Here is a 144,179-nt window from a genome sequence, read left to right on the forward strand (position 1 = left end):
AACTTCTATATGCTGCCAGTGTGGCCCTAAAAAACAAAAATAGGAACAAAAACAGAAGAAAACCTGTAAGAGCTTACCATGGAGGCAAGGGTTTGGAGAGAGACCCCCCTTCTGGGTGCAGGTGTACAGGCTCTGCTGAAATCATAGCATTGAACCAAAACGCTCAGAAAAACTCTTCAGCCACAAAGACCCTACACTAAGCACTAGGTAGCAGCAGCGCATTGCTAAAAGAATTTGAAGTCTGTGATGAACTGAAGATGACCTCAGAAACAATGAAACATAAACCAGCCCAAGTACCCAGACTAATAGCTTTACAGAAGAAAAGGCATCTCTATTTCCGCCCAGTCCTACAATGTTTACCATCCAATAAAAAAATTTTAGACACAAAGGTAAAAAAAGGAAGAAAATGACCCATTGCCAAAAGATAAAATAATCAGCTGAAATAAACTCAGCTATGTTCAAGATGTTGGAATTATCAGGAAGAAATTTTAAAAATAATTTTTTAATATGTCAAAAAATTGTGGAAATTCAGGAAAATATAAATAAACATACGAGGAAATTTCATTTGAGATATGGGAACTATATGAACACCAAATGGAAAACCAGGTGGGGAAAAACTATGATATCAGAAATAAATCATTCATTCTTCGAGGTTATCAAAAAACTGGATACAAGACAGAGAAAAAAGTCCCAGTAAACCTGAAGATAAATCAACAGAAATATCCCAACTGAACTACAAAGAGTTAAAAAAAGTGAAAATAGGCAAATCACCCAAGAGTTTTGGGGCAGTAAGAATCCTAGATTTCCCATGTGAAAGTATGCAAACTAGAAGGTGATAAAGTGCCATCTCTGTAGTACTGAAAAAAATTCCAACAACTGCTATGGCGATAAAGATGAATATTACATAGCTTTGAAAGTATCACTGCAATAAGATGCCTAACACTTCTAAATGTGTATATACTCAATAACAGAACTTGAAAATACATAAAGTCAACACTGATAGACTTGAAAGGAGAAATAGGCAAATCCTTAAGTACAGCTGGACACTTCAACACAATTGTATCAGTAATTATCAGAATATTTAGACAGAAAGATAAAGATTTAGAAAATCTGAAAAGGCACTAGCAACCAAATTGACCTAACTGATGTATATAGAGCCTTATACTCAACAATAGAAGAAAGCATTTTTTTTTAAGTGCACATGGAACACCCATCAGCAGCATGTGACATAAACAACAGAGATATTTTAAGGAAATAAAATTACAGATCAATAACCCTCCTGATATAGACCAAATCTCTTAACAAAATATTAACAAATAAAATCCAGCAATATAAAAATGATTAATATAACATGACCAATTGGGGTTTATCCTAGGAATTCAATGTTATTTTAACACTTGAAAATCAATTAATATAATTAACTATTTCAACACCATAAAAGGAATAACCATATATTCAACTAAATACACACGGGAAAAATACATGGCAAAATTCAACATTCATTCTTAATAAAAGCTCTCAGACAACTATGAAAAAGATAACCTGCTAAGGAGCATATACCAAAAAAAAAAAAAAACCAAAAACAAAAAAGCACTCTATCCCACATCATACTTAAAGGTGAAAGTCTGAATGCTTTACTCCTAAGATCAGAAACAAAGCCAGGATATCCATTCTTACTGTCTTATTTGCAGTGTTGTACTGGTTCCAGCCCATGCAGCTGATCAAGAATAAGAAATACAATGCACACAAGATTAGAAAAAATGAAATAAAAATCATCTTCATTTTTGGATGATCTGATCTTATATAAAGAATTTACTCAAAAGAATCTATGAAAAGTTATGATAATAAATAATTGTATCAAGTTTACACAGTATGTAATCAATGCGTAATTGCATTTTTATATGAGTGTGGTAATAAGCTCTAAAATGGCCTCCCATGATTCCTGTCTTCTCCTATTTTTGCCCTATTATAATCTCACAAGTGTGAATTGGACTTAGTGATTATCTTCTAGGTATGGTATGTGGTAAAAGCAACAGTATGTCACTTCTGTGGTTAGGCTTCCATCTTGGGTGTGCTCTCTCACTCTCGCTCACTTGCTTTGCGGGAAGCCAACTGCCATTTGTGAGTTGCCCATTGAAGAGGCTCACGTGACAAGAAACTGATGGTCTGTTTATATAAATCTCAATTAAAAAACAGTTAAATGATTTGAATAGACACTTCACCAAAGAAGATATACAGATGGCAAAGAGATGGTAGAAAATGATTGGTTATCAGTAAAAGCAAATTAACCCACAGCACGATACCATGTACTTACCATAATGGCTAAAATTACAAATATGGACAATACCAAGTGCTGGTGAAGACGTGGGACATCTGAAAATCCTCATATGAGTGAGGAATGGTACAGCCACTTTAGAATACAATTAGCATTTTTTATGAAGTTAAATATACACGTATCATATGACCCAGAAATCATACCTAGGTATTTACCCAAGAGAAATGAAAGCATATATCCGCACAAAGCCCTATAACATGAATGTTACGACTTTATTCATTATCACTAAAAAACTGGAAACAGCCCAAAGGCCTATCAACGGATGAATGAATAACAACCTATACAATGGAATAACTACTGATACATAAACAATATTCATAAATCTCAATAGCATTGTGATAAGAGAAAGTCATAATAAAAAAAGCTAAATGTCATTAGAATCCACTTGTATGGTGTTGCAGAAAAGGCAAATTTATAGAGAAAGAAATTAGAATAGTAAATGCCAGTAGCTGTCAGGGGCAAGGTTAACATGAGAGGATTGTCTACAAAGGGGGCATGAGGTAAATTTTTGGGAGATGGAAATATTCCATGTCTCCATTAGGTGTGCAGATACAATCTATTTATTTATTGAAACTCATCAAACTATACCCTTTAAAAGGGTGAAAATTACTGTATGTAAATTTAAAATTAGTAAAATATTTTATTTAAGGAGATGCTTGAACCTTTATATTAAAAGCTTTTTGAACTTTCTAGGTTTAACTTTGATCTCATATAGGTAAAGATTTAAGTTGCTAAGTGATTTTATTTCAGTAGAAAGAGTCAAACAATTTTTGGTATATTAGATAATGCTACACATATAAAGGAATAACCATATATTCAATTAAATACACACAGGAATGTGTATTTAGAATGTGCTTAGAATGTGCCATCTCCTGTGATTGGTAAGAACAGATTAATGAGAAAGTTAGCTAAGTCTCATACCTCATGGGTCATAAAACCTGATGAGAATAAGTAGTAATGACTGATAGTAACTAACTAATAGAAATCATACTAATGCAGAATGTGGTGTAAGTTGCAGACATGGCTTGGATCCCGCGTTGCTGTGGCTGTGGTGTAGGCCGGCGATTCGACCCCTAGCCTGGGAAACTCCATGTGCCGCGAGAGCAGCCCTAGAAAAGGCAAAAAGACAAAACAAAAAACAAAAAACAAAAAACAGTCTAGAGCTATCTTTTTCTTTGTGAGAATATTTTAGATTCATTTTCATTAGCAGTTATTGGCAAGGATGAGATTTAAAATATTCTCAACTAGTGTGGCACAAGCCCGACTAACCTGAAAATATACCAGTCTGTGAACATCTGCTGTGTCCTGATGTCTAAAACACATAAAAATTTTCTTCTGGAGTAAGTCTTAATAAATTAAATATCTTTCGGATTTTGTTCACGTCATCTAAATTTTCAAATTAATTGTAACTCTTCAGTACTCTGTATCCTACTTTCCTAAGTGGTTTTTTTTTTTTTTTTTCCTTTTTTGGCCTCCCGACAGTTATATGGATTTTCCATGGCCAGGGATCAGATCCGAACTGCAGTTGTAACCTATGCCACACCTGTGGGCAATGCTGCATCCTTTAAACTACTGTGCTGAGCCAGGAATCAAACCTGTATCCTGGAACTGCAGACGCTGCCAATCCCATTGTACCACAATGGAGGTGGTGGTGTTTGTTTGTTTGTTTGCTTTTTTACCATTTTCTCATAGACTATGATTTTTTAAAACTTATTTATTATCTACCCTCCCTCCACCCCTCATTATAATATTGTTTCTATGAGAAGAGAGATTTTTGTCTGTTTTTTCATGAATCTATTCCTGATGCTTACAATCCATGCTGTGTCTCCTTGTAGCCTGACCAGATTCTAAAGTCTGGATAAGCAAATCCGAGTGTGGCCAGGGCTAAGGGGGTTGCTGCTCCCGATTGTCTTGGAAACATATTGTTCCCTATACCAACACATCTTGCCCTGGCATCTGTATTTTTTCTCTGGGATGATGATTAGTCCCACAGTTGTTTCAACATGGTAATTGGTGCTGAGGATATTTCTCCTCTATAAAGAGCCACAGAAAAACAGGTTGGAAAGGCCTTGGAGAAATACAGAATTTCATGCTCATTCTCAGACTCAGATCCAAGCAAGTCAACAAATACAAAGAATTCCTTAACATGACAGGGTTAAAAGTATATGTAAGTTTCTGAATTTCCATCATGGCCTGAATGTTAGACCACTCAGAATTTTGCTATGATCTCTTAAGAATCCATGGAGAACTTCAGAGCTATTACGGCATCTGAATTTTAAAGTATCACAGACAAGAAAAAACACACTTTAATCATATTTATTCAAACTTCTCAGTGAAGGGGTTTAGATCATCTCAACAGAGATTTTTGAGGGCAGCATGGAACAGGGAATGACTTAATACTTATAGAAAATTCAAGGTTTTGCAGAAGTTAAGGGATCCAACAGATAGGTATTCTAACCTAAGCTTGAGCATATTTGGAAAACACCTGTTTTCCTTTGAAATAGTCCTTTCACTTCAAATTGTCATTACTGGAAGCTGGAGGTAACACAACACATTTTGTAGTCAGGTAGAACTAGGTTTTAATATGTTCCACCAATAATTAGTGATGTACCAGTAGGCCAGTTATCTAATTACCAATATCCACACCTCAGCTTCATCATCTATAAACTAAGAATGATAAAAATCTTGGCATTATTGTTGAGACTAAATGAAATTATATAAATAAAGCCATAACCATTAATTAAATATGTAATTATAATGTAAAGTATATTCCAAATAATACTTTTTTTTCAAACTATGCATGTCTCTTTTTGAGTTTTAGAAGAGAGAACCTTTTAACCAAGACTATTTTCATGTAGTCAATTTCTCAGTTTATTCCTGAGTGATTCACTCAACTATTTAAAAATATTTATTGTCTACTTTAGTCATTGTCCTAAAGGAAATCTAGTCAGCAGACTTTTGTGTTGGTTCCGACTAGCTGTGACTGTGACTTGAATGAGCAGGTTGAAAGCAAGACACAAGATCAGGGAGGACTTCAAATTTCTGACCGAGTTTTTTCTTCAGAGGATTTTCTAGGTCCTGCAGTGTGTTTGTCATTTCCTCCTTTCATGGCCATAGTCTGAAATTTCTCCCTTAGCATTTTTATATATATGCTATATATATATAGACACACACACACACACACACACACACACACACACACACACACACTCACACTGTATTTATACAAGTAGAGTTGATTTACAGTGTTGTGCCAATTTCTGCTGTACAGGATAGTGACCCAGTCATGCGTATACATACATTCTTTTTCTCATTCTATCTTCCATCGTGTTCTATCCTAAGAGATAGAGACCGGATATAGTTCCCTGTGCTGTACAGTAGGACCTCATTGCTTATTCGTTCTAGATGTAATAGTTCGTGTCTACCAACTCCCAGCTCCCTTAGTATTTGAATTGAATCTTGGCTTGTTCCTTTTTTTTTATTTTATTTATTTTATTTTTTATTTTTTTGGCTTTTTGCCTTTTCTAGGGCCACTCCCTCGGTACATGGAGGTTCCCAGGCTAGGGGTCTAATCAGAGCTGTAGCCACCGGCCTATGCCAGAGCCACCGCAAGACGGGATCCGAGCCACATCTGCAACCTACACCATAGCTCATGGCAATGCCGGATCCTTAACCCACTGAGCAAGGCCAGGGATCGAACCTGCAACCTCATGGTTCCTAGTCGGATGTGTTAACCACTGCGCCATGACGGGAACTCCCGGCTAGTTCCTAATTGACTGTAGTAAATAGTACTCTTAACCCTTTGCTTATTTTCTCAGAGACAGTCTCTGTTACTATATTCATTCCCTGAATAGCAGGCTGGGAAGGGATGCTGTAATCACCTAAATTTTAAAATCACTAGCTTATGTTATTGGTATTCCTCTTTTCTACCCTAAAAGTAACAAGTTTTTTTAGGGGGAGTAGTTCCAAATAAGGGAAATGCCATGCATATTGCAAAGCAATTCAAGAAAGAACAGATTGTTCTTTTAAAAAGTAAATGTTATTTTGAAAAGAAAATGGAAAATTACCTTTCCCCCTCAATTCCTTTACACCACCAAGTTATGCTTAAGTTGGCAGCATCAACGATTTACAAATAAGAGGTGAATAGTTCTAACAGATGGTTAAGACGAAATACTCATGTGAGCTGAGTGGGTTATATAATAGCTATTCATGACAGGACTGATTCATTCAGCTGTTCCATTCTTAACCTGTGTGCTTTTTTGAGACACAAGCTCAGATAAAAATTCTTGATTGAAGCCTTGCAACACTTTCTCCTCAATTTACACGTTCTATTGGACAGAGTTCTGAGCAGTATCTTCTGCATGTATTATGGCAGTGATACTAGGAACCATATGTTTTATCAGCATTTTTTTTGCTACTCAGGGTAAGCATTTTACAGAAACCTCATTCCTCATATTGGATTTTATATAAATTTTGTTTTTTTTTTTTTTTCCCAAAGGGAGAGTTAAGGGTAAGTCTAATGAGATAATCACATTTTGACGTCGGAAATATTCTTTTTTCCAGGTCTTTCTCAGGACTTAAGAAAAAAAAATATTCATGAATCCAAAGAAGAAATTCCTTTTAAAAAAGGAGATTAAGTTTTTTACTTTTTCTTTTTTAAGTTTATGTGAAATATAGTTGACATATAATATTGTGTTAGTTTCAGGTGTACTACATAATAATTTTTCATTTGCATGATTATGAAATGATTACCATGACAAATCCATTAACCATCTGTCCCCATACAAAGTTCTTGCAATGTTATTGACCACAGTCTTTATGCTGTATATTGTATCCCCATGACTTATTTATTATATAGCTGGAGATTTGTACCTCTTAATTGCCTTCATCTGTTTCATGCCACCCAAAGAAGAAAGTCTTTAGTAAACAGTTCTTAACAACGAGAACTATGTGTTTTATTTCATTTACTGTCCTTTCCACCCCACTGCAAATCATACACATTCACTCTTTGAGTTCACTGGCATTAATATTTTGCTACTTATTTTATGGGTTCCTGATGACTTTCGTTTGAAGACAAATTTAAAGCAGTTCTTTCTTCCAGTTTAATTTAATTTTGCACACCTCTGTATTCCTCTAATTTGAATATTTTCCCCTTAACATTTAGATCGACTCTTCCTTTATTATTAATACAATATATAGTGACTATGGCACTGTTTTAAGGCTCCCTGGATCAATCTTTTATTTTGTCCTTGAAATAAGAACAAGTAAGATTTGTTCTTATTTGTTCTTACAATGGTGACTGTTTCCATCAATATGTTTACAACTCCTTTGATTCCCCCTCCTCCCATCCTTGTTACAAAAGCATCACTCTTGGTAACAAATATTAAGGACTTGAATGTATCCTTTCCTACCTTCTCTCCATCTACCTGCAGGAAGAACCAGCTAATTCAATGTTTGCATTATAATGGGTGATTATCCTATATGTACTTTCATACATCCTGTCTTTCTCATTTGAAAATAGGTTTTAGAAAAGAATCTGAAAGAGAATAGATGTGCGTATATGTATAACGGAATCACTTTCCTGTATAGCCGAAATTATCACAACATTGTAAATAAACTATACCTCAGTAAAACTTTTAAAAAAATGAAGAAGAAAAGAAAATAGGTTTTGGGAATCAAGCTGTAATTCATTCTTTTTAATGACAACCTCATAATCCATAATGAGAATTTATTGGACCTTTTGCAACCAGCCCCTATGCGGGGCACTTATTTTATTCCAAATTTTTGTGGTTATAAATAACACTACAACATACATCCTTACAAACTAATGATTTAATTTTTGTGAGCTAGATTCCTGGAGGCTTCTCAGAAATTTCTGGGTCGGAAATTATGTATATTCCCAATAAAATATATTTTGTGAGATATTTTCCTAAACCTGTGGTATTAATTTGAATTTTTACTGTCAAAGCATAAGAAAACATTTTTTCTCCCACCATGCCAGCAATAAATATTTTTATTCTTCTAATAGTTTGCAAGGCTGAAGGGTGAAACTAATTTAAACAAAACAATTTATAGGCTCATTTTTAAAAAAAATTTTATTGGAGTGTAGGTGATTTACAATGTTGTGTTAGTATCAGGTACAGCGAAGTGAATTAGCCATACATATACACATATACTCGTTCTTTTTCAGATTATTTCCCCATAGAGGCTGTCATAAATTATTGAATAGATTTCCCTGAGCTATATAGTAGGTCCGTGTTAGTGATCATTTTGTATATAGTACTGTGTATATGCCAGTCCCAACCTCCCTATCCACCCCTTCCCCCAGAGTTTCCCCCTTGGTAACCATAAATTTAGTTTCAAAACCTTTAGGTCTGTTTTTGTTTTGTGCATAAGTTCTTTTGTAACATTTTTATTAGATTCCACATGTTAATTATCTTATATGATATCATAGGCTCATTTAAATGGCAACTACAAGAGCAGTTCTGGGTTTCGGCACAGCTGAATTTGTGAACTAAAATGATGTGGCAGGTTCTCTCCTCTGGGGTCTTTTAGCTGTGCTCAGCTACTCCTGTCCTTATCTTCAGACAGGTTTTATCCACTGACAGCCCTAGGCTCACATGATTTCATCTGGACCACCATAATTATAAGAGTTTTTTCTGTCATATCAGTGAAAGCATCCTACACATAACTCTTCTGATTAGCTTCTTTTCGCTCAATCCTTCCCAAACACCAGAAGAGCATTTTCTATAGAAGAAAGGAGTTATGTTACCAAAAGAAATTTTCCAGCATCATTACATGCAAAGAAATAGTCAGGCACACACACACACCCCTACTCAACAATGCTATATTTAATGGATATCATTTTCTCTCTTCTTTTTCCTTTTTTCTTGTTTCAAGGTAATTAAGACTCACTTTCTCTAATATTAATTTATAATGCAGACCTCAGCATCAATATTTGAATTAATCTTTCCTTAATCAGACAAAAGTGCTGTTCCAATTTGTTTATAAGAGTTTAAATATATAAATCCAGGGACTCTTGTTTAGCTGAGGAAATATATCAATTATGATGACTTATAATGATTTCCCCAGAATCTCGTAAGTTCCTGTCTTATGGAATCATTTGGATGGGAACAATCAAAGCAATGATAGAACTATGAAAAGATACATGAAGCAATTTAACCTAGTTTATGTCCTTTGGAGAATGAAATAATAAAAATATCTAAATTTTATCATAATTTCTCTAAGCTTCATTAGAATTTATCTACCTAGAGAGATATTAACAATAACAGAAAGAAGAATTATGCACATGTAAATGTTAGAGTTACAAGCATTTAATTCTTTTTTCTGGCTTTACTATCTTCAGTGTTCATAAATACTTAAGAGTCAGCACATTATTTAATCTCGTACTTACAAGTCTTATACATAGGTAATTAGACTCTGTATTTGATCATGAACGAGGATGTCATACTACATATTTTTTCCAGCATTATGAGATGTAATTGACATAAAGTCATTGTATAAGTTTAAGGTGAAAACACAGGCTCGGGGGGACCCTGGGGATGTGGCACCATGTGGCTTGGGGGAAGCATAATGCAGTCAGAAGGTAGCTGTTTTCCTTTCTCTACTAATGCATCCTTCTTCGTCTCTGTGGTCAGGAGGGTGTTTCATCCTCATCCCCAAGTTCTGAGGTTTTCACAGTGGTGTCTTGTCTATGGATAGCTGCTGACTGGTCTTGTAAAGAGGATCGAAGTAGGGAATGACCTGTGATGTCATTTGATGATTTCACTCTCTCGTATAATCCTAAAGCAAGAGAAAGGAGATTAGGAGTTTCTGTAGTAGTGCAGCAGAAACGAATCTGACTAGAAACCATGAAGTTGCAGGTTTGATCCCTGGCCTTGCTCAGCGGGTTAAGGATCCAGCATTGTCATGAACTGTGGTCTAGGTCACAGACACGGCTCGGATCTGGTGTTGCTGTGGCTCTGGCGTAGGCCGGCAGCAATGGCTCTGATTAGGCCTCTAGCCTGGGAACCTCCATATGCCGTGGGTGCGGCCCTAAAAAGGACAAAAGACAAAAAAAAAAAAAAAAAAGAGAGAGAGAGAGAGATAAAGGAGATTAAAATTATGGGAGAAGATTGAGATTTTTTTCTGACTCTTAATATTATATATGCATGTTCTTCATTTAGAAAATGAAAAGAAAATTTTAGTGTAACGCGTTTATATTTTACCTGTTTAACCGTTTTGGACTGATGAATTTCATACTTCCAAGTTGCTTGCAAATATCAGAAAATGTTAGATAATGACACCAGGAGTATGAGAACTCTGTGATTCCTATGAAAAATAAAGCTATTCAAAGCATCAGTTAAACTCAGGTATGGAGGAAAATAGAAGCATTCGTAATTAAAAATTGGTATAACAAATTATTGCCAGGCAATCTCTATTTCATTATTAAAATTGTGATCTACAACATATGATAAAGATATTTTTCATTCCAGGAATTGCAATTTCTTGCAATACGGTCGGCTGACTTCTTTGAATTGGGGATAATCAAACTTTAGTGGTTTCCGTTTATTGTCCCATAAGCTAATTCACTGCATATAAAGAAGAAATGAAATAATTTTTGAACTTCTTTCAGAGATCTATCAATCAGCAAAGGGAATCTTTCAGTGTATTTAATTTATAGTATACATATTATAGTTAATTGCTTACTAGGTTCATATTCCTTTATGGGACAGTATTGTCCATTGATCCTTTGCAAAGCTCTACTCTTATATGCACTGTTTTGCTAATAGACTTTCTTGAAACAGATCTTAACTCCTGACTTGCTCATAGGGGTGAAATTCACCTTGCAGACAGTTCCATTCTATCTCTCAAAGTCATGAACAACTGAAAATTCAGGGAGCTTCCCTGAAGTTTCTTAAGTCAAGAAACCAATTCAATAGGATTCATGGCCATATAAATCTGCGATTTGATCAACTGTGGTACGACTTTGACCTTCTATTTTGCCCATCACTAACAATTGCCTTAAAATTTTCCTGCTAGAATATAATTCAGTTATCTTGGTTTTGTCTTTACCTTGAAAATAACTTTGAGGATGGCTTTTTTATTAACTATATATTTTTTGTTCTTATATTTTTTAGATAGCAAAGTTTGATGCATAAGAGAAGGGAGAAATGGATTGTTTTCTTTCTTTAAACAAATAATTAGTGTGGTTCATGTATCTAGAGAATTCATGGAGGAAAGGAGTTAGTATTGATACAAAAATTAAATGGTGAGAACCATAGAGTTTGTAAACTCTTGATATTTTTCTACTTTTCACTCATGTGCTGGAGGCTATGGCATCTTGGAGAAAGCTTTGCAGAAAAAGAAAAATACTCTTTCCCTCTCAACAATAAATGTTATTTTGTCTCTTGAGTCAGCAGTTATGTCCTCACATTTCATGGAAAGTAATAGGAAAGGGTGTCAGAATTACAGCACCCAAGAGCAAAAACTTTCCAGGGAAGGAATCAAACTAACTCTAATTTTTTTTAAAAAAAGAAAAAATACAGGGACTCATACAAAAACAAATGGCCTTGCTGTGAAAAGAAATGCTACTATTTTTCTGTCAGAGTTAAAACTTTTGAAGAGAGCCAAAAATTCTGCATTAAACTGGGCTCCCATCTTTTGAAGATAGATGATAAGGGTGAACAGGTAATTAGTTTTGAAACTGTAATTTTTCCCCATATTTTTTGTATGCAAGGAGAAAACCACTTAAATTTAAAACATTGAAAACCAATGTATTTAATAACATGATTATCTTTTCACGTTAAGTAGAAAAATTTGTGGTAAATAAAATGGCTCCCTTGTTATTGGGAACCACAGTACCAATTATTGCTTTATTTCAGGACAAAACTGTGTCTGCTCTAAGAAGAAATCCAGTTTCTTAACAAAAGCCCATTTTCTGGAGCTCCTGTCATGGCTCAGTGGTTAAGGAACCCGACTAGAATCCATAAGGAGGTGGGATCGATCTCTAGCCTCTCAGTGGGTTAAGGATCTGGCATTGCTGTGAGCTGTGATGTGGGTCAGACGCAGCTTGGATCCCAAGTTGCTGAGGCTCTGGCGTAGGCCGGTGGTACACTCTGATTCAACCCCTAGCCTGAGAACCTACATATGCCACAGGTATGGCCCTAAAATGATCAAAAAAAAAAAAAAAAGTTCTGTGAGGCATTGGGAGTGCCTGTTTCATGTTGTTTTGTTTTGAAGTCCTTTGATAGTAATGGGCCTTTTAATGTGTTAATACTTGTTTCACATAGGAGATAAGGCAATAATAATCAATCCTAATTGAAAGCATAAAAAAGGATTTTGATAAAAATCAGATAATCATTCTTGATGTTTACATTATTTTCTTTTTAAAAATTTATTTTATTGGAGTATAGCTGATTTACAATGTGTTAATTTCTGCTGTACAGTGAAGTGATTCTTTTTCATATTCTTTTTATATTCTTTTCCATTATGGTTTATCAGAGGATATTGAATGTAGTTCCCTGTGCTATACAGTAGGAACTTATTGTTTATCCACTCTATGTATAACAGTTGGCATCTGCTAATCCTAAACTCCAATCCATCCTCCCCCACCCCTCACCTCCTTGGCAACCACAAGTCTGTTCTCTATGTCTGTGATTCTGTTCCTGTTTCATGAATAAGTTCATTTGTGTCATATTTTAGATTCCACATACAAGTGATATCATATGGTATTTGTCTTTCTCTTTCTGACTTTACTTAGTGTGATAATCTCTAGGTCCATCCACGTTGCTGCATTATTTCATTCTTTTTTATAGTGTTCACATTGTTTTCATTATTAAAAAAGATGAGGGCTAAATTACATATAGGGGTCTCTCTTCCCAGGAATTTATTCAGTCTTTGGTATCTTATTTTTATTGGATTAGATTATCTCGGAAAGGGATTGTCAGCCCCTGGATGTGGGAAGATGGCTCCTTGATACACGATAATGTGTAAAACACACTTGAGATCTTCAGTTCATTTGTTAAGTATGGAAATGTGTTGCCCAGATAAGTTTCACAAAGCAAAGCTTTCTGACCTCAACAGCAACCCTAAAAGTTTAATTTTAGTATTATAAAATATCCTTGGCATTAGAAAACCCTGCAGACTTCCATGCTTCTGTACTTGTATTCATGTGGTTTCCTCAACTAGCAATGCTTTTCCCTTAGAACTTTGAGTTAGAATTCACTTTCTCTTTGAAGTCATTCTTGATCTTCAGCTTTGAAATAAGTTCTTTTGCTATGCTCTGAAATAACATGTTTTTCCTTTTACCATTTCATGTCCAATCTAGAATATGGTGTCTCTCATCTTTTGTTCACCGATAGCACACAAGACATTATACTTGATGGTTACTTCATAAATTAAAATATTATCAATATGGATGTTAATGAAGTTTCTAGATCAAGAAATATATAGGGAGTAACTGAAAATTTGGGGGTTCAATGACTAGTCCCATGGTTTAAATCAAGTACCTTCACTCTCCATCTGATTGTCTTCAATGTCTAGCAAAGCCCATTCCATGTCACAAACGAGTATACACTACCAAGAAATGATTTGAAAATGAGTTGGCTTGGACTCAGTGTAATAAGTTTTTTTTCCCCCATTTTTTAATGATACATCTTTCTATGATCCATGGATCATAGAGTTTTAGAACTATAGATAACATTGAAGATCAGATGAATTTTTCTCTACTCATATTAAATAAACTAAGACAGTCCAACAATTATTAATGGCAGAGACAAGGTCTCCTATTTCTGGATTTGGTCTTTTTTTTTTTTTTTACTAGAATAGTATGTAGAGAGCTTTTTTCTTGGCTGTAATAAATGTTAGTTTCAAATTTGCAGTTAATTATATCAGATTTGCAATTTCATCTCTCGCCATACTTGCATATATTACACCCTTTATCTGGATTACCCTTCTTCATCTAGTTGGGTCCTATTCAATAATTTAGTAGATAATTAGATCACTTATTTATTTGTGCATGCATTGATTTAATTCCTCGGAAACCAAGTACCAGTAGTTCTATAGTGGTTACTCACTAAGTGTGCATATCTTCTTTAAGACTTAGCTTAAATCTTCCCACATCCAAATTGCTTTCCCTGGCAAACTCTTTTCCCCTTGTCTGGATTAGAGTGATGCTTCTGTGTCAAATGAATGTGTCATTCCCTCAGAATGTGAAACCCTTGGGGACAGGAATAGATTTTCTCTGCATGTGCATCCCAGGGCCTTGGTAATAGTGTGGTGCTCTAGAAATGTTTGTTGAATAAATAAACGAACAGAGAAATAGCTCGATCTATAACTCCTTCTTGCCTATAGTAGTATATCTACTGAAAACATGGTTTATGTCTGAATATTAGGTCAATTTTAATTTTTTCCCCTCATTAACAGACCTCTGCAGAGTTCAAAGATAAACAACAACTGTGCATATACCACAACAACCAAAATAGCTGCCACAACCTGCATCAGGCAGTTTTTATTTGTGAGAAGAATTCTATTGATTTTGATCTTGAATTTGGAGAAAGCAAATGAAATAGTGAACAATCTGATGCATCTGCTTTTTACCTGCAAGATGCAGATAAATGCTCTGTAATCCTGACATTGGTCTATTTGTGAAGTTAGTTGCATATGTAAGAGAACTTGTGATTTGATCTAGATCTTTTGAGTGTCAGAGCTTCATCTGCATGGGAAGGGGGTGGTAAACACCTTCTTTGACTTGATTTCAAGTGGAATTTATTTTAATGTCAAAATAAATTATTCAGAAATGAGTTATATATTTTCCCCCTCTATTTCAGCTAGAGTTCCTTGAAACATATGATATCCTTCAGACTATTTGTGAAGTAATGGCCAATACATTTGAGGGTTTTTTCTTTCTCCCTCTCTTCTTTTGGCCATGCCCTTGGCATGTGGAAGTTCCCAGACCATGGACTGTGCCCTTGCCACAGCAACAACCTGAGCCTCTGCAGTGACAAGGCCAGATCGTTGACCCACTGAGCCATTTGAGTTATTTTTGAATTGATGTTCAGGAAATTGAGGTGGACCATGGCATGACTATGTATATCCATTTTTCTTTTTCTGGGAAGTATATTAGTACCTTCAGATAGAATGAATTTCATTTCTGTGACTTCCACTTTATTACTTTTAGGTTTCAAAACTTTTTTCACAATTTATATAAGAATTAATAGTTGAAAAATAAAAATGAAAAGATGTGGAAGCATATTGAATACAAACTACATTCTCTTCTAATTTCTTTGCCTTTCCAGGGTACACTGTTAACATTTTGGTTTGTATCTTTCCAGACATTTTTGTCTGTCATTTGCTATAGATAATGCTATATGTAACTTTTTACATATCTATCTCTGTGAATTATTTGAATATTTCTATAAACTAGAATGGAACTGCAGTAGGTCAAGGACCCAATGTTGTCTCTGTGAGGATGCAGGTTGATCCCCAGCATCATTCGTTGGTCATGGATCTGATGTTTCTATATGCTGTGGCATAGGTCACAGATGCAGCTTGGATCTGGTGTTGCCATGGCTGTGGCATAAGCCATAGCTGTAGCTCCAATTCAGCTCATGGTCTGGGAACTTCTTTCCATATGCCACAGGTGTGGCTGTAAAGATGAAAAAGAAATAGAATGGAAACTGATATGTGAAATAGTATGCATTTTTTAAAATCCTGAAATATAAGAACTTAATTTCTACAAATGCTGTCAACTAGCACACACATGTATGCTTCTAGACCCAGCCAACCAGGAAGCCTAATCAGAACATCTGGAAACCTGCATAACCTATTCCCCAGCTTGTGATGGCATTCATGCAGATGCCATTCATCTGCAGAGCTGAGCCATGGCCCCATCTGGCCCTGTGCTTGCTGAGCATCTCTGCCAAATGTGGGTACCCAGCTATTGAGCTATAATGCTGTGGAGCTAAATTTAGACAATGCTCAGGCAGGGAAGCAAATTTGCAGATCTGACCAGCTGCTGAGTAGGGCATCCAGTCCCATTTGATTAGGATGTCTGAAAAGAGAATCTGAGCAACCATAGAGACCAATCCAATAGCCAAAATTGGGCAAAAACTAAGGCAATAATCCTATCCCACTGTTCCCAGCCAGTGGCACCACCCAACCTCAGTGCTCAGGCAATGGCTTTGCCTCCAATAAAATCCCCAGGATTTAAGGATGATTAACATACATAAATCAATAAATATATTCATCACATTAGTAGAATGGAAGATTAAAAAATCACATTATCATCATAATAGATGCAAAGTTAAAACAATAAAACATTCTTTCATGATAAAACTTCACACCCCAGCATAATAAAGACCATCAAAACTCAATGATGAAAGAAGCCCCCAACACTCAATGATGAAATGTTGAAAGATTTTTCCTCTAAGATCAGGAACAAGATAGGATGCCCATTTTCACTATTCCTATTCACGTAATTCTGGTCAGGTCAATCGGGCAGGAAAAAGACAAATCAAAGGAATTGGAAAGGAAGAAGTATTATTGTCTTTATTCACTGATAAGATGATATTTTATGTGGAAACTGATTAGATCTAATCAACACCCAAGAAGAGGCGGTATTTAGAAAAGTGGATCATTCCTCAAGCAATGAAACAACATCTTGTATAGCACTACAATTGGACGTACTACCTGGTTAAGCTTATAAAAATACCCTTATCATTCTCCAAGATCTATCTGTCTTCTGCAAAGGCCAAAAAAGACAAGTGGAATGAGGATATAGTGGAAATTATCACCTCTGTGTGAGTTCTTGATGGTGACACTGATCATTGCAGTTCTTCCAGGAATGCAGTACAGCTTTTGGTTTACTGCTTTCCTAGGTAGAGGTAGTTTGGTGGCTTTTATATGTTTTTTCCCATCATAGTAGCCCTCACTCCACAGGACAGGGAATCAACATGGTGACTGAGCTGACAAGTATACTTATTCAAACTGTGGATTCTAAAGCTGGGGAAATAACCACCATGAGGCAGATATGTGTTAAAACTTTACTGATCCCTTGACCTCCATAAGCCCCTATTCTGACTTGTGGAACAGGGTAGTGCTTTAGTTCTCCTAGAATTAATGTCAGGTTATAGCCTGTGTCTAGTACTACCCAAACATTCTAGAATTTTCCTTTTCCCCAGTGTACAGTTACCCCAGTAAAGGCCATAGGTTCTTTGGGGAAGGCTGGGAAAACCGGTAACAGTACACATTTTTGGTAATATTCCAGGCTCCTTCCTCAAGAGGACTTTGTGTTTGCTTTAAGGACCTGGGTCTATAAATTGGCTCAAGTCTGGGAACTGATTGAGAGCTATGACTCTATTCTTATCATTCAAGTTAGAAGTATGTTCCCTTGACCCAGAACCTTTCTAGTAATACAGATCAAGTAACAATTTATTAGGCTTCTCATCTATTTTACTTCTGGAAACACTAGGATCAACTTGCCAATGCCATTGTCTGCACAAGTCAGACAGTTCTGAATACTGATCTGACTCTGCCATCCATTATGGGAACTGTGCCCACCTTGCATTTGGCAACTGAGCCCCCTGCACTGCCCCCTGCACCCTTAGCTTTTCCAATTCAGTGATTACAGTTCCCACTGTAAAGGCCAGCTGACAGAAAAGATTTATCATAGAGCTCTTCAAGGATGCTGGGGTTCCCCACACAAATTTATTTCTCACAGTAGTAGTAAAAGTTGTGTCTTCCTACCTTTTCTATGTGCTTAAATATGTCTTAAATGACAAAATCCGCTGTCACATCCCAATCTCCATAAATCTTGGAATACTTCCTTCTTGATTAAACCCAAGTTTTGCATTTCTTTTATTTTCTTTTTTTCAAATATGGAGATTTTTTTCCTTATACTTACAGAGGAATAATTCATTTTTCCAGGATGAACAACCAAAATGTGAATAGTGGTTCATCAGTATCCCCTTTATTCACTCCCACCTGTACCATTTCCACCCGAAACTCTTGCAAGGCATGCTTGTAGGCAAAAAGTTTCTGATGATTATGATGATGCAATAATGATCATTTTATATTCCTTTTACATCCTTGGGTTCTGCTAGCTCACCTCAATGGTATGAAGAAGCAATCCACCTTCTGTAGATCCTCTTAAGCTTCTCTGACTCCAGGACCAGGTATGTGCTTGGCCACTGTGATAAAAGGTCCTGATTTCTGCTGGTCCTGGAGATACAGGGGTGGGGAGGAGGGTGGGCAGCTGTGGCTCACCTTGAGGACATAGATGCTGGTGGAAGCCATTCCTTGGAGCTCTCTGCATTGCATGGACACCGGTGCTGGAGGGCACCTAAGCCTGGCATTTCTTTTGGTTCATGGTTCAGCCAAGCAACCAACCAAGCAAATTATCAGAGCCATCCTAGCTCCCTGAGCTGCAACCTTGAATGCAGAATCTCTGCTTTGTGGGCCCATATCAAAATCTTCGGCTTCATCCCACTTTATGTTTTTTCCACCATTAGTCCATACCAGTGGTATCCATTCTCACATATGTTTTCTGGATTTCTGGGTGTATAACTTAGAAAACTCAAAGTAGTTTTTTGGAGTGTAGCTCTCTTTGTCATAGGTCACACCTTTTAAGGGCCTGCTGGGACTTGAATTAGTTATGGATGTAGAAGCAAAGAGGGGTATCAAGGACTTGTCTTGAGGGGAATCAGTATTGTTTTGCATGACTACTTTCCAGGGGAGGCCATTATCATTTCCTCAGGCAGTTCAGAGTTGACTGCCTCAAACAAGGAAGGAGAAGCCAGTGGGGGTGGGGAAGCTGTTACCACCAGGATTGAAGAGACTCCAGAATCATCAGAGTCTTCCCCCAAGGCCCCATGCCAACTAGAAGATCTCATTCTTTCCTGATGAATGCCCTCACTTTAATGGTAGGCACCCTGAGAAGTTGACAGTTCAATGTGTATTGTGATTCAGCTAGAAGCAGGATGAAAGTCTGAAGTTCATTTTCAGCAGTCTCAGCCCTATGGCCACAGGTGATATGAACCTCCTTCAGGGCACCCCTAAGGCTTTCAGGTTATTTATGTGGTGCTCGAGTGGCTGCATCATTATACATTCTCTCCAACATTGCACAAGGATTCCAATTCTTCCCATACCCTTGTCAACACTTACTCTTTTGTTCATTTAATAACTAAAGTGAGAAAAATGCAAATAGAGGCTATGACTGGAGAAGGCAAATAAAGGCCTAAATCTTTAGTTACTAAAGACAAAACTGGAACAGAAATGCTCCCAAATAATTTGAAGTTTAATGTGTTGATGTTATTTACTGAGCAAAAATTACATATGGAAACACTATAAGGATTAGAAATAAATCTTCCTTTATCTCTTTTATTCCTTGTTTACACATATCCCTATTTATTTCCTAATTAACCCATTTTTCTCTATTCCTTACATTATAACATAACCAAGAATTTTGGATTCATGATTTCTCCACATTCATCTAATATTTACCAAATTTAAAATGAAGAAACAGGAGTTCCCTTGTGGCACAGCAGTGTTGTCACTGCAGAGGCTCAGGTAGCTGCTGTGGCATGGGTTCAATTCCCTGGCCTGGACACTTCCAATGTACCATGGGCATGGCCAATAAAATAAATTAAATGCAAAAGCAGATAAGTGAAAATTGTATATAAGAAAGGGAGATCCCACTGTGGCTTAGTGGTTTAAGAAACTGACATAGTATCCATGAGGATGCAGGTTTGATCCCTGGTCTTGCTCAGTGGGTTAAGGATCCAGTGTTGCTGCAAGTTGTGGAGCAGGTCACAGATGCATGCAGCTTTGATTTGACCTCTAGCCTGGGAAACTCCATATGCTGCAGGAATGGCTATAAAAAGAAAAAAAATATATAATGCAACAACTAAAAGCATATTTTTCTTGGAATTTTTTAATTTATTTTTTTTATTTTTTTATTTTTTTATTTTTATTTTTTTTTTTGTCTTTTTTTCTATTTCTTGGGCCGCTCCCGCGGCATATGGAGGTTCCCAGGCTAGGGGTCAAATCGGAGCTGTAGCCCCTGGCCTATGCCAGAGCCACAGCAACGCGGGATCCGAGCCGCATCTGCAATTTGCACCACAGCTCACAGCAACGCCGGTTCGTTAACCCACTGAGCAGGGACCGAACCTGCAACCTCATGGTTCCTAGTCGGATTCATTAACCACTGCACCACGACGGGAACTCCTTGGACATTTTTTTAGAAAATTATTTTAAAATTTTATGCAGTCTCTCCGCTTTATTAAAAAGTTCACAGTGGAGTTCCCGTCGTGGCGCAGTGGTTAACGAATCAGACTAGGAACCATGAGGTTGCGGGTTCCGTCCCTGGCCTTGCTCAGTGGGTTAACGATCCGGCGTTGCCGTGAGCTGTGGTGTAGGTTGCAGACGCGGCTCGGATCCTGCGTTGCTGTGGCTCTGGCGTAGGCCGGTGGCTCCAGCTCCGATTCAACCCCTAGCCTGGGAACCTCCATATGCCGCGGGAGCGGCCCAAGAAATAGCAGCAACAACTACAACAACAACAAAAGACAAAAGACAAAAGACAAAAAAAAAAAAAAAAAAAAGTTCACACTAATTTATCCATATCTTATCATTCTGCTTTGTTCTTTTTACCTAATGTTATCAAGAACATTTCTCTCTTTCTGTGTCTCATTTTATTTACTTATTCATTTATTTCATCTTGGGTTAAATCTTGGTTTCTATGACCTTATCATTCTTTCAATCAATGTCATTTTAGTTTTTCCTTTTCTTTGATACTGACTAGGCTTGGTGGATGTAAAAATAGTGAAGCATGAGTGATATTTTAGAGGAATCCTAAAGATTAAATAAAGTTGAAGAAAAGAAATATAGAAAACATTATAAAAAGCACTAAACATACAATGATGTTTTGGGTGCAAAGGTATGTGGGTATTTCAAGGACAGGAAAATGTTTTTGGGAAAATGTCTTTATAATTAACCAATTGAAAATACCTCATTCTTTACTCAAAATAGTTACAACAGAAAATCTTTAGGAAGAAAGATGTGATATAGTCATACTCTGATAATAACACTTTATATTTTTTACTTGCTGTAGATACTATTGATAACATATTCAAAGCTATCTAGTTTGCTAGACTTTCTAAAAACTACGATATGTTTTAGTTATGTTAAACATATGTTAAAATGAGTTATGGAAGCTCATTAACAACATCCCAAGAACTAAAATTGCTAATTGCTCTTCATTGGTAACTTGCCACCAATTTTTAGGGATATATATATGTATCAGTTAACCTGTTAATATTAAATGATGATAAATGTGAAGTCTTTACAACTTAAAAAAATAACCAGCAGAGGCAGCATATATACAGGTTATTTTTTTTTAGTCAATTTCCACTTGGTTCCTAACATATAAAAATGTTATTAAATACCACCTAATAAATTCTGATCCTGAAGCTTCCCCACAGACTCCCATTTGCATGGAAGTTATTCTGGATGCTCCTGAAGCGTATGGTACTTCCAAAATCAGTTCCTTCACTCACTGCAGCAACAGAGGAAGACAAAGTATAAACTGCAGCCAGCTCTAAAGCCCCACACGCTGGATGCATCACTACATTGAGACTGTAGAAATCATACATTTCCCAGAACCTGCGTTCAAAAGCAATTTACTGTCTTAATTATACTTCACCAATAAGAATTCTTTTTCACAGCAAAAAAAAAAAAAAAAAAAAATAGTATCAAATGCATTTCTGTTCAACGACACATTTAAAATGGGGGGAATTTGACATAGAACACATAGATTGGGCCTTACAGCAGTCAAGCAGTTGTTACACCGGAAGTTCATGGTTCACAGACTTGACTAAAAACTAAAGTTTGCCTTGAAGAGAAACTCCTATCGCATGGAGGATTTCTAGAACACTTTCCTCATTCTCTTTATTTAAGTCGGAAACCTCTTCCTGAAAGCAATCAATTAGCTCCTAGCAAATAAATTGATAAGCCAAAGGCAAACCTGTAAAAAAATAAAAAGCTAGAAAATCTCAAATGTGCCACCATTGTTTAGAATTGATAAAGAGTTTTGCTTTGGGAGCAAGGAGGGATGAAAGCTCAAACCGTGGAAAAATGCTTTTGAAAAGACTTCAAACAGTGTAGCTGACATAGAGGTGGATTTCAATTGTTATTACTATACATTTCTAAGAATTTTAAAGTATCAGGGATCCTTTGGTGCACAGATCAATGCAGTCGATAAGAAAAAAAGGAACCCACAAAGTTTTATTCCTGAATAATACCTACTTCTAGGGTTAAATGGGGCGGTTATTGAATTAAACAAACAATAGTTTGTAAAAAATGTTCTGACAATTTTGGCTACAACCAGCAGAACAGATGATTTTGACTTTGATGCTTTAAAATGACTACATTAAAATCCATTCAAAATTTTGAGTCTGTCTCTTTGTTTCTGTCTTAATTTCTATTTATTACTTAAAGAGAAAGTCTATTTCTTTAGACATTTAAAGAGAACATAAGAAATAAGTAATCTGCTATTATTCAAATTGGTCAATCCAATATTTCATGTATTTATATTTACTGTAATCTATCAGGCAATTTGATATCCTTAGGATGTTTGTTAAAAATATAGGTTGTTTATGCACATTTTGACACTTACCTATTTTTACCACACCACATATATAACAATTGCAGGTTTACCTTCATTCTATAAAAAGAAAAAAATGTATGACTCATGTCAGGTAGAATATGGACGGTTCACTTTTTATTTTTATAATTTTTTATTTTGTTAACCATTTCCTAGCCTCAAAAAATTCTGAGATGACCCTTTTTTCAAGCTTTATGGCAACTGTTAAAGCTCAGGTTTGAATTGATCCACCACATGCCCATGAAATTTAGCATTTTGATTCTCTATAACTCTTGTCCGACAGAGTGTGGAGTAAATGAGATATTGACACCAGCGGAAACTTTGTGTGTGGGAATATAAAACACCATCTGACCATTGGCTATCTTTTTTCTGATGTCACCTCTCTGAGGCCACTCATACATTTCAACAAGTCCCTCTTAGTCTCAAAGCAGAGTTCAAAGGCCAGGATGTCTTAGCTGTGTTTCTGACCAAGCTTGTCCTCCGGCTGGTGAAAATTCAAGGAACAGACACAGGTATTATCAGCCAGTGTGGGCATGTAACTCATGCCTCTGTTGTCACACTGTTGAGCAAAAAGGGATAAAGAATTTGCTACGGGGAAGCTATTTGGAAAGCTCTGTAGAAGCTTGGGAGGGTTTGAGATTGTTGCAGGAAAAAACTTGGGGTCCATATTAATTAATATCTCATGTTAACTTATTCTATAGGTGAAGACAAGAATGGAGGAGAGTGAGTTGAAATATTTACTATGCAGAATATATTTTTTAAAAATCCTCAAATATTTTGGGGAATAGGTAATTCTTTTTTAGGTAATATAAACCTGTGTGCATTTATTTTTTTCTTTCCCCTCTATGGGTGCCACCTAACTGGCTAACAATGAATTATGCAAAGCTTAAATTCCCTTATTCTAGGAGTACCTGTTGTGGCGCAGTGGTTAACAAATACGACTAGGAACGATGAGGTTGCAGGTTTGATCCCTGGCCTTGCTCAGTGGGTTAAGGATCTGGTGTTGCCATGAGCTGTGGTGTAGGTTGCAGATGTGGCTCGGATCTGCTGTGGCCCTGGCGTAGGCTGGCAGCTACAGGTCCGATTAGATCCCTAGTCTGGGAACCTCCATATGCCTCAGGAAGCAGCCCTAAAAAAGACCAAAAAAAAAAAAAATTCCCTTATTCTAAAGTAAAATACAATGGACAAAATTTAGTGGTTGGATAATATGATTATTTTACTATTAAAATAAATCCAGTTTTATATCACTAATGTGTTTTCTTGTTATTTTGGTATATAGTTATTCAAATAAAAAGTAACCAAACAGGAGTTCCCGTAGTGGTGCAACAGAAAGGAATCCAACTAGAAACCATGGGGTTGAGGGTTTGATCCCTGGACTAGCTCAGTGGGTTAAAGATCTGGCATTGCCATGAGCTGTGGTGTAAGTTGCAGATGCAGCTCGCATCTGGCATTGCTGTGGCTCTGGTGTATGTTGGCAGCTGTGGCTTCGATTAGACTCCTAACCTAGGAACCTCCATATGCCACGGGTGCGGTCATAAAAAGCAAAAAAAAAAAAAAAAAAAACCGGGATTCCCTCCTTCTTAAAAATATTTCTAGAAATACTTAAAAAAAAAAGTAACCAAAGAAAGATCAGTGAGCTAAGAAAATATGCCCTTAAAATAATATTTGCCTTTTAATTTGACACTGTGGAAAAAAGAATATTTATTGAGAAACAAATGATAGTCTATTTATATATTTTATCATTATTTGATGATTGTTCATGTCCTCAAATCATAAAGTAAATGGTGAAATACGATATTTTAAGAATTAAGAATAAAATCTATTTAGAAAGACCAATTACCTGGTTCTTTTATAGAGTTGTCAAAAAACCCCTTATTTTGTGGAAGATGTTTCTACACTTTAGTCATTATTTATTTATTAATATTTCTAGGGAAGAGAGATATTATTATGTATTTTTTGTGGAAGTGTTGTTTAAGTTAAGCGTAGATGAAGGATCATATTTTTGGATAAATATAAGTAAACTATACAATATACATATTTGAACTAAATATGCATATAAATATATAAAATAGATATCTTTTTGCATATATTGCATATAAAATATATATCTTAATATGTATTTTCTATATTTATTTGAACTAGATACTATTACTTGCTACATGTCTGGCCTTGGAAATATTATTTGTACTGTTTGAGGCTCAATTTACCTTGTCTATAAATCAAGAAAATAAAATCATCACTGTGCAATGTTGTTAGAATTAAAAGTTAAGCCTTCCCTGTTTGATATTTCTTCCTAAACTGGCTTCCCTTGAATCCCATGCTTTCTACATTTTTCTCAGATTGTAAGAGAGGAGTCAGGAATCCAGTGACCATAAAGCTCATGGGATAATATGAACGACTGAAGACAGTATGGCAGTTGGAGGAGTCTGTCAAATTTGAGTGCCTGTGTCTGTCCTAAAGGGATGCTACTCTCTTCAGTGTCAGAGTATAGTTGTCATTTGGGCATAACACAAGCCATAAGAGACCCAGTACAAATTCTCAGGAGAAGCTCTCAATCTAGATTTTTCTGTTAGTATGACATATACTAATTCCTAAACTTTCACAATGAATTCAGTTATTTTAAAAACAGTAAAAGCTTAACATGACAGGTCCATGAACTGTAATGGATTATCATTTCATGGTGTGGAACCTTTGTTGTGTCAACACAATGAGAAGTTTTAAAACTATCTTTTCCTGATATTTTCAGATAAATAATCGCTTTAAATCACTTCTTTCAGATGACGATATTTATCATTCATTAGCTCTCTTTATTATGTCATGATGAATGTGGCCATTTTTCAGTGTTATTAATTATGGCTTATTCAACATTGCCAAGGATTCTTGTTGTATTCTTTGCCTCCACCCTTCAGATATGAACAAGGAGAAAGTGATCTACATGGAACCCAAAGTCCTGTTTGAAAAGCAATGGAAGGAAAAAAGGCATCGAACTAACAGAAGGAGAAGTAAATATTTTTTCAGCTTGTTTTCCTGTTTTCTGAAAATATACCATTAAGTAAAAAGAAAATGATATCCTGATAATTGTGTCCATGTATATTTGATATTATATACCTGGTTCTTTATGTACTGATGGGTATATTTAAATGTACTATTCAATGAGATTTGTGGTCTCAGTGAATAGTGATGTTAATTTTATTTATTTTTATTTTTTTATTTTTTTTTTGGTTTTTTATTTTTATTTTTTTTTGGTCTTTTTTGTCTTTTTAGGGCTGCATCCACTACATATGCAGGTTCCCAGGCTAGGGATCTAATTGGAGCTACAGCTGCCGGCCTACACCACAGCTCACGGCAACGTGGGATCCTTAACCCACCGAGCGAGGCCACAGACCAAACCCGCAACTCATATGGTTCCTAGTCGGATTCGTTTCCACTGTGCCACGACAGGAACTCCAAGTGATGTTAATTTTAAACTCCAGAACAAATTTACATTTTGTTCTAATTCTGTGGGTGTTTCTACACTTGATGCTTATTATATATATTGTGCTTATTTATTCTATACAGACTTTCCATGGCATACTATTGCAATAGTCCTGGGAATTGTATGCTTTTTTCTCCTACTGACAACCACAGTCTTAGGATATACATGTAAGTATCAGATATATACATTTCTTCGAGAACAACGAGCCAGGATGAAAAATGAGATAGGATAGCTACTGAACTTCTACATATATAAAGTTCTATAGAAATGTTGGGAATCTCGGTGTTCCTGCTCTAGTGCAGCAGGTTAAACTCTGGTGTTGTCTCTGTGTTGGCCCAGGTTTGATCCCCCAACCGACACACACAGTGAGTTAAGGATCTGGCATTGCCACATTTGTGGTGTAGGTTGCAGTTGTGGCTTGGATTGAATCCCTGACCTGGAAATTCCTTATGCCTTGGGTGTGGACACATACACAAAAATGTTGGGAATCATGATGCTGTTGACAATAATGTTGATGACAGTTTTACCTTGCTATCACTTAGTTTTTATGTCACACAAAATAGTATGTTAAATGTAATTGCACAAAATTTTGCTGATGATACAGCGCTGCTTACATATATATTTGAACTTATTGTTCAAGTAGGATGGGGTTTTCCGTAGGACCAGAGAATTGGGAAAATCTTCATTTGAATATTACATTCCTTCTCATAGTGTAATATTGCTTAAATCAAAGGAAAATAAATGATCTATTTTTTATGTGATTAAATGTTAATAGTTTTTATATAGTTCATTTAAATTTTTAAAAGATTTGTATACACTTACTTTCAATATCTTTTTCCTAATGAATATTAATTCTTTGGTTCATTTGTATTTTTTGACTGTGCCCAGGGCATGCAGAAGTTCCCGGGCCAGGATCAAACTTGTGCCACAGTAGTGACCTGAGTCACAGCAGTGACAATACTGGATCCTTAAATGTTAGGCTTCCAGCAACTCCTGATTCACTTATTTAACACAAAACTTTGAGTATATTTTATGGCTCAGGAAGTATATATGGCACCAAAGACACAGAAATTTAAAAAATGTCATCTGTCAATGAGCTCACTCAGTTTAAGGAAAATAGTTTTAAGTGGACTAGTGTTTAAAATAAAATATCATAAAATATTATTGGTGTAGGATAATGGCATTAAGATATCAGATTAATGGCATATAGCATGCTGAGGTCAGGAAAGCACTCCTTTAGGAGATAATAATTGACAACATGCAGGGGCAGATAGGAACTCATTAGAAAGGTTAGAGAAGAGAAGACTCATCCAGGAGAAAGTAATATGAAAAAAGGACAGATTTACATGTTAGAAGAATTACCATATTTGGGCAACTTTAAAAGTGGCTAGAAATAAGTTTGGCTAGGTATGTAACTTCATGAAAATCTTTTGTACCATGTTAAGAAACTTTAAATTTCCCTAAAAACAGAAATAATGGCAATATTTTACATGAGGGAAAAACATAACTCACATCACATGAGCAGATATGGATTCTGGAAAGGTCAGTGTGAGTAGACTGGAAAGTGAGTGGAGGGATGACATAGGAGTTGTTTTAGGAACCAGAGTTAGAGACAAGGACTGTATGAACAAGTGTTGAGAAAGAAGCAATGAAGTGTAGGTGATACATAGGAGAAATATTTAAGATGTGGAATTGCTAGGATATGCATTTGACTGAATGGGCGAAAGAGAGAAAGGAATTGGTGATGCCATTTGGTATCAGCCTTAAACACTTTGACGAATATGTTCTAGCAAATGTGGTAGAAAACACAAGAACATTAGGCTATTGTTTGTTGGTTTTGGTGTGTTTGTTTTTTAATAATGGTAAAAATTTGGGTTCTGTGGCATATCAGTGTTGGTGACCAGAAAGAATTAGATTGGTTGTGTCTCCAGAGTGCTTTAGAAAGTAGACATAGACCATCAGCATATGTATGATAGGATTAAATGTCTGGGGATCAAGAGCAATACCTAGATTAGAGATATGAATCGCAGGTTCAATGATTAATGTAACAAGTATTTGAAAACATGATAGAAGATAGTAGAAGTCAGACCATGTAAAAGCTTGTAAAACCAGAGTGAATAGATTATGTTAGAAGAGAAGGGGTCAAGAGAATGATTGTTAGGATAAATCAACATTTAGAAGTCAGTGGAAGATGAGTAAACAGTGAAAAAAAATGATGCTTTGGTTAGACAAATAAGCAGAGTCCAAAACAGTATGCCAAAATAGAGGGTAGGCTAAAGATAACTAATGGTTCCAAAGAGCACAGGAAGCTCAAGTGATATAATGGCCCAAGGTATTATTAAGTTTGTCAAGAGAGAGACTATTAATGATGTTTGCTAAAGTAGATTTAGTGGAATGATGGATATGGTCAAAGCCAGGTTACAGAGGCTAAAAGTTTTTCAAAGATTAGGAAGCAGAGACAGTACATCCTGAAAGTAATTTTTTAAATGATGGCTGGACAAAAAACTTTACCAAGTGTTTAAAGTAGGTGGGTCCACAAGATCTCTCATACGTTGTTGAAGGATGTATAAATTGATACAACTACTTCATCAGGTGTGATCTTCCCAAGCTGAACATGATTCAGCGACTCTAATGATAGATAGATATCCTACAGAAATATTCGTACAGGAGTTCCCATCGGGGCGCAGCAGAAATGAATCTGACTAGCATCCATGGGGACGCAGGTTTGATCCCTGGCTTGCTCAGTGGGTTAAGAATCCCACATTGCTGTGGCTGTGGTGTAGGCCAGCAGCTACAGCTCCAATTCAGCCCCTACCCTGGGAACCTCCATATGCTGTGGGTGCGGCCCTAAAAAGCAAAAAAAAAAAAAAAAAAAAAAAAAAAAAAAAAAATCATGTACATGTACAAGTATACACATTTACACAATAGCAATAGCAGCACTGTTCACAATATCAAACACCTCAGAACTACCCAGATGGCTATCAGTGGGAGAGTAAATGCAATCTCTATGATTTACTCACAAACTGGAATTTACATAACTGACAAAACAAATGAACTATAATGGTGTCCAGTAATGTGAATGAAACTTAGCAAGATAATATGAATTTTAAAACCGTAAGTTCCAAAACTTTCTGCACACTATGATGCCTTTTAACAGGTTAAGAAGATTAAAACACATAAAATAAATAGCACACTTTTAGGAATTGTATTCAGGAAATACATAAAGAGGTAATACAATTACAGATTAAAATATATCAAAGGAATAATTGCTGTGGGATTCAGTTGCACTGTTTGAAAGAGGTCCGGAGGATGAAATGGTATGAAATATAAAATTATATAAATGTAATGGCTAAAGTCCTAGCTAGGGTTTGGGGTAACTGACAAATTGATTAATAAACTAAATGAAAAAAATTCTTGAAGCAATGTTGAGAGTGTCTCATGAAGGAAGGATAATGATAGTATTTTTCTGGAAATCAGGGTCTAAAGTTTACAAAGCAATGATTCTGTTATAAAAGATATGAAGAGAAAAGATGGGGATTTTTGTGGAAAAGGTGACTTGATCACATGAAAGAGAAGAGAAACATGAAAAGGAAACATGTTGAGGATTCAGCTGAGATATAAATTAGAGATCATAATTACTGACCATCCAGTAGGCATGAAATCTAGACTAGGGGTCAGAGTTTCTGACTTGTTAAGGGGGAAGCAATTTTTTTTTTTGCTGAGATAGATTGATGGATACCTGTGTATTTATAAAAAGAGAAGCAAGAAGATGAGGTGTACTTATGTTTGAAGGCGACTGTTTCTGTGTGAAATAGCAGATGAGGCCATGTGCTGAGAGGAAGAATTAGGATAATTTAGGAAAAGATTAAATAGCTATAGAATTGAGAAACAGATGCAACTCAGTAGGCATAAAGTGCAGTATTGGAGGGAAAATGATGATGAGAAACATAAATATTGATCAGCATTAATCTGTATCTGAAGAGATTTGTGACTTTTCATCATCTGACTTTCAGAAGCTTGTGTGGCAACAATGAGATGGTGAGTGGTATTTTTCAGAGTTGGCTATTTTCAGCTGAGCCTAAAGACTATGTTACAAGATTGTTGGAAGTCCTGCCCAAATTAGTTCTCCACTGTGTGGCCTAGGATAGACAAAAAGGAAACGAAGAAGGAGCTGATTAGTCAGCAGAAATGGTAGTATTTAGAAAGCAGAGGTCTTGGTGTGTCTTTTAATTCAAGTGCAGAATATAAACACTGGCATGGATTGTTGAGTTAGATCGAGTTAGAGCAAGAGTAATATTTACTGTAACTGAGGACATAAATAGACTGTGCAATTGATGTTGTTAGGTTTTTACGAGTAGACATTGAATTTGGCTGAATGATAGTGAGTGACGGCACAATTTGAAATGAAGATTCTCAATTGGTAACAAATTCTCCATGTATTTTGAAACAATATCCATACATGTAAAGAGAAAGACAGATGATATATAATATCGCTTCTATGTAGAATCGAAAACGTAGCACAGATTATCCTATCTGCAAAACAGAGACAGATCAGGGACACAGAGAGCAGACTTGTGCTTGCCAGCGGGGAGGGGGTAGTGAGTGGGCTGGATGGGGGGTTTGGGGTTAGCAGATGCAAACTACTATATTTAGAATGGATAAGCAATGAGATCCTACTATACAGCACAGGGAGCATTGTTCAGTCTTTTGGGGTAGGACTGGGTCATACAGCAGAAGTTGACACAACGCTGTAAATTAACTGTATTCTACGAAAAAAAAAAAGAGCCATGCACTTCATGGTTTTGTATTTTTTATTTATGAGTTTTTGGAAGATATTTCTATTTTTCTCAGAGATTTTTAACTTTCTTTTTGCACATTAGAAGTAGCCCTCTGAGTTCTTTTTGTATGTGTATTCGATGAATCTATTATAAACTTGTAGTAAAAAGAGCCAAATCCCTCTGGATTAGCTCTAAATGCAAATACTGAATGCTAAATAAAATAGTGACTACTAAATTTTACAAACTTTGAAATCTTTATTTGAAGAGTCGATGGCATAAAATCCAGTTAGTATATTCCTTATTTCCGGTTTATATTTTTTGCTTTATAAATGTTGATTACTATTTTTAAAAATAATTATAGCAAGTTATGGTTTTATATAAAAACCCATATTGTGTTCTGACACTTCAAAATTTTTAATGTTACGTTTTCTTTGTACTTTCAATTTAGTCAACGTCATTTATTTTGTAATTTAGAATTAGAGTAAAAGATCATAATAAAGTGATTTATTAAAGCATTTCATGATCTTAATTTTATAATGTGGATTGAAGATTTTCAGTCTAGGGGGAAAAATATGGAGTGCACAAAAGAAAGAAATACTTCTGGTACAGAACCCTCAGTTTTACAGCCTTTTATAGGTAAGTACTAAATATTTAGGCTGACAGATTTTTTTTTCATGGAATTATCCCCTCTGTGCCCTTTTAATATGTAATTTTAATACTTCACATTGAACTTTCTTAGGACCTTTAGTTTTGTTCACTTTCTCATCACATCAATTTTATTTATTATAGGTAATTGAACACTTGACATTTACAAAGTAAGAAGCCCCAAATATATTTTTATATTGATTTGATTGAGTAGTTTGTGCTTATGGTTGAATTTTTCCCAATAGAGATCCCTTGGAATTAATACTATTTCCATGTATTTACTTTGATGGGTTTCTCCTTGCAGGAAGATCTGCTCCATTTAGCTGCAGTTTATTTGTACTTGAGAAGTCAAGATTTCTCAATCTTAACAATGGGTTTGGGTCTGTCAGAGATAGTCTCTTACCTACAGAGCTTGGTAGAAGAGCTATCCCTAACATAGGACTTTTGGGATGTAGGGAGATCATCCATTCTCTGTGCATTCAGTCTGAAGTAAGCAAAGAAGTATGCAAAAAGCACAAGTCTCTAAATGGTCTTGAGCTTGTGGATGATGGTGGTTTTTGTTTTCAAGATAAAGACTATGGCACATGTCAAGGAAAATGGTTCTGCTGTGGAAAAGATTGTTACTATTTTTCAAAAGAAGAGAAAAGTTGGGATGAGAGTGAGAAGTTATGCCGAGTCCTGGGTTCTAGTCTCATAAAGATTGATGACCAAAAGGAGCAGGTATGTTTACATTATTAAACCTGAGGAAGTGCTTCAGGAGATATTCATATGTCTTACATTAGTATAATTGGTCGGCTTTCCTTCAGTATTATTTGGCCAGTTTGGTTTGAAGCACTCATACATACTGGTGCAGGTATACCTGCAGAAGAGTGGACGAAGGTATAACAGAGACCTACAAGAACTGTTTTTTAAACCAAGACAAATAGCTTTCTGGTGTGTGTGGATGCCGTAGGATGGTTTTCAGTCTTCTGACAATATGCATTGCATCGTTACATTTTAGTATACACTAGACTATTCAGTATTTAGCCTCTCGGAATTAAACAGGGCAAGAGAAAAACTGCTTTCAATGGTACGAACAGTCTGCAGGAGACAACATGTCATTGTATTGAGTCCTCTTCTCCCACCATCAATATTTGGGAGGGATGGCATTTCTAACGGAAGATGAATTTTTCACTTTCATGGCCATGGAAAATATAGAATGAAAAATAAAGAGTGAATTTAGTTGGAATGATTTCTCAAAAATGATTTTTTGTTTTACTCATAATCCTGAATGACAAAGGAAGCTTCTCTTTCCTGGAAGAGAAAAACTATATTACATTTGCTGTTACTTATAAGATTTGGGAGTATAAATCCTATCGAGCAGATTCTGTACATTTCCTTGTAAGGATGCATTTAGGCACTGAACTTCACTTATAATATTTAGTCCTAGCAATGTTATTTCTATTAGTGTCTTATGAAGTATGGGTTAAAACCTTATTTTTTTGTGTATGGAATTCTTATATCCTTAAAACGACAATATGAATGAATGACTCTTTATTATAAAAATGATGAACTAAGTAATGGAAGTCAAAGAAATATAAAAATCCAGTTACAGACTATAAGTACCTTGATCAACTTAAACCTCAGTTGTGATCAATCAATTTCTAAATGATATGTTTTGTTCTACAATCAGAAAATGAACTCTATTTATAATTCTTTTTTTTAAATGTTCTCTGGTTTTCCTCCTGCCATTGATGTTTCTGGACTTTGAAGTTTCAATGACACTGCTTATACTGATACACTGATCATCTCCATATTTCCAGAACTATTCTAGCTCTTTTGAAATTTCTTAAAGCTTTTAATGTTGATTAGAGTAAAAGCTATGTTTCATACTCTGTTACCTCATTTAATGATAGTTTTCCTGTCAGTATCTAAAACTGCACACTGTGCACTATGCAAACCCTGTGCCAGTGTTTGTCCTAGAACAGCAGTACTTTCACACAAATGGCTTAGGATTTTCAATCTTTCCTGCTTTACACAACATAAGAGTGTAATTAGAGAAGTTACTTAAGTCCACTGGTATTTGAAAATAGAGACTGACTTTTATACAATTGCATATGTCCTTAACATCTAGCAAAAGTACATAAATGAAAGAATTAATGGACATTTAATTTTAGTGCTTTTTCAGAGACCTAGAAATGATAAAGTATATTTTTGACATACTTCTATAATACCCATACATTTTTACAGGTATTAAAAATAAACTATTATGATTTTCCTTTTATACAATTTAATTATGATGTAAAAACACTGATGTGTTTTTGTGTCTGTGTGTGTGAGAGAGAGAGAGACAAATACAGAGACATTGCTTTTAGGAAAGAGTATTAATTTATTACTTCACTTTTGCATCCATATGAAAATATTTGAGTAAATTATACCAACTGGAATAATTATTACAAATAATTATCAATGTTTTTATTTTAAAGATGTTTCAAACACTTTGAATGCATTATTTCAACGTACAAAATCTTCAAAACAGAGAGTATAGTTCCCATTTTATAGACAAGGAAAATGTTGAAGAAAATTTATTTGCCAAAATTTACATGCAAGTAAATGGATGGATCTATCTTAAAATCTGAATTGATAGTTTCTTCATTTTTCACTGGTATATAATAATCCATAGTGTAGATAATACTTTATCCACAGTCAGGATAACGGGAATTTGGGTAGTTTCTAGTTTTTGTTATTCATTAAATATTTCTAGACACTTCTTTTTGCAAGATTTTCCTCTGTTCCCTATCTTTTCTTTATCACAAATCTCCCTAGGAGTGGAATCATTGGGTAACTGGGTATGTAGAAACTGCATTTTACATGATCCAAATTATTTTTCAATATAACTTTAGCAACAGTTTAAAAAATATCTTTGGTTTTTACCATCCCACATACTCGGTGTTATTTTTATTAATTTTTGCCAGTTGAATATCTGTAAATATATCTTTGTAGGCTTTTTTGTGTGTGTGTGTCTTTTTAGGGCCACACCCATGGCAAATGGAGGTTCCCAGGCTAGGGGTCGATCAGAGCTACAGCTGCCGGCCTACGCCAGAGCCACAGCTATGCCAGATCTGAGCCACATCTGCGACCTACACCACAGCTCACAGCAACACGGCTCCTTAACCCACTGAGCAAAGCCACGGATTGAACCCTCAACCTCATGGTTCCTAGTCGGATTCGTTTCTGCTGCACCATGAGGGGAACTCCTCTTTGTAGTTTTGATTTGTATTTCTCAGCTCTCCATTGAGCTTGCTGTCTTTCTATATGTATTGGTTATGTATTTTATTTCTTTGAAATATGTTCTTAATTTTTGCTTTTTTTTTTCCTTTCTTATTGGATAATTTTCTTTCCTTCTTGAATTACAGGGATATTTTATTTGTTCTTTAACCTAAATTGCTGCAAATACCCCCAGATTTGAGCCTTGTCTTTTCACATTCTTTAAGGTATCTTTTGATGACAAGAAGTTCTAGGTCTAGACCAGTCATATTTACCTATGTATCCTGCTACACATGGGGAGTTTTTAAAAGTTCATCATGTTCCTTCCTTGATATCTTTCACCCAGACACAAAGAATTGAGTGATTAATTCATGACACATTTCTGCTTCCATTTTTTTTTCTCCACATGATGGAGCAATTAATCCTTATTCTATTTATCATAGAGCCATTTGAAGATAAATGTGTCCAGTATTTTATGAGTCCTCTGTAGTAAAGTGTTATCATTGATATTATGAATAATGCTAGTGATTCTAATTTTCACACAGCTCTTCATTCAGTCAAAAATAAACTACAATCACTGGGTTGGATTACGTAGAAAAGGAGCTAATCACCCCTGGAAATGGCAGGATGGCTCATCGCTTTCCAAAAATCTGTAAGTTTTCATTTCATATTCTCCCCCCTTTCTTTTATTCTCTGTAGCTAATTCATAGATTGTAGGTCAAGAGCAGGAAATGGTCCTTGGGGACTTAGAGAACATCTTTCATTCCATTTGATCTCACTTCTCTCAGATAGGCAATCAATTGCAAATATCAGACTCTAAATAATCAGAACTGAGGACATTATTTCTTTCCATGTTCTTTAATTGAGGGTTTTTCCAAACACAGTAAAATAATATTTTGCTTTTGTATTTTTCTCTTGTATATTCTCTGATGCTAATTGTGTTTACAGGTTGGGTGAAAAGGTGAAAATAAAATGGGGAAAGAAAAGTTGTATGTAAACTTAGCCCATCCTCTCAAAGAAATTTATAGCCAATTATTTGGTATCATTTAAAAAGTTAAAAAAAAATCCACCTCTAAATAAATGATTTTGTAATCTTGAATCACTAATGTGCTAATTAATATCTTTCATGCCATTATTTTTCATAAATCCACAAAATTCCTGGTAATCCTTTCTCAGCATAGATTTGTTGGTTGATGTCTGGGAAACCAGTTTAGAAAATAAAGAAAAATTGGAATTCCCGTCATGGTGCAGTGGTTAACGAATCCGACTAGGACCCATGAGGTTGCGGGTTCGATCCCTGGCCTTGCTCAGTGGGTTAAGGATTCGGCGTTGCCGTGAGCTGTGGTGTAGGTCGCAGACGCAGCTCGGATCCCGCGTTGCTGTGGCTGTGGCTGGCAGCGGCTCTGATTCGACCCCTAGCCTGGGAACCTCCATATGCCATGGGAGCGGCCCTAGAAAAGGCAAAGACCAAAAAAAAAAAAAAAAAAAAAAAAAAGAAAAAAAAAAAAGAAAAATTACCTCATCATTACAGCTAAATAACATGGGGGACAGTATAAAAAGACCATTTAACATGATGTATTGATTACCCACAACCCATATGTACTGTTTTAGCCATCAAAGCTATAGTAATACATAAAACATGCAAAAATATCCTACTTTTATGGAACTTATGTTTTAATGCAGGGGTGATAGTGGCAGCATGAATGAGTGACAATAAATCAAATATGCCAAGTAAATTACATAGCATATTAGAGGATGATAAACACTGTGGAGTGATACGCCCTCCAATGCATTCTGCTATATTCCAAAGTCCCTCTTTGCATATGTAGGTAAAAAGAAGGGATTTAATTGTGCTAAATAGGGTGATCAGGGACAACCTTCTTGAGAAATGATGTTGGTACGATATCTTGAATGAGCAAGCTATGTGGGTTGCCTGATGGGAGAGCACCTTTATGTAAAAACCTGACGTGGGAGTGAATTTAACGTGCATGGGGAAATAGCAAGGAGTCCTGTGAGGCTGGAGCGAAGTGAGCGGAGGTGGAGGGGGAGAGAAGTAGATCAGAGAGGTAATTAGGGTGAGAGCATGTGGGACATCAGAAGTCACAGACTTTGATTTTTTTCACTAGGGTAATGAGAAGCTACTGGACAGCTTTGAGCAGAGGAGTGACAAAATCAGGCTTCTTGTTTTAGAAACTCACTTTGGGCACTTGCTGATATTAGATTGTGTGTGTGTGTGCATGAGTGCTTGTGTAAGTATGTATGTGTTGGGGGGAAGGGTAGTATAAATAGGTATTCAGGAATCTATTGTGACCCAGGTGAGAGATGATGGTGGCTTGATGAAGATTGATAAAGTCAGTCTGGTGAAACGTGGCCAGATTCTAGCTATAGTTCAAAGGTGTGCGAGAGACAGGGAAGTCGGAGTGGCTCCAAGGCTTTTAGCCAGCAATTGTTCGAATAGTGTTGCCATTAATTCTGATAGGGCATAACCAGATTCAATTTTAGGTATAAGTTAGATAAATAGAATAAACCTTTAGTTATCCACAGGTGTTACATGGGCATTTTGGTACATGATTATCAAGTTCAAATGAGAAGGCTATGCGTGCATCAGTGCAGAGACAGTGTTAATCCAATGAGGCTGCAGGTGGACTTTCAGGAATCTAAGTTCTGAGCCCTCAAATGTTTAGGATAATGGGGAGGTGAGGATAACCACAGAACATCACTGAGAAAAGAGTGTAAAAACATAGGAGGAAAACAATGAAAGAGCAGGTAGGATCATGGGATACAAGAAGCGTCATTGAAATAATAAGCAGAATTTGAAAAGCTGGTGACTTCTCACTGATAATTTTGTTGTTCCTTGATTTTATTACTTAATATCAGTTAGATTCATGAACATTTGGAGAAAAATTAAATTTAATTACATTTTCTTCTGTGTATTGTGGCCTAGACCCTAAAATTTAAAACCCATGTTTTCATTGCTCAGTTTCACAGAATTTTAATGCTTTACTTGGTATGGAAGACATTAGGGCCAGTGGGAAAAAGTGCACTCTCATCTTTCTTTCTTTTTGCTTTAAGTATAGTTGATACACTGTATTACGTTAATTCCAATGTACAACATAGTAATTTGATGTTTATATACATTATGAATTGATCACCACATTAAGTCCTGTAACCATCTATCACCAACACAAAGTTATTGCAATATTATTGACTATATTCCTTGTGACTTGTTTGTTTTATAACTAGAAGTTTGTACCTTTTCACTCCCTTCATCTATTTTGACCAGCCACCCCCCACCACTCTCCTTTCTATCCAAACACCATTTTTTTTCTATGTGATTCTGAGTAATATTATACACACACCACATTATTTTAACTCATTTTCATTTATTGATGTACACTTCATCAATACAGGCTTCCATTTCTTGGCTATTGTAAATAATTGTAAATAATTGTAAATAATGCTGCAATAAACATAGGGGTATACTATCTTTTGGAATTAGTTTTCATTTTCTTTGGATAAATACCCAGAACTAGTATTTTTTTTTTCAGTCTTTTGTCTTTTTAGGGCTGCACCCCTGCACGTGGAGGTTCCCACGCTAGGGGTCTAATTGGAGCTATAGCTGCCAGCCTATGCCGCAGCCCCAACAATGCCTGATCTGAGCGGGTCTGCGACCTACACCACAGCTCACGGCAATGCCAGATCCTTAATCCACTGAGCGAGGCCAGGGATTGAACCTACAACCTCAGGGTTCCTAGTTGGATTTGTTTCCGCTGCACTACAATGGGAACTCCCAGAACTAGTATAGATAGATCATATCACTAGTGGTATTCTTCATTTTTTGAGGAGGCTCCATACTGCTTTCCACAGTGGTTGTACCAATTTACATTTCCATCATCAAACACTGCATGAAGGTTTCCTTTTCTCTGCATCCTTGCCAATACTTGTTTTTTTCCGTCTTTTTAATAATAGCTATTCTAACAGCTTAGGAAGTGACATCTCATTGTAGTTTTAATTTGCATTTCCCCAAGGATTAATGATATTGAACATAGATTCATGTGTCTGTTGGCCATCTGTATATCTTCCTTGGAAAAATGTCTATTCAGGTCCTTGCCCATTTATCAATAGAATTTTTTTTGATATTGAGTTGTATGAGTTTATATATTTTGGATATTAACTCTGTATCAGATATATCATTTGCATATATCTTCTCCCCATTCAGAAGGTTGCCTTTTTCTGTCACTGTGCAAATGCTTTTACTCTGATATAGTCTGGTTTGTTTATTTTTGCTTTGTTACCCTTGCCTGAGGAGACAGGGCTAAAAAAATATTGCTGAGACCAATGACCTATGTTTTCTTCTAGGAGTTTTATGTTTTCAGGTCTTACATTTAAGTCTTCAATCTATTTTGAGTTTATTTTGGTATATAGTGTGAGTTCATTTTCATTGTTTTGCATGTAGTTGCCCAGTTTTCCCAACATATTTATTGACAAGACTGTTTTTTTCCCCACTGTATACCCTTGGCTTCTTTGTCATTAATTAATTGGCAATATAACTGTGGTTATTTCCAGGCTTTCTATGTTGCTCCATTGATCTATGTGTCTGTTTTTATGCCAATACCATATAATTTTTATTACTATAGTTTTGTAATATATTTGAAATAGGGTGTGTGCTACCTCTAGTTTTGTTCTTTTCTCTTAAGATTGTTTTAGCTTTGGAGGGGCTCTGTTGGGATTCCACACCAATTTTAGAATTGTTTGTTCTAGTTCTGTGAAAAATTCCATTGGTATTTTAATCGCAATTGCATTGAATCTGCAGGTTGCTTTGGGTTGTATGGACATTTTAACAATAGCAGTTCTTCCAATTTATGAACACAGTACATCTTTTCATCTGTTTATGTTACTTTCAGTTTCTTTCATAAGTGCCTTATAGTTTTCAGTGTTAATGTCTTTTACCTTCTTGGTTAAGTTTATTCCTAGATATTTTACTTTTTTTGATGTAAATGGGAGTCTTCTTAATTTCTCTTTATGATAGATTGCAATTAGTGTACAGATACAAAACAGATTTGTGTATATTAATTTTGTATCTTGAAAGATTACTGAACTCATTTATTAGTTCTAAGAGTTCTTTTGTGGAGTCTTTAGGGTTTTCTACATATAGCATCACATAGTGGCAGTTCTTCTTTTCCAATCTAGATGCTTTTAACATTTTCCTTGTTAATGCCTCTGAGTTCTGTGGCTTAGACTTTCAATATTATATACAGAAGAGTGGTCATAGTGGGCATCCATGTCTTTTTCCTTATTTTAGAAGACCCCACTTGGCTGAGAGTTTTTATCATAAAAGGATATTGAATTTTGTCAAGTGCCTTTTCCGCATCTATTGAGATGCTCATGTGATTTTTATCCCTTGTTTTGTTAATTTGGTGTATCATTTTGATTGATTTATGGATATTGAACCACCTCATTTTCTTGTATGATTTCAATCTTAAATTTATTGCTACTTATTGCATGGCCTAGTATCTGTTCTATCCTGAAAAATGTTCAGGGAGTTCCTTCATGGCTCAGTGGTTAACGAATCTGACTAGAAACCATGAGGTTGCGGGTTCGATCCCTGGCCTTGCTCAGTAGGTTAAGGATCTGTGTTGCCGTGAGCTGTGGTGTAGGTTGCAGACACGGCTTGGATCCTGCATTGCTGTGGCTCTGGAGTAGGCCAGCAGCTACAGCTCCAATTCGACCCCTAACCTGGGAACCTCCACATGCCATGGGAGCAGCCCAAGAAATGGCAAAAGGACAAAAAAAAAAAAAAAAAAAATTTCCATGTGCACTTGAAAAGTGTGTATTCTCTGTTTTGGGATATAATTTGTGGTTTATGGCTTCACTTCCTTATTTATTTGCTGTCTATAGGATCTGTCCACTTATATAAATCAGGTGTTGAAGTCCACTACTATTATTACATTACTGTCAATATCTCTCTTTATGTCTCTTAATATTTGCCCTCTGTACTTAGGTGTTCCTATGATGGGTGCATATATATTTACAAGTGTTGTGTCCTCTTGTTGGGTCATTCCTTTTATCATTATTTACTGTCTTTCTTTCTCTTTCATTACAGTCTGTTTCAAAGTCTAGTTTATCTGATATAAGTATTGCTATGCCAGTTTCATCTCTATTTACATGAGATATATTTTTTCATCCCCTTACTTCTAGTCTGTGTATCTTTAGGTCTGAAGTGAGTCTCTTGTAGGCACCATGGATGTGGGTCTTGTCCTTTTATTCATTTGGCCACCTATGACCTTAGATTGGAGCTGTTAGTCCAATTACATTTAAGTAATTATTGATACATAAATACATCTTGCCATTTCATTGATCACTTTCTGGTTGTTTTTGCTGTTATTCTCTATTCCTTTCTCCTTTTCTTGTTCACCTCCCTTGTGATTTAATGATTTTCTTCAGTGTTATGTTTGTATTCCTTTCTTCTCATTTTTTATTTATCTGTTACAGGTTTCTGGTTTGTGGTTACCATGAGGTTTGTAGATAGCAACTGACATATATAGCAATCTATTTTAAGTTGGCGGTCATTTAATTTCAAGCACATTCTAAAGCCTTACCTTTTTACTACCCCCATTTAATAGTTCTGACATCAAACTTTTCATCTTTTAAATCTGTATATTACTTAAGTAGTTATTTTAGATATAAATGCTTTTAGTACTTTTGTCTTTTGTCTTTCAACCTTCATACTAGCTTTATAGGTGGCTGGTCCACTACTTTTACTGTATGTTTACCTTTATCAGTGAGATTTTTCTTTTATAATATTCTTGTTTCTTGCTATGCCCTTTTCCTTTTCATTTAAAGAAGACTCTTTAACCTTTCTTGTAAGGCTGGTTTGGTGGTGATAAATTCATTTAACCTTTACTTGTCTGAGAAGTTTTTTATTTCTCCTTCAGTTCTGAATGATTACCTTGTTGAGTTGAGTGTCCTAGATTGTAGGTTTTTCCCCTTTTAGCACATTAAATATCTCATGCTACTCACTCCTCGCCTGCAAAGTTTCTGCACACAAAAAAAATCAACTGACAGCTTTATGAAAGTTCCCTTGTATATGACTTTTTTTTTTTTTTCTCTTACCGCCTTTGGCATTCTCTCTTTAACTTTTGCCTTTTAATTATGTCTTAGTCTGAGCCTCTTTGGATTTTTCTTGTTTGTGACTCTCTGTGATTCTTGGACTCGGATGGAAGTTTTTAGCCATTATGTATTCAAATAGTTTTTCTGTTCCTTTCTCTCCTCTTCTCTCTCTGGGACCCCTGTAATATGAATGTTAGTACACCTGACATAGTCCTATAGTCCCTTAAATTGTCTTCATTTAAATTTTTTCTGTTTTGCTGTTTTGATTGGGTGATTTCCACTACTATGCCTTTTAGATTGGCAATTATTTTCCTACACCTTCTAATCTACTCTTGATTCCCTCTAGTGTATTTTTTATTTCCGTTATTTAGTTTTCTGTTCTGATTGGTTCTTTTTATGTTTTCTGTCTCTTTGTTGAAGTCCTCCTGAGTCCATCCATTCTTTTCCAGAGTTCAGCGAGCATCTTTATGACTTACTTTAAACCCTTTACTTAATAAATTATTGACTCCATTTTGCTTAGTTCTTTTTCTGAGATTTTGTTGTTGTTCTTTTATTCAGAAGGTGTTCCTTTGTCTCCTGTTTTTGTCTAACTCTGTATTTGCTTCCGTGTATTAGCTACACTAGCTATGTCTCCTGGTCTTTCAAGAGTGGCCTTTTATGTGGAATATGTGTTAGGGGCTCAGTGGCATAATCCACTCTGGTCACCAGAACCAGGTGCTCCAGAGGTATCTCTTGTGTGGGCTGCAAGTGCCTTCATGCTGTGGTTGAGCTGTAATTTCTCTGGGTGCACTGATAGGTCAGGTTGGCTTGCAGCCCAGCTGGCTATGATGTCCAGCTGTAACTGCTGTGGATACAATGGTGGGCAGGGCTTGCCTCCAGCCTGGCTGTCTACAAGTCTGGCTGTGATTGCTAGGGGCATACTGGTTTGTATGGCTGGCCCCTAGATCAACAGCTGCTTTGAATTGGGCTGGTGCCAGCCAGATCAACCCTCCAGGTGGGGTGGGACATGCTCCCCAGAGTCACTTTCAAGGGGTGCCAGTGTTGACTAGGACCACCTGCTGCATTGGGGGGGAGAGTGGGAACTACTTTGGAGGGGAGCTACTTTTGGCTGGGGCCATCCACCAGGTGGCGTAGAGGGGTCTGCCATTGTAGGCAGGTTGGGATGGTCTGGTTTCAGGGAAATACTAAGGTGAGATGCAGTCATTAGCTAGGTTGATGGGGCGTGGCAGAAATGGTAACCATCAGTGTCAAGTTAGCTAAATAGAAGGAGAATAAGAAATAACAGTGTGGCCTTGTGCTTCTGTCCCTGGAGAAAGTTCCACCAGATCCTTGCCCCTTTAGCACATGACCTAAAATCAGTCAGTGACACAGGTGCTTTCCAAGCTCCTGTGTCTGTGCTGGTAATTGAAGTGAGTGAGTTTGTATGTGAGGAATTTGAGAAACAAGTCTTGGTTTCCCATAGTCTCCGGGACTTAAATCCCACTGGTTTTCAAAACCAGATTTTACAGGGGCTTAGCTTGCCAGAGCAGGTCCCTGGGGGCTGAATCCTCCCCTCAGAGATGACTTCCCTGGTTGTGAGTCATGGCACTAGAAGTGTGAGTTCTGACTTTCAGCATCTCTGTCCCTCCTACCTGCCTTGATATGTCCTTTTATTTATATCCTTAGTTTTAGAAAATCTGCTCTAATAACTCCAGGTTGTTCTCAGAGATGGTTGTTCCATAGGTAGTTTTGTTGTGTCCATGGGAGGAGATGAGCTTAGGATCTTCCTACTTTGCTATCTTGATTCCAAAACCTATTCTCTCATTTTAAATGCAAATAAGCACCTTCTGTGTTCAAAGTGAGGATAGCATGGAATCACATGTTCTCTGCATTAGTCTCATAGGCAACTGGAAATATTTTTATATCTAGTTACACTGTACCACATAATAAATTTATTATATTTAATCACTTTCCAGAATTTTCAGAAGTCTCAGAAGAATTTTTCAAACTTACATATCTAATCTATTTATACATCCCATTCTATACTACCCTTTCTACCTATCTATAATTAACCGCTGGTGATATTTCTATAGTTTTAGACATAATTACACTTTATAATTTTACAGCTAAGTCTATCAAAAGATTTATATATCCATTGAGATAATTACACATGTTTTGAATTTGTGATAATTAATTTTTGCCTAAGGAATGACTTCCTAAAATAAACATGTTCTCTGACACAGGAATTTCCAAGAGAGTACATCTGATGCAAAATGTGGATCCCTCAAGTCACCAAATATTACTCCTGATATTTGCACTAGAGAGTTTCGTTACATATGTGAAAAGGTGTTTACTTGCCTTAATAATTAAAAGAATTTCTATGATCGAAGTCTTAATATTTTAGTTCTTAAATAGATATTAGGAAAAACCTATATTACTCAACTGTGCATGATTTATGAGGACTATGAACTCTCAGACATCCCTGAGAAAAGATAAACAGGAGGTTTAATGTTTAGTAAAGTTATGAATTCAAAAATTAAGTTTAGTTTTTTGGAAATTTCAAGAATCAATAAATCAGAGAATGTGAAGCAGTCTTTTAATAGAGTAAATATTTTAAGTTTGTATTTCTTCATCTTTAATTAAACACTTGAATAGGTAATTAATACATTTGCATGTTCAAAATATGAAGCATGAAATAATGAACAAAGTCTCTTTACTCATCTTATTTTCTATTTACCTAGTTCCCTTCTCAGAGGCAAATAGATAACTAGTTTCCTAGGTATTATTACAGATATATTCCAGGAAAACACAATTACATACCTGATATATGCTAAACCAGATGTTACATAGTTGTGATCAACAGTCCTGTTTCTTTATATTTTAATTTAAAAATTATCTTGTCAATTGTTTCAAAGAGCTTTTTCACTTTTTGTAAGCAGTTGCAAGTGTAACACTAAATGGATGTACCAAAATTTATTTAATGAGTTTATTTTAATGAATATTCAGGTCTGTCCCAGAATTTTGTAATTACATAAAAATTTGGCAATAAATAGAACTTAATAAAGGTTATTTGCCATAGAATATATCTAAAGGGTAAATATCCATCAGTGCAACTTCTGTGTGAAAATTTATGTCTATTAAATTTTAATTGATATTTTTTGTTCAAATAGAAACTGAACATCCATCATATTGAAATAACAATGTTCAAGGGTGCCTGCCTCCTCACATCTTTACCACCCAGTGTGTTACCAATCTGTTTGACTTTGCCAATAAAATCTTTACTAATAAAAATGTTGTCTTGTGTTATTTAAGTTTACAATTCCTTATTATCCATGAATCTGAGATCTCTTTATGGTATTTCTTCTAAAACTACCTGTTCATTGTAGATTAATGTCATGAACATAATTTTAAGCAAAAGAAACCAGACACAAAATATTTCATCTTGGAAATTCCATTTTTTTATAAAAAGTGAAACCAGATCAATCTAATCTCTGATGTTGGAAATTAGGACAAGCATTATGCAATGTAGATGTATTCCCAGAAGGAGTAATAATGGAAATGAGTAATACCTTGATGAGAAGTTATTCCCAGAGACAATGTCCAAGGTGTATTTCTCAGGTAATGGTAACATCGTTCTTAATAATCTGCATGCTGGCCACATGGGTCTTGCATGTGCTTCCTGGGGCAGTCATAACAGAGTACCACAGCTTGGGTGTCTTAAAACAACAGAAATTTATTTTTTCATAGTTCTATAGGCTAGAAGTTCAAAATCACAGTTCACCAGAGCCGAGCTTTGTCTGAGACTCTGTTTAATCCTCCCTTGCCTCTTCCTAGTTTTGGGTGGGTATTGATACTCCTTGGCATTTCTTAGTTTGTCTCTGTATCACTCCAGTCTTTGACTCCGTCACCATGTTTTATTCTTTCTCTGGGTCACTTACAAATGTCCTTCTTTTTAGAAAGAGATTCATCATTTTATTAGGCTTCCTCTTAACGACATTGCAAAGATTCTATTTGCAAATAGATCGCTTTGACCTAATTTAACTTGATTACATCTGCAACCACTCTATTTCCAAAAAAGGTCATATTCGCAAGCATGGGAATTTAAACATATATTTTTGGTGACACATTTTTAACCCATAACAAGTGTAAAAATGGATGACCTGCACATAAAATGGTCTGTGCAGATTTCTGTATGAGTGCTATACTTTCATAAAATGTTTATTTAATAACATATACCATTCACATTAGAAAAGAATTAAACTTAGGAGTAAATACAACAGAAAATGAATGCAATTCTCATGTAGAAAGTTATGAAAATTTCATAAAAAATATTAAAGAAGATCTAAATTACTGGAGAGATATATTTTATTAATGCATAGAAAGATTTAATAATGTTAGAAAAACATTGTTTCTCCCCAAAGTGTTTTAAAAATTCAGTGAAACTAAACAAATCCTAACTTTATTTTTTCTGGAACTTCATCATTTAATTCTACAATGTCTATAGTATGGCAATGAGCCAAGAATAGCCATGATATTTCTAAAGTTAAAGAATGATGAGGGAATTTTGCATGATACATGCAAAGTGACATATTACAAAAAATATCAATTTATACCATTTGATATTGGATCGGGGCAGTTGAATTGACCACTGGAACAAAAGAGAAACAAGATAATGCTTCAAGAGATTCACCAAATATGTAAAATTAGAGTAGTACTGCCATCAACCAAGTAACATTAAAACTAAGATTAGCTGGAGCTGTCAGGCTGCTCTGGGCAGGCAGTTTTTAAAAAGTAGCTTTATTGAGGAATACTTGAATACTACAAATTGGGGATATTTGAACTGTATAACATGGCAAATTTTGACATATATTTGTGCCTGTGAAGCCACTGATCCAAGTATAGTGAACATATCTATCCCTCCAGAAAAAAAATTTGCTTGTGCCTTTTCATAATCTCTTCCTTCCGCATCTTGTTTCCATCTTCATTACCATGTAACCACTGATCTGCTTTCTATCACTTTAGATTGGTTTGCATTTCCTAGAAACGTATATAAATAGAATTGCATAGTATGTACTCTTTCTGATTTCTTTCACTCAGAATCATTATTTTGATATTCATCCATGTTACTGTACATCAGTAGTGCATTCCTTTTTTATTGCTAAGTGATATCCATTGTATAGATATACCACCATTTGTTTATCTATATATCTGCTCTTGGACCATTGATGGAGGTCTTCAAAAGGATGTGACTACCAGTTGACCCACAAGCAGTTCCAGGCAATTGGAATCTCCTCTGTTCTTGGAATGGGCTCTGCACACTATTCCTGCAATGGGAGCCTTTCCCTTTGCAAGGATGCAAACTTGAGAGAGCGATGTGTTGTTGAGATCATCTGGACAGTATACATGACTGAACCCAGCTAGGGCCTCTATGTAAACATTTAAGATCCTGGGAGATGGATGCAGAGATCTACTTGTCTTATAACCACCTAAGACAAGTCCCACAGGTATGCTCCCTTGCTGATTAAACCTACCACCTACCAATCTGAAGCAGTCTGCCAAAGATGGTCTGTCCTTGCCCAATGTGTACAGGGGCCAGTTTACAAACCAAAGTGAACATTTGAGTTATTTCCAGATACTGATGATTAAAAATGAGCTCTTATGATCATTAGTCTAAAATTTTTGTAGGGAATACATTTCCTTTTCTGTGGGTTAAATACTAACAGTGGAACTGCTAAATCATTTAGTAGTTGCATGTTTAACTTTTTAGAAAATACCAAACTTGTATAGTGTGCTTGTGCAATCTTACATTTTCAGTAGTAGTGTATGAGAGTACCAGTTCCAACATATTCTTGCCAAAAATTGCTAAGATAAGTTTTTAAATTTTAGCCATTCTTCTAGGTATACTATGTCATTGTGATTTTAACTTGCACACACACTCACACACATCACATATATAGTGAGTACATATAAAAAAAACTAGTGAGGGAATGAGGTCAGCAAGATGCTAGATAAGACATCCCAGGCCCTCATTTTCCCCACAGAACCATGAATAAGCAACTATACATGAAGCAAAATGGCTTTATATGTGTTCTAGAAGTTAAGGAACTGTAGCAACCAAGCAAATGCCTAACCGAAAAAAAGCTTCACTCACAATAATAATAGATTTCTTGGCCCTTGATTCACCTCCTCTCTAGTGCAGCACAGAATGGTTAGAAGGAAACTGACAAATTCCTGACTCTCCCTTTGAACATAAGGAAAAGCAGGACATTTGCTTGTAATGTTTTAATTGGTCTGGAGGCTGCTGCACAGACTGATTTATCTCACTTGATTCAGAGCAATGATGAGAACTCTGGCACCGTTTAGATACCTGGCTTATATACTAGTGGCAGGTGTTGTGATGCTTTAGAGCTACAGGGGCTCTGCAGAGCCATGAACTCCTGGGGGAAGATGATTATGGGCAGCAGAAGGCTATAGAAATCCAAGGCATCTGAAAAGATGCAGTGGTAAAACTTTTAGGAGAAATTAAGACATTCAAAAAGCAGCCACATTCGTGGGAAACTTGAGTAAAAGCACACAGAATCAGAAAAGACATATCACCAGAAAAGACTGAGAGAATCCTGACCCTTTATGTTAGACGAATTAGTGAAGATCTTCCTTGAATGGAGCTCATCTGTAAATACTGGGAGAGGTGACTGCTTTTTCATGTGCTCAAATCTCAGTGATAATTGATAAGTCATATGAAGAAACAGGAAATCATATTCCACTCAAAAGAACAATGCACAAAAAATTCAGAGACTGAACTTAAAGAAAAGTAGGCCTCTGATTACTTGCAACAAATGTAAAAAAACTGTAAAAAAAGATGCTCAGTGAGCCAGAGGAACACGGACACATATCTAAAACTAAATAAAATCAAGAAAAGGGCTTATAAATAAAATGAAATTATCCATAAACATAGAGAAATGAAAGAAATTATAGATTCTTGAGCTGAAAAATATAACTGAATTAAAAGTGAGGAGAAATCCAATAACAGATTTAATTATATAGAAAAAGGAATCCTAGAACTTGAAGATAAGTCATTTGAAATAGATAAGTCTGAGGTAGAAAAAAATGAGGAAAAGTGAACTGAGCCAAAAGAACTTTTGGAACACCATCAACCAGACCAAGAAGAGAGAGAAAAAGAGGATAGAAAGCTTAATTGAAAAAATAATGGCCAAAAAAATACCCAAATTTAAGGACAGAAATAAACATAAAATAAAAGAAGCTAAACAAAATCCAAGTAAGATAATCCAAAAAGACCCACACCGACACATGTTATAATCAAACTGTCTAAAGTCAAAGACAAAGAGAATCCTGAAAGCAGCAAGAGAAAAGTGCCTCATCACATAAATACAAGGAAACCTCTATAAGATTATTAGTAGAAATTTTACAGGCCAGAAGGAAGTGGAATAATAGATTTCATGTGCTTAAAGAATAAACTAACTAGGAATATTGTATCTACAAAACTGTCCTTCAAAACTAGAGATACTGGTACTCTTCTAAATAAATAAAAACTAACAGAGTCCATTACTGTTAGACCTGTCCTACAAGAAATGCTAAAGGGAGTCTTTCAGGTTAAAATGAAGGGATGCTAGACAAGCAACCAAATACCATAAAAAATACACGGCTCTCTAATAAAGATAAACATATGGATACATATGAAAACTTACTTCTTGTTATTTCATTCCTAAGTTCCACTTTTAATCTTTTATAGGATTTAAAAGACAAAAGCATAAAAATAACTAACACTGTGTTAATTGGTACACAGTATATTTAGATGTCATTAGTGACATCAATAACACATGGCGGAGCTGTAAAGGAGTAAAGTTTTGTATGATTGAAATTAAGTTGATTTCAGGCTAAAATAGATTATATAACTTTATGCTGTTTTATGTAGTTGCCATAGTAACCACAAATAAATATTGAAAGAATACACACAAAAGGAAAAGAGAATCAAAGCATGCCAAAAAACCAATTAAGAGCACAGCATACCGGTAATGCAGGAAATGGGGAACAGAACAGCTGTAACACATACAAAATCAAATTACAAAATGGTAATAGGACACCCTTCCCTATCAGCTATTACTTTAAATGTAAATGGATTAAATTCCCCAATCAAACGATGTTGATTCCCCATATGGATGAGAAAAAAATAGGATCAAAATATGAACTGTCTACAGCTCTCACTTTAGATTAAGGACATGTATACAGTGGACATGAGGAGATAGAAAAAATAGTCTATGCAAATAGTAGCAAAAAGAGAGCAAGAGTGGTTACACTAATAGCAGACAAATTAGATTTTAAAACAAAAACTATATAAGAGACAAAGAAGGTCATTATACAATGATAAAGGGGTCAATCCACAGGTTGATACTTATAATTCATATTATAAATATATCAGAGCTACTATATGAGAAACAAACATGTACAAAATTGAAGAGATAAATAGATCCACAATAATATTAGGAGACTTCATTATCCCACTTTGAATAATGGGATATTATTATATTTTTTATGTTAGTGGTTTTTTTTACCATATTAAAAATTAAGGAAACGAATAAAACTGGTGAAATCTGAATAAGGCTATTGAATGTGCCATTGTTGATTTCTTGGTTTTTATGTCATCATATATTTTTATGTAAGTTGTTTTGCAAATATCTAAACAGTTATATAGGATGCTACATTTGTGGAAATCTGTGTGTCAGATACATGGGTCTTTCTGCACTATTTTTGCAAGTACCTGTGAGTGTATGATTATTTCAAAACAGAAAGTTAAAAAATCCCAAATAATTGAAGATATTATATTTTATATCATAAAACAACAATAAAAGGATTATATTCAAAATTTTAAATAACTTTATTGGAATAATAATAAGAAAAGGTAGCTTGAATGTCAAAAATGCCAATTGTATAAATAGAAGATTCCACTTATTGATACAGATATGTTTTGTGCAGCACTACCGGCATAGAAAAATGAGGAATATTGATGTTTGAAGACAGAGAAACAGATGAATGAGCTGTAAGAATTTTGTAAAATGGAATTTTTGGACTGAGATTAAAATGAAGTTCTACGCCAGAGTGGATTGTGCATATGTATACCAGGATCACTTCACTGTACAGAGAAATTATCACATTATAAATCAACTGTACTTCATTAAACTTAAAATGGAAAAAATGAAGTTCTGGATCCAGTTGTACCAATATAGATAGAAACTGGAATAAACAATAGTGAATAAAATAGCAGTGTAATCATGTGTAATAATAGTTCCATTTAGGTATACTTCCATTCTATATATTTTTCATTCATAATTATATCATATATAAGTATATAGAAATATATGTAATCATATAAAAATAAAAGTTGTCAATATGTAGTCAAATATAAAATTATGGTAAGGATACACATAAACCTCAAAACAGAGGTGTTCATATAGAGGGAGAGGAATGGTCCTGGGAAGGAGTACAAAATTCTTTCCAACTGTATCTGGTATCTAGTTCCAAAGCAAGTAGATAAAATAGCAGCATTTATTGCATCTTTAAAGTTGGCACCGATATTTGTTGTATTGCTCTTTATTCTTTCTGTATGTTAGAAATCTTTCTAAAATATAATAAAATGTAACATTGATAGCACTGAAAGAATAAACAAATCCACACTGACTGCTGGAAATGTACACACTCCTTAGTAATCAAGAGAATATATAGTCATAAAATCAGTCAGGATATTGAAGACCTGAACAACATAATCTACCAACCTGTCCTAAATAATATTTATGGAATTCCCCAGTCCTCAGTGGCAGACCACACGTTCTATCAAATGCACTTTGAACATTATATATTTTAAATTATATTTAATTTCCTTAATTTTTTACCTGTGTCTAGGATCCCATCCAAGTTACCACATTACATTTAATTGTCATATCTACTTTGGTTCCTCTTGGCTGTTACAGATTTTCTTTGGTTTTGATGATCGCAATAGTTTTGAGGAGTAATAGGTAGGCATATAGAATATTGCTCAATTAAAATTTGTCTGACATTTTTCTCATGAGTAGCCTGAGGTTATAAGTTTTGAGGAGGACCACAGGGTGTCATTTTGTCACATTACAGGTACAAACTGTGAATGCGACTTACCACTATTGATGTTAATCACAGGCGGAGGAAGTGTTTGTCAGGGTTTTCACTCAGAAGTTACTTTTTCTTCCCCCTTCTATGTGATTCTATAAGAGCCCCTTTGGAAGGATATTGTTTACGCTTACGAAGCGAAGAGTTGGGTCCCACCACCTTCAGGCAGGAGCATCTATGTAATTTATTTGGACTTATTCTGCACAGGAGATTTGTTTCATCTCCCTCATTTATTTAAATATTTGATTATTTTATACTACTATGGACTCATGGATAGTTATTTTATACTTTGGATTATAATCCAATACTACTTTTGTTATTGTTGGAATGGCTCAGATTGTTTCAGCTCTGGCTAGAATTCTTTTACCTAGCTCCTCAATACCTTTGACAAATCCCCATCATTTTACACAAAATTATATATATATATATGTATATATATAATTTATATAATTTTACACAAAATTTTATACACACCACACACACACACACACTTTGGGTTGGGGGGCACTTCCACAACATGCAGAAGTTTCCATGCTAAGGATTGAACCTGAGACATAGCAGTGACAATGCTGAATCCTTAACTGCTATGTGACAAGGGAACTCCTAGGCAAAGTATTTTAATCAATACTTTACCACAGGAGATATATGGTTAACAAAATCATATGGAAAGATGGTCCACATCATTTATTCATTATAGAAATATAAGATTAAACCTCAGTTCAATTACGCTGTATCTTTATTAAGATGGTTTAAAAAACTGACAATATTAAATGTTGGAAGGATACAAGCAAGTATTAAATGTTGGAAGGGTACAAACTGTCACACACTGCTAATAGAATGCAAAATGGTACAGCCACTTCGCATAACAGTCTAGTAGTCTCCCTCCTGGCAAGGAAACCGACTCACAAGTTTGGACTTGCTGGAGAGCCTTTATGCCATTAGCTGTGGTATGGCTCGGGCTCCCAGACATGGGTCTGATTCAAGATACTCTCTATTCTCTTCCAGTATACTCTATTATCTTTCTCCTAAAAAGTAAGGAGCCAAAGGAAATGCATACACAATTCATAAAAATAATGCTTTAACTATTGTTGGCAGGAAATGCCAGATAGAATGTGCATGATGGTGAGAGACCTTGGCAGGATTACTTTATCTGTGTTAAGTTGCAGAAGTAGAATATACAGAAGTTCACTTCCCAGTGCTCGTCCAAAGCACTGATATTTTCTCACCCCAACAACCTGTGCTCATAACCTGTGTGATCTAACACTGCTTGTGAAAGGGGCAAAGGTGGAGGGCCTGACATCTCTCAATTAGAGGCTAGAATACAGGTAGAGCCCATAACAAAGCACACATATTATGAAATGAGTTTTTATAAGGAAAATTATTGGATATGCCTTTTGCTGTTATTTCATTAGGTAGCAAGACAAGCAATTTACTTCTCACAAATGTAGTATATCAGTTTGGCACAGTCAGTAGCAGTGATCTTCTTTGCTGATATACTTGCACAGTTTCCATCCTTTGAGTCTTTCCAATCACTTCACACAAAATAAAAGTATATAGATAATGTAAAACATGCATTCACTAATGCAGACATAATAAGAAATATTGGTCCAAAGTTGTAGTATATTTTTTCTTTCCTTATCAGAAACCATCTCTCAATGTCCTAAACTTTCCTAAAGAGTGCCTTATGAGGATTACAGGAGTGAAGTTGAAAAGCCTCCCGCTCTTCTTCATATACTCATTTTCTGAACTTAATTATTTTTTATGGCTGCATCCACAGCATACAGAAGTTCCCGGGCCAGAGAACTTCAGAATCTGAGCCACAGCTGTGGTAATGTTCGATCCTTTAACCCACTGTGCCACGCCAAGCATCGAACCCATGCCTCTGCAGAGACTGAGTTGGATTTTTTTTTTTTTTTTTTTTTTGTCTTTTTGCTGTTTCTTTGGGCTGCTCCCTCGGCATATGGAGGTTCCCAGGCTAGGGGTCGAATCGGAGCTGTAGCCGCCGGTCTACGCCAGAGCCACAGCAATGCGGGATTCGAGCTGCGTCTGCAACCTACACCACAGCTCACAGCAACGCTGGATCGTTAACCCACTGAGCAAGGGCAGGGACCGAACCCACAACCTCATGGTTCCTAGTCGGATTCGTTAACCACTGCGCCACGACGGGAACTCCTGAGTTGGATTCTTAATCCATTGCCCCACAGAGGGAACTCCCGAACTTAAAATTTTTATGTGTGTGTCTGTGCATGTATATGCCCATACATGTATGCATAAATGCCTGTATGTGAATGCATGACTTTTTCCCATATACTTTCAGGCATGTAAACCAGAAGCTGTGATTATAGAACTTATTAATTACTATCTACTCTAGAGACTTACAAGTCAGAAAATGTCGTGTGTTATCTTCCCATGTCCAGTAACTTGTGCTACTTTTACGGGACAATCCGATCCAGTAGAAATAGGATAGGTGACTTTGAATGAAGATCTGTAATAAAAAGGAATATATTCTATGAGGAAAAAGTCTTTTTTGCTTTTTGAAATGAAGTAATAATCTAGTTAATATTTTATTATTTTAAATAATGAAAAGTATAAAGATCAACTTCATTCTGATTCTGTTCAAATTATAAAATGATGGAATCTAACTTAATGATATTTTATTAAATATAGTGGTATAACTGAGACATAAAGTTAACACTCTCTTAGTTTAACTAAATCTCTTCATTTCCTTTCAAAACTTATGCCTATAGATCAAAGATGAGCTCTGAGCAAAGTTTGATTTGCACTTTGGATCCAGGTGAGACAGCCTTGAGGTATCTACAAGTCTTACAGATACCTGTTTATTTCCTGCAGAGTGGGCATCTTGAAGTAGTGCCTATGCTATCAGAAGAGGTGTTTATATAGCTGGCTGGAAATGACTTCATAAATATAAAACTGACGGATATTCATCTTGTATTTTAATTTTTATAGCATGTATGCACATATAATATCTCACTTGATCTTTCTAAATATGTTGGAAAGAAAATCAAAACAGCTTCATTACCTCTTTTCCACCTTTTCCTAATGGGATAATTGATGCTCTAGTTGATTCAGTCAAACAAAATGTGTCAAAGGGAGTTAAATTGAGGGTTTCTGATTGTAAATTCTGTTTTCCTACCCTGCTTCAATTTTCACCCTTAGTTTTCTTTTGTTTATTTTCCCAGAGGAAGGCTACAAAACTTAATCCCTCTATCCAGAAAAAACAAAACAAAACAAAACAAAACAAAAAACACCACACACACACAGTTTTGCATTAAATTTTAGGGCTTTCGTTTTTTTTTTTTTTTTTTTTTTTTTTCCTTTGAGAAGATACCTTGCACAAAAGATTAGGGATCCTAGACTCTGAAGTTCATTCTTGGACCTTCTGTATATCCATGGACACCAAGGTAAGATTTTTTATGTAAAAAGTTGCAGTGGATAAATCAACAAGAGATTATTGAATATGACATGTTTTACAATGTCCTTCTGAAATTCTCTAAGTCTCTAAGAAGGCTGAGGGTAAATAAAGTTAAGGTACAGACACTCATAGGAAAAACCAAAAGTTCCATGGGCTAACATCTCTCACTTATTTTCTAATGTTTCTATAATAATTCTGGGTGATATAGTATAAATATTTCTGAAAATTTAGTCATTATCTATATAATTCTATAGTTCTTATCTAAGAAGACAATAAGGGATTTTCTCACTAAAATGTGATTATTAATTTATGTTGGACAGAGACAAATCTCACATTCACTCCCTTATATGGCTACCTTTAAATATGCTATATTTTCACATAAGCTCTTTAACCTGTCTGTAAATAAGATCAACTTAAAAAAACTTTTACCCTATCAACAACAGTTGTAATTTTATTTATTTTTTTAAACTAGAGACATAATTGACATATACGAGGTTATATTGGTTTCAGGGGTACAATCTAATGATTTATTATTTGTATGTATTGCAAAATGATTACCACAAAGGTATAATTAACATCATTACCATACATCAGTTTTTTACCAGTGTAAAAAGGAGGTTAATTCAGACAGTATGGCTGTCTTCTTTTTGGGTTCAAATTTGCTTTGGTTTCTTCATGATTTTCAAGGTCATATTTTTATAGCTATTTATGAGTTGTTAAAGCCAAGGATATGGATAATTGGACTAGCACAGAAAACCGAGTGATTCTTAGAATCTATTAGTCTATCTATGAGAAGATATTAAAATATTCCGCTTAACCTGAATATAGGAATATATATTTTTGAAAGAATAATGGTAAATTATGTCTATATTCAAAGTAAAACAAAAGGATAAAAATTATAAAATATTTAGTTCAGCTTTCTTTGAAAGCTAATATGAGTTAAAAGTTAATATGAGTTGGGATTAATTAATCTTCAAATTTAAATTTATATTGAGTTTTTACTTTTAACTCAAGCTCAGGGGTAATGTATTTCTTGATTTTGTCAGAGATAAAATGATTTTTTTTTGAGAGGCCAAGTGCTAAATTTTCATGAAATTATCAATCAATAAATGTAATTATCTCTGATAAAATAATATATTTTAAGGATACATTTTTTTTCTAATTGCTTCATGTTTGCCTTTACATTTACTATATTGTAAAAATTTTACTTGTGGATGAACTGGATGAATTAAATGAAATCCTGATTTCATTCCTATTTGTATTCATGACACTAACATGAGTACTGCCTGGACAAGAGGCAACTTACAATTGTAAACTATGTTGAGACACTCAAATATTATTAAACATTAAGATTTAGCCAACAACGAGTAGTTAGACAATTATGTTTGAGATGGAAAACAAAATATACATCACCAGTTCTTCCTGATCGTCTATCTTAAGAAGTGTGGAGCCCATTTCCTTGCAGGAATGTTGACTCTCTTTGAAGTTCTTCGATTCATTCGAAAAATAATAACATTTCTGTCCACAACAAGACCATTTAGTTCTACATGTGCTGATTTCCTTTCCTTGAAAACAAAAGATATTCCCAGGAGACCATTCAGTGTAAATCTTGAAAGAAATGCTCTGGAGCTCAGAAATTGAGGAATCCTTTCTAGTCCTTCTAAAAGCATTTATTTCAAAAATCAATAAGTACAGTTAATAATCATTAACTTAGTACATTAATTTAGTACCTTATCTACATACCCCTATCAGAGCATATAAATAATGCTTAGAGAATATGCTAAAGGAGATGTAGGATTTTTTTTTTGGTAGAAAAACTATTATTTTGAGAAATGACAATTTAAAAAATATAATACACATATAGAAGAACCTAATCTCTTGGAAAGACTGAATTGTTTTTTCAATGAAGTGAAATGAAAGTTGGACATCACAACTGGCTGAGTCTATAAGAAAATCCAATTTAAGTAGATTATCAAGTGATTGAGAGAAAGAGAAGAAACTAGTTGGGCTCAGCCTTCAATCCAATCGACATACCTCTGGTAAGTGTTTTCTCTCTGAGAGACATGTTGTCTTCTTGTGTTTCATTGTTCAATGAAGGTTTCCATGATCCACCCTGGAAAACTTTGCTATACATCATTAGCTTGAGGAAAACATAACATGTGGAGGACTAAAAGGCACAGTTTTAATTTTAATGTGTCAATTAATGTCAGAAATTTTATTCCTGTGCTTTTTAGGCATCTCTTCTCTGCATATGATTTACACACTTCTCATTTGTTGAAAAGACACTAATTAATGACAGAACATCATACTAGACCTTGATGATACAGTGATGAGAAATACAAAGCTTCTGTCTTCAAGAAACTCACTCATCGTAATGGGGAGAGTATGCAATTAGAGTATTCATACATGATGAGTGATATAACAAAGGTCAACACGAATTGTTTTTAGAACTCAGAAGAGGATTGGCTGACTAACTGCAGGTTCAAGAATAGTATGACAGGTCAGGTAGACTTCATATATTAGTGTTAACCTTAAATTTTCTTTTTGCCTATGTATAAGAAAAGATAGGAAAGTGAAGGATGGACAATAAAATTCTAGATTGCTGCAACCAAAGTAGAGAAATGGAGAGAAATGGAGACATATTAAGGTCATCCAAAATTAGTCATTACATCCTGAATATAGGTTGTGTTTAAGGGATTTTAGAGAGGTAAGACTGTAAAGGAAAACAAAAATTACATCATTAGAAAAAAACAACCGTATATGGACATTATGGTATTTGGATTTCAAGATAAGACCTACAAGTTCAACATTTAAGATTTTCACACAAATACATTTGAGAAATACCAGTAATGTTCAATATTCTGCTAGAGATTCTAATGGCCATAACCATTTTTAAAAAGTCTGCTTTTTAAACAAGTTTTTTAACCCCAAAACTTGTTACTCCTTCAGAATCATTCATATGGTAGTTTTTTAGCTTTTGAAAGGTACTCAATAGTAAAGGAAAATGATCTGGAGCAGTGTTTCTCAACTGGGGGTTATTTTACCCTTTGGGGGACATTGGCAATATTTGGGGACATTTGGGTTGTAACTACTGTCACCTGGTGAGTAGAGAATAGGGATGCTGCTAAATAATCTACGAAGCACAGGACATCCCTAACAAAGAGTTATCCTACCAAAATGCTAATAGTGCTGAGGTCTAGAAACTCATCTAGGGGGAAAATTGCAAGATGAAAATATTAAAAGGTCATAACACAGATTTTAGAAAGAGAGAACTGACATCTAATTAGGGAATTGAAAAGTCACCCACATCCTATATAATGGGTCATGAGGGATGGGTACAGCTTCCATGGGCGGAGATAGACTACATGAGGAAGGTTGTCCAGATGAAGGATCAGCTCAGACGAATGTCCTGGGGCAGAGAAACTTAAGGGAACATGAAGGGAACCACAACTAGAATTATTTGAAGGCAGTTTGGATGTAGAGAGTAAAGCTTAAAATCATTTGGTTGAAAGATTAACTATTCAAGAAAACAAATATAAGTAGGGGAATTTTAACATAGTTCAGTAGAAAATGAAAAACTGTTAATGGTTTCTTGGCATTTTGATGCCATGATCATGACTATATTGGGAGAAGTTATTTGGCAATTGCAATAGGTTTTTGAAAGTCTGTTGACTTTAGGATAATTAGCAGGCATAGGAAAAAAGTATTGTTGGATTGTATTAGGTATTTTGAGAATAAACTATGAAAAAACTAAATTTGGGAGTTCCCATCATGGCTCAGCAGTTAACAATCTTGACTGGCATCGATGAGGACGCGGGTTTGATCCCTAGCCTCACTCAGTGGGTTAAGGATCCAGCGCTGCCTTGAGCTGTGGTGTAGGTCATGGACATGGCTCGGATCCTGCATTGCTGTGGGGTAGGCTGGATGCTACAGCTGCGATTTCACCCCTACTGCGGGAACCTCCATATGCCGCAGGTGCGGCCCCCAAAAGACAAACAAATAAACAAACAAAAACTCCTAAGTTTGAGCTGTAGAACGGAGATTGCAAGAGGACTGGACTCTTTGTTGAAAGATGTCAGAGAGGACAGAGAAAATGAATGCGCACGCAGTACTGACCAAATCATCAACGAAACCCCAAATATAGACTTTTCTGGAATATCCTGAACATGTTCCAGATTTTATAAGTATAGAAGGTGTCAGAAGCTTTTGAGGAACTTGGGAAATGACCAAGTGACTACATTAGTGGTGAAGGTGGAGGTGTGTCTGGGTAGCGCAGGAGAGCATAGCTTTGGAACTCCTAGGAAAGGAAGACTGGTAAAAATAGAAATTCCTAAGGGAGGAAATAGTTGGATCAGGTCACAGACCCAGTTTAACTTACCCTTGAATCCTAAGATTCCAACTGTTAAAAGGAGAAAGAAACAGAAGATTCCAAGAATCACCGTGGCAAGAAACCAGGCAAGTGGAACTGAGGGCCCTGCCCAGAGAGAAAAAAGAAAAGAGAATGAGGAGATTAGCAGAGAAAAGACTGAATTACACAGCAGGGTTTAGAGGGGGATGTTCCATAAATTCAAGACCCTAACTCACAGATGTCTTCCAACTGGAAACGATAAATTAGAAGGGGATACTGAACAAATTGAAGTATCAGTGGACTGAGAGCTGGAAGCCTGGGTTCTGCTCCTTATTCCGTTACCATGTTTCTTTTAGGGGAGTCTCCTATTCTAATTTAAGGAAAATAATTCTCTGAATCATCTCCAGGATTCACGGATACAAAGTTAATCTTAGATATACAGGCTTGGTTTTTAAAGTGCAAACATTTTTCTAAAACATCTCTGTATAAGTCTACTTTATTGACCCATAATCAGAAGATATTTTTTTATTTTGTGAATATCATGGGTTTATGTATGTACATAAATATCCACATTTTTTTGCCATGGGAGCCTCATTACTGTTCTTCAACACTAGAAGAGATTAGAATTCCAAACAAGGATCAAATAAAGTTAATCAAATACTGTTTCCTGAAACTTCATAAAATGAGTAGATCGTGACCTCCGGAGACTCATCACTTACAAACAAATCAAAGAGAAATAATTCCTACCTGACTTGCTCAGCTATGAATGTATGTATATAGCACCCAAACTACTTTAATTATCTGGAGTATACTAAACAGGATATTTCACTTTCAACAGCTCTTTTTTTTCTTTCTTTCTTTCTTTGTTTAGACTATAAAATATACTTTAAGCAACCTCTTGAAACTGGGCGTGCTAACTTAGCTATTTGGAATAATGGTAGGCTAAGCAATTTTAGGACAGGTAAGCTAGGTTCTCTACATAAACAATACCTTTTTCTTTAGGTGAATCCATTCTTGTTATCTTTGTCTGATTTGGCTTTGAAGTACACATTTTCACTTCTGCGTAAACTAGCTGCTCATTTCTCTCTAAAGATTAAAACAGAGATGTGGTTACCGCCTCATAGTCACACTATTTCTCAGAAGGCATGAAAGTTATAAATATGTGTGAAGAGAGCTGACAGAATAGGATTTGTTTTCCAAATAAAGGAGATCTATTTAATTGTTTTCGTCTTATCCTGTAAAGTCCATCAGACCATTTAAAATCTTTTAAAAGATAAAATCTTGAAAATGAATTAGACATAATGTATCTTATGCTAAATTATAATGAAATTCTTTGGAGAAATTATTTAATATGAAGCAGATAATAATACCAGGATTCAGTAGGGATTAAGAGAAAAAAATACTCACTTTCTTTTTGCATCTGTTTCTTGGAAGGAATGTGTTTCACCTCTGCATATGCTAGATGTTTTTCATTCATCTCTGAAAAATTTTGAGATACAATTCTAAGACACTTAAGTTCATAGGTTTTTTTTAAACTAAGTTTTCGTGTTCTATCTTTTCTGGATTCTCTGAGTATCATTGAAATCATTATTTCATGCCATTTAACTACTGATGCATGATTTTACATTTGCAGTTTTCTTCCAAGAAAGATTTTTGCCTTAGTTTCTTTTTTTCTATTCTTAAAATCGTCAATTATCAACATCTCTTTAGATGCTTGAGAAATGTCATTTCACCTATTACCTGGAGATCTCCAAACGGGTTTTAATTTAACTTTAAATGGTAATAACGCTGTGGTCTAAGAATTATTTATATGACAATTAAAATTGTTGTACTCTAGGAAAATAAAGATAATTTTTTATGAATTATTCATTTGTATTGTAAAGCTAAATAGTGTTACATATGAGTTATTCTAAAATGTCTCCTTCATGGGCTCTCCAGATATTTTTTCCTATTTATTGTCACTCATTTATTATTTATTAAGCTGCATCCTTGCCATATGTAAATTCCCAGGCCAGGGACTGAATCCAACCCATAGCTGTGACCTATGTCACAGCTGCGGCAATGACAGATCCTTGCCGTTGGGAGATGAAACCCACACCTCTGCAGAGACCCGAGCCACTGTAGTCAGATTCTTCACCCACAGCACCATGGTGGGAACTCCTGCTTTCACTTTTTTGTGTGTGATTGAAGATAGTTTATTTCCCATAATCTTCTAAAGGCTCTCTTCCAACAAGCTATAAAAAATGAAAGCCCTACAATTAGGACTCAAATTGGTTTAGTTTTACTCCTATGAGGTATGAGGGATTGTGCCCATACCATTTGAAGGTATAGGCTAAAAGCATCCAATTCTTCTTGAAATGTTAATTTTACTTGTGAATTTTTAAAAAGTTAATTTATTTCAAGAATTTTATTTTTATAATCAAAGATGTTTCTATGGAATAGAATTCTGATAGCATAAAATGTTTAAAAATTCTTATGTTTACTAGTTTGCCAGTATATCATCAAATAAAATTTTTACATATTTTCATTTCCTTCCTCAGAGAATTATACCCAATTTTTATCTTTCTATAATATGATTAAACTATATAGGCCTGTTTGTTCATAACATTCACTTATAACACTTAATTGTATCCCACAATATAACTTCTCATAAAAAAACATGATTGTACAGAAATACATTTATAATACCTTTAAAAATTCTTTACCAAGTCTGGAATATTTCAGGAATGTGGATGCTGGTTATATCACAAAAATGAGAAAATTCTAGATGTGGATATGAAATAGAGAAACATGTTATTATATAGACAAGAAAAAGTAATCACTGATTAAATAATTATTTTACTACTTGTATCCTGCCTTCACTGAAGTGACCATTTGCTCTATTAATTCACTTGGTTAATCCAAATGATGTATTGAGATACTTGCTAGCAGAACTATCAGTTATAGTAAATGGTAAACCATGAACAACTGTGAGGTCATTTACCTTGTCAAGTAAGTCAGCTCTTTTCCTACAAAGTTAAATTGACGGGATTATTATTTCAAATCTCTTCTTCGTGCTCCATATGCACAATCCAGTGGCATTAGTGACCATGAGATATGCTGAGAGCAACAGCTATAGATAAGGTTAGTGATACCTGTATCGATGCAGCAGTTTCTGCTAGAATCTCGTCCAAATGGAAGAGGTGAGCTCCAGTGGGTGAATGGCAAAGACGTGTGTGAGCTGGAACTCAAGACGACTCTTCTGGCCTCTATGTTATTGGCTCTTAGTGTAAAGAAGCTTCAGTAGTTGCTAGCTCTTTGTGAGATGTGAGAAAGCAGTTCATATTTGAATTTCAAGCTTCACCATTTGTGTCTTCTATGTATCTTCACCATTTGAGCCTTTTCTCCGGAAAGGCGGTTTTTTAACAGGGGAAATAAATGTGCAAAATAATTTAAAGGGCCATGCCTGTTTTGCACAGAATCCCAACACTGCACATTAAAAAAAACCGAAAAACAAAAACCCACCATCACCACCATGATCACCACCAAATTCAAAGATTCTAAATATAATTCCTATGTCAGACATTAGTTTGGGCTCTAAACAGAAATTGTATTTAATGAGGTATTTAAAACGCCTTCTAAACTCCGCTCGTATTAGCTAAGTGAAAATAAGTGAATACCAACAGTGCATCATTATCCACATTTATCTGAAGGAGATTTTAAATGATAAAATTTTAAGATGTTAAGGTTTACTAGATGCAAAGCCAGTCCATCCCTGGTTCCTTTAAAATATGTCTAAATTTAATTGCTTTACTTTTAAAAAATTTTTTTCCAGAACATAAACTTTTTACAGTCTGTTTTTCAGTTCATTCCAACAGAAGTAAACTTTATATTCTCTACGTATACTCTGTGTATACTCTATCTAAGCTTCAGCCCTTGATAATTTTTGGTTCCCTTCCCCTCCAGTCTGTATTTTAATTATAAGGAGGAGAAATATATTGGCTTCCCCGTTAATAGTCTAATGTAACATTTCCAATGTGAAATGGATAAACGGATAGACGATGACAATGCGGTTGAAATATGTGAGTTTCAACTCAGTAGAAAAAGATTGGAATGACTTTATCTGTTTTCACCGCTCAGTAATAATAGAAGGCACAATAAAGAAATGCATTTCAATTGTGGATTTCATTCATATAAAAAATTTTGAAGTAGACACATTTGCAAAAGTTTTCCATATGCAGAGATGACAAAAGGAAACACTATTTTGATATAAAAACAAGCTGCTGCAGAAATTTTCAAACAGAATTAGCGTAATAAAAAAAAATAACCTTGTGTACCCTGTGACAGCAGAGTGCTATTTATGTTCTGGCTCTATGTTCTTTTTAGTTTTGTAATAGTCCCTTATTTTTGTCTTGCTCTCTCCAACTGCTGGAGACTTCATCTAAAACAACCACCTGCTTAACACTCCACACCACTGTGATTGGAATGTTAGACCCTGAAAATACTTGCTCTAGCTTCTCACATTTGCAAGTCCATCAAATATTTTCATTTCTTCCTAATCAGTACTCTCTCCATTTAATCAAAAATCCAGTTATCTGACCCACTTCTTGACTAGCTTTTTTGGATAATATTATACCACTTAGCAATTAATCTTTTTTAACCAATGGTATACTCTAATAATTATTTCACCATGAAACACATGTGCACCAGTAGTTCTCAATGTCACTAATTCTTTGATCTTTCAGATTCAACGTAGTTCTCCTAAGTCAACACTATGATTACACTTCACCTTACAAATTACCTTCTCTGATTTTTAAATATGAGTTTGCCCAGATTACTGAACATTTTGCAAGATGTCAGCGCTGCGCTAAGCGATTTCACAGGTATTGTCTCATTTAATCCTGAAATAATTTGGAATTTATAAAAAGTAAATATCACTTTTTTATTATTAGATGATCATACAACCTAATAAGCATTGAGGCATTGTTAACTTTTTGTTCGCTCTTCTGTTTTAATTTCTTTATTTTCTTTTTCTTTCCCTTTTTTTTTTTTTTTTTTTTTTTTTGTCTTTTTGCCATTTCTTGAGCTGCTCCCGCCGGCATATGGAGGTTCCCAGGCTAGGGGTCGAATCGGAGCTGTAGCCGCCAGCCTACACCAGAGCCACAGCAACGTGGGATCCGAGCCACGTCTGCAACCTACACCACAGCTCACAGCAATGCCGAGATCCTTAACCCACTGAGCAAGACCAGAGATCGAACCCACAACCTCATGGTTCCTAGTCGATTCGTTAACCACTGCACCATGACGGGAACTCCTTTTTTTCTTTTTTCTTTTCTTTTAATGCCACACTTGCAACATATGGAAGTTCCCAGTCTAGGGGTCAAATCAGAGCTACAGCCGCCAGCCTACGCCACAGCCACAGCATTGCAGGACCCAAGCCATGTCTGCAACCTATACCACAGCTCAGGGCGACACCAGATCCTGACCCACTGAGCAAGGCCAGGGATCAAATCCACATCCTTGTAGATACTAGTCACGTTCATTTCTGCTGCACAACAACAGGGAACTCCCTCTTCTATTTTAATTTCAGGAACACATATGTGTAGATAAACACAAAAACATCCAAAACTCACAGTACATGGAAGAGCCTGTTATTTCATGTAAGCCTCAGTTAGCCTTTAGTTAGCACCAAGAACAAAACAAAACATCTTAAAGAACTCAAAAAATTCAAAATATGGAAAGAGGAGGGTGTTAAGAAAAGTTAGCATTGGGAACACAATATTTATCATCTATAAAATATACTTTTTTGTCTTTTTTTTTTGTTTTTTGTCTTTTCTAGGGTCTTTTCTTTTCATATGGAGGTTCCCAGGCTAGGGGTCGAACCGGAGCTACAGCTGCGGCCTACGCCCCAGCTGCAGCAACGCCAGATCTGAGCTGCATCTGTTACCTACACCACAGCTCATGGCAACACCGGATCCTTAACCCACTGGTGATGCCAGGGATCGAACCCGCAACCTCGTGGTTCCTGGTCGGATTCATTAACCACTGAGCCACGACTGGAACTCCAGTACAAAATATGCTTTTTAAAAATAATCATGGTGGTATCACATTTTTAAAAATATTTTTAATGCTTATTTTCTCTGATTACAAAAAACTAAAAATCAATTTTTATTTCCTGACTTCCTTTATACACTAAACTCATTGGAAGTTTATTTTGCTTTCTGTGTTACTTGGTGTTTTAATAATATGAGCTGATAGGTCACAACTATTAAGTATTTTACTTTTTGATGAAAGAAGTATTTTTACTAAGTAAGCAGTGTTCAAACAAAATTTTAACATGACAATAATTAGTAAAATATTAAAATATTGATCAAACAAACAAGTCTTTTTTAGGACCTTTTGCAAAATTGTTGGTAGATGTTATAGCCCCTGTTTTTTCAAATGACTAATATGTTTAAGTGATCTAAGTACATCTTATTAAGAGTACTTCTTCAGTGTAAGTAAAATAAATTTTTTGTTTTAGATTAGTTTTAGATTTACAGAAAAGTTGCAAAGATAGGACAGAGAGTATCCTTATAGCCCTCACTTAATTCCCTTAATTCAATCATCTTAAACTACTGTAGTCAAACCCTGAAGTTCTGAACATTTCTGATCTGCTATCAATGAAACCAGATTTTATCAGGATTTCATCGCTTTTTCCATTAAGGTCCTTTTTCTTCTCTAAAATTCAGAATACAACGTGACATTTAGTTGTCATGTCTTCTTTGTTCTGTGACACTTTGTCTTCTCTTGTGGTCATGTTTCATGTCAAAAGTCCCTTAATTTGGTTCTCCTGATGTTCTTCTCATGTTTACACTGGGGTTATGGGGTTTTCAGAAAAACTAGCCTGAAGGTGAAGCACTCTAACCATGAAATCTTAACAGGGATGGCTTTTTATTTATTTATTTATTTTGTCTTTTTAGGGCCATACCCACAGCGCATGGAAGTTCCCTGGCTAGGGGTCAAATAGGAGCTACAGCTGCTGGCCTCTGCCACAGCTACAGCAACACAGGATCAGAGTTGTGTCTGTGACCTACACCATAGTTCATGGCAGGGCCGGATCCTTAACCCACTGAGTGAGGCCAGGGATCGAACCTGTGTCCTTATGGATGCTAGTCAGATTCGTTTCTGCTGAACCATAATGGGAATTCCAGGGATATATTTATCCCCAAGGCATCCTTGGATCTTAACCCTATCATTTGGTTAATTTTGTGTGCGCTAGTTTTCCCCACTGGGAAGTTACCATTTCCTGCTTTCCATGCTCTGTTTTTTGAAAGCGAGTCACCAAATCCTGACCATCCTCAGTGGGGTTAAAACCCTGGGGAGGGAGTGTTTAAAATGTTTTTATGAAGATTTGTCTTTTTTCTCTCCTTTAATTATTCAGTCACTTATTTATTATATTATGGGACTACAGATATTCACTTTCTCCTTGGGTTCTAATACAAGGCTACTTCACTAATTTTGTTGCTGAAATTGTTCCAGTTTTGCCTATTGAGAGGTCTTTCAGGTAATCTCTTCTGTGCCTTTGACATGCCCCCATCTTTATTTTTTGAGCACTTTCTTACTTTCTGGCATTATAGGATACTCTGAGCTCATTATACATTTGTTCTGCCCCATGCTTAGAATCAATCATTTCTCCAAAGAACTCTGGTTCCTTTCACTAGTGAATAGCACAAGATCTGGGTGTTGAGTATGTTCACTGCATCTGAGGTTTCAGTGCTTCTAGGCTCTTTAATAGGAGGGAGCGAGGTGATACACTAATATCTTGGGTACAAACATAGGCATATTTGTTTGTGTCTCTCTCCATCGGTATATACATTAAGTTAAAAATGAATGGATATAGATGTCTCTAGTAGCACAGGATTTAGTCTGCCCTTTCCTTTATAGCTTATCTTTAACTCATCTTTCTGAAAATGTGAAACCTGGCTCCCACGGACCACCATCTATTTGTTTCAAACCTATTGTACATATAAATCAGCTTTAGAAGTGTTAGCTATACTAACATGAAAAACAAATTGACCATTTAGAATACTATTTATATTCTTTTTGCCTCTACCTTTATACTTTCTGGTCAAAACAGCTTTTTCCAAAGTTATTTAACTCAGCTTCTATTTTTCCCATCCCCTTCAGTGCAGCTGTGTAATATAGATTCATCTGTCACGGTCTGCATTTTATCCTGGGATCTCCTGACATCTTAATTAATGAATTTTTATTTATTTCAGGCTGCATTAAAATGCACTATTCGTGATGTACAGTTCTATGGACTTTCTTTCATTTAGTAGAATTCAAATAAGGTTTATCCATATGGTTTTGTGCATCAAAAGCTCATTCTTACAAAAAAACGTTTACTGTGGAAAATTACATAACACAGAACTGACCATTTTAACAAATTTTTACTGTACAATTCAGTGGCATTAAATACATTTTTAATGTGCCACATCTATTACCACTATTCATTAACAGAACTTTTTCTTTTTATTCATCTCAAACAGAAAATCTGTACCCATTAAATAGTAGCTCCCATCATTCCAACCCCTAACCCCTAGTAGCCTCTATACTATTTTTTGTTTCTATAAATTTACCAATTCCAGGTATCTTATATAATTGGAATCATACAATTTTTATATTTTTGGTATTTATTTCATTTAGCATGATATTTTCAAGACTCATCCATGCTGTACTGTGTATCAGAATAGCATTTCTTTTTGTGGCTGAATAATATTCCATCGTAAGTGTATACTACATTTTGTTTAAACATTCATTAAAAATGATGGACTGTTGATGAGCATTTATGATAGTTCCATCTTTTGGCTTTTGTGAATAATGCTACTATAAACATTGATGCATAAGTATCTGTTTTGAGTCCTGCTTTTTGTTTCTTAAAAATATACCCTAGAATTGGACATGCAGGATCATATGCTAATTTCTAAGTTTAAGTTTTTGATGAGTCATCAAACTATTTTCCCTCATGGCTGCACAATTTTACATTCCTATCAGGAATGCATGAGGGTTCTAACTTCACATTCTTGTCAACATTTATCTTAATTTTTAATGTAATAACCATCCTAATGTTTGTGAAGTGATTTCTCATTGTGGTTTTGATTTGTGTTTCTGTAATGACAAATGATGTTGAGTATCATAGCATATGCCTATAGATTACTCTTTATATTTATTGTGGAGAAGTGTATATTCAAGTCCTTTGTTTAATTTTTAATTGGGTGGCATTTTGCTGTTGAGTTTTAGAAGAACTTTATATGCTCTTTCTATGTGTAAGAGTTAATGCTTATCAGACACATAATTTGCAAATATTTTCTCTTATTGGATGTGTTGTCTTTTTACCCTCTTCATAATGTTCCTAGATATACAAAAATTTTAAACTCTGATACAATTCTATTTACCTATTTTTCGTCATTGCCTGTACTTATGGTGTCATATCCAAGAAATTATTGCCGAATTCAATATCACGAAGCTTTTTATTCTAATGAAGTTTTAAAGTTTTCTTCTGTCGCATGAAGAATGACTTGGTTGCTTCCAGTTTTTACTGATTATTTAAAAAGATCCTATAAATACATGCATACAAGATTTTGTGTAGACATATGTTTCAGTTCACATGGGTAAATATAAGTGCTACTGCTGGTACTTATTAGAAACTGCCAACTTTTCTCTACAGTGGCTGTACTATTTTTCATGAATTTGGCTGTTAAGTGTGTGCTTATATCCTTTTTTGTTTTAACTGGTATTTCCCTAGTCACTCTTGTTGTGGAGTGTTATCAGCCTATCTATTTTTGTAAAGGGTCAACTTTGATCTTTTCCTCTTTTTAACTGGGTGTGTATTTTCTTATTTTTCATTCAAACATAAGTTTCTCTCTGTATTTATTTTTTGGAACAGTGTTAGGTTCACAGCAAGATTGAGGAGAAGGTACAGAAACTTCCCACCAGAGTGGAACATTTGTTACAACTGATGAACCAATGCTGACAGATCATAATCGCCAAAGTCCATATTTACATTAGGGTTCGTTCTAGGTGTTGTAACCATCTATGGGTCTGAACAAATGTAAAGAGACATGTACACATGATTAATAGTATGACACAGAGTATTTTCACTGCCCTAAAAATCCTCTGTGTTCCACCTATTTATTCTTCCCTTCACCCTCCTCCCTGGCAACCATTGATCTTTACTGTCTTCATAGTTTTGCCTTTTCCATCATGTCATATAGTTGGAATCATACCATAGGTTTCCTTTTTAGCTTGGCATGTTTCATTTAGTAATATTCATTAGAATTCCTCCATGTCACTTCATAGTTTGATAGCTCATTGCTTTTTAGTGCTGACTAATATTCCACTGCCTGTATATACGACAGTTTATTTACCTATTCACCTACCGAAATATATTTTGGTTGCTTCCAAGTTTTGGCAATTATGAATAGACATGTGATGAACATCTATGGGCAGAATTTTTGTGGATATAAGTTTTCAATTCCTTTGGGTTAATACTAAAGAGTCTGATGCTGAATCATATGGTAAAAGGATGTTTAGTTTTGTAATACACTGCCAAACTGTCTTGCAAAGTGACATTAGCAGTTTGCATTCCCACCAGCAATGAATGAGGGTTCCTGTGGCCCCACATCCTCAACAGCACTTGGAACAGTGCTCTGGATTTTGGCCATTCTAATAGATGTATTGTGGTAGCTTGTCGTTTTAATTTATATTTTCCTGAGGATATAGTATGTGGGACATGTTTTCATATGCTTTTTTACTATCTGGATGTTGTCTTTGGTGAGGCGTCTGTTAAGGTCTTTGACCCATTTAAAAACCAGATTGTTGGACATGTCGTGGCAGCAGAAAAAAATCCCTGGCCTTGCTCAGTGGGTTAAGGATCTGGCGTTGCCGTGAGCTACGGTGTAGGTCACAGACGTGGCTCAGATCTGGCGTGTCTGTGGCTGGGGTGTAGGCCAGCAGCTGTAGCTCTGATTTGACCCCTAGCCTTGGAACCTCCATATGCCACAGATGCAGCCCTAAAAAGCAAAATCAAAACAAAACCATATTGTTTGTTTTCTTACTGTTGAGGTATGAGTTCTTTGTACATTTGGATAACATCTTTTTATCAGATATGTCTTTTGCAACTAATTTCTCTCAGTCTGTAGCCTCTCTTTTCATTTTCTTGACTATGTCTTTTGTAGAGCAGATATTTTTAATTTTAATCAATTCCAGCTTATCAGTCTTCATGGATTGTGCCTTTGTCTTTGCACTAAAAATTCATGACCAGGGTTCCCTGGTGGCACGGCAGGTTAAGGATCCAGTGTTGTTAATGCTATAGCTCCTGTCACTGCTGTGGCTTGGGTTCAATCCCTGGCCTGAAAACTTCTGCATGCCAGGGGCAAGGACAAAAAAAAAAAAAAATAGTTATCACCAAACACAAACACAAGATCATCAAGATTTTCTCCTATGATATCTTCTAGGAGTTTTGTATTTGTCTTTAGGTTCACAATCTATTCTGTTAATTTTTGTACTATTTTTATAGTACAATAAGAACAGATTTCTCGAATATACACTTGACAAGTTTTTATCTAGCTCATCCTAAGTTAAAGCTTTAAGCTGCATTTTCTTAGTAGTACATTAAAGTCAGTGACAATGGTTTAATTACATTAATTTCAAAATGTTTATCCTGCTTTATATTATTAAATGTCTAAAATGGTCTAAAATGACATATAGCAAATGCATACAAATTAGTAGCATTTTTTAATTTATTAAAATGGATTTGAAATGAAGTGTTGCCTTGAAATGCATTTTATTTTATTTTAAATTTATTTATTTATTTATTTATTTATTTCAGCTGCATCTGTGTCATGCAAAAGTTCTTGGGCTAGGGATTGAACCTGAGTCACAGCAGTAAATCACCAGATCCTTAACTGCTAGGCCACCAGAGACCTCCTAGATGCATTCTATTTTAAAATTTTAAATGATTGAAGGAGAACATTTGAAATGATTTGATACCGTGTGGAAATGGCTATTTGGTCAGAATTATTCTTTTTGACAAGTCCTTTTCCACTCGGAACATTGTCCTGTCATACATGGGAGCTAGTAACCATTTGAATTAGATGTATACAGGCAGAGTTGAGAATTTGGATATTGTGATGTCTTCTTTTCTTTTTCCTTATTCACCACTGTAAAACTTGACTTTCCTTCTCCAAGGATCTGTTTTATGAATCGACCTGTAATCCACCCAACTTTTGTTGTTGTCGTTGTTGTTTGTTTTATGGGCCTCTGCAAAAATCTGTATGACAATTAACTAATTTAAAGAGCAGAATCCATTTTTCATGGTACAATCAAGTTGTAGATGCACTCTAAGACTTGCAATTTGATCATAGGAGGGTGTTAATAGAGAACTGCTCTTAAATATATTATTATCTAAGAGCAAGTTTGAAGCTATTTCCTCTTTGTCTATTTTGCAAAATGGTGAAAATTGTAAGATGTGTGGTACTAACTTTCAAATAAACTGTAAAATTACCTCAGTAATTTCTTTAAAAGCTAGGATAGTAGAGGTAATAAAAGATTAGAAGATAAAAAGTATTTGTTCTGTATATTCAGAAGAAAAATATCTTTACTATGATAAATATTGATTAGCGATTTCTTTCATAATTTCAGATAAACTATCCTCAGATATTAACTTTCACTATTAAGACCTTAAAATACTTCTTACATATTTATAGGAGAATTTGACTGTCTTCTAGGTTATTTCACAGACAAACAAGGGAAAATCAGACCTTATTTTTCTTAATAATGATATCAAATGAAATATAAAGACCAAGTGTCCTTTTGCTATTGTCAGTATTTAAAGTACTTCCAATAATGTGCGCTGTGAAACAGGAAGATTTTTTTTTGCTTTTCCATGTATCTTTTTTTCTTGAATGCAAATTTCCTCTTTTAGAATAAACCCCTGTTCTATTTCACGGCCCAAGTTCTCCGAGGTGGAACAAATGAACAAAGGAATAATAGAAGACGGTCAGGTAGAACAACAATGCAAAACACTAGCATTGGACTTGCCCCCAGGAAGGGCCCTTGTCCCTATATGGCTGACATCTATTCGGGTCCACTTATTGGATTACCTTCTACTCTCTGTTTCTATGAGTTTGACTCTGTTTTCAGATTTACATAACTGATACCATTTGTCTTTCTCTATGTGGCTTATTCCATTTCACATAATGCCCTAAAGAAGGCTACTTCTTTCTCCGGGCTGGATAATGAATGTTCTATTACATATTTATGAATATGTAGTTATCAATATTTGTTATAAAATATTTCATTACCTATATATATAATGTATCATTTATGTTGTTTCCCTTATCTCGGCCATTATTAATAATGCTGCAGTGAACCTAAGAGTAAAGAGTAATGATATCTGTTCAACATCCTGTTTTCATTTCTTTCAGTTATATACTCGGGAGTAGAATTACTGGATCATAGGGTAGTTCTATTTTTAGTTCTTTGAATAATCTACATACTTGTTTTCCATAGTGGCTGCATCATTTTGTATTACTGCCATCAGGACACATACTTACCAATTATTTGTTCTTGTCTTTTTGATGATGGTCATTCTGAGGGGTGAGGTGATATCTCATTGTGGTTTTGATTTAAATCCGTCTGAATTAGTGAGGTTGAGTACCTTCTCATGTGCCTGTTGCTCTTTTGTATGCATCCTTTGGAAAAATGTCTATTCATTTCCTCTGAACATTTTTTAATCAGTTTTTTTTTTGTTTTGAGTTGTATGGGTCCTTTATATATTTTGGATATTAACCCTTTATCAGATATATGATTTGCAAATCTTTTCGCCCATTTTAAGTGTGTCTTTCCATTTCATCAATGGTTTGCTCTGCAATGCAGAATCTTTGTAGTTTGATGTAGTCTTTTTATTCAATCAATTTCTCTACAGTAACATATGTCTTTGTCATAAAGCAGATTTCAATTAAGTGATTAATTGGATTACAATATGTCATTATATTAATAGGGAATTAACCAACCCTTCCTTTATGGACAATTTTTCCAATATTTCCGGTGCTCAGATATAGTAGTGTTATGAGTGTTCTCCAAGATAAAATTTGTCCACAACATGAATTTTTTTATGCTTAATCACACTTTGCTTTTACTTGCCTATCTCTATTAGAATTTCTTTAAAAAATGATACACATAACACATGTATATAATATGAGGCCTCACTATGAAACAAATGTAAGTAATCATTTCCTCTCTGTAGTCCAGTTGCCTGTGATCACTGTGTAAATAATTTTCTATGTTCACATGATTTAAACATTTCTTGCTGTTGTTCTTCTCTTCCTTCTCTTCCTCTTGTATTTCCTCATGTTCCTTCCTCGTTTCCTTTGACATATGCTATTATATGTGCCCATGACTTTGCTACTCAATTTTTTTTTTTTTGTCTTTTTTTTTGCCATTTCTTGGGCCGCTCCCACGGCATATGGAGGTTCCGAGGCTAGGGGTCTAATCAGAGCTGCAGCCACCGGCCTACGCCAGAGCCACAGCAATGCAGGATCCGAGCTGCGTCTGTGACCTACACCACAGCTCACGGCAACGTGGGATCGTTAACCCACTGAGCAAGGGCAGGGATCGAACCCGCAACCTCATGGTTCCTAGTCGGATTCGTTAACCACTGTGCCATGACGGGAACTCCCCTTACTCAATTGATTTTGCTCCTAAACAACAAAACATATAAAATCTTCCTTCTAGCTCATTCTAAAAGAGTCTCTATTTAAAATGCACGAACATATAATTACCCAAGTGTGGAGGTGGTTAGTCATGTCACAGGGCTACAGTACAAATTTATTTCCCTTCTAATATAATAGAATCACCTTCTAATATAATGGATGCTATTGTGGTTATCCATGTAATGTTTTTTTAGGGCTATACCTATGTAACATGGAAGTTCCCAGGCTAGGGGTTGAATTGGAGCTGCAGCTGCTGACCGACACTGCAGCTCACAATAACACCAGATCCTTAACCCACTGAGCAAGGCCAGGGATCGACACACATCTTCATGGATACTAGTCAGGTTCTCAACCTGCTGAGCCACAATGGGAACTCCCATTTAATTTTTTTCATCTTTGCTTTTATAATTGTTAATCATACAGTAATAATGAATACTTTTTCCTTCTTCCTACTTATACTTATCTGAATCCTGGCCCAATGCAATGCAATCAGGTTTTTAAATTTAGAATCAGAAAGTAAACAAAATGAAATGAATTACAGTGTAGGCAGAAAATCAAGGTGGAATGCTTTTTACTAAGCCTCTGCTCTCTCCATTCCTGAATTTACTGAGCTCTTTAAGTGGGGAGTAATGTAATAATATTCTTTTTAGTCAACCAAACTTGCATTTCACACACAAAGAGATAAAATGTGATATCTTTTTAGGATTACTAGTAAGACAATTTAATCTGAACTGGACAAATAAAGATGGGAAACTTATCCTTATCAGGGTATCTTGTGTGGTTTCAGCCAGACTCAAATACACATTTGTTTTTATGAGGTTTTAACCACAATGAAAAAGACTCTTATGTCTATTTTTGTTTTTGTACAATATGTATTTCTTCACACTACAAATATTGAGCTTTTTTCATTTGAGTGGTAAAAAGCAAAAGATAGCTACCCAACCATATTTCTATGAGTAGTCGATGGCTACCCAACCATATTTCTATGAATAGAATTTGTTTCTCCTTTGAAAAAAAGTCAGGGTGGGGGAAGTACCAAAAAAATTAAGCCAAACTGTCACTATTTGGATACATAAATTTTATTATGCGATCGCTATCTTCAAATGCCATTTTTGTATAGGCTGTCATTTAAATCCCTTTGAGCAACAGATTTGTTATTTCTAGTGTTATTCTTTTTTTTTATTCCTCTGGTTTTCTAAAATCTTAGTTTCTATATACTTATATCTTTCTTCACTGCATACTTAATTCTCATAAAAAATTTCACTCTACTCAGTTATAACATTTTGTCACTGGCTTTCCCTAATTTATTTCCAGAGTGATGGCATATTACCTGTACCAACCAGATGGCATTTAAAAGGCTTGTTGTACATCGTTTGATTAAGCAGGGACAAGTTTATTTTTGTGTATTAGAAATATATCCAGTTATCGATTGACATTTCCTCTGTGGTTTTTACCAAATTAAGTTAGTATCATACAACTGTAAGTAGCTGTCTCCCCTGGGGCTAGGTCTGGACTTCTCATCAGCTCTAGGAAGCTAGTAGCAGAAATAACTCTTCATTCACCTGCCAACATCTTTGAAGCTCTTCTTCACCACTGGGATAAAGAAATCATCTAAAAGGCTCCATAATGTCAAATTCTTCAGACTGTGAACAACATCCAGGTATTTTTTTAAAATCTAAATGTCCTATGCTATTTTACTGAAAAGAAAATTTGTGTTATTTTTGTCTATCATAACTGCTAGTTATGATTATAGTGGGGGCATGAAACATCTTGTTTTGTTTTTTTTTCCCATATTTTCCAAGCGTGTTTTTCAGTTTATTTAACTGAGATAATTATCTGTTTCTTGGCTAGACCCCAATGAAGTCCACCGGTTTAAATCGTTTTAGGATAGCTGGATGGGCTGTTGAGTGGAAATGTGGTTTGTGTATCTTTGATTTTACTACTACTTATGGTTGTGTTTCTAGTGATTTTTGACAAGAGTAATGAAGCTCTTAAGTTCTAGCCTCATTTGCTTTACAAAGTTGTAAAGTGATTCTGTGTATTCTATGCTAAAAGAAAACACAGAGCAGACAGAGACCATCCCTATTGCGGACCTGGAACCATCTCTTGCCCTCCCCCCTCCTCCTCCTGAGGATGAATGGCGCCCAATTCCTGAACACACCAACGTGGATGGTAAAGTGGAATTCCAGGTTTTATTCATTTTCTCTCTCTTTGTTATCATAAGGTACTTCTTCCTCTCATTTTATGTTTCTCTAGTTATTAGCATGTGGAAATTTTCAAATTTAGAGACAATGTAAAGACGAAAAAATTTTGAAAACATACATGGAAGTCAAACAAAAGCCTATTTTCTGACAGAGAGGTTTGAAACGTTCACATCTGAAGGAGACTATTTAAAGATAGAAGAAGCCATTTGTCCAAATTTAGACTTGTTTCCTCACATAAAACTGAGAGACTTCAACATGATCAAGGTTAAAAATCAACAAACTTGTAAAAAAGACAAAGAAAGGTAGAACCCTATTACACGATGCCTCCTTTTTTTTGTTGTTTTATTGAAGTATAGTTGATTTACAATATTGTGATAATTTCTGCTGTACAACAAAGGGATTCTATTATACGTATACATACATCCATTCTTTCTTCCGATTCTTTTCCCACAGAGATGATTACAGAATATTGGATATAGTTCCCTATGCTGTAGAGCAGGTCCCTGTTGGCCAGTCCTTCCATATACCACAGTGTGCATATGTCAGTCCCACAGGATCACACGCCTCCCTTTGACCATAATTAACTTTAAACCTAGTTTAGCAGAGCAGAGCTTCTCCACCTAGGCACTAATGACATTTTGGGCTAGATAACTCTTTATTGTGGGGGACTCTAGTGATTTCAGGCTATTTGGCACCGTTCTTGGCTTCTGCACACTAGACACCAGTACCATTCACCCCTCAGTCGTGACACCAAGAAGGTCTCCAGACATTTACAAATGTCCTCCTAGAGGACAACCCTTCCTCTAGTTGATAACTACCAGCTTAATATTATTCAGAACGTTAGAGAAATTATTAGGCTGTTAGCTATGAATATAACCATTCTCTTTGATGGCAACTTTTCACTTTGTTTCAGAAGTGCAGTTCTGCCAAAACATAATAAATCTGTTTTGGTGGGGAATACATCTACCAGTAAAAGACTATCAACAGTAATCTCTGCAAGTTCAGTTTCTACAATGTGAGGCTATAGCATATTATTCTTGTGAAACTGAATACGTTATAAATGTCGTTTGATCTAAACCAAATATTGTCAGCTAAAACATTCACAAAGATTTACTGTAATTCTTTATGAGGGGAATTGAGGGGAATATACTAGTAGTCATCGAGTTCAAATAAAGAGTTCTGTCTTAACAACAGCACAGATTTAAAATCATTAAGTATTTCTCCATTTGGTCGTATTGATGAGGATCAAGTTATCTGAACTAAAACCTTGTGCCTGGTCCTTCAGGATATTTAATAATACCTATATGTAAAATTTTCACCTGTGCAGAAGTTCTCAAAGACACACTCAGGTTTCATGACTCACTAGGAGAACTCACAGGACAATATACAGTTGTATTTGTAGCTAAGATTTAGGACAATGAAAGGTTAATGAGCATAATCAGTAAAGGGAAAAGGCACATGGAGTGAAGCATGGGAGAGACCAGGCTCAAGCTTCTAAGGTCCTCGTCTGGGAGACTCACACAGATCACAGGAATTCCCCTGTAGCAAGTTGTGACAATGTGTTAAATGCCGCTAACCATGGAAACTCATTAGGGAATCAGTATTCAGGGCATGTATCTGAGACTTAATCACATAGGCAGCGTCTGCCTGGCATGTCACGAAACTCCAGACTTCTGAAAGGAAAGCAAAGTTTCAGCACATGATATTGGTAGCACTAACAGTTTAGGTACTGTGAGCTATGCTTATCAACCCATGGTTGTGGGAAGCCTGCTAACATCTAAGTTGCCAGGTCTCAGCCAAGGCTGCCCTTGTAAGCGGGCTTTTCAGGATAGAAGTCAGATTTGCTATTTAATTCTTTTCTACCATCCTCTAAAATAGTTTTTCCCCCTTATTTAGCTTGATAGTTAATAGTAATTCACATATTGGGCATTATTATTCAGAATATTTAGGACATTTTTAAAAACAATAATAAAAGGAATAATGATATTACCCTTTCAAATAACAGGAGCTTACCTTATCTCTGATTTTTACTCACTCTGTTTCTTAGCTTCTCGTTTTCCCTTTTCTCTGTATGGAATAATTCCTGTGATCCTGGGAATCTTCAGCCTGCTGCTTTTGATGTTATGTGGATTCTTTGGTTATCAGTGTAAGTTGATTAATTGGGAGAAAATAATAGATTATTTATCAGATTATCATATTTCATTAAACCATTTCCAGATGATAGCTTTTGATAAATGTTTTCTTGCCATACTGAATAGAGGACAGGAAAAGAATGACTTGAAAGTATCACAACTTTTTACTCCATGAAGGAATTTAACCTGGTGAGCTCTAAATAACATCCCCCCCCCCCGGAGGGTATATTATTGAAATGACTGCAGAAGATACTGATATTAATGATTGATTATTATTATTTTGAAAATTACAACTTACTATGATATTAAACTAGATGAATTTGTAACTCTCTTCACATTGAAAATAAAAAGTAACCTCTTTTACAGCTTGTTCAAACTGCCCATTCCTGCAGCATCCTAAATTAGATTGAGAATGTTATGATAATTATTAAAAATTATTTTCAACCAGTTGTTTAAAAATAGTAGTTTCTTATTGATAAGGTTAGTTTGGAATTCAGCATTCTAAAATTTGATTAGGAGGTGAAATTCCATACATCATAGCAAAGTCCTTTTTTTTTGGTTGTTTGTTTTTTGTCTTTTTGCTATTTCTTGAGCTGCTCCCACGGCATATGGAGGTTCCCAGGCTGGGGGTCGAATCAGAGCTGTAGCTCCCGGCCTACGCCAGAGCCACAGCAACACAGGATCCGAGCTGCGTCTGCAACCTACACCACAGCTCACGGCAACGCCGAATCGTTAACCCACTGAGCAAGGGCAGGGACCGAACCCGCAACCTCTTGGTTCCTAGTCGGATTCGTTAACCACTGTGCCACCACGGGAACTCCATACATCATAGCAAGTCTTGATGCCAAAAGATCTGAGACTTCATTTTTGTTGTTGTTGTCGTCTGTTTTAATTCAATTAAACCACTGTCCTGTTACTATAAACACACATTCTATCTTATAAGGCATTAGGATGATATTTTAGATTTAGGCCTAGACTTTAGAAATAATAGTAGAGAAATGAAAACATACTTATCCAAATATCTTTTGATAGCTTTTGAAAACATTTATGGGGAGCTTTATTAAGGATACACTATAAACATTAAGCTTTGCAATCTAATATCCCACTGTCTCATAACTGAGCATATGTTTTATACATATCTGGAATTCTTGTTCTAGACTTTCAAAGTGTTCAGGAATCACAGAGTAAGATGAAGAGCTTTAACCAATGGAATGAGTCTTTCCAAAACAAAGATGAAAACTTTCTTCAGGTCCAGAAAGCTCTTGACCAAAATAAAGGTAATATTAGAGCTAGAATGAAGTATCTTTACAGAATGCTAGATTGCTTCTCTTGTTGTAGCTATAAAATGGTTGGTTGCCAAATGCAACAGGAGCCAGTATGGCAGCACGGTGGCTTTTATGGCTTTTGACTCTTTTAGTTCTTATATACCTTCTGAAACTGAGTGAGTCTCACATTTACCCAATACAACCTCTTGAGTGTTTTATAGTAATTCATTAATTCACTCAATCAATCATATTTGCTCAATGCACACCAGAGGCTAGCCACTTGGCAGGTGATCAATGGTAAATACCATATGAATCCTGCCCTTGGGAGGCTTAGAGAAAACATATAAACAAAAAAACCCCCCAGACTTTCAGGTGTGCAGTAGAGGTATGTGCAAGGTATTCAGGGAGCATAAAAATGGAAGAACTCAAATATCCTAAAGCAATGGTGTTTTCATAGTTTCTAAGTGCCTCCTAAGGAGAGGTGTTTATGATACTATGGCATTATAAAGCTTCTTCTTCTTCTTTTTTTTTTTTTTTTTTTGGTCTTTTAAAGGCCGCACCTATGGCATATGGAAGTTGCCAGGCTAGAGAACCTACATCACAGCTCACGGCAACACTGGATCCTTAACCCACTGAGGGAGGCCAGGGATTGAACCTACATCCTCATGGATACTAGTTGGGTTCATCGTCACTGAGCTGCGACAGGAACTCCACAGCTTCTTTTATGTTCATTGAATTATAAAAATAGTCTATGGTATAATAAATACATATTTTACAAAGGCCTTGCTTAAAATGTTATTTTTTTCTTTGAGCTATTGAACTTACATTGAAAAATTAAATGAACTATCTGAGAGTGAGTCATTATGTTAAAAGAACTCGTTGTTTTTTAAAATTGAGATATGATTGACATATAACCTTTATCATGTCGCATAATCATTTCTTTTTTGTGTTGACAACAATTAAAATCTAGTGTCTCAACAACTTTGAGTTTATAATACAGTATGGCTGACTCTAATTACTAAGCTGTGCATTTTAAAAGGCTGGTTTCTAAGCAGCCGATTACTTCTGCCAGAGATGAAACTAATTAACTAGGGGAGGGAACTAGACTAAAATTATTTGTACCTTTTGCCACTTGATCGTTATCACTAATTATTATTATTACAACTCTTGCAACAGTAAAATATCCGGTGTAATGTGTATTCTTATCTAATGTTAAGTCTCATTATCCTATATAGAAATCCTAGAGTGGATCCTAAACCAGAATGAGTATCTCACCGAGGCTTTACGAGAACTAAATGCCAAACAAGGTAATTTGGATGTGAGAAAATTCTGAGATGATGGTCATGTTTAATAATAGCTTCATTCTTTTAAGGGAGAAAAGGTTTAACGACACAAGGCCTTGTCTGTGAAGTTCTGTGGGCTCTGAGTTATAAATATTTTCTTTCCTAGGAGACAGGTGTGGACCTCCCCTGAGTCACTGGGTAAAATACAGAAACCACTGCTACCACCAAACTCTGAAAATGGTTTCTTGGTCAGAGTGTTCTGATCTTTGTGTCTCTTTGAATGCAACATTCTTAAATATGGAAAGGCATAGATTGATGGTGAGATTGTATTTCATTCTTTACTTTTGGGATAGAAATAGGGAGTAGCCACTAGTGGAAGGGAAGGTTGTCTGCTGTCCAGGGCACCTGGGTAAAACCAGGTTTAGGCACACTCTCTTGCTTCACTTTCTAGTCATCTTTCCCCGGGGTGCTCCACCTCTGTACACCTTGCTTTCTTAACACACCATGTACGCATTCACTGCATAGCCTTTGCGTCTGCTGTTCCCTCGATGCAACCATGGCTAACTACTTCACCTCCTTCAACTATTCATTCTGTTATCACCTTCATCATGAGACTTGCCCTGACAACCCTACTTAAAATTGCAACCTGTGTATCAGTGCCCCCTCAGACACCTCCTCTGTGCTTTTTTTGTTTGTTTGTTTGTTGTTTTTTGCCTTTTGAGGTCTGCTCCTGCAGCATATGGAGGTTCCCAGGCTAGGGGTTGAATCGGAGCTGTAGCCCAGCCTACACCAGAGCCACAGCAACGTGGGATCCGAGCCGCGTCTGCAAACTACACCACAGCTCACAGCAATGCCAGATCCTTAACCCACTGAGCAAGCCAGGGATCAAACCCACAACCTCATGGTTCCTAGTCGGATTCGTTAACCACTGAGCCATGATGGGAACACCCCTCCTCTGTGCTCTTAAGAATTCTTACCATGCTCTAGTTTTTCATAGCACTTGTCACCTTCTCAGATACCACATCATTTATATGTATGTTGTTTACTTCTATCTGGCCCACATATCCCAGAAGATGGGAAGCTTTTCATTTTTGTTCAATGCTCTAATCTCAAGTTTGAAGAACAGGCACAGTGTTGAATAACTGATAAAATAATTCATATCTTGTGTGGTGTCCTCTAGAGTATAAAAATTTTTTATTTTATGTATATATATATTTTTTCTTCTTCATATTTAATTCCTGCTTTGAGAAACACACAGACATTGAAGAATTGAAATATTTTTTTCAGTGTTTTATTTATCAGTAGGCATATTTAGACTGCATTATTTTTTATCTTTATGATTCTTTGGCATAAGTTCTATATTTTCATCTCCAGTACATTTATAGTATTAATATCTTGGTGTATTTTGGTTCATGTAGAACATCATGAGGCAACTTGCAGTAAATCACACTTGGCTTGGCCTATCTTATCACGAAGAGGACAATCAATGGAAGTGGAAGGATGGCTCCCTTCCTTCTCTTGGCCTGTAAGTTTCTAGTACAAAATCTGACTCCTTATTCCTTTTTCAATGTTTTTGGTTTAAAGAGATTGAGGAAATAGAGACGATTGCTAGACACAGAATTTAGACATCTTTATTTTTTGCTTTTAAATTTCGTATCATATTTTGTTATTCATACTATTTTGTTCGTGATATAATGATTAGTGTGAATATACCCTTACTGTAAGATAATTTGAATGATTACAATTTGGGATAAGAAATATATTACAGGGAAGAGTATCAATAGTATGAATTTGGGGACCTCTCTGGTATTTTTACTGGGAAGAAGTATAGATTTGTCATTCTTCAGCCAAATAATTTGAGCTTGCTTTCTTTCTTTCGGTTTTAAGTACATGTTTTTCAATTGCTCTTTAGAAACACTGCACTTGGAGTTCCCGCTGTGGCTCAGTGGAGATGAATCCAACTAGGAACCATGAGGTCGTGGGTTTGATCCCTGGCCTCGCTCAGTGGGTTAAGGATCCAGCATTGCCATGAGCTGTGGTGTATCTCGGCTTGGCTCTGGTGTTGCTGTGGCTGTGGCGTAGGCTGGCAGCTATAGCTCCAGTTCGACCCCTAGCCTGGGAAGCTCCATATGCCCCCGGCATGGCCCTAAAAAGCAAAAAAAAAAAAACCAAAAAACAAAGAAAAAACTGCACTAACAACTATGGCAAAAACATTTTCAAGCTGTTTTATCACTGTGTGCCAATCTTAGATAATATTTCAAAGTTTTGATAATCTCAATAGCTGATTATTTTTTTTTTTTCCATAATATGTATTCTAATGTTTAGTAGGGTGTTTTTTTAATAACCTATAATAATGCTTTTGACCATTTTCTCCCATTTACCTTTTATTTTTTGATGTAGTTCCTTATGTATTTAGTTTGTAAGTTCTCTTGCAGGCAGATTTTACCAGTTTTTTTCCTTTAGTTATTTGTCCTTTACGTTTGTTTTTATTATGTGAACAAATGGTTAACACAAGTATAATGAGATTGTCTTTATTCATTTGAAATTTATTTTGAGACATGAGAGAAAAGCTGAAGCATGTACATTTGTGTTCAAATACACATATACTTTATATCTCTCTATGTGTATTTCAATTAGGTAATCAACTCTCAGAGTACTATTAAATTATTTTTCTTTCATCACTGATTTTATTTTTTATTTATTTATTTATTTGTCTTTTGTCCTTTTAGGGCCACACTGCGGCATATGGAGGTTCCCAGGGTAGGGGTCTAATCGGAACTGCAGCTGCCGGCCTACACCACAGCCACAGCAACACCGAATCCTTAACCCACTGACAAGGCCAGGGATTGAACCCACAACTCATGGTTCCTAGTCAGATTCGTTTCTGCTGTGCCGCTATGGGAACTCCTCATCACTGATTTTAATGTAATATCTATTAAAAATCAATATCCAAATAAGTTATTTTTACATCTCAATATTTCAGCTTGTATTACTATTTTATGCGTAAATATACTTGAATATTTTCCCAGACTTGCTTGTACTATTGCATCAAATTGTTTGTCTATTCTAACTTTCATGATTTATCATTTTAATCATTGGAATTTTGTGACTTGAAAGTATTCCTCTACTTCAAACCTTATATAATGTTTGGAACATAAAACACTGAATAGGTATGTTGAATTACTGAATGAAATAACATGAATATTTTGGCAATTTAATTTTCCCAGCACAGTTCAAATTTGTTTTCTAGTTTATCTGGCATTTTTAAAACAAATGTACCAAGCGTTTAATAATTCAGTAAACTAGCTTTGCCTTTTTTTCCCAGATAGCACTGAACAACCAGTTTTGCTCTAGAGTTGTTGAAAAGTAATTTTGTTGACATTGACTTAAAATGTGTGTGAACATACAATATAAATAAAGATATTCTAGATTTTTAGTAAAGGACTAAATTTGATAAGATTTTTTTTTTTTTTTTTTTTTTTTTTTTTTTTTTTTTTATAGCTAATATTTGATAGAGTATTTGATAGGATCTATCCTATGGCATTTATATAAATGATGATTGTATAAATTAAGGTGAACATGTCAGAGCAGAGGGAAGTGTCCCAGCATATTATATACACAGTTGATGCTTAAACAATGCAGGGGGTTAGGGGCAATGATCTCTCCATGTAGTGGAAAAATCTGCTTAGAACTTTCAATCAGTCCTTTTATAGGCGGTTCCAAATCTGCATATTATACCAGCCACAGATCCTGTAGTACTGTAATATTTACCATTGAAAAAAATCCACATGCAAGTGGACCTGCACAGTTCAAATCCATGTTGTTGAAGGATACACACTCACACTCACACATAAACCTATATACATATATATGTATGTATACATATTCTAAATTTTACTAATTTTGGCTAGCTTTTGTATAGAATGTGTTTACAAGTAATATATGCCTCCTCCAACTATAGCTGGACATGCATGTGGTTGCTATCATGCTGATCTGTATTTGAACTTATTTGTGTATCCCAGATCATATATCCTACTTTCCCACTATTGCCACCCTTTTCCAGCCAGACCATTCCCTTTTGCTCTATAGAGAGTTATCCTTCCCATTTATAAGTATTTATAAATAATCATCACATTTAGTGAAGACATGTATTGCTTATATGCACATCACATTTTTATGTATAAATACATGAGTTCTTTGAAAAGAGGAGAGTGCTTTAACTCCCTTGAGTTCCCGATAGCACCAGGTATAATACATTTCACATAATAAGTTTCTTAATAGTGCTACTTAATTTGAACACAGTGAGTGGTCAGTGACTTGTGTTTTCTAAATTTCTCAGGAGTCTACCAGAGCCAAGCACGGATTTCCAGGGGAAATGTGTGTATGCAAATATGTACAGTGTTGGTACTGATAACTGTACCACATCCTTTTCCTGCATGTGTGAGAAGCCTGTCTGCTAAAAACTCAGAAGAAGAAGGTCGAAAGAAAAGCTAAGAAGTTTGCACATCCCAACAACATTCCAGATTTGTGATCTGACCTCCTTTATTCCATTATCGCTTCACGTTATTCAAACTCTTTTTGGAGCAGAAATGGATAAATGCCTTCGTGATAGAAGAAGACAGGGTCTAGAGTTAAAGAACTGTAAGTGTAGCATAAAAAACTTAGAAACTCAAAACCTGTTTGATTTTCTGAGAATTAAACAGATGAATTAATAAACATATCATTTGATTGTAAATACTTAGACTTTGGGAATCTTTTTTATATTTCAGAATCTATTTATAATTTATGGCTGTGACCTTATGGAAATAAACCTTTAGAACAAATAGAGTGGGGAAATATAAATGAACATACAATATAAATAAATATACAATTAAAGTGAATACACAACATACAAAGGCTGTAAGAAATATAAAGAAATATCAATAGAAACAAAAAGCAGGGAATTTTTAAAAGTTAATTGTCACCTACTTTTCAAGTTGCTTGCAGAAGTCTTCCTAACAGGTTTGCAGTAAATCAACTTCACTTACATCTTTAATTCCTTGCTTCTCGTCTTCGTGATGAAGACAAATATCCTGCCAAAGGCTACTTTCAGATAGACTCTAACTATCATAAGAGCTAATAAAAAATAAAGCAGTGAAGGGCATTTTGCAGTGTCAAATGTTTAAATGATGTTTAGATAAAACAATCATGGAAGGCCTTGGCTAATCCATGTTTCATTCTGTTTCTGCTTTGTTAATCATTTTAATGATCTAAATTTTCTCATTCTCTTGGGTAACTGTACTACTCCATCTTTGATATTAGAAAATGCCTTTTAACCTTATAATTACTTTTATCAATAAAATATATTATAGATTGATAGAGCTAAAGCTATTCCTTCCTTCCCCTTCCTCCCTTTATTCTTTCCTTCTTTCCATCTCTCCCTCCCTTCCTTCCTTTCTTTCGTCTTTTTTTATGGCTGCACCCAAGGCATATGGAAATTCCCCGGGCCAGGGATTAAATCCAAGTTGCAGCTGAAACCTATGCCACAGCTGCAGCAATGCAGGATCCTTTAACCCACTGTGCCAGGCCAGGGATTAAATACATACTTCCGCAGCGACCCAAACCACTGCAGTCAAATTCTTAACCCACTGTGCCACCAGGAACTCTGCTAGGGCTGTCATTTCTAAATAAGAAATTAAAATAGTTTACTAAAGTTAACCAACCAGGTCATAGAAAAGCAAAACATTGATAACATGCTACTTATGTTGTTGTTTCTTCATGACGTGAAAGTCAAGAATGAGGAAAATCAATCAAGGCAGAGATAGTTACTATTTTCCTTGAGAATTTCAGAAATGGATGATACAGAGTGAGGGAATAGCAGTTGTTTACATCCAGACCTCCTAACGGAGCCTAAAAGACCATGGGCATCACATGGAAAAATAAAAACTGCTACAGCAGGAGTTCCCGTCGTCGCTCAGCGGTTAGCGAATCCGACTGGGAACCATGAGGTTGCGGGTTTGATCCCTGGTCTTGCTCAGTGGGTTAAGAATCTGGCGTTGCCGTGAGCCGTGGTGTAGGTTGCAGACGCGGCTCGGATCCTGCGGTGCTGTGGCTGTGGTGTAGGCCAGTGGCTACAGCTCCGATTCGACCCCTAGCCTGGGAACCTCCATATGCTGCGGGAGCGGCCCTAGAAAAGGCAAAAAAAAAAAAAAAAAAAAAAAGACAAACAAACAAAAACTGCTACAGCAGCCCCTGCCCTCCATGCCCGCCAAAGTCATCAGCGTAGATGACTTGGAATACTGACGGTGCGCAGGACAGGCAGGCTCGCCTAAGCCTGGACCTATGGTAGCATCCTGGTCAGCAATCCCTCATTTGGGATTAGTTTAGGGGCTTTTACTTTGCAGCACTCTGCATGAAGCTGTTTAGGGGCACCAGGCCCTAAACAATTCACACAAATTTAGCTTGACTAAGAACCAGAAAATACAAAATCTCCAAATTACTGGTAAGTAGAAAAATAACCCCTAGGGTCTAGGAAGTTATTTCTAACTAATTTTGTGGTGCTCTGGGGGTTTTAGATAAACTGGGCACTACCTCTGAAACAGGAAAAGCACACTAACTGTGAAGATCCTGCCAAGGAGTTCCAGCAGATCAGATTCTAGGTAGAAGAAGGGCTGAAAAGTGTGTTCTGGAACTTAAAAGTCAGTCTTGAAAAGCAGCACTTCTGGGAAATGTATCAAGGAAGGAAGAAACACCTTTAGAGTCTGTACAATGAATGGAAAAAAGCAGCAAGTGTAGGCATGTGAAGTGGGGAGTGTCAGACAAAATGACATCTAAAAAAAGATCTATCTACAAAATCCATCCATTTAAGATGCTGCCTCGCACTATCATTATATTGACAGAAGGAGCCACTCTTGACCTTGGAATCCAACAAATCATGGCACCTACCATCCCAGTCCACAAAAAGTATTTTCACTTAATGAAGATACTATAGGAATAACACAGAAAATGAGAATCAAAACATTTAAGCTGATACTGGCACAGCATTGTAAATCAACTACTTAATTAAAAAAAACCCACAACATTGTAAATCAACTATACCTTAATAAAATAAATTTTAAAAAGGATTTAAGCTGATGAAACTCCTCTCATAAAACCCAGCAGTTTATAAGAAAACTGTAACATAATACTCCCAACTGATTTAAATATCTTAAAACAAACAAAAACTGGACACATGATCCAAAAATTCACAGGTTAAGGAACAAAGTAACATAGAAAGAAATACAACATTTGTTCCTTCTTTCCATTTTCACTCACCTATTGCTGTAGAGAATTTTTCATCTGAATAATAGAGTTTATAACTCCAAGCTTATTCCAAAGAGCATCTTTTATTTTAATCTCATTTATTATCAATTTTCATATATATTTATTAAATTCACTTTTCATCATCATACAATTTTTTTTCTGAAAACATACAATATTAAATCACTTATCTCAATCAATTTTACTTCCTGGATTTTATTTACATCTATCACATTAAATGACACACTTGAATCCTTCTGACAATCAAACCCTTTCTAAGTTCTTCTCTCTATGTGTTTTCACAGTATCCCTTTCATCTGGATACTTTATTATGTAATTTACTCTGATGAACCCTTTATAAAACATTTTAATTACTTCTCTGACAATTATAGGCCAATAAAATGCTTCAGAAAAAAATTGAACATTGAAATAGAAAATGTCCAAAATCAGATGATAAAGTTCACATACAACTAGGAAAATGAAGGGAGAAACTAAGAATGTGGCCCTGTAAGTTGAAGAATAAGTGTGTAGTTTTCAATTTCTGAAAGAATTTTCAATATAGGTATAACTGACTTGTGTTCTGTTCCTCTTGTTTTGATGATTAAGCCAATAATTTGAAATTTTTCTTAGTTGACTCAATTCTCTAACTTTGCTTTCAAAAATTCTCTCAGTTTAATCACAGCTTACCCTCTACCCCCAAAAAGATAAAAGAGAATAGGTCTATGCTTTATGTCATAATAAAGTATTTCTTAGAAGAAACTTCCATACATAACCACAAAGTTTAGAAGTGCAAAGATTGTTGTTATTTATTATACTCTTTTATAACATTGATTTCAAGAGAAAAATCAAGGCAAAAAATGATTAATTTAAAAAATAATATATATGTTTATATGTGTTTCAGAAAATACTGTGAAAAAGCCCCCAGAAATCTGCCTGAATCCTTTGCTAAGCATATAACTGTATATATTCAGAGGAAGCTGAAGGAGGCCTGGTGAAAAAAGAGAAACTGAGAGAACGTAGTGAAATTTCAGCTGCTGGCCAATACAATGAAGAGAGTTTGGAGTCTGATTCCAGACATGTTAACTGACTCTAGAACAATAATCATTCTTCAGAGGAACATAAAATCCAAATCTTTAAAAGTACATCATTCAAAAAAATAAAAATAAAAAACCACTAGGCATGTAAAGAAACAAGAAAATGCGAACCATGTTTTAAAAAACAATCAACAGAAACCAACCTCTAGGTGAACCAGACATTGCAATTAAGAGCTAAGGAATTAAAAGCAATTAAACCATCTTTTGTAAATATATTAAAAAGATACATATGCATGATTATATAGACAGAGAACATCCACAGAGAAAGTTACAAAATATAACTTAAAGAAAATTCTATATCTACAAGGTACAGCTGAAGTGGAATATTTTTTGGATGGATTGAACAGTGGATTAGAGAGGATGGAAAAACAGGTCAGCGAACTTAAAGAGAGATCAACAGAAGTTCTATAATTTAAAGACCTCTTCCCCACAAAAGACTGATGAAAATAAAGAACTTTTCAGAGAACCATGTGTCAGTAGCAAGCGTCTAACTTATATGAAATTAAAAATATTTTGAACCAAATGAAAATAAGTACAACATACCAGCACTTGTGGGATGCAGGTAAAATGGTACCTAGAGAGAAATTTATATCACTAAATGCTTTTAAGGAAAAATAATGCTCTCATATCAGTTAACTAAGATTTTAAGAAATGAAATTAAACACAAAACACTGTATAAAGGAAATAAGAGCAGAAATAAAAAATAAAACTGAAACATAATAGGGAATATCATAAACCAGAGCTAGTTTTTAAAAGATTAATAACATTGATAAACCTGCAGGCAGATTGGCCAAGAAAAATTAGAGAGAGAATCATAAATGAGAGAAGACATAGCTACAGCCCCCATAGACATTAAAATGAGATAATGTTAGTCAAAAGATAATTGATCATAAGTCTAATTTTTTCTGCACTCTCACTTCTCTCTTATTACTGTATTATCTACATTTATGCTAATGCTACTGTGTATTGATGTGATGTTTCTTATTAACTGATGTTAATAATTTGTATCTTTTCTTTTTTTTGGTTATCCCAACTAGAATTTTATAAATTGTATTGATATTTTTTTAACACATCATCTTGTTTTCCTCCATTTTTCTCTTTTGCTGTTTTCAATTTTATTGGTTTCTGCTCTGATTTTTATTATTTCTCTTTTGTTTGCTTTAGACTTAAGTTGCCTTAAATTCTTAAATTTAGACTTAAATTCTTAAATTAAATATAAATATAAATTATATATTAAATATAAATATATATTATATACATAAATATAAATTAAATATAATATAAATTTAAATATAAAGTCTTAAATTTAGACTTAAATTGCCTTAAATTCTTTCATTAGTTTCTTGAAATAAAAGCTTGGATTTTCAATGTGTTTATTTTTGTATTATATGCAGTTAGTGCTAGACATTTCCCTCTGAGCACAGCTTCTGCTGCATTGCACACATTTTAAGTTGTAATTTCATTTATTTGAAAATACATTTTAATTTCCCTTTAGACTTCTTCTTTGATGCATATGTTTTTAATGGTTTGTTTTTTAATGATGTTTAGTCTCCAATTACTTGAGGGTTTTTCAGTTGTATTTTATTACTGATTTTTGTATTAATTCCATTGTGTTCTGTGAAAATACTATATATATTTTCTATGTTTTTAAATTTGTTAAGAAGTGTTTATGGCTCAAAATGAGGATTATCCTGGTGAACTGACCATGCAAAATCGAGAAGAATGTGTATTCTGCTGTTGTTGGAGGAATTGTTCTATAAATGTCAATCAGTTATGTCAAGTTAGTTGGTAATGCTGCCAGGTCAACTATCTCCTTAATTGATTTTCTGCCTGCTGGATTTATCAATTATTATGGAGATGTGTTGAAGTCTCCAACAATAACAGCTAATTTATCCATTTCCCTTTGAAGATCTCTTAGTTTTTTCCTCACGTATTTTACACTCTATTATTAGCTATGTACACACTAAGGATTTTTATGTCTTGTTGGACACTTAACACCTTTACCATTTTGAATTGTCCCTGTTTATCCATATTAATGTTCTTTGTTTTGATAGTATATGTAATCATAGGCTTATGTCAATTTGGTAAAAATGAATTTGGTAGTTTTAAAATTGATTTTAAAAATATGCCTGATTATCTAATATTTGTTGATTAAAAATAGAAACAAATTGATGATGTTTGCAGACTCTTCACATTTACTAACACTTTCCAATTTAATCCTTCTGAATTATACTCACTAATTTGATATGAGGCTTTTTTATTTTTTATTTTTATTTATTTATTTATTTATTTAATTAATTTTTTATTACTCAAATGAATTTATCACATCTGTAGTTGTATAACCATCATAACAATCTAATTTCACAGGATTTCCATTATTTTTTATTTTTTTTATAGCTGCACCCTTGGCATATAGAAGTTTCTTGGGCCAGGACTGAATGGATCCTTTCACCCACTGCACCAAGCCCCAAGGTCAAACCGGCACTTCAGCAGTGACCTGAGATGCTATAGTCAGATTCTTAACCCACTGCACCACAGCAGGACCTCTTAACATAAGCAGTTTTAGTTTGGACTGTAGATGGTTGAGTCTAGTATTGAGGAGGCTTCTACTAAAATTAGGAAAGGTAGAAGTTGAAATGCGTTAACCATTTAAATGCTTCCAAAAGGTTTATTTTTAAAATATGGTATTCCATTTGATTATATTTTATATGTCTTTCACAAGCATTTTTCCTTTTCTTCATTCACTTTACAAATGCTGACTACCTGGAGTTCCCGTTGTGGTGCAGCGGAAACGAATCCGACTAGTAACCATGACGCTGCAGGTTCCATCCCTGGCCTGTCTCAGTGGGTTAAGATCCAGTGTTGCTGTGAGCTGTGGTGTAGGTCACAGACGCAGCTTGGATCCTGTGTTGCTGTGGCTCTGGCTAGGCTGACAGCTATAGTTCCAATTGACCCCTAGCCTGGGAACCTCCATATGCCACGGGTATGCCCCTAATAAGAAAAAAAAGTTCTGAATACTAGAAATATATATAAAAGGGATACTTACCTGAGTTATATCAAAATATGATTTGGGGCTTTTCTATCTGTGATAGAAACGAACAGACATTCTAGGAAATATCATAAATTCCATATTATTTATTTATTCACTGGAGTTACATTTATTGAGTTGACTTATGTGAGGTGTTAGTCCCTGAGTTATAAAATAAGTATAATCCATCAAGACCTTTTAGCCTAGGGTGATTAATTCACAAGCATGACAGTGCAGGGTCAAAGGACAAGGCTAAATGAGCCTGGGCTGCTTTAGGAGTATGTTAAACAGGTCTTACACAAATGTAGGCTGTGAAAAGTTGTCTCCTCTAAATAGGTGTTTTTTGGGCAATATTTAAGATTTAGCCAACTGAAAAGGGTAAAGAATAAGTGGGATAAGACATAGGCAGAGACACACTATTTTCAGTCTTAATCTATGTTTTGCATATGCTCTATCAAGTAACAGCAATCGCTAAAAAAACAAAAAGGTATTTGTTGCCTCTCAGGGGCTCTGAGGAATTGAAACAAGAGGTGTTGCAACTCTTACACTCAGGAAGCACTGACAGGTGAAATAGGACCAATAGAATTGAATGCATATGAAAATCAAATAATTGTGTAACAGAAGAGAAAGCAGAAAAAGGACTGTGAGGGTGAGTGGGTGATGTGTGCAGCAGGTGTCTCTGCTCACAGCTGCTGATGCACAGCAAGCACTAGCTCTGCCAAGGTTGTGGTGGACACTGTGGCTTCCAGGGGATGTGTGACTTAGCCTGTGACGTCGACATGGTTGGAGCTGCTGTTCCCTGACTATGTGGCTGAAACAATGGCCTTTTTTTTCCATCAACATGTCTCTTGATAACTGAAATACTATAAAGAGAGTGAAATGAAGAAGCTTTCAGGGGAATAAAGTGAATTAAAAAACCCTGGTAGAGGAAGTAAGATTGGTTTAGAGATATTCACAAATATAAGAGGAAAGACGACGACTAAGCTTTCAGGCTTCATAGCATACAAAATCTGTTCATTCGTATATGTTTGCAAGGAAATATAAAACCTAGGGATTATGTTGATATGGCTGCACTGAAACTCAATCACCTTTTTGTTAGACATAATATTAACATCCATGAATTAATGGATTACTATTGATTAGATTTACAAGGACAGTAACACATATATCAAATTTAGTGTTATGAAATGGATATACCAGTAAGGTTTTTTAATTTGTGTTATGAGTTAATGACTAAAAAGTGACTTTACAAAGCTTGTAAATGTTAAATATCTCATTACAGTGAAGGATACTATTTTCTTAAAAATCATTTGTTTAATTAAATATGTATATTCTTTTTGTACACACATTGTGGATTTTCCTCCTCCATGTTTTTTCTGGTGTTTTAAAAGTAACTTGTCTTCTTAATATTTACATTATAAAACCAAAGAATTATACTTTACCAATTGGATTACACAGGGATAAAATTTATGAGAGATTAATGTATATATAAAAGCTACTTATCTTCTGAATATTTGTATTTTTGTGTTTAATGTTTAGCTCTTTGTTTTGCTTTTTATTTTTAAAAAAACAGACTTGTCAAAATTCCTTTAGCCTAACATAACTAAAGGAAACATCATTCCTCAGTAGAATAAAATATTTAATATTTGCAATATTTGTACTTTCATATCAAAAATCAATTTGAGATTCACTGAGAAAGAAAATTTAAGACTAAATACCTGAAAGTTTTAGCTGGGAAAGTTTTAAAAATATGAAGTTTAAAATCAGGAGTTCCTGTGAGTTCCTATTGTGGCTCAGTGGTAATGAACCCAACTAGTATCCATGAGGATGTGGGTTCGATCCCTGGCCCTGCTCAGTGGGTTAAGGATCCAGCGTTGCTGTGAGCTGTGGTGTGAGTCATAGACATGGCTCGGATCCTTTGTTGCTGTGGCTGTGGCATAGGCTGGCAGCTGCAGCTCAGATTCTATCCCTGGACTGAAAACTTCCTTATGCCTCAGCTGTGGCCCTAAAAAAGCAAAAATAAATAAATAAATTAAATAAATAAATTAAATAAAATCTAGCTAAATTCTAGAAAAATCCTCTGATCTAAGATTGTAGATATTGACCTGTCAATTCTTAGGTGTGTGTGAACATGAGAGATTTGGGAAAATTTTAAAGGACTGATAATAAAAGTTTAAAAAATATAAAAGAATGGTATATACCATTATAAGTTCAGAATAAAATTGCAAAATCTCCTATTCTTTTGTAAATGAAGAGTACATTTTTATATACCTTTGAATTACCGGGTTACAACATAGCAAGGTAGAAGATTTAATTTATGAAATATGTTCAATTTGAGCTATATTGTTATTTCAGTTGGAGGCAGTCTTAATCCTGGGGAACTTATTTACTTAGTGATTCTAATTTAAAAAGACAATATTAATTATTAAAATACATGTTATTACAGGGCAAAGAATTGATAGACCTAGATATTACATTAATCTAAATGCTCAGATTTCAAGTAGATTTGGTTAGAATTTTCTGTTCGCTATTTTTCTTTAATAAATACTTCAGGGATTTTAGCAAGGTTTAAATTGGGGTATACAGTTGTCCCTCAGTATCCGTGAAGGACCAGTTCCAGGGACCACACCCCCTTCCCTGGAAGAAATGTTGACCAAAATCTGCAGATGCACAAACCCATTACATAAAAGGGATTTGCACCTTACCTATGCACATTTTTCTGTACGAGTTAAATGATCGCTAGGTTACCTGTTACAATGTAAATGCCACATAAATAGTTTAAATATAATGTAAACACTATGTAAGTAGTTGCCAGATGCAGCACAGTGAAGTTTTGCCTTTTGGAACTTCCCGAAATTTTTTCAAATATTTTCCAACTATGGTTGGTTGAATTTACCAACCACAGATGCAGAGGGCCAATTGTATATGGGAAAAAAAAGAGAATATTGATCTATTTAATTCATTTAGTTTATACGGATGTATTTAGCAAAGATTTTAACTTAAAACCTTTATTTCTGTTCTGAGGCAGTCCTAGGGAACAAGAAGCAACACAGCTTTGTTTCCCTTTTTAAAAAGCAGACCTTTTGAACAGAAAAAATGGCAGGCTGGAATCAAAAAGGTTTTCAAATTTTTCTCTGGAGATTTCAAATACTAAATCAAAGTTTTTTTGGGAGATTTGCCCACTTATCTGTAGGAGCTATGACAGAGTGGGCCCACTTTGGTCTTTTTTTTTTTTTTTTTTTTTTTGGTCTTTTTGCCTTTTCTGGGGCCGCTCCCACGGCATGTGGAGGTTCCAAGGCTAGGGGTCTAATTGGACCTGTAGCCACCAGCCTATGCCAGAGCCACAGCAATGAGGGATCTGAGCCACGTCTGCGACCTACACCACAGCTCACGGCAACACCGGATCCTTAACCCACTGAGCAAAGCCAGGGATTGAACCCACAACCTCATGGTTCCTAGTCGGATTCGTTAACCACTGAGCCACGAAGGGAACACCCCACTTTGGTCATTTGATGCTTGTTAGTTTTTGTTTGTTTGTTTGTTTAGGACAGCACCCGAGGCATATGGAAGTTCCCAGGCTAGGGGTCAAAAATCAAAGCTGCCACTGTGGGACTACACCACAGACACAGCTACAGCAATGCCAGATCTGAGCCAAGTTTGAGACCTACACCACAGCTCATGGCAACACTGGATCACTGAAGCCACTGAACAGGGTCAGGGCTCAAACCCTTGTCCACACCTTATACTAAACATAGCAAATGTTAACTAATCTCTACCTCCATTACCAACCCTGTGCCCAAGAAAATGCCAACATCATCCTTGATTTTCTTTCTCATCTTTTACTCATCAAGCCCTGACAGTGTCAATCCTAAACTTATTATTATTATTATCGTCTTTTTGTCTTTTTAGGGCCACACCCGCGGCATATGGAGGTTCCCAGGCTAGGGGTCTAATGGAGCTGTAGCCACCACCCTCTGCCACAGCCATAGCAGCTGAGCCGTGTCTGCGACCTACACCACAGCTCACAGCAATGCTGGATCCTTAACCCACTGAGCAAGGCCAGGGATCAAACCTACAACCTCATGGTTCCTAGTTAGATTCGTTTCTGCTGAGCCAAAAGGGAACTCCTATTATTATTATTATTAATGGCCACACCCTGAGCATATGGAAGTTCCTGGGCCAGGGACTGAATCCAAGCCACAGCATTGGCAACACTGGATCATTTAACCCTCTGTGCTGGACAAGGGATGGAATCTGAGCCTCCGCAGAGACCTGAGCTGCTACAGTCAGATTCTTAACCCACCGCACCATAGCAGGAACTCCAATCATTATTTTTATTTTTAATTATTATCATTATTATTTATGACATTTTATATCATCCTATCATGATATCTCTCATTAAAACCTTTATCTTTGTTCTCCTGAACTGCTGCTACTGCCTTATAACTGTCTTCTGATCTTCTTTGTTGCTCTGAAATGTCAATTCCACTTCTCCACAGCAGCTGGTTATATATTTGAAACTCAAATCAGTCATTGCCATATGACTTATATAACTCGATAAGCTTCCATTGCCCATGGAATAACAGTAAGTCTACTCAAAGAGTTGTTAAGATTGTTCCTCAAGAGTGTCTTCTTCTCAGTTCCATTTCTTCTCACCGTCCTCCTACTTCTTTGTGTGGCCCACAAGGGTTACTTATTCCATTTATGAGTTTATATTAACTTCTTCGATTTGTCTGCTTTTCCCTTAATTTACATCATCAACTCTTAATAATTCTTTAGGACTCAAATCAGATCCTATCTCTAAAAATAAAACTGCTTTTTTTTTTCCCCCTTTTCTAGGGCTACACCCATGGCATGTGGAGGTTCCCAGGCTAGGGGTCTAATCAGAGCTGTAGCTGCCGGCCTCTGCCAGAGCCACAGCAATGTGGGATCTGAGCCGCGTCTGCAACCTACACCACAGCTCACGGCAACGCCGGATCCTTAACCCACTGAGCAAGGCCAGGGATTGAACCTGCAACCTCATGGTTCTTGGTCGGATTTGTTAACCACTGCGGCATGACAGAACTCCTAAAAATAAAACTGTTTTTAACCACCACTCTACTTCAACCCATGCCAGGCTTTGATTTCATTGGTTCTTTTTTCAAGAGGCACACCTGTATCACTGCCTTTCACACAATTACTTGTAATTATTTAAAATTATTTACTTGTAGTCTGTTTACAATTGACTAAACACCTGAACTTCAGTGACTGTCTTCAGCATACAGCAGAGACTCAGTTACATTTTATACTCAATAATTATTAGTTTAACAAATGCATTAAAGAATATCAAACAACATGCATTAATTAAGGTTGAGTATTTTTATCTCTTGCATCAAACAGCCTGAAAATATCAGGAGGGATTTTCAGTAGGGCTGGAGGAAAAATTTTGTTATAAATTATAATAAGTACATTAAGATGCAATATAATACACATAATGTAAAATGTACACCATACAGAGTAAGAGCCTAGGGCACCATCTTAAAGATTCAGGAATTCACTGTCAGAACCTAGGTAAAAAGAGAGCTGGTGCTATTCAGCTTCATACATATTAGGAGAGGAAGGAAATTTAAACAAAGGTGGTTTCTAATATGTGTCCAAGGTGTACGTCACAAGGGCACCCCCTCTAATTTTCAACCCTGATTTAGGATTAAGCTGTTTATTACCCATACAACTGTATATGCACGCTCCAGAAGGAGTCGAGCAGGGAATCACTGATTAAAGAATTTGGAAAGTAGCATGATGGAACTTGTACTTAAAGCATTTTAACCCAACACCTGGAATGACAGAGATGCGAAGGCCTGGAAAATAACATCTCAGATAAGGAAAATAACATGAGGATGGAGAGGAGATACTATATTGAAAAATTTCTTATAGGTCGAGTCCCCTAGAAACTCAGCACCCAATTGTACTGACTCTCAATTAGCACCTGTATCTGCCTTCTATTCTCCAATTCAGTGCTCTGCTGAAACTGATTTTTCTGACATTCAAAGAACTTGATCTTAAAAGGTCACCCAAACTCTTCTACTCTCTGAACCCAAATTAAACGTCAATATTTGTTTATCTTCTGAAAACATTTGACTTGACTGAACTCCTCTTCTTTTTTTTTTTTGTCTTTTTTTTTTTGCCATTTCTTGGGCCGCTCTCACAGCATATGGAGGTTCCCAGGCTAGGGGTTGAATCGGAGCTGCAGCCACTGGCCTACACCACAGCCACAGCAACACGGGATCCGAGCCACGTCTGAGATCTGCATCACAGCTCACGGCAATGCCGGATCCTTAACCCACTGAGCAAGGCCAGGGACCGAACCCGCAACCTCATGGTTCCTAGTCGGATTCGTTAACCACTGCGCCACAACAGGAACTCCTGAACTCCTCTTCTTATTTAAATTTTATTGATGCCTTTCCTCTTGGGTTTTCTCTTAAGATTCCTGGCCATTTTTTTCTCTTCCATTTTTGTGCCCCCTCTCCCCCCCACTTCTCTTAGAACTGGGAATGTTGGTGAATCTCTAAGTTGCATTCTTTATCTCTTTCTCTAGGAGCTGTCCTGTGGCTCTCTCCAGGGTTTCATGTTATACTTAGGTAAGACTATTCCAATATTTATATCTCAAACTTCGTGTTCAACTGTTTACTAATTATAGCTGATTTAATGTCCCCAATAATTCATAGGTTTTCTGTGATTCTAATATCAAAGAATGACACTAAAGAAACTAAACTCAACGAACCTGAAATATTGATATAATTGCAAATTCAGACAGTGCACATACATATCACAATCATGTGAGAGTGAAAGCCCTAATTTCCCTTCCTTTCTCTAATCAAATGTTGTAAATTACTTTCAAGCTGTACACAGCTTTTAAAAATGCAGTTATACTCCAATACATTTTAAAAGATGATTTCTCAGACAAAAGTCCAGAAGGCAATTAAACCATGTAGATAAGCTCCAATTTGTCATCTATGTCATGATTAAGCTCAAGCCAATGCGAAAGCTAAAGCTGTGAGGTATATAACAGATTTTAAACAGTGTGATGATAGATCCTAGTTTGCTTTATGCAACTGCTTAAGAGGGTATTGCATTGAGTTTGCATCACTTTCTCTTAAAATTATTTTTATTTACAATTATTACTTATAAATAATAAACAATTATTTACTTGTTTCTTCAGCTATGTCTTCCCTGTTCCTGCAGCTTACAGCTGTAATGCAGTCGATAGAGACTTCACGGCAGGGAGGACACCTCAGCACAGCCTCAGTGGTCAGCTGAGGAAGAGGATGTCACTGAGTGATGTCACTGCTCCTAAGCCCTTAGTCCTAGGTTCCAGCTCTTATGGACCCTCCCTCAGCAACCACCCCCCCCTTCCCTTACCCCCACTCTTCCTTTCCCCATCTACACTCAGTCCCAGCTCCTGATTGCTTTCTCCATGGCTAGTACTCATTATTTTTAGATTAATACTTCATGTCTCGGGGATCTATTTCTGAAAAACTAGATAAAAAATAGCAAGCTTCTTGTTGAAAAACTGAACTGGTGTTGTCTACAGTGGGAAAAACCCCTGATTAACCATGCTGGGGAGAAATTGATTATATTTTTATGACTTCATCACACATTATATATACATATACATATATATATACTGTATTTCTCATATTTTAATAAATGATGGGTGCTATATAAATTAAAATATTCTGTTTTCTTTTGACTGGTCAAATGTGTTATTTAAAAAATCTGTCTTTATTTTCTACTTTTTTCTTGGCCTTTCTCAAAAACTAAAAATATGTCTTCCTTTTTTTCTTTACACACATTACTTATGTTTAGTCTCATTTGCCTGAAATTTTTTAGACATAGAGAGCTGTTTATTTTTCCAAAAATATACCCAATTATTTAAACACAATTGATTGAATGTTCTATAATTTATTGTCTGGCTGGCCATTTAAGTAATATACCAAGTCATAAAATGATAAGCGTTAATGGAGATATCCTCATGGAACATAGAATTATTGGAGAAGATATATATCAGTTAAATAACTACAGAAATTATTTTTAAATTATAGTATTATTATTGCTTCAAAAAAGGTAAATTATCAACATGATGCTCTGAGAAATAACACAGAGGTAAGTGACCTAAGTGTAGGAGTTCTCACAAAATCTCTGAGGGGGTGCAGATTAGAAGAGATATATTAAATATCTTATTCCTCTAGTTACTTAGGTAAAGAAATGATGGAGAGAGTTTCAGCTAAGGACATTAGGATGTGTAAAGAGCAAATGATGTTGGGAAGAATGGGCCATTCAATTAAAGAGGAATGATGTGTCAAGAGCAAAGAGAGAGAAGCAAGTACGGCACCACCTGCAGCTGTAAAGGCAAGGTCAGAGCAGAAGCACACAGTTTGAGAATGATTTATTATTTTAAATCAGCCAAGTTTTGTAATTTAACTTGAAAAATGGAATGCTAACCTTTGGTAGTATAGGAACATATTTGTGATAATAATATTGTTTATTTTGTTTCCATTTTTGAGGTGTGCGTTTTAGTTGTTAATATGTGGGTTATTAAGAGCAGATGTTAATTGATGAGGAAATAAGTGAGCTGAAACCTAAAGGAGAAATCTTTTCAGCACATGTGCATGTACAAACACATGCTTTTAAGTAGTGATGGAAACACTGACTGTGGATGAAGAGACCACAAGAAAATATAGAATAAAGAAAGAAGTGTTTAAGAAGAAGAGAGTGGTGGATGTTGTTGAATGCTATTAAAAGCTCAACTAAAAGAGAAAGGAAAGGATCCATTCAGTGAAGCAGAGATCACAAATGATCTAAAGGAGCACTGATCCCAAGGAGTACAGAAACCAGATTGAATGGCTTGGCTGGTGAGAATAAAATATAGGAAATAGAGATGAAATACAATGTTTCTTTAAGAACCTTTTCCTTTTTTTAAGAGAGACAAAGAGTGAGGATAATTATTATATTGGGAATTGAGGTCTGATGAGGTTAAAAATTGCTTGTAATTTTAAGTCGGTGAGAATGAACTACTAAGAAGACATTGACTATTCCAAAGGAAAGAAGAGTGATAAAGAGTGTATCACTCGGGTAGTGGGAGTGGATGGATTGAAATACAGTTGAAACTGGCTTTATTGAAGAGGAAGAAGAGCATCTCTGTTGAACAGGAGATAAGATGATTTGCATGTGTATATAGGAAGAAAGCTGAGAGATGTGTGGCTTTTTCTGTGATATAGGTCATCTTCTGAGAACAAGAGGGGATGTGAAGTTAGAGATTTGTTAAGAATGGACAAGGTGTGATAAAATTAATTTCAGAGAATGTGAAAGAAAAGTGACTTGAAAAGAGTAACAGGACTCCTAGCAGCATTAAAGCAATTTCATATTGGTGACAATGAATTTATATTGCAGTAAATCGACTGTGTATAAAGCCCTTGGCTTCTCAGGCACTGACGGAGAGAAACATATAATTTATATGATATATTGGATAAGGATTTTTTTGAACAAGTGAACCAAAAAAGTTAAAGGGAGTTATTATATTGACAGAAATGAAACATATTATGGAATCAAGGTGGACATGAGGGAAGAAGCAGACAGAAAGGTTATAAAGAAGTGGAATTGAAACTCTATCCAATTTCCTGGGATAGTCCATGATGGAAAATAATATGGAAAAAAAGAATGTATGTATATGTGTGACTGAGTTACTTTGCTATACAACAGAAATTGGCACAGCATTGTAAATAAACTATACTTTAAAAATTAAAAAAATTAAAAATATTTAAAACAGAGTGAAGTTAGGGTTAGAGATAAGACTGGAGACGCTAGCCTTGAGATCAAAGCATTTTCATGATGGAAGGAGATGAATGAGCCACTAGAAAGGTAAGGGTATTTTTTGGAGGGTGGGGAGATTTAGTAAGACATTTTGAGATGAAACTTTAAGGGTGTGACAAGGACCAGTGTTCCGATGGGAGGGGTTAGCTGAGGCAGAATGAAGTCACTTAGAGTTGAGGAGGCAGTGTCCAGGATGCAGGAGGATGAAGCACATGGATATCGATCAGTCAGAAGACTGATTCATCAAGGCTGGTGAATAATGAAGATACTTGGGAGGGCATGAGCAATGATAAGGAGAAAAAATGAACGATGGTGAGACTCATAAATTAGCCAGGCAACTTGAGGAAGATAGTATCAGTGCTATGACTCTCAGTCGTCAGGTACAAACTAACAACAGAGACAAATCGGGAAATTTATATTAAGATCTTTTCTTTTTCACACAAGATGGTGACCATTGAAGGCTTTCAAATTATATAGTTATTTATTGTAACATACTAGACTATATTAAACTATATTACATGTTTAATAAACAAGATGTAAACTCCATGCTCTGGGTGGTTAACTACCACTAAGTAGGTAGCAATGACTAAGAATTATCTATTATAACTTAACTGGTAAAGCCAAAGATATAATTTCTACTCCGACACATCTACATACTTCTCAATGTATCCAAAGGTACTCTTGTTCCATGTAAACTCTAATACACTAGGCAACTTGGTTCATTTATTTTTCTCTTAAAGTGCTCAGATTTGATATGGGGATATTCTTATTAAGCAGTCATTAAATGTAATGGATTTTTAAATACATTTTATATTGAAAAGTCTGTAATTTATGAACTGGTTTCCAAATACCAAAGGTCATGGCATGCTAAAGCAATATTTTCGCTTCCTGATGTGTATTTTGTGGGGGCGGGAGGTAAACTATAAATTGGCAGTTAGATGAAAACATCCTTTGTAGTTTTTCACACGTTTTGAATAGCAAAAGATTATAACTCATTATTTGATTACTTTTTTAATCTAAGATCTTCTCTGGATGTTCTTACACCTGGTTATACACTATATAACTTTAATTCCTGTCTGCAGCAATATTACATTCTTTTACATATTATTTTCCAACAAAATTTATTTTTAAATTTATTCTTCAAGTAGGTGAGTATGATTGCTTCTATTTATTTCCTTCTCTCAAGAAGTTAAAATATATGCAATTTTTAACATTAATTTCAATTGTTAACTCAGAATGTATTAAATAATAGCTTAGGAAAAAATACTTTTTGTAAAATTATGGTCCGTGCTCATTTTGCAATGGTGTGAAGTATGAATCCAGCTATCCCTTTTATTTTTCATTTCTTTGTCTTAGAATTTTCCTATTGTTTCATTTTTTTCAACTGTTTAGCCTCTTTTATTATATAATCCATCATTTTTTCATTATTTTGTAATGTTGGATCAGATGTTTTCATTATTTGGTTTTGATAAATACTGACAAATTATTTTCCAGAAGGGAAATATTTAAGTTAATTAGAAATACATGTAAATGAATGCCTCCTTTGCTGTCCTTTGTCTAACTCTGTGTAGCTGCATTTGGCTTTTAATATTTACTGATTTTACCAGTGAAAATGGATATCATTAATTTAGTTTGTATTTCTTTACTAGTGATAAAATAAAACTCTTTTAATGTAATTATTGGTGATAAAGCTCTTTACAGTAGCAATAAAATTTTGTTTCCATAATTTAACTTAACTCTCTTTCTTGTCTATGTGTGACTAGAAAGTTGTAACTATTAACTTATACTTTTTTTAACCCTTTATTTGTTTTATTGTCTTATGGTTTACATTTAACATTTTGGCTTATCTGAAATTTGTTCATGTATGTGTAGTGAAATTAATGATCCAAGTCTATGTAATACTTCACTTTGAACCAATACTCCATCTGATTCTATCACTTTTAAACTTTTTTAGACCACGCTTTTTCAATATTTTTTTTCTTTTTCAATTATTTATTCTCAAAAACAATAGTTACTTTTCTTCTTTGTCTGGAAGGAGGAGGAAATATTTTAATTTCTTAAAAATATTTTAATTATACCAAAAACATTTTAATTATACCAAATATTTAAACAGCAATATTCTTATAATGCCAATGTAGTCTTAAATATCATTTTGCCAGTGGATAAATGAAATGGTCAAAACTTTTGGAAAATGACATAAGGAGTTTAAAACCTTAATTTTAAAATAATTTTATCCCAGTTTTTAAAAATTTATTCTTAGGAAATAATCACAGATACACAAAAGGTCCTACGTATAAAATTATTTGTTATTTAGTATTTTTTAAATACTCAAAATTTCACCTTTAAGTACTTTTTAAGATATGTTTAATTTTCAATGAAATAGAAGCAATGCAAAGCTGCCAAAAGTCTAGCTACAAGTAACCACTGAAAATATAGCACATTGTAAACTTTTACTTTGCTATACATATCAATAATATTTATTATATTAATTAATGGTGTGCTAAGATATAGATGTATCATAACTTATTTCACAGCTCCCTTAACTGTAACACTTCTGTTGGTAACTCTTTGTCTTTCCAATTTAAATCTTAGTAAATTTAAAAAAAAACAAACCTGTGCTACATAACTTTTAATATTTAAAAAAATTTTGTAAGATAAATTGATAAAAATGGACTGGCTGATTAAAAATTTTGCATATTTTATGTTTTAATAAATGTTGATAAATAATTTTGTACTCAATCACTTGCTAAGTCAGAAAGTATCAAGGATCTAGTATTCTCACAAGTGAAAACTCCATTCTTTTATTTGCTTTTCTTTATGTATTGAGATTGAAGATTTAGTAAATTTTTTGAACTTTATCTTTTTATTTCCTTGTTCCTTTTTGGTGGTTCATTGGCATTGTCTTTTTAATTTAGTTAAAAGTAAGTAAGTTAAAAAGTTAAGTAGTAAAAAGTAGTATGTTGGCAGATTGAGAGATATACAGTTATTTTATAAATGTAAAATTTACCCCATTTTCCTCTATTAATAAAGAACCTACTAAGCAATGGATTATGTCAGTGATACAATAAACTTTATGTCAACCTGATTTGAAATACAAGGCTTTATTATCAAATTTAAATAATTAATTCTATGTTAATGTAGTTGTGTTTTAACCATAGTCCACACATTATTGACATTATTCATTATGAAGAGAACGTTGAGAAAGGAAAAAAAAATCTCCTTTTTAATCTACTCCTCTCAAAAACTGATGCAGATGGAAATGAAATGTATATTCTTATTAAAGGAGAATGACATTATTCAATAAGGGATGCAAAGTTGAGAGAAATATTTAGTCTCCTATTTCCTCCTATTTATACTTGCTGATATTACACCTAAATGTTTACTTGTACCTCAGAATGAATGCATTTTTCACTCTCCAATCTAATGCAATGACCCTCAATTCTTTTCCTCACATTTCTATTGCATAGATTCTAAAGACAAACACAGAAAGATACCAAGATTGAGCTAAAGCAATCTAAATCTTTCCAGGAAAAAAAAATGCTTACGAATAAGCAAAACAAAGATGTTGTAAACAAGCAAGAGTTAACCTACACAGAACTGAAAATGTCCAAATCTCAACAGAAGCAAAAAACACCCAAGAAAAACCAAAGCAATGTCATATCAAGTGAACAAGTAACTTACGTGGAAATAAAATTTCCCAGAACTTCTCACCTTCAGCGCAGAAAACAGCTGTTTAGGAAAAACAGAAAAGGTACAATATTATATATATTTTGTTATTAGCTAGATCTTAACCCTTGGTTTAGAAGATTTCGTTCTCTCAAAATCATTATAAAATTGCCACATTACACTAATTACCTATCGGCAGCACTCTCCTTAATTATGCTAGGATATTACCATGAAATAGCGTGTCTGAAATAGTCCTTCGCTATGGTCATTTCCTCTAAATGGCACTGATCCGAATTCCAACAGAACTGCATTTCTTGCAAGAACAACTGCATAAATTGCTTCTTCGGAGCATTATTTTAAAAATTATTTTAAAAATAATTCTTGTTATTAGTCTTCAGTTCAGTCTCAGTCCCACAACTATTTTTGGAATTTTTACTATAAGCTGATCTGAACTTAGGGTTCAGTAATGAAGAAATAATAACCTCTTAGCTTCAAAAAAGTAACAGAATTTGTTGGAGGAAAGGCAGATTATAGAAAAAGAAAAGAATATTTTGGAGGTAAGGCTTATAAAACTTCATGATTAATTGGATATTAGAGGTAAAGATGACAACTGAGTAGAATATGATAACAAGGCTTCTAACTTAAGTGACTGAGTAGTTAACCATCTTATCCACCATTAAAAAATGTTTAATCCAGTAAAAGTTAGATCATATATGGCATCTGAATTGTTTTTTGATCAGTTCAGAGGAAAATATCCGTAATGAAATTGGATTTAAAAAACTGGATCTCCAGGGAGAGGATGGAAATGTATGGGAAAGACTTATGTAAGTAGGTAATATTGCAAACAGAGATGATGTGGATGAAAATTCTATTATCACTTGAGCAGAGAAAGACTCAAGACAGGTATATGCGAAATACATGTCCTGAGAAAAGGAGAAAATAAACTATGTCTAATAAAGTACAAGTGGAAAATTATTTCCTTGGATTAACAATTGGGTTTTCGTTTGATTATGGAGAAAGACAACAAGTTACAACTAAGATTTAAGGGGTTGAAAGAAATGTAATATGGAAATAAAATGAGTCCAGAAAGAATTTTTACAGTTTTCACTGAAAAAGACAACATAAGAAAAATGGTAATGAAAAACGAAAAACATGAACAAGACAAGGGATTATATTTGATTTTGAGAGGTTTGAAGCCATGTGTAAACTAACTGGAGTTTATCAAGAAAGATGGTGAAGAAATGGACAAAAAAAGAAACTTAGAGAAAATGTTCTAGAGGGGACTAGGTGGCAGGGAGTAAATAGGACATATGAAAGGCTTGAGTTGACCATAGAGAAATGCTCATCATCTGAAACAAAAAGGAGACGTTGACAATAAGATATGAACATATAAAAATATAAATATATACATACCAGTATGGGGGTGAGCAAGTTAAGGGAATTCATAGCCTCAACATCCTTGGTGAAATAAAAGCAACTTCTTGGTGTTTGGATAGAGCCTTGGAGAGGCTTGATAATTTATATATTTATTTAATAATCAGAAGGACTTTGGGCAGAAGTTGACCACAACTAAGGAGATTAGACACATTATTTAGCCCCCTCATTGTTTAATCTCCGAGTCTGGGAATAAATTTAAAATCTTTCATCTTTAACACATTCAAGTAATTATGAAGTATCATGTGTCCAAGCCAACCTGCTTCTCTCTTGGATTGAGGTCCCTCTGTTTTCACCAAAATTACTGAGACAGACCACCCAAAGTCTCTCATCTTCCACTCTAGGCACTTTTCAGTCCTTTCTTTATGTCTCAAGAAACATACTTAGAATCGAGGGTATTTTACTCGTTTAGAAGAAAGCTAAACCTTGAAGATCATGTTCCCCTAATCATGTGTGCTGCAGATAGCCTTCCTAACTTTGGTATGCTGTGCAGGACACTGAAACGAGTCAGGCAATTGATTGTGAATTCCTTCAAGCTTCCTTTTAAAATTATTTTTAAATTTTAATTATTTTAGCTATTATTTTAAATTAATTTTAATTTTTAAAATTTAATTATTTTTATTATTCTTTAATTTAATTTTTAAAATTAAGATTATTTGTACCTCTGCCTCTATCTGGCATTTGAGCTCAGCGATGAGGCACCCACATGAGTTAACCAGGGCCATGGTATACGCCATCAGGATTCTGAAGATCAGCAGAAGGGGCACAGCAAAAGCCTGGATCCCCAGGAAGAAGAGAAAATTCTGGGCAATCTGGGGGAGACTGCAAATAAACTCAGGCCCAAATGGACAATGGCCCCCGGAATGGACCACACAACTTAGAAGGTGGGATCAGGAAGATGCTATAAAGCACAGGAATGGCAGAGATGGGCAGATCCAGGAGAAGGACCAGGGGAAAAAGAAGTTCACAGTAGAGGCCAGAAATGTGCAGGAGGCCGGGGAGCAGATAGAGAAGAAAATGATGACTTTTCAAAAGAAGTTCCTGAAAAGATCCCCTACTGTTCCTAAAGTTAAAAAAATATATATTAACGCTACAGTCCTATGGGCTAGTTCACCACCTCCACTCCCTCCTTGGCTCTCTGTGTTCCAGTCAGATTACAATTTCAGTTCCACAAATGCACCAAGTCTCCTGTCACCCAACAGCATTGATTGACATTGCCTTTCTGAGTGGACGACCCCTATTTCAAGAAATAATTCTCACTTTCCTCCAACTTTCAGTACAATGTCATTTTTTATAGAAACATTTCCCATCTTCATGTGTCTAACTTAAAAGAAAAAAATGTATTTTGTTATTTACCCCTTGACTAATACATGGACTGATTGTTTGAATGGCTAGTAAATGAACATTAATATTTATATGGAATTTGGAAATATTTTTGTTTGCATGGCAATATTATTTCTCTAGGCGTATTTCATTTCTAAGTTTACTAGCAGAGAGTATCTTTTTTGGGGGGGTTGCTCAGAGTTAATAATTTGTAGAATACTGGGCAAAGAAGGCTCAAAGATGCTAGTGAAGATGATTGAGGAGACATACCCAGGGCCTCAGGTAGGAAAAGAAAGAAGATCAAGAAAGAGCTAATGAGGAAATGTAGGTGTCAAAGAACTAAGGTTTGGAGTTCTCTGGTGGCTAGTGGTTAAGGATCTGGCACTGGCACTGAACACATTCAACACATTCAAGAATTAGAAAATAGACGGATGCCCTCTGAGAGTGAAACAATGATCTTAAATTTTATATTTGATGACTTCTTGGAAATGGTAAAATTTAATCGGTGTTTCTGTTTCTTTAGTGTTAGACCACCAGTCTACAGCATGGCAGGTAGTAACTGCGAGTCTGGGGATCTTGTGTGTGGCCTTGATGACAACAGTGGGTGTCTTGCTTGCAAACCGTAAGTAATTAAGAAAATAATCTATTCTTATTACAATCAATACATTTTACACTGTCTTTATTATCTTATCCTAAGCAGAACTAATTACTCTTATGATTTCTGCCATAGTATTTTCTAGCAGAGAAGACCAAAACCAAAAAATATCACCTGTTCCCACTCTATCTTCCGAAGATGATAGTGAGTATTTTCTCTGTTCAGTACACTTTTAATTTTGATTATTGGGTCTGAAGAGTTTGTTTTCCTGACATCCACAAAACTTCAAAATCGTGATAGACAGGAGTTCCCCTGTGGCATAGAGGAAAAGAATCCTGCTAGTATCCATGATGATGCAGTTCTATCCCTGGCCTCCCTCAGTGGGTTGGGGATCTGGTGTTGCTGTGGCTGCGGAGTAGGCCAGCAGCTGGAGCTCTGATTCTCCCCCTAGCCTGGGAACATCCATATGCTGTGGGTGACCCTAAAAAAAAAAAAAAAAAGCCAAAAGATTCCGACAGACAAATCAAATGCTGTTTTATTGTATGTTCAATTCAATTTTTACCAAGGAAATATTGATATTGTACAAAATAAGAAAAATGACATAAGAGAATGTGGAAAGACCCAAAGCATTATGCATATAAGGTAAGTGTTGTTTGTGATTTGAATATTATTATGAGAAAATTGGGATTTTAAATTATATTGACATGCAGGGCAAGAGAAATGGGTGAGGGGGGTCAAAAGGTAAAAAGAAAACAAATGAAAAACAAGGGAGTTGTGTCTCATTAACACTTTTTTCTTTCTAGCTCTCTCTGATGGAAATGATTTCTCTAGCATTTATGAAATTATTAAGCATATAAATTATACATTAATTTGTATCCAGATACAAAGCCATTATATAGAAAGCTGTTTTCATTTTTAATTCTCTTTTTTTCACTTATTGCAAATTTTCTCAAATCTCTATCAGTAAACTCAGCACTTAGAGAGAGAGGGGATGGAAGGGAGAAAGAAGGAGAGGAAGAGGGAAAGAGAGAGAGGGAGAGGGATAAATTTTTTTTGTAGTATTAGAGTTTTATTTATTTTTTAATTGTTATTTCCCTAACACAATTTTTTCCACTAAACAGCATGGGGACCCAGTTACACATACAAGTATACATATTTTTTCTTGCATTGTCATGTTCCGTTGTAAGTATCTAGACATAGTTCTCAATGCTCCACAGCAGGGTCTCATTACTAATCCATTCCAAAAGCAATAGTTTGCATCTGTTAACCCCAAGCTCCCCATCCATCCCACTCCCTCTGCCCCCAGGCAACCACAAGTCTATTCTCCAAGTCCATGATTTTCTTTTCTGTGGAAAGTTCCACTTGTGCCATATATTAGATACCAGATATGTGTGATATCATATGGTACTTGTTTTTCTCTTTCTGACTTACTTCACTCAGTATGAAAGTCTCTAATTCCATCCATGTTGCTGTAAATGGCATTATTTTGATCTTTTTTATGGCTGAGTAGTATTCCATTGTGTGTATATACCACATATTCATAATCCAATCATCTGTCAGTGGACATTTGGGTTGTTTCCATGTCGTGGCTATTGTGAATAGAGCTGCAATGAACATGCCGGTGCATATGTCTTTTTTAAGGAAAGTTTTGTCTGGATATATGCCCAAGAGTGGGAGTGCTGGGTCATATGGTAGTTCTACATATAGATTTCTAAGGTATCTCCATATTGTTCTCCATATTTGTACCAGCTTACATTCCCACCAAGAGTGAAGGAGGGTTCCCTTTTCTCCACACGTGCTCCAGCATTTGTTATTTGTGGACTTATTAATGATGGCCATTCTGACTGGTGTGAGGTGGTATCTCATGGTAGTTTTGATTTGCATTTCTCTAATATCAGTGACGTTGAGCATTGTTTCAAGTGCTGGGGGCCATCTGTACATCTTCCTTGGAGAAATGTCTATTCAGGTCTTTTGCCCATTTTTCCATTGGGTTGTTGGCTTTTTTGCTGTTGAGTTGTAGAAGTTGTTCGTATATCTTACAGATTAAGCCCTCATCAGTTGCATCATTTGAAATGATTTTCTCCCATTCTGTAAGTTGTCTTTTTGTTTTCTTTTTGGTTTCCTTTGCTGTGCAAAACTTGTCAGTTTGATTAGGTCCCATTGGTTTATTTTTGCTTTTCTTTCTGTTGCTCTGGGAGACTGACCAGAACACTTGTTAAGGTTGATATCAGAGAATGTTTTGCCTATGTTCTCTTCCAGGATTTTGATGGTGTCTTGTCTTGTATTTAAGTCTTTAAGCCATTTTAAGTTTATTTTGGTGCATGGCGTGAGGGTGTGTTCTAGTTTCATTGATTTACATGTGGCTATCCAGGTTTCCCAGCGATTCTTGCTGAAAAGGCTTTTTCCCATTTTATGTTCTTGCCTCCTTTGTCAAAGATTAATTGACCATAGGCGTCTGGGTTTCTTTCTGGGTTCTCTACTCTCTTCTATTGGTCTGTCTGTCTGTTTTGGTACCAGTACAACACTGTCTTGATGACTGTGGCTTTGTAATATTTCCTGAAGTCTGGAGAGTTATGCCTCCCTCTTGGTTTTTATTCCTCAGAATTGCTTTGGCAATTCTGGGTCTTTTGTGGTTCCATATAAATTTTTGGATTGTTTGCTCTAGTTCTGTGTAAAATGTCCTGGGTAATTTGATAGGGATTGCACTGAATCAGTAGATTTCTTTGGGTTATATGGCCATTTTTACAATATTAATTTTTCCAATCCAGGAGCATGGAATATCTTTTCATTTATTTACATCTTCTTTCATTTCCGGGAGAAATGTTTTTAACTGTGTCTTTTTTTTTTTTCAGTTGCAGTGGTTTCCCTCTGTCATCTTTCCAGGAAAAACTATGCTTTTTCATGAAGTGTTAGATTCTCAGCACAGATGCATTTACTAAGAAATATATATCTTTTGCCTACACAAAAACCAAAAGGGTAGAGTTCCTGTGTCATTGAGCCCAAAGGCATTCATCTTGAGTATTCCTGATGAGCATTCCCTATAAGCCAGAAAAAAAAAAAAGGAAAAGAAAGAAAGATAAGAAAAGAAAAATAATGACAATAGAGTACTTTGAATATGACAAAAATAATTTGGGGTAGCACTCTCAAAGAGAGTTAAAAGGGACAAACATTGATGAAAGAAGAAGTCTAAGGAAGTGTAAAAAAGATGGAAGAAAGAACTAAGTGCAAGTCTTATTAAAAATAAATTCTTTGAAAAAAAGGGAAAATGTCAATAGATGCAATAAACAGAGACTAGACAACAGCAGCTGTTAATTTTTGTTTAATTTAATCATTGCTTTTAGTACCTGCTTGATGTCTCTTAGAAAAAAATAAAATAATATATTCATGACAAATATTAGGTATTCATATTGCTGGTGTTTTTTTCCTTTATTTATCTAGCTTGAAAAGAAAAAGCAATCAAATAGGAAATAATTAAGGAAATGCACATTGCAACCACCATGAATTACCATTACAGAACCATCAAAATTGATCAAATCCTCTTCTAGCACTTGTTTGCTTGAGATTCAGCATTAAGCAGCTGCACAATCCTGGTGCCACCCTGTATGTGTGCTGACAACAGTCACCACTGCTTCGTCCAGCACCCTGTGTGGGCACTGACAGTGGCCACCACCCCACCAGATCGCTTCCCAGGCCTCTTGGTTTTTCTCAGGGCCTGATTGGCCCAGATATCATTATAGGCTATGGGGTGGAGTGAGCATGGCCAGGGTATTCACTCATTTTATTGAGAAGTGTGGTAATGGGGCAGCTACCAGTGCAAGGCTCTCTCCACCCTGATTTGACTAAATACACTCTTAAGTAGAGTCAAGGCTTCTTTGGCCCTTGTGTCTGTCCTAGTAGTTTTCCCAGTAGAGAAGGGGGCTTGTCTTCTCCAGACAGGACCCCAGGACTGGGATGCCCGATTGTGACTCACCTGCTGACTCTGCAGGATAAGGGTTCTTCTTTTTCTTTCTGATCCTTCCCAGGGGTGCAGGTCCTGACATGTTGCTTTTTTTCTCATCCTACTGGGGTACAGTTTTCTTGCAGCTTTTATTGTGTAAGAGTTCTGCCAGTTTCCAGATATATGCCCGTGAGGATTGTTTCACATGTAAATGTATCATTATTATTATTATTTTAGTCTTTTTAGGGCTGCATCTGTGGCTATGGAAACTCACAGGATAGGGGTCAAATCAGAGCTGCAGCTCCCAGCCTTATACCATAACCACAGCAACACGAGATCCCAGCCCAGTCTTCAATCTACACCACAGCTCACGTCAACACTGGATCCCCGACCCATTGAGTGAGGCCAGTGCTCAAACCTGCATCCTCATGGATACTAGTCAGATTCGTTTCCACTGAGCCATGACAGGAACTACCTATAAATGTATTTCGTGTGAGGAGATGAGTTCCACATTCTCCACCATCTTGATCCCCCTCCCTGTTTTTGATGATTATAAAAGGATTATTAAAATATACCAATTGTATAGGTTTATTACCTAGCTGAAGTATACATTTTTAAAAATTACTTACTGAATTTTATTCTGTATATTTAAAATTATTAATAAAAATTTCCGACAAAAATTGGAATAGTTCATTAATTACTTTCTGTGTTCACATGATTATATATTGTTTAGACTTTTAAATATGCATATATAATTTTAATCTCATCAAACATGACTATAATCGCATTTGAAATTATTTTCCTTATAGATAAAATTTTGTAATAAATTTTAAGTAGAAAAATCCAAAACGTGAGGTAAATATTATTGTTGGCTATGGTTTGCATAATACTTACCAGAAGTATTACAAAAAAAATGTGCTTTAAGTTTTGCTTTCTAATATTCATATGTATAACAAACATGAAGATATAGTCATTGTGTTGGTAACAGCTCTTCATAGTACAACATACACATTAAATATGTTTACATTTTCTAGAATGTTCCTATGACCTTTGTTCAACCGACTGGATTGGATTTGGAAATAGTTATTACTGTCTTTTCAATAAGCCCAAAACCTGGGCAGAGAGCCATGTTGCCTGTGCAGAGCTGAATTCCCACCTTCTAAAGCTAGATATCAAGGAAGAGCTGGTAAGGCATACACTTTTGTGTTTTTGTTATAGTATAACTATATTTATATATGAAAGCCTTGGTGATTGACATCATAATTTGGGAAAACTAAAGGTTGTCAAAACTGTATGATGTTTTATTACTTTGACTCTATATTCTTAGGAAGAAGTTAGAGAAATTCCTCTATTTGAACATTTAATTCTAAAAGATAACCACATTACCAAATGAGATAACATCTTGAGAAAAATCGTATGAATACTAAGTGGATGTGTGAAAGCCATTGGGAGAAGTTTAACCAATAACCCTTGAAACAGGAAGGAGTGGATTAAAATATGCACACATTTCTGGCTTATGAATTTTTCTCCAATAGGAAATTACATCAACGCTTGAAATGAAAGGATGGATCGGTCTCAAAATCAATGAAACAAATGAATTCTGGTTATGGGAAGATGGCACTGAAGTTAATGAAAGCCTGTAAGTACAGTGTTTTAATAATTGAACTTTTCTGAGAGTATAAGGGAAACTTGTATTTGTGTGTGTGTTTTTAAGGTGCAGAAAGAACAACAAAGAAAAAGGAAATCATGTTTTTGTTGAGGATCAGTCTGTGGGATATAGTTTGGAGAAAATTGCCAGTTCTTTCTTAAAAATCTCATCTTTAGAACCTTGACATTTTTAACTTTACTGAACTCTTAGAAGAAATGTGTGCATGGTTTTAGGCAAGTTAAATCTATAAACTTCTATATTCTTATCATTTGTCATTTGATTTACAGTTCTGCTTAAACAGGATAGGATTAGATACTCTAGTATTTTCAGTTAAGCTTAATGTTTTGTAATTAAAGACAATCAGTCCTCAGGGTTTTTTGTTTTGTTCTTGTTTTAATTTGTTTAGTGTGTTCTTTTATTCTTTCTCATTTTGTTTGTTCTTGATAATTGTAAGCTTGAGGTAAAATTGGCATTTGCAGTCACCAACACTTGCTTTTTAATTTTTCTTTACAGATCAGAATTTCTGAAAATGGGGGACTATGGTTGTGCATATAAAGAAGGAAATTATATTTACAGTGATAATTGTTCATCTGGGAAAAGTTATGTCTGTGAGTTTAGTATGTAGCAGCTATTAGCAGCTACTTTGCTAATACATGTTGTTACTGAATCCTAATTTAATAAAATAAATTAGAAAGTACTTTTTTATTTGTTACTTTTATAAATATGTATAAACTACTGTTAAACATTTTTTTAAACTGCACTCAGAATACTTTGAATTTCAATTTATATTCAGTTGAGGAAAGTTTACCATCCAGAAATTCCTGAAGAATAAGTGCTTTCCCTAACACAGCTCATGTTAGTATTAATTCATTGAATAGGATTATAAATCCCCTTTTATGAAGTAAGTAACTTTGCAAAATCAAAGAGATACAAAGATAAAAATGATTTCTATATCAGCGTTCTGGCATAAAATGCACAATTTCACATTGTTCAAGTGATTTAAAGTGATGAAGACAGGTTTAATGAAAAAACAAGAAAAAGATAAATAAAATAAAGAACAAAGAAACTAAGAGACTAGAAATAGTGGTAAGCCATTATCACTGCTAGAAAGTAGAACACTGAAGCTAACCATTTGTGGCTCAGAGAGCCAATTTTGCACATTTCTTCTCAATTCAGCATTTACTGACCTGGTTGGTAACTTGAAATGTATTAAGGTGGATTTGTATTATGAAAATCTACAAATACAGTGGTACTTGCCCTTTTTTTCTATGCTGCCCATTGGCAAAATCCACTAGGTAGCCAGCTGGAGAGACAGAGCAGAAAAAGGTAAAAAATTAGGGGTGGGGCATCACAAATCAAAAATAAGCAACAGCTACTTTTTCTCCACTTCATGTGCATTTTCCTCTTTCATCCAAACAAACATTTCCTCACCTCTAATAGATGAAAGGCACAAATATCCTTCAGCCAGTATAGGGTAATGGAGTAAAATCAGTTCAGTAAAGCTCCCATTTGGAGCTTAAAACCAAATATTCTTTATACAACCAGTCCTCCTTACATAAGGTAACCAGGAATGGCAGGGAGAAAGGAAGTGCTATGCACAATCCCTGTCTGTATAACTGATTATGAGGCCAAACATTTTTTTTTTTTTAAGGGCCACACTCGCGCCATATGAAAGTTCTGAGACTAGGGATTGAATTGGAGCTGCCACTGCTGGTCTATGCCACAGCCACAGCAACACCAGATCCAAGCCATGTCTAGAAACTACACTGCAGCTCGCAGAATACCAGATCCTTTAACCCACTCAGTTAGGCCAGGGATCAAACCCACAACCTCATGGATCTTAGTTGGATTCTTAACCCACTGAGCCACAACCAGAACTCCTGGACAAACTTGATAATCATAACTTTCTTCTTCATCATTTATTTCATGCTTCTTTTTGCTATTTGTTAACTGGTAACATGACCCAAAGCTTCACTGCCCCTGTATTGAAAACCTAGCTCCATAATATCACAAGTATTATCTAATGAATCTTATTACTGAAGATGTGAATAGTGAAAAGCTCCTGAATGAGTCACCTGTGTTCCAGGTATAGTTCTCTTTATCTTCATTGTGTAGCATCAAACCAATATTACCGTGATAACAGGTATCAATAACTCTAGTCTCTACAGTAAGCCTCTTTGGTTCCTTTTCCAGTGGCATGGGGTTCAAAAGCTAGAGAAAATCCATAAGATGGTCATCTTGTGCAGTTGTTTATTGAGAGTTTCTTTTGGAGTGGATTCACTCTGCTGGTAATTTGTGTAGTACACAAATATCTTTACATTTTTTTCTTATTCTATTTAATGCATGTTGTTTTTGCCAAGACTTTGACCTGCTGGAAACCCATTAAATACAGTGAAAAACAGGTGGACTCTTTGGAGTACTGACCACTATGTTGAATTTTTTTTCATCATTTTCTTACAGGGACATCTCTAAGTTGGATTTGAATGCAGCAGCTGTCCATACAGATCTAGTATCTTGTACCTATCTATAGAGTAGGTCAATATTTTTTCCTTTCCTTTCTATTTGTTCTAGGTAAGCAAGCCAATCTTGTGCCTGAAGAGTCATTCTATGGTTTATGACATACCGGAAATACAATGGAATCCAGAGATTCTATAATGTATCATTCATAAGATCCAAAATCTAGTAGATATTATTATATGGGCTTGTTTGATACACTAGAAAATGTGACAGTACAGACATACCTCAATTTATTGTGCTTTATTTTACTGCACCTCACAGTAAAGGTATAGTTTACAAAATGAAAGTTTATGGCAACACTATATTGAGCAAGTCTATTGGCACTATTTTCCCAATAACATTTGTTCATTTCATGTCTCTGTGTCACCTTTTGGTAATTCTTGCAATATTTTAAACTTTTTCATTACTATTATATTTTTTAGGGTGATCTGTGATTAGTGAGAGAATTCTAAAGGCAGCAAGAGAAAAACAGTTATATACAAGGGAAATTCCATAAGGCTATCAGCTAATTTCTCTGAAGAAACTTTGCAGGCCACAAGGGAGTGGCATGACATACTTAAAACATAGAAAGTAGAAAACTTGCAACCTAGGATACTCTACTCAGCAAGCTTATCAATTAGAATCAAAGCAGAGATAAAGAACTCAGACAAAACAAAAAGCTCATCAATACTAACTCAACCTAGAAGAAATTTTAAAGGGTCTTCTTTAAATGAAAAGGAAGCAAGAATCTATAGGAAAGGGAAAATTCCAGGAGGAAAAGCAAATATATAGAAAGAACTGAGGATCAACCAATTAAATAAACCAGTATAAAGATTAAAAGACAAAAAATTATAAAAGCGACTATAACTACAATAAATAGTTAAGAGAGAAGAATGTAAAAGATAACATAAAAAACACAAAATAGGGTGGAGGGGAGTAAAAAATGTAGATCTTTCAGAATGTGTTGGTACTTAAATGACTACCAGTTTAAAACAAATAAATAATAGTTATAGTCAACATACACAAGCCTCATGTAACTAAAAATCAAAAACCTACAACAAATATACAAAAACTAAAAATAAAGGAACATAAGATTACTATTAAAGAAAATAAAGTCACAGCGGAAGAAAAAAAAAGGAGAAATGAACAGACAGGAACTTCAAAAACAAGTGGAAAAGCAATAAATGGCAATAAGTACATACTTGTCGATAATTACTTTAAATGTCTATAGACTGAATTCTATTATCAAAAGACAAAGGGTGGCTGATGGGATAAAAAAACAAATGCCTTCTATATACACTGTCTACAAAAGGCTTCAGAGCTAAATACAAATACAGACTGAAAGTGAGGGGATGGGGAAAATATTTCATGCAAATGGAAAAGACAAGAAATCAAGGGCAGAAATACCTAGATCAGGCAAAGTAAAAGTCCACAAAGACAAAAAAGAACACTATATAAGGATAAAGAAATCAAGAAAATAAGAGGATATTACATTCATTAACATATGCACCCAATATAGGAGCACCTGTGCATAAATGAAACACTAACGGGTATAAAAGGAGAAATTGACAATAGTACAATAATAATAGGGGACTTTAACATGCCAGTTACGTTAATAGACAGGTTATCCAGACAGAAAATCAATAAGCAACAGTAATCTTCAACAACACAATAGACCAGTTGGACTTAATAGATATCTATAGGACATTTTAATTTTGATATGTCTTGGTGTGAGTTTGTCTTGGTTCATCTGGTTTGGGACCCTCTCTGCTTCTTGTACATGGATATCACTTTTATTCTTCAGTTTTGGGAAACTTGCAACTGTAATTTCCTCAAATACATCTCTATATTTTTTCATCCCTTTCTCTGTCACGCCTTCTTCTGGGACACCTATAATGCCAGTGCTTGATGTCATCTCAGAGAAATCTTAGACTGATTTAACTTTTAAAAATTTGTGTTGCTTTTTGCCATTATGGTTGGGTAATTTCCATTACTTTCATTTCCAGATCACTTATGTGTTCTTCTGTATTATCACTTAGTCTGCTTTTCATTCCTTCTAGCGTGTTTTTTATTTCAACTGCTGAATTCTTCATTTCTGGTTGGGTCTTTTTCATATTTTCTAGTTCCTTATTAAGTTCATTGTGTACACCAATTCTTTTCTATAATTAATGTTTTTATTACCAATGCTTTGAATTCTTTGGTAAATTATTTCTGCCCCATACTTATTTTTTCAGGGGGTTCTGCCTTGCTTTCTTTCAATTGAGAATAGTTTCTCTGTTTTTTCATTTTGCTTAAATTTATCTACTTCTACTAACTTAGGTGAAACAGATATGCATTGTGGTCTTAAATGTGCAATTATGTGGGAGTGTCCCTATACTGACAGTGTGCGCCTTTGGTGGGAGAGCTGGATTTGATATAAACAGGAGTTACCTATTTCCTCAGGGTGTGCAGCTATCACCTGGGTAGGGGATAGGGCTGGAGATGGAGGGCTTAGAGCTGGAGCCATGTATGAAGTGGGGCTATTCCTTTGTTCAAAGGCCACTCTTTACCTATTAGAGGGAGGATCTGATTCCAAGTTGCTGAAGCAGAATTCCTGAGGGTTGAGATCAAGCGAGCCCTGTTCCATTTAAGTGTTTATTTTTCCCTCTTGCTCTACCTGGACCCTTGCCCCAGAGCGGGGGTGGGGGGGTGTCAAGCCATGTGGGGCCTGTACAGCTGAAGACAGAGGTCTGATGTGCTGCATCTACAAGCGACCATGGCTTCTCTCAGATGCACCAATGGGGTATGAGTTCTCTTTATCTCTCTCATCTGTGTCTGTCCCCAGCCTCTACTCCCCTTACTATGTTGTGGAATTCCTCTGTGGGGCAATAGTGGCCTGAGTGGAGTCTGAGAAGGTATATGGGAGTGGGCTGTGGTGGAGCAGACACCATCAGAGATCTGGACCCCTTCTGAGGAACTGCTTGAGTGAGTGCCAACAATGGCCACTGCCACCCCCACCCCCAACCCAGGCTCTTCCCCAAGACCTGGATGCCTCTGTGTGTGATGGTCAGATCCTTTCCCCTGTTCATGGCTGCCCCAGATACAGTGCCATGCTGTGACATGGAGTGAGTAAGGCAAAATGTCTACTGTGCTCAAGCTGGGGTATTTGGAAAAACAGTGGAGGAAAACCCAGCATCCCCAGAGCAAACCTCTGTCCAGGTTTGGAGGCAAGCTGGCTTGTGCATTCATGTTCATGTTTTCATACTCACTCCCTAAGAGCAGTGTCTAGTGGTCCCACAGCACTCTTGTCTGTCCCAGTAGTCCTCCAGAAAGGCACAGCCCAATCTGTGGCTTGACTTGTTTACTCCCAGGGTGGGTCTCCATCAATATAATCTCCCTTTTCCTCTGGGTCCCCTCCCAGGGTCACTGGTTCTGATCCAATCACTTTTCTTCCCTTCCTCCCTGATTATTTGTGTATCTTTCTTACAGCTTTGGTTATACAGATGTCCTTCTGTCAGTTTCCAGCTAGTTTTCAGTGAGAAGTGGTCCACATGTAAATCTATTTAAGATGTGATTGTAGGAGATGGGCTCTCTCTCTTCTTCCTCCATCATCTTGGTCTGAACCTCTTTTATTCACTTTGAATATAGCACACTTCACCTCCCTTTTGACCTGCAAAGTTTCTGCTGAAAACCTAAATTATAGCCTTAAGGGAGTTCCCTTGTAATAGTTGGTAGCTTTTCCCTTGATGCTTTTAATAGTCTCTCTTTTTTAATTTTTACCATTATAATTATAGTGTTTTTTGTGGACCTCTTTGGGTTCATACAGTTTGGGACCCTCCTGCTCCCTGACAGGGATGTCTGTTTTCTTTCCCAGGTTAGGAAAGTTTTCTCTCTTGTTTCTTCAAATAAGTTCTCTGCCCATTTCTGTATCTTGTCTCCTTCTGAGACCTCTATAATGCAAATACTTGTCTAAGTGATGTTGCCCCGTAAGTGTCTTAAACTGTTCTCAGGTAAAAAACAAAAACAAAAACAAAAAAACAAAACAAAAAAAACTTCTTTCTTTATTGTGTTTGGCTTTGGCGATATCCACTACTATGTCTTCCAGATTGCTGATTTTCATCTGCATGTAACCTACTGTTGGATCCTTTGAGTCTATTTAAAAATTAAAAATTTTATTGTAGTCTTCAGCTCTGTTTGGTTGTCCTGCTGTAGTTAAAATTCTTGCTGTGTTCATCCATTCTTCTTCTGAGTTTATTGAGCATCTTTATGATCATATCCTTAAACTTTGTAGGTAAATTGGTTATCTACACTTTGTTTACTTTTTTCTGTTATCTTTTTTTTCTTGTTCCTTCTCTTGGGACATCTTGTCTCTGTCATTTTCCATACCTCTCTGTCTATTTCTATATATTAGGAGGTTTGGTCATGTTTCTTGTTCTTGGAGCAGTGGTCTTATATAGGAAATGTCCTGTGGGGCCCAGCAGCAGACCTCTCTGGACACCAGAGCCGTCTGCTCTAAGTGTGGCCCCCATGTGGACTGCATGGGCTGACACCATGTCAGGACACTGGTAGGTGGGGCTAACTCCCCTCTTTTGGTTATATTTGCTGCAAACATTCTTCCACTTCATTGCCTTTTTTTTTCCACTTTTTAAAGTGAAATATTAACAATCTGGGTGCTGTTACTTCAGTGTTGTATTTGTTTCCTGGGGCTTCTATAATAAAGTAGCAGATTATTAATATTACCAGCACCTAAGAAATGCCCTTGGACACTGTCTCCAGGAATAACTCCTCACCATGGTAACTGTTACTCATTCTTCACTATTATACCTTCTGGGAATAAATCCCCACTATAATAAGTTTTGTCCTAATTTACAACTGCAGAGATTAGATTTACCTGGTTTTAGGCTACATAAAAAATGGAATTTTTAAAGAATAAACTATTTGGTTTTCTTTCTTTTGCTTGAAATTGTGTTTATGAATATTAATCCATGATGACATGAAAAGATAATTTAAATAAAAGAAATATCAGAAGGAGATGCTCAGCATTACAAATAATAGGGAATTGTAAATTGAAAGAACTCAAGATAACCATTTATCTTGGTAAAGATTTTATTGGCAAATTAGATAGTAACATACCTTGTTGGCAAAGATGTGAGAAAGGAGGCAATTATGAACATTGTTATTTGGGGTTAACAGCTGCTCAAGCTCTCTTAAAACATTAATATCAACTAAAATTTAATTTACATAGATTTTGATATAGAAATTTCACTGCAGCAGATTTACCCTATAGATATCCTGTATGGCAAATATTACTGTACTAAGTGCTATTCACTGGAGAGTTTTTACATAATTACTACATTCTGGGACAAAACCAAAAATTCATTGACATGAACTAGTTAAATAAATTTTGGTCTATCCATTTCGTGTAGTATTTGTAACTGCTTACGAAAAATTGAGACAGTTCCTTATGCACCGATGTGGACCAAACAATCTGCAAGATAGTTTTTAAAACAAAAACATAAAGAGGACTCTTGTTTATAGTTATGTAACATTTGGTTTAGTATATAGCATGTATGCCATTGTACTTTTCTAGAATACCTCTGGAATAACATCAAGGCAAATATAATATTTGCTCTGAGAAGGAAACTGGGTGAATAGGAAACAAGATAGGTAAAAAGAATGTTCAACATGTCATACCTTTTACATTTTGAACAATGTGAATGCATTCATTTCAAATAAATGTAGTTAAATGATTAAAAAGGTAAATATACAATATTTACTTGAGTCAATGAATTTGTTTCATGACTTCTGATTTAATGGTTCTTGAAATTTCAAAAATATGAAACTAAAACAGGAAGCTTGTTTTGTCACTCCTCTGCTCAAAATCCTCCAATAGCTTCTCATTACCCTCATGAAAAAATCAAAGTTCTTGCAGTAACTTCTAGCGCCCTACACGCGTTCACCTGTATTACTTCTCTGACTCACTTCTCTCACTTTGCTCCAGCCTCGCAGGACCTCTTGCTATTTCGTCATGAATGCTAAATACACTCCTACCTCCACTATTTTTACTGTGAGGAGCCCATCCCATCAGGCCACTCACAAAGCTTGCTCATTCAAGATATTGTACTAACGTCATTTCTCAAGAAGGATGTTCCTGGCCACCCTATTTAAAAAATGAACTCTTGGAGTTCCCATCGTGGCGCAGTGGTTAACAAATCTGACTAGGAACCATGAGGTTGCGGGTTCAATCCCTGGCCTTGCTCAGTGGGTTAAGGATCTGGCCTTGCCCTGAGCTGTGGTGTAGGTCACAGACACGGCTCAGATCCGCGTTGTTATGGTTCTGGCATAGCCAGTGGCTATGGCTCTGATTCGACCCCTAGCCTGGGAACCTCCATATGCTGTGGGAGCGGCCCTCAAAAGGCAAAAAGACAAGAAAAAAAAAAAAAAAGAATTCTCTTTTTTTACCTTCATATGCGAAAAGGTAGTTTGTGATAGAGCAAAAAGTAAGAACTGCAAGCCACAGAGGAACTGTTAGAAGGACTAAGCAATGAGGCCCGACTGTATAGCACAGGGAACTATATCTAGTCTCTTGGGATAGAACATGATGGAAGATAATATGAGAAAAGGAATATATATATATATATCACACACATATATACATGTGTATGACTGGGTCACTATGCTGTACAGTGGAAATGACACATCCTGAAAATCAACTGTACTCAATAAATAATAAATAGATAAATAAATAAAAATAAAAACTCAAAAAAGAGTAAGGAACTGCATATCACTCCAAAGCATTTATCCCCTTCTTAAGTGCTAGCTAAACTACCTGATATATTTGGATTGTTGCTCCTCATCCCCCCCCCAACTACTAACATCCCTGTATTAGAATGAGGGATTCAGAAGAATAAGATATTTTTGCATTTTTTTTTAGTATTGATCTGTGAAAACTGGCATTTTATTTTTATTTTTTAATTTATTTTATAATGATTTTTATTTTTGCCATTATAGCTGGTTTACAGTGTTCTGTCAATTTTCTACTGTACAGCAAAGTGACGCAATTACACACACACACACACACACACACACAAATATATATGTATATATACATTTTTTTCTCACATTATCTTCCATCATGTTCCATCACAAGTGATTAGATTTAATTCCCTGCGCTATACAGCAGGATTTCATTGCTTACCCACTCTAAATGCAATAGTTTGCATCTATTAACCCCAGACTCCCAGTCCATCCCACTCCCTCCCTGACCCCTTGGCAACCACAGGTCTCTTCTCCAAGTCCATGAATTTCTTTTCTGTGGAAAGATTCATTTGTGCCGCATATTAGATTCTAGATATAAGTGATACCATATGGTATTTGGCTTTCTCTTTCTGACTTACTTCACTTAGTATGAAAGTCTTTAGTCCCATCCATGTTGCTGCAAATGGTATTATTTTGTTAAAACTTTCCTTGAAAAAGATACATTGCATGTTCTTCTTTTAATTTCTCTTGTTTCAATGGCTAGAACAGTGCGTGGCACATTGTGGGTAATCAGTCAGCAGTGTATTAAATGGCCCATGTCTCTCATATTGTTCCCCATGTTACTTAGCTTTAATCATAACATAATTTTTCTTCATTTTCTAAGTTAGCCTCCTAGACATCAACCAATCAACAAATCTATGCTGACTTACCACCAGAAATTCTGTGAACTTGAGAAAAAATAACAGTGTGAAAGATATGAATCACATCAGCAATTCAAGATCACTAAATGATTTATTAGGAAATGGATTTTTTAAAGTTCTTAAATGATGCAAAGTAAATAGCTCCAAATTTCTCTGACAGTGAGGAATGAGTTTTGATATAAATTTTCCTTCTTTATTGCATTTTTATCCTTTCCTCCAACCACATCTGTACACACAATGAGCATCATAGAATACACAAGATAAAAATACAAAAATAATCTTCTATTGTATTTGAAAGGTGGGAAGAAATAATGCTCTTCGGGTCTGTTTACTTGAAACCCGAGATTTGCATTCGGTTGCCACAGAAGTGAGATCAAATGAAATGAAAGATGAACCCTAAGGACCATTTCCTCTTCTTGACCTATAATCTGTGACCCAGTTACTGAGAATTAAAGGGAGGGGGGAGAATATGAAATGAAAACTTACAGTTTGTTAGAAATAGATAACCATTCAGCCTTATCCAGGGATGAGTAGCTCCTTTTCCATGTAATCCAACCCAGTGATTGTAGTTTGTTTTTGACTGAATGAAGATCTATGGGAAAATTAGAATCATTAGCATTACTCATCAATGCTAACATTTTACTATGGAGGTCTTATAAAATACTGGACACATTTGACTTCAAATGTCCCTATGATAACTAGAGCAGGCATTAATGTCTCCATCATGCAGAGAGGAAATGGAGACGGAAAGGTCTCCATGAATGAATCACTCAGTTCTTTTTGTCTTGGTGAAAGTTATCAAAGAAGGGGCATGATGGACTGAAAAAAAAAAATCTGCATGGAATACAATAGACAGGTGAATATGGGTGCACTAAACCTAGAACTTCTCTTCATCAGAAACATCTTAAAAATGTGGAAAGAGAGTTCCCATTGTACTTCAGTGGGTTAAGAACCCAACTAATCTTCATGAGGATGCAGGTTCGATGCCTGGCCTGCACAGTATCCAGCATTGCTACAAGCTGTGGCATAGTTTGCAGATATGGCTTGGATCCAGTGCTGCCATGACTGTGGCATAGGCCTGCAGCGGCAGATTTGACCCCTAGTCTGGGAACCTCCATGTACTGCAAGCGTGTCTGTAAAGAGAATAAATAGAGTAAATTAATTAATTAGTTAAATAAGACAACCCAAATATCAACTTTAAATTTATTTAAAAAAAGGAATGTGAAATGACATGGCTCAAATCTAGAGATACTTGCAGTGGTTTAGGTTAAAGAACAAATAAAATATCCTTATAACTCATTAAGAAAACAAAATTATCCAATAAGAAAAAAATGGGCAAAAATTAAGAATATATTTCAAATAAATAAAACACATTGCCAATACATGTGAAAAGATGCCAAGCTCACTTCCCAAGGGTTAGATAAATGCAAATCAAAACTATAAAGATATATTTACAGCAGTTCAATTGGCAAAAATTAAATAACAACACTGAGTGTGTTGGATGGTAAAGACCAAAGATGTCTTTAAAACTGTTGCTAAAATTATATTAAAAATAATTTTGAATTATCATATAAAATTGAACTTTTACATACCCAGTTACCCAATGATTCCACTCTTAGAGTGATTTGTGATAAAGAAATGATAGGACACAGGGAAAAATCTTGCAAAGACATGTCTAGAACTGTTTAATGAAGGACAATTCCTAACAAAAAAAAAATCTGGAAACAACCCAAATCCCATCATCTAGACTATGATTAAAGTATATCTGCACTATGGAATATCACATAGCAGTGATAATGAAGAAATCTAGCTGAGTTTTAAAACAGATTATTGCGCTTATATGCTGTGTAAACTTAAGCAAATAGACGTTCCTAAGCATTTTTTTAATCTATAAAGTGGGAATCATACTCCCTATTTTAAAGATTTTTGTATTGAAATGATGTATGCAAAATGTCTGAAACATCTTTAACATAAAAATATTGTTAATTATTTGCAATCATTGTTTTAGTCATTAGAAATATTTTCTTATGGATGAAAATTTGGAACTATAAAGTAATATTCTTTCCTAAAACAATGTACCTCTGTCTCTGTCTCTCTGTCTCTGTCTCTGTTTGTCTCTCTCTCTCTCTCACACACACACAGATACACACCAACCAGTATTTTTCAACTGTAATTACATTGTATAAGAGGAAAATTATAATAATTATTTTTAATGTTTAGGAGAAATGTATGGGTATCACAGAAATGTCAAAATATGCTTATCATTCTCAGGTCTCTGAAAAAGCACTAAAATTAAATATTCCTTAGTTTTTCATTTACATATTTTTGCTAGATGTCAGGGATATACATAAATGTATAAAAGCCAGTCTCAGTTTTCAAATATCAATGGATTTAAGTAATTGCTCTAATTACACTCTTATGTTTTGTAAATCTGCAAAAGACTGAACATCCTAAACCATTAGCATGAGAGTAATTCTGTTCCACAACAAAGTTTACCACAGGGATTGCATAGTGTATAGCTTCGATCTAATCAACATCAAAAGCTTTAAATTTCAAAGGAGCTTGAATAGTTTGTGGATATATGGAGATGAAAGGTATAAGCAGTGTCACTGAAACTTCAAAGTCCAGAAACTTCAAAGGCTGGAGGAAAACCGAGGAGAACAAAACTGGAAGTAAAAAGAGAACTATGAATTAAAATAAAGTTAATTTCCTGAGAGTAAAACAAAACTCATGTCATTTAGGAACTGATCACAACTGAAGTTTAAATTGATCAAGATGCTTGTAATCTGTCACTACATTTTTGTATTTTTTTAAACTTCATATTCCATTACTTAGTGCATTCATTTTTTATAGCAATGTCACTCATTTACATTGTTACTTTAAGGATATAAGAATTCCATAAACAAGAAAACATAAGGCTTTTAACCCATATTTCATAAGACATTAATAGAAATAGTGTTGCTAGGACTAAACATTATAAATAAGTTTAGTGCCTAAATTGAAGCCCTAGAAGGGAATCTACAGAATCTCTTCAATAGGATTTACACTCCCAAATCTTATAAGTGAAGCCAAATGTGATGTAGATTTCCTCTTCCAGAAAAGAGACGTGTCCTTTGTCATTCAGGATTATGAGTAAAACAAAAAATCATTTTTGAAGAATCATTCCAACAAAATTCACTCCTGTGTTTTTCATTCTACCCTGTCCATGGCCATGGAGGTGAAAAACTTACCTTCCCTGGGAAGTGCCATCCCTCCCAAATATTGAAGGTGGGAGAATAGGACTCAATACGATAAAATGTTGTCTCTTTCAGACTATTCACACCATTTAAGGTGGTTTTTCTTTTGCCCTGTCTTAGCCCCCAGAGGCTAAATACTGAACAGTCTAGTGTATGCTAAAATGTGAAGATGCAATGCATATTGTCAAAAGACTGAAAATCATCCCACGGCATCCCCTCCCACCACAAACCTATTTATCTTGGTTTAAAAAAACAATTATTTCAAGGCTCTGTTGCACGTGTGTCCCCTCCTCTGCAGGTAAATCCGCACCAGTATGTACAAGTGCTTCAAACCAAATTGGCCAAATATACTGAAGGAAAGCTGACACAATTATACTAACATAAGACATATGAACACCTCCCGAAGCACTTATTCAGGTTTAATAAACATACCTGCTCCTTTTGGTCATCAATCTTAATGAGACTAGAATCCAGGTTTTGGCATTAACTTCTCACTCTCATCCCAAATTTTCTCTTCTGTTGAAAAATAGTAACAGTCTTTTCCACAACAGGACCATTTTCCTTGACATGCGCCATAATCTTTACCTTGAAAAAACCCACCATCATCCACAACCTCAGTCTCATTTAGAGACTTGTGCTTTTTTGTGAATTTCATTTCTTTTTTTTTTTTTTTTTTTTTTTTTTTTTTTGTCTTTTCTAGGGCAGCACCTGTGGCATATGGAGGTTCCAGGCTAGGGTCTAATTGGAGCTGCAGCCGCCAACCTACACAGAGCCACACAACGCCAGATCCAAGCCGCATCTAAGACCTACCCCACAGCTCACAGCAACACTGGATCCTTAACCCACTGAGTGAGGCCAGGGATTGAACCCGCAATCTCATGGTTCCTAGCCAGATTTGTTAACCACTGCGCCACTACGGGGGATACTTCCATGAAAAAAAAAACCCTGTCAGCTATCAATCTGAGTATTTAATATTTGCCAGTATTAGGTAGTAAAGCTGAGTGCTCGTCAACATCTGGTCCAGAAGTTTGTTTTTTCTTTTCCTGTTGTATTTTGTATTTCACATTCACAATAGCCTGTAACACTTCAACCAGTATTATAAAATTAAAATCATGAATGGATATAAGAGAAGATCATGATATTATCACAATTTACTGTAATTCTAAATAACAAGTAAATGACATTGATTAAATGGACATGCAATCAGTGAATATGTAAAGTTAAAATATTTTGAAGTGTCAAAACATGAATATATATTTATAAATGATAACTGCATAAATTGTATATACTTGACTCCACGTTATTTTAAAAGTATCTAAAATAATAATAGACATGTGTAAAACAAAATATAAACTGGAAATAGGGAGCTCCCATTGTGGCACAGCGGAAATGAATCTGACTAGGAACCATGAGGTTGTGGGTTTGATCCCTGACCTTGCTCAGCGGGTTAAGGATCTGGCGTTGCTGTGAGCTGTGGTGTAGGTTGCAGATGCAGCTCGGATCTGGTGTTGCTGTGGCTGTGGCGTAGGTAGACCCCTGGCGGGGGAACCTCCATATGCCATGAGTGCAGCCCTAAAAAGCAAAAAAAAAAAAAAAAAAAAAAAAAAAAAAACTGAAAATAAGTCATTAACTGTCTTTTATGCTTTTTGGTCTTTTCAAATAACAGTTTCTAATTTTGATTATATTCAGTATGTGTTAACCCACAAAGATACCCAAAGTGGTTTGTTGAATGAAGGAACCAAATAATGAATAATTATAAGGAAAAAGACATTGAAATGCAAGCTTAATATAGAAAATTAGTATGTAACATATCAAAACCTATGATTTCATTTTGTTCATATAAAAAAAGAGATTAGACTTATTCTGATTTGTGATAAAGTAGTGTTACATTAAGATAAGGAATATAGCAGTCAAATAAAATTCCCCAATTCTTGGCTCAAATGGCAAAGCCCAACTTACACGAAAAATAATTTCAAATAGCTATGTAAATGACACTTTATTTAGTAAAATTTTTGTGAAATCTCAGCCACTTTGTGTGGCATAAAAACTGTAGGGTAGCAAAATAATACACCATCAATATCATGGTCAATACCATAATGAATCTAACATTTCTAGAGAACTGTACAGTTTCTGAAGTTCAACAGCAGTTTGACAATTATAGTATCTCATTTTAATTTCAATTTATGTATCTCCTGGTTCATTGTTCTCGTAATTAATATGTGAACTGATACTCACCTATATCCTAAGCCTCTGGTTGCCAGCAGGAGGAAAAAACATATTATTCCTAGGATTCCTGAAACAAAATGCTATGGAAATTCTGTACAAAATCAAAAAGGCAGAATATATAATGAGCAGAATCCTCAGAAGTCGAGAAAAATTGAAATTCTTCTGGAGTTCCATATTAATATCACTTATCACAAATTTCATTGAATACTGCATTTAAATATACCACTTAATTTGTAAAGAACCAGATATATAATAACAAATATATGGGCACAATTGTTATGATTTCATTTTTTTCTTACTTGACACTGTTTTCAGTAAACAAGAAAAAATACAGTAAAAAGTATTTACCTCTTTTTTTGTCAGCTGGATGTCTTTGATCTTTCTTTGAATAGTAGAATTTCTGGTCCCTCTATGACCTTCTCACTCATTTTTGAAGGCTGTGGGCGAAGAACACACTAAGAATCATTTACAGTATTTTATAAGGTATAATTAATTCCATGGAAAAATGGCAACATATTCATCATGAAGTAATGGGGAGTTCTAAATAAGTAATAACCAGGATGAAATGAAAAAAATGAAATAGAGAGTTCTTATTGTGGCTCAGCTGGTTAAAAACCCGACATAATTTCCGTGAGGATGCGGTTTGATCCTGGCTTCCCTCACTGGGTTAAGGATCTGGCGTTCCTGCAAGCTGTGGTGTACATCGCAGATGCGGCTCTGATCCAGTGTTGCCTCAGCTTCCGCTCCTATTTGACCTCTAGCCTGGTAACTTCCATGTGCCATAAAAAAGGAAAAAAAAGAAAAAGTGAAATAACCATTTCTGGGAACATTAGAAAAAATTACTAAAAAAATTTTTCTTTTTGACACCTTTAGAACAGACGTTTTTCATGGTTAAGTAACAATCCATGATAGCTTATGGACATGTTATATTAAGCTTTCAGACTATTTAAAAAATAATATAATTTTCAAATTTTAGAAGTTTATATAGGAGTTTCCATCGTGGAGCAATGGAAACGAATCCAACTAGGAAACATGAGGTGGCGGGTTCGATCCCTGGCCTCACTCAGTGGGTTAAGAATCTGGCGTTGCTGTGAGCTGTGGTGTAGGTCACAGATGCAGCTCGGATCTGGCATTGCTGTGGCTCTGGCATAGGCCGGCAGCTGTAGCTCCGACTGGACTCCTAGCCTGGGAACCTCCATATGCTGTGGGTGAGACCCTGAAAAGACAAAAGACAAAAAAAAAAAAAGAAGTTTATATAGTTACATGCATACAAAAATCCAGATTAATATCTTCTCTTGAAAAATGATCATCAAATAATAATAAAATGAATAAATATATTACTGTTTATTTTTCAATAAATATTCTTTTTCATAAAATGACAAATTATAGAGTATATCTTGTTAAATTCCTGGAGAGCTGTTTTTTATTTAGCTTTTCCCACTGAATACTTGTGCTACATACCCTAAAAAACAAATTTGTAAATATAAAACTAAGTTTATTTTAATAGAAAAATAATCATATTACTAAACCATTCAAACTTTTCTGGTTACATTTAATACGAGCATGAGGGAATTTGAACTTTGGAAAATTTATTGTTAATCAGTTAGGTAACACAAGTAACTATGGAGGAAACCCCCCATAACTTTATAATAATCCTAAAAGGAATCAAAAATTGATATTCTGCATAACGAATATTTTTTACCCATTTCATTTTGATCCATTCTTGTCTTCACCTACAGAATAAAGTTAGCAGTAGATATTAACACTATTAATTAAATAATCCATCCTGCAGGTGGATTATTCCCTGCAACAATCCAAATACCTCCCAAATTTCTACACAGCTTTTCTATAGCAAGTTTTCCTTTATCCCTCTTTGCTCAACAGTGTGATATCAGACGTCCACACTGGCAGATAATACCTGTGTTGTGCCTTGGGATTTTACCAGTTGGAGGACAGCCTTGGTCAGGAACGCAGCGAGGATATGTGTTTCTGCTAGCTTTTCACCTCTGCTTTGAGACTAAAAGGGACTTGTTGAAATGCATGACTGGCCTCAGAGAGGCAAGATCAGAAAAAAGATAGTGACTGATAGGGTGCATTTGATATTCCCACACTCTGTGTCAGATGAGTCATAAAGAACTAAAATGCTAAATTTTTGGTACATTTCATGGATCAATCCAACATGAACTTCAGTAGTTAACATAAAGCGTGAAAAAGAAAAGACCATTTCAGGCTCTCATAAGATTAGGGGATAGTGAACAACTAAATTCAAAAATTATAAAAATAAAATGGGAAATACCCACTTGCTACCGGACATGATTTATACATAAACATATTTTAAAAAATCAGACTTTGCATGAATACCAGCCTGTATTTTTAACACAAACTTTCTAAAGATATCCAAGCTGATTGATACAGTAAATATATACAATATTGGGTTGACTGATTTGAATAATAGCAGATTTCCATTTCTTTCTAGGGTTCTTTTAAATTTTCTGGAAAAAAAAAGGGCATTGGCTTTAAATAAAAAATGACAGAAGTTAAAATTGAAAAGCTTAAAATGTTGAGGCACTTTAACTGGAGCCCATTAAAAGCATCAAAGTCAAAATCATCTGTACCTCTAGTTGTAACCACGATTGGTAAAGAACTGTTTAAAAATCTGTGGACTTATTAATGATGGCCATTCTGACTGGTGTGAAGTGGTATCTCATGGTGCTTTTCATTTGTATTTCTCTAATAATCAGTGATGTTGAGCATTGCTTCATGTGCTTGTTGGCCATCTGTATATCTTCCTTGGAGAAATGTCTATTCAGGTCTTTTGCCCATTTTTCCATTGGGTTGTTGGCTTTTTTGCTGTTGAGTTGTAGAAGTTCGCATATCTTAGAGATTAAGCCTTTGTCATTTGCATCATTTGAAATGATTTTCTACCATTCTGTAAGTTGTCTTTTTGTTTTCTTTTTGGTTTCCTTTGCTGTGCAAAAGCTTGTCAGTTTGATTAGGTCCCATTGGTTTATTTTTGCTTTTCTTTCTGTTGCTCTGGGAAACTGACCTGAGAAAATATTTGTAAGGCTGATGTCACAGAATGTTTTGCCTATGTTCTCTTCCAGGAGTTTGATGGTGTCTTGTCTTATATTTAAGTCTTTAAGCCATCTTGAGCTTATTTTTGTGCATGGTGTGAGGGTGTGTTATAGTTTCATTGAGTCGCATGCAGCTGTCCAGGTTTCCCAGCAATTCTTACTGAAAAGACTGTCTTTTCCCATTTTATGTTCTTGCATCCTTTGTCAAAGATTAATTGACCATAGGTGTCTGGGTTTCTTTCTGGGTTCTCTATTCTCTTCCATTGGTCTGTAGGTCTGTTTGGTGCCAATATCACACTGTCTTGATGACTGTGGCTTTGTAATATTCCTGAAGTCTGGGAGATTTATGCCTCCTTCTTGGTTTTTGTTTCTCAGGATTGCTTTGGCAATTCTGGGTCTTTTGTGGTTCCACATAAATTTTTGGATTGTTTGTTGTAGTTCTGTGTAAAATGTCCTGGGTATTTTGATAGGAATTCCATTAAATCTATAGATTGCTTTGGGTAGTATGGCCATTTTTACAATATTGATTTTTTCCAATCATTAACATGAGATATCTTTCCATTTCTTTGAATCTTTAATTTCTTTGATTCATGTTTTATAGTTCTCGGCATATAAGTCCTTTACCTCTTTGGTCAAGTGTATTCCCAGGTATTTGATTTTTTGGGGGTGTAATTTTAAAATGCTGGAGGAGGTATGAAGAAATTTTAAAATGAACTGTTGGTGGGAATGTAAGCTGGTACAAACATATGGAGAACAGTATGGAGGTACCTTAGAAATCTATATCTAGAACTACCATATGATCCAGCAATTGTACTCTTGGGCATATATCCAAACAAAACTTTCCTTAAAAAAGACACATGCACCGCATGTTCATTGCAGCACTATTCACAATAGCCAAGGACATGGAAACAATCCAAATGTGCATTGAAGGTGATTGGATTAGGAAGATGTGGTGTATATATACACATGGAATACTACTCAGCCATAAAAAAGAACAAAATAATGCCATTTGCAGCTACATGGATGGAACTAGAGACTCTCATACTGAGTGAAGTAAGTCAGAAAGAGAAAGCCAAATACCATATGATATCACTTATATCTGGAATCTAATATATGTTGCAAATGAACCTTTCCACCGAAAAGAAAATCATGGACTTGGAGAATAGACTTGTGGTTGCCAATGGGGAGAGGGAGGGGGTGGAGTGGATTGGGCGCTTGGGGTTAATAGATGCAAACTATTGCCTTTGGAATGGATTAGCAATGAGATCCTGCTGTGCAGCCCTGGGAACTATGTCTAGTCACTTATGATGGAGCATGATAATGTGAGAAAATAAAATGTATACATGTATGTGTAACTGGGCAACCATGCTGTATAGTAGAAAAAAAAATTGTATTGGGAAAATAACAATTAAAAAAGAATTGTTTAAAAATCATTAGTTGTTAGAATATATAGGTCTATGCCCTATTTAAACCTAGAAGTAAGTTCCAGTTAGGCAGGAACAAAAGCAGGAGGGTTTTTTGTTTGGGGGGTTTTAATTCCTCATAAACCACATTGATCCATGTATCTAAAGGCCACCAATGCGCTGATGCTTTAAAATTCTTATAAATGTGTAGTAATAACAATTGAAATCCCTCTATGTCAGCTATACCACCTGTTGTCTTTTCAAAAGCACTTTTTTTGGGGGAGTGCTTCTTCCATCAATTCCAATTTGAAACTGTCTTTTCCTCTCCTAAATAATAGTAGCACAATTTTGAGAGTCTTTAGCTTTTTCTCTGTAGATTTGCCTTTCAATGGTATATTTTTGCCAAGACCTAACTGTTTAATTTTAGGGAGTAGGTTTAGAGATAATGAGAAAGGCAATCCAGAAATACTCCAGACAATAGGGCAGTAGGGCTTTCTCTTAATGGCAAAATAGTAGTTTTTAGGTAAGTCCATGAACTATGATCTCTTAGGCTCACAGCTCTTAATCACTCTGCTTGTCTGTTCTACATCTTTATCTATGTCTTCTATGAAGTTCCCAGTTCCAAATAGTTTCATTTCATTTAACAGAAATGTACTAAATAACATTTTTATATGTTATGAATGAAATTGTAATTAAAAAAATTAGAATACCATATGCTTAAGTTGTTTGGTGGCTCTGATCTTTTAAAATTTGTATAGTCATATTTATCATTATTTAATTTTAATAGGTTAACTGATACATGCTGATTCATAAAAATCTGGAGTAAACCCCAATGAAAAGCAACAATTAAAAGTTCTTAGGGCTTTTAAAATAAGCTTCTACATTTGTAGTAATGAGAGTAAATACAATAGGTGCTAGAAAAACTATGACTTTAAATATTTTATGAATAGTATCTACAGCAAGTGAAAATATAAAATACAAGCTTAAGAGTGTACATGTGTCATGTTTATTTTCTTTGGAGGATTAAAAACTTCCTTTTTTGAACAAAGAATGGGATTCTTTATCAAGCTCTTTTCTGTCACTGAAGTACTCACACAATTTGCCACCCCAAAGTATTCATGAATTTTCAGTGCTTCTTAGAATGGTTCATATTCTAAGCAGCTTACCTTCCAACCCAAACTTTATTTTTTAAGGTCCCATTGAAGTATTGCTTATGTTTTACTATTTTCACATCTACCACACCAAACCAGTATTAGAAAATGAAACAAAATAAATTGAGCTTCAACTAGCTTTGAATGAAAATATGATGAGGTAAGAGAAACCAGGATTCAAAACTAACATTTAATAAAGATATAAAATAAAACAGTGAATATTTTCATGATGACATACGTAGACAGAACAAAGCAGAATGACAGCAAATTTATGTAAATTAACACAAAATTTATTAGAAGGCTGGCAGAATGTATAAAATCATGAAATAATTTTCCAAACCAAAGATCAGAGAAAAAAATGTTTTTTTTTTTTCCTTTGAGGACAACTAAATTTCTCCTAGGTGTTTTTTAAAATTCTATTCTAATTGAAGTATAGTTGATTTACAATATTGTGTCAGCTTCCAGTGTACAGCAAAGTGATTCAGTTTCAGAATATGTAGATATTCTTTTCCAGATTATTTGCCATTATAGGTTATTACAAGGTATGGAATATAGTTCCCTGTGCTATACATAAGGAACTTTTTAAAATCAATTTTATTTTTACTTTAAATCAATTTTATTTTTAGTTTTAAAACAGTGTGAATCTGTTAATCCTAAGCTCTTAATTTATCCCTCCCCAATTTCCCTTTTCATAACCAGAAGTTTATTTTCTATGTCTATCAGTCTATTTATGTTATGTAAATAAATTCATTTGTATCTTTTCTAGGTTCCACATATAAGCAACATCATATGATATTCATCTTTGGATTGCTTATAATAATTACTTATAATAATCTCTAGATCTGTTCATGTTGGTGCAAATGGTATTATTTCATTCCTTTTAATGGTGAGTAATGTAATATTCCACTATATATATTCTATATATAAATGTAATTTATATATCTATATCTATATATCTTCTGTATCCATTTGTCTGCCAATGGACATTTAGATTGCTTCCATGTTTTTGCTATTGTAAATAGTGCTGCTGTAAGCCATGGGGCGCATGTATCATTTCAAATTTGAGTTTTTACCTTTTCCAGATATATACCTAGGAGTGAGATTGCTGGATCATATGGTAACTCTATTTTTAGTTTTTTTAAGGAACTTCTATACTCTTTTCCAGAGTGGTTGCACCAATTTACACTCCCACTGACAGTGTAGGAGAGTTCTCTTCATACACTCCCACCGCTTTGTATTTTTAAACACTTTAGTGATGTCAATTATGACAGGTGTGAGGTGATGCCTCAGGGTAGTTTTGATTTGCGATTCACTAATAATGAGTGGTCTAGCATCTTTTCATGCACCTATTGGCCATCTGTATTTTTCTTTAGAGAAATGCCTATTTAGATCTTCTGCCCATTTTTTCTATTGGGTTGTTTGTATTTTCGCTATTGAGTTGTTATGAGCTGATGGTATATTTCAGAAATTAAGCCCTTGTGAGTCACATCCTTTGCAAATACTTTATCCCATTTCGTAGGTTGTCTTTTTGCTGTGTTTATAGTTTCCTTTGTTGTGCAAGAGCTTATACATTTGATTAGAGCCCATTTGTTTATTTTTACTGCTTTGGAAGACTGACCTAAGTCAACATTGTTATGATTTATGTCAAGAATGTTTTGCCTATGTTTTCTTCTAGAAGTTTTACGGTGTTGTGTCTTATATTTAAGTGTTTAAGCCATTTCGAGTTTATTTTTGTGTGTAGTGTGAGGGAGTTTTCTAACTTCATTGATTTACCTGGGGCTGTCCAGCTTTCCCAATACCACTTGTTGAAAATATTGTCTTTTTTTCATTGTGTATTCTTGCCTCCTTTGTCAAGGATTAATTGACCAAAGGGATCAAGATGGCAGAGGAGTAATACATGGCCATAAATGCTCTCACCTTCTCCCGCAAACACATAAAAAAACCCATCTACATGTAGAATGTTTGGCAGAACATCTACTGAAATCTGGCAGAATGCCTTCAACCTCTGAAAGGGCAAGAAACCCTCCACATAACTGGGTAGAACAAAATGAAAAAAAAAAAAAAAAAAAAAAAAAAGAGAGAGAGAGGAGAGAGGAAAAGAAAGAAAGAAAAAAAGAAAACAGGGTGGGACCAGCACTCCTGGGAGGGAGCTGTGAAAGAGGAAAGGAATCCAAACCCTGGGAGGCCATCTAACTGAGTGGGAGATCAGTCAGGATGGAGCGGGAACGTAAAAGCCTCAGAGAAAAGCACAACAGCTGGACTGAGGAGGGCAAAGCAGAGAGAGAGAGAGCCACACAGACCATCAGTACCACCATCTGGGGCACCACAGCCTGAGATGCTCGGGTCAGGGCTGGTTGCTGGGACTCGGGCTTTGGAGGTCAGTTCCAGGGAGAGGTCTAGGGTTCTGTGGAGACCACCTAAGGGGCTACAGAGTGGTGTGCCATTGGATGGGAGTGGAGTGCAGGGAGCACAGGAGGAGGCCTGGGCCTGCAGGAGAAGCAAGGTGTCATTGTTGGAAAGGCAAGAGGAGGAGAGGTGGGACCACCATAGGAATAGCTTTCTCTAAGCATATGCAGGCTCTTGTGTGGCAGGGTACCACTTGCACAGGCTAGGGGTGGGAGGGGCAAACCACAGCAGCCATCTCAGACTCCAGAGGTGGGTGCAGCCTGCCACCACTAGGGGTCTATGAATAGGCACCATCTGTGGCTGCAGTCACCTCAGGGTTGCCACAGAGGAGGGCACTGTGACTGAGTGCTCTCACTTCCCTGGGAATACACACATGCTGCTGCTGCTGCTGCTGCTGCTGCTGCAGCCGTGGCTGCCAAAGGCTCTAGGAGCTACCTACACCTCCTGAGGGTCACTGAAACTTCCCAGGTCCCTGCAACCAGGAGCAGGCTGTGCCACCTCCCCACAGGTCCTCACCACTGTCAAGGGCCCAGCAACCAGGCATTGGATACAGGCCCTGCCCATTACATCCATCTCCTTGGAAGCATGCACAGGCTGTACACTGGCACACCACCTATCAAGGGGATAACAGCTTGCACACCCTGAGGAAAGAGACAGCAAGCATCCAAACTGAAAGCAAATATAGGTGTGTGTGTGTATGTGTGTGTATATATATATTTGTGTGTATGTGTATATATATATAATATTGATAAATATATTAAATTATATATAATATATAAATGCTTATATATAATATAAATGCATATATGTGTGTGTGTGTACTTATATATAGCAAATATATTAAACCCTCACAAGCTACCCAGGGTCACTTTCACATATACATGGCCCTCCAAGATTGCATTAGGTAGGTGTTTTGCCTAAACTCACAGAATAAGAAAAATATAAGCAAGATGGAGAGGCTCAGGGAACCATTCCCTGTTAAAGAAGAGGAGAATTCCCCTGAAGGAGGAAACAATGAAGCTGACCTCTGTAGCCTAACAGACACCGAGTTCAAAAAGGAGTGAAAATACTGAAGGAGTTAAGACCAGATAGGAACAGTAATTCAGATTACTTTAGAAAGGAACTAGGAACTATAAGGAGGAGCCAAGAAAAATTAGAAAATTAATTTGTGGAGAACCAACCCGAGTTAAAGGCACTGAAGTGCAGAATGAATAATGCAGAGGAAAGAATAAGTGACTTGGAAGATAGAATAATGGAAATCATTTAAACAGGACAGTGGACAGAAAGCCAAATGAAAAAAAACATGAAAGCAATATAGGAGATTTATGGGATAATACAAAACAGACCATTCTACATGTAACAAAGTTCCCAGAAAGAGAAGAAAAAGAAAGCGGGATTGAAAATATATTTGAAGAAATTATGGCTGAAAACTTTCCAACTCGAAAGGAAGCAGATATCAAGATACAGGAATCAGAGAGGGCCCCAATCAACTTGAACCCAAATAGAGCCACACCAAGACATATTATAATAAAAATTCAAAAGTTAAAGATAAAATATTTTCTTTTTGGTAACCATAAGTTTGGTTTCAAAATCTTTGAGTCTGTTTCTATTTTGTGAATAATTACTTTTTTATCGTTTTTATTTGAGCAACCTAGTTTTAAAAGTAAAACTTGAGGTATTGAAAGTTTGCATGGAGTTCCTGTCTGTCGTGGCGCAGCGGAAACGAATACAACTAGGAACTATGAGGTTGCAGGTCCCATTCCCTGGCCTTGCTCAGTGGGTTAAGAATCTGGCGGCTGCTGTGAGCTGTGGTGTAGGTCGCACACATGGCTTGGATCTGGCGTTTCATAGGCAGATCCAATTAGACCCCTAGCCTGGGAACCTCAAAAAAAAAAAAAAAAAAAAAAAAGGAAAGTTTCCAGTATTTGTGATTGCAATGGAAAGATGTTAACGGCATAGGTGGTTGAACTTCTGTCTCTCTACATCTTGAAAACAATTTCTAAGAGGCCTTTGAAAGTGGAAAATCTAAATGACACACTTAGAGGTCCATTTGTCCTTTCAATTGGAGCCCCAAGTCTCTTATATTCTAGAGGTGTGTGATGAAATAAACTGACATTAAAATAGCCCAAGTGTGAGAGTTTCCTGTTCAAACCTTAAGTGACACATTGATGAGAAATCTGCTGTTTCCACTCTTGCCTCACTCTGAGCCCTCACAGGTCGGTGTGTGAAGGTCACAGACATTGTTTACTGTTGTCCTGAATTTATGTTTTTAAATTTTTCCTTTTATTACCCAGATAGAGCAAGCTTCTTTTATAAATGTAACCTGGCCTCCTAAAGGATGCACTACTTTCTGACCAGTAGAAGGTAGGTGTGCCTCCTCTCCTGTCTCTCTACTAGCCTACTTCACTTAAGTAGAAAATAGCAAATGTTAGATATGATGCAATTGATGTACAATTAATATACAGCAAAATCAAAGCAGAACATTCATGTTTTTGTTTGAAAAATTGGGGTAAAAAGAAACCATAAAATATGAAAAATATTGGAAGATTTCTTAAAGTATTCAAATTGCTTTCTTTAGGAAGTTAGTCAAGTGCATAACACATATGCATATTTCAGTTTGTAAATCAACACAACTTTAACTTAAACCCACAAACATCATTACAAGGAACAATTCTTTTGGAATTTTATAATAATAGGGTTTTTTGTGTAATAATAAGTTAAGTTATATTTTGCTCAACATTTATAAATAGATTCTTGGAAAGGAATTCATGGCATAACAAAGACAATAGGTAATTCCTTATGCATATATTTAGACCGAAAAAAAGTAGCTTGATTTTTAATAAAAATCAAGATAAGTTCACTTCTAAACTAATTTAAACTTAATTATAATTAATAAAAAGATAATTTAAAAAAAAAATCAGGAGTTCCCGTCGTGGCGCAGTGGTTAACGAATCCGACTAGGAACCATGAGGTTGCGGGTTCGGTCCTGCCTTGCTCAGTGGGTTAACGATCCGGTGTTGCCGTGAGCTGTGGTGTAGGTTGCAGACTCGGCTCGGATCCCGCGTTGCTGTGGCTCTGGCGTAGGCCGGTGGCTACAGCTCCGACTCGACCCTAGCCTAGGAACTCCATATGCCGCGGGAGCGGCCAAGAAATAGCAACAACAACAACAACAACAACAAAAAGACAAAAAGACAAAAAAAAAAAATCAGATATTGCAAAAAAGAGGCACCAGAGTAGTTAAAGACACTTCCTTTTTTTTTTGTCTTTTTAGGGCTGCACCTGCGGCATATGGAGGTTCCCAGGCTAGGGGTCTAATTGGAGCTGCAGCTGCCGACCTACACCACAGCCACAGCAACACCAGATCCGAGCCGTGTCTGCAACCTACACCACAGCTCACAGCAACACCGGATCCTTAACCCACTGAGCAAAGCCAGGGATCAAACCAGAAACCTCATGGTTCCTAGTCAGATTTGTTTCCACTGCGCCACCACAGGAACTCAGAGACTCTTTGACTTAATAAATTATTTTACAGGGTCTAACAGATATAAATCAGAAATAGTAACATGGAAATTGTGACTAACATAAGAATTAAAATTAATATTTATTGAAAACTATAAGTGCCAGGTTGAGTGCTCAGCGTTACATGTGGTATATCTTACATATTTGTATTTTCACTTTAGATTAGTAAAATAGGTTACTAGATACTAAATAATTTTTTTAAAGATCACAATTTTATAAGTTTCAAAGCCAGAATTAATTTCCAGATATTTCTGATTATTGAGCCTTTTGACTGAATTATTAAGATATATTACCTGGATTTCTTACAAGTAATTTTTTATAAGTATTACCATCACTTACACAACTAAAATGACCCTTACTAACTTTGACATCTGTAGGCTCTTTCTGGAAGTTTGAACCCATAATGTTCTTCCGTAAATGACCTATGCTTGTTTATCATTTTATGGGTTCATATTTTAGCCATTAAATCAGTTGTCAATTAATTTTGTAAAATAAGTATTTTTAAATCTTTTTTCTGTTGTTTTATTTTCATTATTGTTTAGCTTATGTATAAGTTTAGTGTGTCATGTAACATTTTCCAATATATGAAATATTTTTTAAATTTTTAGTGTTTTCTCAGAAGTCCTCAACCATTCAAAAAAAACCTTTCGGTAACCTCTTTTAATAAATATGTCACCAAATAATGTAATTTAGCATAGAAAATTGCTGTAGATGACATTATTCTTTCCACATTCTTAGAGTACTCTCTTTAATCATTATTGGATTTCAAAATTATTATAATATAGGTGAGTCTCTTTTCTAATACATTTTAACTTTTAACACAAGCATTATGATAGTGTTAAAACATGTCTGTGGAACCTGACTTTAAATTAATGAAGTTATTAGTCATAAACTTTTTTATTCCTCCATAATTAATTGCTTTTCATTGTTTCAGCTGATATCATATTGTCAAATGTAGAATATCTTTTTCAAAACATATTCTACCATGAGACATTTGTCTAAAGCTCTAAGGAGTTTAGAACCAGGCCTTAAGATTCTTCAGCTACAAAATGAGCACTAATACATTTCACTCCGCCCATTTTACTCTACTAGGCATCTCAACATAACTCATGTCATTTTTTCCTAAGTACACTTATCTTAGAGCACAGTTCTTGACATCACTCGGCCACAAAGATGAATAACCAAGGAGTTACTTATGCAGAACTGAACGTAGCCAACAACTCTAAGAGGCGACAAATAAAACTTAAGGACACTAAAAGTTCCATTTCAATAACTGAGCAGGAAATAGTCTATACAGAACTGAATCTTCAGAATGCTTCTAAGAATCTTCAAGGGAATGATAAGAACCACCACTGCCAAGGTAAAACATTTTAACA

The 144,179-nt window shown here is 35.5% G+C and overlaps 5 protein-coding genes and 1 long non-coding RNA gene across 18 annotated transcripts in view; 4 read left to right on the forward strand and 2 right to left on the reverse strand.

Annotated features, from left to right (window-relative positions):
• On the forward strand, positions 23,267–45,503 carry LOC106507517 (C-type lectin domain family 7 member A-like). Its single transcript, XM_021092354.1, has 7 exons — positions 23,267–23,506; positions 25,904–25,996; positions 26,553–26,636; positions 31,797–31,883; positions 32,461–32,612; positions 35,684–35,790; positions 44,471–45,503. Exons 2-7 carry the CDS (start codon positions 25,906–25,908, stop codon positions 44,595–44,597), a joined length of 648 nt encoding a protein of 215 aa, XP_020948013.1. The 5' UTR covers positions 23,267–23,506; positions 25,904–25,905; the 3' UTR covers positions 44,598–45,503.
• On the reverse strand, positions 53,101–63,536 carry LOC106507518 (natural killer cells antigen CD94-like). Of its 4 annotated transcripts, none has more exons than XM_013988377.2 (10): positions 63,298–63,536; positions 62,852–62,926; positions 62,262–62,397; positions 61,571–61,642; positions 61,154–61,249; positions 60,194–60,289; positions 57,850–57,936; positions 57,229–57,380; positions 54,762–54,867; positions 53,101–53,914 (listed from the first exon to the last, which is right to left on the reverse strand). In XM_013988377.2, exons 4-10 carry the CDS (start codon positions 61,638–61,640, stop codon positions 53,835–53,837), a joined length of 687 nt encoding a protein of 228 aa, XP_013843831.2. In that variant the 5' UTR covers positions 61,641–61,642; positions 62,262–62,397; positions 62,852–62,926; positions 63,298–63,536; the 3' UTR covers positions 53,101–53,834. The 4 variants fall into 4 exon arrangements, with proteins under 4 accessions (XP_013843831.2, XP_013843833.2, XP_013843830.2 ...); XM_013988379.2 differs by having other exon boundaries at positions 63,147–63,536; XM_013988376.2 differs by lacking the exon at positions 62,262–62,397.
• LOC106507519 (killer cell lectin-like receptor 8) lies at positions 75,957–86,517 on the forward strand. Of its 2 annotated transcripts, XM_013988381.2 has the most exons (8): positions 75,958–76,558; positions 76,954–77,070; positions 79,150–79,248; positions 80,392–80,511; positions 81,735–81,806; positions 81,949–82,100; positions 83,201–83,307; positions 86,122–86,517. In XM_013988381.2, the coding sequence occupies exons 1-8, from the start codon at positions 76,525–76,527 to the stop codon at positions 86,240–86,242; spliced, it is 822 nt and encodes a 273-aa protein (XP_013843835.1). In that variant the 5' UTR covers positions 75,958–76,524; the 3' UTR covers positions 86,243–86,517. The 2 variants fall into 2 exon arrangements, with proteins under 2 accessions (XP_013843836.1, XP_013843835.1); XM_013988382.2 differs by lacking the exon at positions 79,150–79,248 and having other exon boundaries at positions 75,957–76,558.
• Positions 103,204–116,321, forward strand: LOC102165642 (natural killer cells antigen CD94-like). 6 transcript variants are annotated; one of them, XM_013988417.2, is made up of 7 exons: positions 103,204–103,411; positions 106,499–106,782; positions 109,978–110,076; positions 110,185–110,253; positions 115,021–115,172; positions 115,522–115,625; positions 116,148–116,321. In XM_013988417.2, the coding sequence occupies exons 2-7, from the start codon at positions 106,569–106,571 to the stop codon at positions 116,257–116,259; spliced, it is 750 nt and encodes a 249-aa protein (XP_013843871.1). In that variant the 5' UTR covers positions 103,204–103,411; positions 106,499–106,568; the 3' UTR covers positions 116,260–116,321. The 6 variants fall into 6 exon arrangements, with proteins under 6 accessions (XP_013843871.1, XP_013843870.1, XP_020948014.1 ...); XM_013988416.2 differs by having other exon boundaries at positions 103,204–103,343; XM_021092355.1 differs by having other exon boundaries at positions 103,204–103,343; positions 106,560–106,782.
• LOC106507529 lies at positions 126,809–131,926 on the reverse strand. 2 transcript variants are annotated; one of them, XR_002344108.1, is made up of 3 exons: positions 131,260–131,926; positions 129,457–129,540; positions 126,809–128,454 (listed from the first exon to the last, which is right to left on the reverse strand). It is a non-coding gene; the product is annotated as an uncharacterized LOC106507529 (long non-coding RNA). The 2 variants fall into 2 exon arrangements; XR_002344107.1 differs by having other exon boundaries at positions 126,810–128,454; positions 131,599–131,926.
• LOC100523789 (NKG2-A/NKG2-B type II integral membrane protein) overlaps positions 141,205–144,179 on the forward strand; it is an 11,825-nt gene continuing 8,850 nt past the window's right edge. The window contains exons 1-2 of one of the 3 annotated variants that reach the window (XM_021092359.1): positions 141,205–141,648; positions 143,931–144,163. In XM_021092359.1, coding sequence (XP_020948018.1) covers positions 143,977–144,163 — 187 coding nt within the window. In that variant the 5' untranslated portion in view covers positions 141,205–141,648; positions 143,931–143,976. Of the gene's footprint in view, positions 141,649–143,425; positions 144,164–144,179 lie in introns of those variants that run through there. The other 2 variants (XM_021092358.1, XM_021092357.1) reach the window with 2 other exon arrangements.

The sequence above is a fragment of the Sus scrofa genome, chromosome 5, assembly GCF_000003025.6.
Source record: "Sus scrofa isolate TJ Tabasco breed Duroc chromosome 5, Sscrofa11.1, whole genome shotgun sequence".
Taxonomy (NCBI): Eukaryota; Metazoa; Chordata; class Mammalia; order Artiodactyla; family Suidae; genus Sus; species Sus scrofa.

Coding starts and splice junctions, on each gene's coding strand:
- LOC106507519 (XM_013988381.2), top strand. CDS start 76,525: ATGTCAAATTCTTCAGACTGTGAACAACATCCAG. Junction 77,071..79,149: donor TGAACACACCAACGTGGATG/GTAAAGTGGAAT, acceptor TCTGTTTCTTAG/CTTCTCGTTTTCCCTTTTCT. Junction 81,807..81,948: donor AGAACTAAATGCCAAACAAG/GTAATTTGGATG, acceptor TTTCTTTCCTAG/GAGACAGGTGTGGACCTCCC.
- LOC106507517 (XM_021092354.1), top strand. CDS start 25,906: ATGAACAAGGAGAAAGTGATCTACATGGAACCCAAAGTCCTGTTTGAA. Junction 31,884..32,460: donor AGTTTTACAGCCTTTTATAG/GTAAGTACTAAA, acceptor TTTGTTTTCAAG/ATAAAGACTATGGCACATGT. Junction 32,613..35,683: donor TTGATGACCAAAAGGAGCAG/GTATGTTTACAT, acceptor ATTTTCACACAG/CTCTTCATTCAGTCAAAAAT.
- LOC102165642 (XM_021092355.1), top strand. Junction 110,254..115,020: donor TCTATCTTCCGAAGATGATA/GTGAGTATTTTC, acceptor TACATTTTCTAG/AATGTTCCTATGACCTTTGT. Junction 115,173..115,521: donor TAGATATCAAGGAAGAGCTG/GTAAGGCATACA, acceptor TTTCTCCAATAG/GAAATTACATCAACGCTTGA.
- LOC106507518 (XM_013988376.2), bottom strand. CDS start 61,640: ATGAATGAAAAACATCTAGCATATGCAGAGGTGAAACACATTCCTTCC. Junction 61,250..61,570: donor GAAACAGATGCAAAAAGAAA/GTGAGTATTTTT, acceptor TTTAATCTTTAG/AGAGAAATGAGCAGCTAGTT. Junction 60,290..61,153: donor GGATTCACCTAAAGAAAAAG/GTATTGTTTATG, acceptor CTCTCTGGGCAG/GGCCCTCAGTTCCACTTGCC.